This window comes from Pinus tabuliformis, chromosome J (genome assembly GCF_031772625.1).
Source record: "Pinus tabuliformis cultivar Carrire ecotype Pingquan chromosome J, CPIR1, whole genome shotgun sequence".
Taxonomy (NCBI): Eukaryota; Viridiplantae; Streptophyta; class Pinopsida; order Pinales; family Pinaceae; genus Pinus; species Pinus tabuliformis.
This window is the reverse complement of record NC_142295.1, coordinates 205,984,709-206,128,887: the sequence shown is the minus strand read 5'-3', so window position 1 is coordinate 206,128,887 and position 144,179 is coordinate 205,984,709. Positions and strand designations below refer to the sequence as shown.

At 39.8% G+C, this 144,179-nt stretch overlaps 1 protein-coding gene across 1 annotated transcript; it reads left to right on the top strand.

Moving 5' to 3' along the window:
- The first annotated feature begins 43,674 nt into the window (after nt 1-43,674).
- On the top strand, nt 43,675-113,891 carry LOC149226404 (D-amino-acid oxidase-like). Its single transcript, XM_089377479.1, has 2 exons — nt 43,675-44,645; nt 113,341-113,891. The coding sequence occupies exons 1-2, from the start codon at nt 43,748-43,750 to the stop codon at nt 113,721-113,723; spliced, it is 1,281 nt and encodes a 426-aa protein (XP_089233605.1). The 5' UTR covers nt 43,675-43,747; the 3' UTR covers nt 113,724-113,891.
- The last annotated feature ends 30,288 nt before the right edge of the window (nt 113,892-144,179 follow it).

Below are 144,179 nucleotides of genomic sequence, written 5' to 3'. Positions count from 1 at the left end.
TAAAAAAACATTAACAAAAACTAGAAAAAACCAACAAATAAAAAAAAAAAATCAAAAATCTCATAAACCATAAAAGAATTTAGCAAAAAAAAAAAAACAAAACAAAAAAGAACTATAAAACTAAGTAAGTAAAAATAGAAAAATAAACAAAAAACATTAACAAAAACACTAGATTAAAAAAAATAAAAATTAACCATATATATATATATATATATATATATATATAAATTAAGATTAAAAACATTTAAACAAAAAATAAAAATATACTCAAATTTAATTAAAAAAAGAAAAAAGAAAAAAAAGAAAGAAAGAAGAAGAAGATGAAAAATGAAAATTTAAAAACATTTAAAAAAAAAAAAAATATACTCAAATTTTAAAAAAAAAAAGAAGAAGAAGAAGAAGAAGAATGAAAATTTTAAATATATATATATATATTCAAATTAAAAATAAAAATAAAAAACATTTAAAATTTAAAAACAAATATCATTTTTTATTCTTATTTTATTAAACTCTATATTTTTTATTTTAAAACTCAACAATTTAAAATATATATATGTGTGTGTGTTTGATTTTAAAAAAAAAAAAAAACATTTAAATTTTTTTAATAAATAAATATTTTTTATTTAAAAACAAAACAAAACAAAAAAATATGTGCATATTTTTTTTTTTTATTATTATTATTATTATTTTTTAAACACTTAAAACTTAAAAAATATATATATATATATGTAAGAATAAAAAATTAAACTTTAATTAATTTATACACATTTTTTTTTAAACTTATCTACACCCTCCGCCGCCCGTGGTGGCGCGGCCCTGGGTGGAGGAAACGCGTGCAACCTCCTCCACCTAGGGCCGCGCCACTACGAGAGATCGGGCAGCGCGGCCCTGGACGGAGGAGGCTGCATGCAACCCCTCTGCCCAGGGCTGCGCCACCACGAGCGAGGGCAGGGCGTTTTCGGGAATCGCCCCGCCACCGCCGCGCCACCACGAGCGGCAGCGAGGCGTTTTCGGAAATCTCCCCGCCACCGTCGCGCCACCACGAGCGGCAGTAGGGCGTTTTCGGGAATCGCCCCGCCTCTACCCATTGGTGGCAAAGCCCTGGGCGGAGGAGGTTGCATGCAGCTCCTCCACCTAGGGCCTTGCCATCACGGGCGACCGGGAGAGTCAATTTTTTTTTTTAAATAATAAAAAAATTTGTTTAAAAATGAATTTAAAAGTTTATTTGAAAAAAAGTTCTAATAATTTGTTTATTTCGTTTTAGATAATTTTTTTATTTTATTTTTAAATTGTTTTGAAATGTTTTTTTTTTTTTTTGAAAATTGATATATATTTTTTTCTAAATGTTTTTAATCTTAATTTTAGTAGTTTTTTTATTTATTTATTTTTCTTAATTTTCTATTTTTTTTAGTTTTTTGTTAATGTTTTTTTTTTTTTTTTTAATTTTTTTCACTTACTTAATTTTATAGTTTTTTGTTTTTTGTTTTTGTTTTGTTTTGTTTTTTTTTTTTTTCCAATTTTTTGTTTTGATGTTCTTTTTTTTTTTAATTTTTTTTCCAAAATTTTTAATGGTTTACCAGACAATTTTTCTTTTTACAATTTTTTTAAAATATGTTTTCTTATTATTTATTTGTTTATATTATATATATATATATATATATAGATATATTTTTTTTAGTTTTTTAATTCTTATCTTTTATAGGTTAATTTTTTAATTTTTTTATATTTTTATGATTTTTTTTAAATACATATTTTAATTTACATTTTGTTATTTTTTTTAACTTTTTTGTTTTTTGTTTGTGTTTTTTCATTGTGTTAATTATTATTATTATTTTACTTTTTTCATTATTCTTTTGAAATTTTAATGTTTTTCGAAGTCATGATAAAATCTTTTACGCCATTATTTCGAAATGTTGAAAATATGCCCTTGAAAAAAAAGGTGTTATTCCAATGTCAACACTTTTCCTTTTGAGAGTGTGTTTTGCAGAAAATTTACCATTGAAAAAAGAAGTGTTATTCGAACTTCAACACTTTTCATTTTGAAAGTGTTTTTTGGACAATTTTTGCACAAAAAATTGGTTTTCACAACCATTTTTATAACATGTTGAAAATTTATCCTAGAAAAAAAAGTTTTATTCCAACATCAACACTTTTCATTTTTAGCACTATTTTTCATGTCTTTTTGGAGTTTTCTAGCTAGAGTTCACGTTTTGCATTTATAGTCCCCGTTTCAAAGTTTACATTGTTCCTCTTATCAGAGCCCCTCTTGGAGGTTTTCAATCAGAGGTTTCACTCCGATGCACAACAAGTCTCAACCTCTGATCGCCGATGTCATCCTCCACATGACCGTTATCAGATCCAATCGCTCATTGCCAAGCATCGCTTTGGGAGGAGAGAGAAAAGGCCCAAATTGCCCTGTTCTGGCGATGAAATTCCTTTGCTATTTTGTTTTCAGCCCTCCCAACACTTTAACACAAGAGGCATGTCCCCGACTCTTTTATTTATCGCACTGCGTCACCTCCAAACTGCGGATATGCGACATACAATCGTCGATATGCCATACACCTCCGAACTACGAGATTTGGAACCTCCAATCGCCGACTTGCGATATCAACGGTCGCTAATCAATGTTTTTCTCCAACCTACATTGTTTTCTCCTTCCGAATCTCCAATATGTGAGATTTGGGACCCTCCTTAGGCATTTTCCTTTATTTTGTGGGTTTTGAAGAGTAAACTTCAATCTACTTTGACTTTTGACTCTGGGGTCCATTTGGGGAGCTCCACATACCATCGAAAAGCTAATTTTGAGCTTCATCTAATGATTTCACCTGCAAGATCATCTGAGCCAAACATTACAGACAAAAATCCCTCCCAACTTTGGACTGGTTTTTGACCACATGACTTCAAGGACTGATTGACATCTTTGACAAGTAAATATTTAGGCTATGACACTTAGTGACTCATAGGCTAAATGGACCAAAATGAATAGTAAGAGACCAACACCACGGATTCCTATTATAAGACTCTAACTTTAGTAACATTGACAACACATGTTGTATCCATTGGCATGATGGCATTTATGTAACTAGTATCACAATTAGATTGTGACAGAGTTATTGAACAATGATATATGTGACTGCGGTGATGATGATGGCTCCAAGGGAATTGACTATTTGATAAAAAATGTTTATGCATATGCTGGTAGTTGTCCTTGGGTCTTGCTTGAGAGCTATGAAGGAAAGTCACAGGGATGACTTGAGGCACCTTTGTTTGTGCGATAATTTGATCGCAGTGTCAGATAGTTGTAGTAATATGTACAATTTGGTATGGTGACGTGAGAAATGCAATGCAATGACATGTAGTTTGTAGCCAATTTGTGAGCTTTTAATGCTCATCTATTTATGTATAGTTGAGCAATGGAAGTGATCAATGATAACATGTTGTACAGTGGTCAACTTGTGCAGTGGTTATTTGACTTGACAACGTCAGCAATGTAACCTTGATGAACAACTTTATGCAGTAATTAGTTTGGACAGTATTGTGCAGTGTAGTCAGTGGCTACCAGGATTTGACAGGTTATAACAATATCTTCTTTACAACATTATTCTATTAATTCAAAGCATAGGGGGATCTAGTCTGAAAATTATGAAACATGGTCCACTTATTGCTTAGGGTGGCAAGTTGGTGTAAGGAAAGTGATTGGAGTCACCTTCAGGTTGTGGCTTGAGAACACTTCAGGGCGGCAGGTGGTGCTAGGGCAAGTCATAGCCTGCATAGGGCATTGTGGCATCCTTTTAGTTGTTGCTGATAAATTACAGGTCAACGAAGAATCCTTCCGACAACTATTGGTAAACAGAGTGTTGGGGCACTCGTCAGGTTGTGGCCTGAATCACAAGGTGTTGGGGCGTCCTTCTGGTTGCAACAGGTTATTAGGATGTAGTAGCATCCTTCAAGTTGTAGCCTGTGAATTGGGGGGTTGACACCTCCCTTAGTTGTAATTTAAATCTTGATGTAATCAATTTTGTTTTAACAGGGAGAAGACAATTACTAAAAAAACATTCAATGGTTTTTGACCCGGAGGGGGTTTTCCGCATAAAAATATTTGTTTCCACTATTTTATCTTTCTGAATTATTGTATGGTTTTGTCTACTGTTGATTATTGTTTATGATTATCTGAAGAAGAACAACAATTGCAACTGAAGATTAACTAACGCTCTGAAAAAGATTAAAAAGTGCTAATTGCTAAGAAATACTAATTCACCCCTCCCTGTATTTCCAACACCTGTGAATGGAGACCCACATGTAGAAGACATTGATCATGAACCCGTTGAATCTTCAAAAGCCCCTGTGGCTGAGACAAGAAAGAGACCAGCCTGGTTAGAGAAAACATTGAAGGAAGTCGAAGGTCATGCTGCTACTCGTGGAACTTTTAGGGAGATTAAGAAGCCAAAGAAGTATTCTGGTTATACAACCTTGATGTGTAAGATCATTGAGTCCAAACCATCGAAGAAGCTATTTAAGAACAAGTATGGAAAGAAGTGATGACTGAAGAATGTCAATCCATATTGAAAAACGATGTTTAGGATATTGTGCCAAGACCTAAGGTAAATCCATTGTGTCTTCAAAATGGATCTACAAGATAGAACATGTTGCTGATGGAAGTGTTGAAAAATAAAAGGCTAGATTCGTGGCTCGTGGATTATGGAAAGAAGTGATGACTGAAGAATGTCAATCCATATTGAAAAACGATGTTTAGGATATTGTGCCAAGACCTAAAGGTAAATCCATTGTGTCTTCAAAATGGATCTACAAGATAGAACATGTTGCTGATGGAAGTATTGAAAAATACAAGGCTAGATTCGTGGCTCGTGGATTATCCTAGAAAGAGGGAGAGGATTATGAAGACATCTTTGCTCCTGTCAATAGGTATGCATCTATTAGATTTTTTATTTCTCTTACATCTATTGCAGGTTGGAAGTTGCATCAAATGGATGTCAAAATAACTTTTCTGAATAGGGTCATTGAAGAAGAAGTGTTAATATTTAGGATAAAATGTTCTTTGCCTAGGATAGTTGCCTCAATTCTCATAATATCCCAATTATTAAACCATTATCAATCACATGAAACATTATCGTATTGACAATAACTGAAGAAAGAACATGTATAATAAATAACGAAGACAAGAGGACACAATAATATGGCTCAAGTGAGGGAAAAACCCTAAGATGGGGAAAAACCGTGATTAAATCTTCTTATTATTAATATAGAATGTTCAGTATAGAGAGACTACAATAACTTAAAGTCAAAATGACTTGCCAATTTGAAGATCCAACCTTAGACAAAAAGATGGCTTAAAAGGCTGCAATTCCAGGAATTTGGCAACGATAGTTACCCATGGTCTAGTTAAGGCTTCTTACAATATCCTATTGTCTTGCTCAATTGTTCCAAAGCACCTTTTTTTAAGTGCGCTTACCCTAGCACACAAGGAGTTGTCCTTCGCTGGTCTTTAGGGTTGATCCAGCCTAGCCTCAACCCTCAATCTTACCTAAAGACCCTCCTGATGTCTATGACTTATGTGAGTAGTATAGTGATCTCAAAAAAGGGTTCTTTATGCTTGCAACTTACCTGAAACAAACTCATGGAGCTGCGGCCCACCTGCGCAAGAGGAACTCCATACAAGACAACCCCAAAATATCTTCCAAACAACCCTCAGACCTGCGGCTACATTCTTGTTGGATCTTTTTCATCAAAGGATGATAAATACTGCCCAAAATTTCCCCTAAGACCTGTGGCCTACCCAACAAAAGAATCTCAAACCTGTTGTAGAAGAGAGACCCAAAAACAAACAACCCTTCATCCTCCTCCAAAAGATTAAATGTCTCAGACATAATGAAGCCCTTTCGATGTGCCAAATGAGGTTGGATGACATCTCTATTTATATAAATTGGAGAGGGTTAAGAGACATGTCAGTTAGGCTTTATGAGCCTACATGGAGTAGAGGTTGACCTTGACACTTTGCATATGAGAGGGCATAAATTCAAAAACAAATTTCTCCTTATCCAAATTTGATGTTCTTTAGGTTGATTTTGGTCCTCTCGAAAAGAGGAATTTAATGCAATAATTATCTTCATCAAATGAGTTGTCCAAAGTGGAATTTGAGCCTAGTTTCCAATTTTAACACTCCCTCTCAACTAGGGAGAATTCCACTTGCCAATCCATCCATCATCATTCCATCCTATCATCATATACCATCTCTGCATCTCGACTCAACTCTGGTGAACACTAATATAGATAATGAAGAAGAATTGATCGAGAGTGAGTCACAAGACCTTGCCACTCTCCACTGAAAAAAGTTTGTCCACATAACCCAGGGTCGAACCCCAATCGGATTTGATCCCAAGTGATCAAGTTGTTTGAAAATCATGCATCCTAGACATGGGGAGTACAACAGTACACAATGCGTCCTTCGGTAGTGCTATGGTTCCTATCCACTTTTCCTAGTTCATCGGCCAGATGAGAGGTACTTCCCATGTGTCCCAGACTACATGGGTAGGATGATGATGCAAGAACACCAACAGGGAAAGAATATATCACATCCTGCTCACAACCACACATAGGGAAATGAAAAACCACATCCTACAAACACATGTCGCAAGCACACGTAGGGAAAGGATAAACCACATCCTACAAACACATGTCAAACCCACATGTAGGGAAAGGATAAACCACATCCTACAAACATATCACAACCACACGTAGGGAAAGGATAAACCACATCCTACAAACACATGTCATAACCACACGTAGGGAAAGGATAAACCACATCCTACAAACACATGTCAACCACACATAGGGAAATGACACCCTACAAACACATGTCAACCACACGTAGGGAAAGGATAAACCACAACCTACAAACAAGCTAACCATCAATAGTAGGAAGGATCATATACGATGCGAAAGGATGAACCACATCCCATCGACATGTCAACCATCAATCGTAGGAAATGAGCATCCTACATGTGGGGAAAGGATGAACCACGTCCCACTGACATGTCAACATATGCCTATATGAATCTCTCATTGGGGTAGCTGCAGGAGTAGGTAAACCATTCATCCTGCTCATATGCCATAGGATAAGGTGAAACACTCATCCTATGCATATGTCATCAATAGTAGGGGAAGGTGAACCACTCATCCTACACACATGTCAACCACCACAGGAGAAGGTGAACCACTCACCCTATGTGTCATTTATCATCATGAAGTATCATAGGGGAAGATGAACCACTCACCCTATACCTAGCGTACCTATAAGGGAAGGTGAAACACTCACCCTATGGTTTCTCATAGCATCAAGAAGTACCCCAGGGCTCTAGGAGCTCCCAGAGTAAAATTTTCAACCCACACCCTCTTAATACAATCTATTCATGACTTTCAACTCTTTTTAAAGGAATATAAATTTGACTTTAAAATTATACTTACTCTTATGTAGGACATACATCATCAATACACATCATATCTCCCTCTGAACTCTTGCTTTAGGTGGATTATGGTCCTTCTTAAAAAAGTATTCCCATGAGATTATTTCAACACGAATGTATGATCCTTCATCACTAGATGACAACTACTAGCATATCAACTTACCCAATCCATGATGAGGAAGGGTCTTTCTGGAATCCATACCTATAGGACCTGACTTAATGCATCCAAGATGCCAAAATCAGGATCTTCTGCTCATCGCACTTTATTCTTTGCTTTCATGCTAATAGGGATCAATACAAAGAACTGTTCCAAAGTGCCATGCACTTATTCTCCTAGCTGATCTAAAAGCTTCAAGTGTGTTGCACCCCTTATCAAAGTCAAGGGTGCTGCAATTTCTTATACTGTTAGATCCCTGTAGCTTCGTCGTAGTATATGATCTTTCAAAAGATATGCTATCCAAAGATTACATTTGTCTTGTTCATAACTTGGTTTGCGAGCAAGACTATAACACTACCATCAATATATTATCACGACTATTGGACTTGTAACGATATCATACATGATGTTGGACTGAATAGACAACATAAATGACGTTGAGATGCATATGATGAGATGTTATACCTAGGGCAGTGCCACAAATAGTAGAATTGATGCCGCATATAACCAAGAATATTCACTGCACAGGGTTCTATCATTGATAGTTGTAGGTCTTCATACTTTCAGGAAGACCATTCCTTTAGAGAAATGCAAAATCTTATCCTAGACACTTGTCTTCAGTAGATTCTCTTCTTTGCTACTGAAGTTTCCTGTGACTGAATTAAAGCTTAAAAAATTTTCTTCTCAAAATAGGAGGATTCATTTTTTTACTAGAGTCATATGCTTTCAGATACTTTCACTTCTTGAGCTGATATTGATAACAACTTCTTTAGGATAACATGTTCTTTGCTTAGGATAGTTGCTTCAATTCTCATATTAGCCCAATTATTAAACCATTAGCAATTACATGAAACATTATCATATTGATAGTAACTAAAGAAAGAACATGTACAATAAATAACAAATACAAGTTGAGACAAGAGGACACAATAATATGGCTCAAGCCAGGGAAAAACCCCAATACAGGGAAAACCCGTGATCAAATCTTCTTATTATTAATATCGAATGTTCAAGAGAGAGATAGTACAATAACTTATAGTCAAAATGACTAGCCAATTTCAAGATCCAACCTTAGACAATAAGATGGCTCAAAAGGTTGCAATTCCAACAACTTGGCAATGATATTTACCCATAGTCTGGTTAGGGCTTCTTACAATATACTGTTGTCTTGTTCAAATGTTCCAAAGCACCTTCTTTTAAGTGCGGCTTAACCTGGCACACAAGGAGTTGTCCTTCGCTGGTCTCTAGGACTGATCTAGGCTAGTTTTATCCCTTAAGATTACTTCAAAACCATCATAATGTATGCGACTTATCTGAGCAGTCTTGTGACCTCAGAACAAACTTCTATAGGCTTGCGACTTACCTGAAACAAACTCTTGGAGTTGCGGCCAACCTACATAAGAGGAACTCCATACAAGACAACCCTAAAATATCTTCCAAACAAAAATTAGGCTGACGACTACATTCTTGTTGGATCTCGGTCAACAAAGGATGATAAATATTGCGCAAAATTTCTCTCAAGCCCTGCAACCTACCCAACAGAAGAATCTTGACCTTGTGAGGGACCCAAGCACAAACAACCCTTCATCCTCCTCCAAAATCTCGGTTGTCTCAGACATAATGAATCCCTTTCGATGTGTCAAATGAGGTTGGAGGAAACCTCTATTTATATAAATTAGAGAGGGTCAAGAGACATGTCGGTTGGGATTTATGAGCCTACATGGAGTAGAGGACGACCTTGACAATTTGTGTAGGAGAGGACATAAATTCAAAAACACATTTCTCCTTATCCAAATTTGATGTTCTTTAGGTCGATTTTGGTCCTCTCGAAAAGAGGAATTTAATGCAATAATTATCTTCATCAATTTAGCTGTCAAAAGTGGAATTTGGCCCTAGTTTCGAATTTTAACAAGAAGTCTACATTGAACAACCTCAAGGTTTTGAGGTCCACGATAGAGAGGCACATGTGTGCAAATTGAAGATGGCCTTGGATGGCCTGAAGCAGGCCCCTCATGCACAGTACTCTCGTATTGATGGTTATCTGTTGAGTCTTGGATTCAAGAAGAGCGATTCTAATCCAAATCTATATTTCAGGGTTGCTGATGGTGAACCCATGATATTGTTATTATATGCAGATGTTTTGTTTCTGATAGGAGTCAAAGTATTGATTGTTTAGTGTAAGAGGGCGCTGGTTTTTGAATTTGAAATGAAGGATCTTGGCCTCACGCATTACTATTTGGGATTGGAAATTTGTTAAAACCCTGATGGGGTCTTTGTAGACTAAGGCAAGTACATCGTTACTATTCTTCATAGATTTGGCATGATGGATTGCAAGTCCATGGACACTCCTATGATGACGAATTTGAAGAAGGTCTGGGACAATGACTTGGTTCTTTACTCCTACTATGTATTGCGAGTTGATTAGCTCGTTTAATTATCTTATGAACACCAGCCCTAATATTTGTTATGCAGTGAATACATTGAGCCAATTCTTGGATGAGCCTCGTCGTGTACATTGTGTTCCAGCTATACACATATTAAGATACTTGCGAGGTACCATTGAGTATGGTCTGATGTATGCTTCTAATTGGGATTGACTATTGTATAGTTTCTTTGATTCTAATTGGGTTGGTAGCTCTAATGATATAAAGAGAACCTATGGATATTGTTTTAGTTTGGACTCTTCTATGGTTTCTTGGTATAGAAAAAAATAGACATCTATTGCTCTTATTACAATTGAAGCAGAATACATCATTGCTAGTGCTACCTGTTGCAACGCTATATGGTTTCCAAATTTGTTCTCTGATTTGTTTGATCAAATTTTGGAGCCGACTATTATATATTTTGATAATCAAAGTTGTGTGAAGCTATATGAGAATCCGAGTTCTATGACAGATCAAAGCATATTGATATCAAATATCACTACATCTGTAGTATTTTCCAGAGAGGGGGAAAGTCGTTGCCCCGGATGAAGTTTGGCTATTTCAGAGAATAATTTGGAGTTGTTGAGAACCCCTCTTTGCGAGAGAGGGGCACTGATTACACAACATAATATGATGAACCATATCTTCTAGGCTATGTCGTGAGACATTGTGGTCTAGGAGATGTATTTTTTATTCATCCTATATGTTGTGTGCTGTGAGACTCTGGGGGATGTATTGTTGGTTCCTCCTATAGGCTGTGTGCCGTGAGACCTTATGGTCTGGGGGATGTATTGTTGATTCCACCTATAGGATCTGTGCTGTGAGACCTTCTGGTCTGGAAGATGTATTGTTGATTCCTCCTGTAGGTTGTGTGCTGCGAGACCTTGTGGTCTAGGAGATGCATTGTTGGTTCCTCCCTTAGGTTGTATGTTGTGAGACCTTATGGTCAGGGAGATGATTTTAGATGGATGCTAGGTATCTTTCCTTATGATGAGTTTGAGAGAGACACTTGGATTGTATTCTCTTTCTTAGGCTATGGGCCATGAGACTTATGAATTGGTTGGGAAGATTGATCTTGAGAGAGAATGAAAAACTACCTCCCTATCTAAGAGGGAGTGTTGAAAAATCATGTAGCTATGGTCGACATTTTTCATTATTTAAAGGAGAAATTTATTTATTCTTGTCACCCACAAGTAAGTTCCAAGAGATCCTCATGTCGGCCTCATTAGGGCTAATTAGCCCACATGTGATGCATATATATATATATATATATATATATATATATATATATATATATATATATATATATATATATGAGCTCGTTGGTATTCATTTTGATCACCAATTCAACCAAGTTCGATCTGCAACTACAGATAGATATACCACATGTGCAAAGGAATAGAAACATATTCTTTTGTTTTGCGGTGACCCTATTCTTGGAGCGGAAAGTGACCGCATTTGTCTTGGGAATTTTTACATATGTTTGGGCTGCTATTTTGTGTCATCTTGGAGGCCGAAAACTTCAGAAGTACATTGACCTTCATTGACTCTGATTTCACTCCTTTTTGTGTGATGTTGACCGAGGGTTGTGACTGTGATTTTTGGTTGAGCTTCTGTGGACTGTTCAACACTATTTTTGGCCTCTTTCTATAGTGATACTAGGCCAAAATTTTAGCCTCATTATGCAAACCTCATTCATTAGACAAAAGTTGATTATTTGTATTTCTATTGGAAGACTTTCAATGGTATTTCATTGAGGACAGATTTGAATTTGTTGGAAAAAAATTTATGTACTTTTGATGGACAAAATCTCTCTCTCGTAAGAAAATAATTTTGGGTTTTTCCCTTGTGGGATTTTCCCTGACTGCAAGCCTAATCTTGGTGTCTCTTGTCTCTTATTGTTCATTGTCTACTGTGATCTTTATTTAATGTTCTTATTGAAGAATTGAATGGTTGAAGTTTTTGATGTATAGCTACTTTCTGACTAAGGTATAAAGAAGGAATTGATTGCATCAATATAAGTAGTTATCAATTGTCTACACTAGAATTTCAACAGGTTTTCCCAATTGGGTTCCCTAGAAAATATTGTGTTATTGTTTTGTGTCATTGTGTCTTTGTCTTTGGGTTTTATTTCGCTGTAAATATTTGGTAGAGAAATTCTGGGTCTTCGTGAATTGAATTTAGTTTCAATTGGTTCATCAAGCAACTCCATAATTTCAAGGAAATTCTACATGGTATCAGGGCAAGGAACAAAATAAGGACCAACATCAAGAAGATTAGATTTGTGAATAAGATTGTGGTTTATTCCTGTGACTAGATCTGAGCCATATTAGAGCATCAGGGAAGTCTGAGTCCCTTAAAGTACCTGAACTGTACTTTCGTTGAGTGTTGGTTTAAGGGTCGAATTTCGTCATGGTGATGCACATACCTAAAGGGTCCAAGATTGGGGTAAACAAAAGGTTGTATGGTCTATAGAGGCCACTGGTTAGGGTTGTCTTAAGGTGGCCATATAGAATACTAACATGATCGAGTAGAAGCAGACATACATTTGCACAGAAGGTGTCTCTAGTTGATGATTGGAGAGACGTGTGGAGGATTGTTTTGCATGTTTTTGGACAACAGAGAGTGGTCCTAAGTTATTGTGGAAACATGTAGGATTCACTATTTTGTGGGATGCTAGAAGATGCCTTAAGTATAAAGAAAAAGTGGGCATACTTGTTATTATTAGTGGACATCCTGATTGTGGTGCCCTAATACTGTGAACAAGGAGTAGACTTGTGACAGTTAAGAGGGAAACTTTTTTTTGAAGAGCATAGATGATATGATTTGTGGAGGATAAAGACCAATTTATGGAGGAGATCTCCTTGGGTAATAAGGATGGCGTTCCAAGTGTTGATATCATATCACTATTTAGAGGGAGCCTCTAACTTTGTTCCATGGAAAGGGAGGATCATGATAGTATTGGAGGATAATGGGGTGGGAGAGTTTGTCAAGAACACTACATTACCACCACAAGATATCCAACAATTGATCCAACATACTAAGAATGATATCAAGGCAAGGATGATTATTCTAGTAAGGGGTCATAGATCATATAGTTCCTCATATCCATAAGAAGAAGGAAAATTTTGAGATGTTTAAAACTATTTTAGATCTTTATCAAAGTATCAGTGATACCAAGAAGCTTTCTCTTAAGGAGAAGCTAAGGAGTATCTAGATGAGCGCTGGAGAGCCTATCGTCACATATTTGTCAAGGTTCACTCACTGTACCAGAGCATGACCTTTTGAGTTTTTCTCTTCTAGGACTTCACAAGTCTTGGTATGGTTTCCACGATGCAATAAGTGGCAGAGAAAATTTTCCCTATAGGGAAAGGCTATGGACTGATTGCGTTCAAGAAGAGAAGCGGTGAGGGAACAAAGATGGTAGATCGATGAAGACAGAGGACAAGGAGAACTTTGCACTGACATGCAAGAGTAGCAAGTCCAAGGGCAAGGAGGGACAAGGAGTGGCCAAGTCTAGTCAGAAGGGAAAGAAGAAGGATCTAAGTAAGATCAAGTGCTTCCATTGCCATGAGTTTGGACACTATGCCATAAGGTGTCCTAAGTGGAAGGAGTCCAATAAGGATCACGTAGCTGCATCATCAGAGTTAAATGCATTTTCTGTCCAGTTCGAGAAAGATTTCTCATTGATTTCTTGCATGGCAAGCTCAACACATAACCATGTATGATATATTTATTCAGGAGCATCCCTCCACATGACCAAGAATAAGAAGAATTTCAACCACCTGAAGGAGAAGGACATGCAGTTTCAAATTGAGCTAGGAGATGATGGCATGTATGCAACTAGTGTAGCTGGCACTGTTAGTTTTAAAGGGACTCAGGTAATTCTCTTCATCTCATAGATGTCCTCTGTGTTCCATGGTTAAAGCATAATATTGTTTCGGTAGCTACCCTTGAGGACAAGGTTTATGATGTCATCTTCAGCAAAGGTAAGGCTTACCTCCATCACTTAGCTTATGGATGTAAGAAGCATATAGGTGTGAGGGTGAAGAATCTCTATAAGTTGTAGGTAGAGATAGACACAACATTGAAAAACAAGGCAGGAAGTTCTTAAAAGGAAAAGGGATAGTTGAGCAAGAGCAAGACAAAGCTCTCAAGATGGAGCCTTATCCAATATCTCAGTTTGAGTCTCGGCTAGTTGGTAGCTAGTCTTGTTACCCACCACCTGTGGGTGACACCCATAGGAGATTTGTTTTCTCCTAAATGGTCCTCAGTCGACAACCAACAACCCATTGCAACCACCATATAGCTTGATGTGCTACTATCTCCGCCAACTGAGCCAACCATATGGTCCCTTGTCTATCTGTTATGATCGTGTGTTTGAAGTTGGGCCTCCCAACCCCGAAGGTATGGGTTTTAATTGTGTAGTTGGGTAATTTTGTTTACTTATCAAGGACACTTTTGGGCATGGACTGTTGGGGGGATTCGGTAGAAAGAGTGGGTTTGGTTTGTATTCTTGTCTCCTATGTCCAATTTGATGGTTAACCTAGTATCCTAGTCTTGTGGGATCTCTTTTATTGGCTACTCTAGCTTTAGGGGTGGCACTACGTGGGAAACCATGATTGTGGTTGCGTGGTCCCGTTTCCCGACACCATATACATCACTCCCCTCATATGTTATAACCCCATTCACCATATTTCCCTTTCAGGTCCACATTTGTCCATTGGGTCCACAAGGAGTTAGCCTCCCTCTCCCCTTGTCCACGCTTTAGGTTGGGCCTAGAATGATGCCTCAGAGGTTGATGCAACTAAAAGAAAAAGAAAAGTATAATTTGGCCACTCTAAACAAAGTACCATAAAATGCAAAAGATGGCTAGGACATATACATTTAGCATGTGGGAAAAAGCCAAACATGAGCTCTACCCCTTTCATTATGGCCATCACCCTGGTTCCTAGGGTCCCTCATATTGACCCCTTTCATCATTAAGGAACCCATGATTATCCCAACCCCTGGTGGGTGATGAACTACCCCACCTTAAAGGGTTTATCCACTGTTATATCTTACTCATCATGATCTCATCCCCTTGAGCCCCGAGCAGTTATAAAATAAAAATCAATAAAAGGCAAAAGACATATGAAGAAGGGTGTAAAAATAAATGTCGAGGTAACTCATGTGCCAAAATTTCTCCCTCCTACATTCATACACATTTGGGCTTCCCCATTATGGCTACCCTTGTACTATGGCATGTGGCTTGGAGCCTTCCCCCGATGCCCCATTCCATTCCATAATTATATCACATGCCACCTACCACTTGATGGATGTACCATGGACACGTCACCCCTTTTAGAGGTAGGAACCGCTTAATAGGGTCCTCGGTTAATTCCATTATTGAGCTTGGAGACACCTGTATATGGTAAAGCCCACTATGGAAGGGCATGCCACTATGAAGTGTCTACTTGATTCCATGATTAGTAAGCTATTTTACTAGGCGAGGGGACACATGAGATCTTATATAAGATTGCAGGTGGGTCTCCATTTGGGGTTTGGTTCCCCTATACTGGGTCCAAGCCCTCCAAAGGGTCATATTGGCACTTGTAGGGTGAGCGTTGAGGGCCATGGGCCTCCACCATAGCATAGAGCAGATTGCCACTTCATGGATCCCTGAACACCATTCATTGATTGCTCGTGTTCCACCTTTTAGATGAGAATGATGCACCTAGACCACCATGCCCAACCGACTTCAAGCTTGCACCACACACTTGGGAGATGTTCCAGGGCCCAGATGAGGATGTGTCTCATGATGGGAGACAGAGGGAGGGCTTATGTCATCATTCTAACCCTTACAAATGGTATACAAACATTATTGATCCACTTGGGGACATTGTGCCCATGAGGATGTCATTATGCCCCCAAACCCACTTGGGGACACCACATTTGATTTGCTTGGATATCAAGGATCCACCCCCTTGATCACTATGGTTGGATCCTCTATCGCCTTGGCACACTTTGGACTCCATTAGGCCTCTTCAATGGCCCAACGACTCATTGTATCTTATATTTTTCCCTCATGAGAGGCTTATCTTCATATTATGGAGCTATCTTGGTGGGATTATCACCAAGTTTTGTTATTCTTGCACATTATTTTATTATTAAGGGGAATTATTAGGCTAATAGGCTATTTAAACCCCTTATGGATGGTATAAATAGATGAGAGGCTCATTCATTTCTCTCATCACAATTTTGGATTGCGCTATCTCTTCTTGAGAGTTTCGGCTAGCCTCTTTGATGGATGAAATGGAAGTCTAATGCATTTTGATGTTTGGAAAAACTTATCTTTTGTCTTGGAGCTTCGATATTTTTTCACATTAATGATTGGATAATTTTCACTATACTTGTAAGTGTCATTTTTATGTTTTATTTTACATGTATTGTCATTTGTGTAGTGTATGAATGCTTTCGCTCATGAAGCTGGTGTAGCTGCCTTTAGGAAATATGAATTTCTCAAAACTTGTCCTTGTAAGGGATTTTCATATGTTTCACATTCAAGTATGATGAATAAATGTCCTAGGGGTATATGATTGTCATTATTACCTTCACAAGTCATCAATTGCCACACCAATGAAGTATAAACTTTCCTAGTAGTCTAGTTGCTGCTTATAGGCCATGCGAAGTTGCTAGGAGACTCCTTGATTAGGTATGAGTTACCTCTAGACATTGGATTACATTGAATCCATTCTTCCAATAGACTAGGCATTGGTCTAGTCCGAGGTGATCACCAAACGAATATCTTTTACACCTCCTTTTCCTCTTTCCAAAGCCCTAACCTAGAAGGCCATCTAGGTCATCACACAAATTGCATTGTAGCCTTAAAAAATTGATGAAAATTGGTCTAGAGCTGCACTGGTGATTCCTCTAGAGGTCCTCCAAATTTGAGTCTATTCCCAAGCTCTAGCACGTAAACTATTTCCCTAGTTTTCTTTCGGTTAGAGGCTTCATTGAGGATCATTGCACTCAAATTCCAAGATAAATTCAATTCCTATGATCCTATTCTCCCCCCCAACTTGGACAAGACCATCACTTCGTTGCTACAAACCAAACCCTTGGCCTTGTTCGGGTCCACTTGGGCTTCTTTGTGGTCCCACAAACTCGAAACTCCAATATCACAAAGGACACTTAGAAACCATTTTTCTTTTAGGATTCCTTGATCTTGGGAACCTCTTTTTAAGTAGCACTCAAACTTGAGGTCTAGGTATCCTCTTATCCCTTTTAAGAGAGCCATCCATCTTGCTTCTATAGCAAGTAATCCCATTATTAGAGCTTCTCTTGTGAATAGGATTTAAGAATCACCCCATAACCTATCATTGATCCATCCATTTTGTGATTCCTCTCATATAGAGACTCCTCCCATTGGTGAAAGTTCGTAAAGAGAAGGGAGCTTTAGCTGAGGTGATAGTGGGTTATTGCTCCATTGTTGTCACTTAACCTAGTAGTTGTTCTATAGGATCCCCTCCTATGACCCCAACTAGTTTGAGCGGTAACATGGCCGATCAACAAGATGATGTGGAGCACAGCGCAGGGCGAGTGTAGGCAACCACTCAGTCAATTACTCCCACTATAGGGAGAGTTCGAGCTGAGTAGGCAGAGGAATTGTTTAAGGGAGATCATGAGAGAGTTGGATCTTCTAGTACTACCTTCAGCTAGAGGAAGCAACCACAAAGGTGCATGGGGTACATGGAACTTAAGACTTAGGTGATAGACTCGCAGAGCATGGTTGGAAAGAATAGGTCCTCAGATCAGATTAAGCAGAAGAAAGCAGGAAAGTCTTCTAGTTCAGAGGGAGCAGCGACAACAACGAAGAACGTTGTAGTGTTGGAGACAAATTCAGGTGGACGAGGTTCTTCCAAAAGCACCTTCCTTGCTAATAGGGAGTGTTGAAAAGTGTAGCAAGAAGGTTTTCTTCTTGAATTGTGCCTTAGTCAAGAAAGACCACAATAATCTTCCTTTAGCATGCATGATTTCCTAGGAAATAGGATGAGTCATGGAGCAGTTAATAACTCGTGTAGAAGTTGGAGGCTCATTTTTGTTTGTCTCCAAGTGCAATTTTATTTTTGGAAAAAGGCGAGTTAGTGAGCTTCAATTTCTAATTGAGGCATGACGAGTTAGAAGAGCCAATTTGACTCAGTGAACGAAGCAATCACAAGTCTGAATTCTAAAATTAACTTTCCAAATTTAGCATGATCGAAAAGCTTATAACGAGGGCAAAGGCACCCTTCTAATTCATTCTTGTACGCACAGGTTGTGTGTGTGAGAGTTTGTTGTGGGAAGAGAGTATCTAAGAGCAGCCTAGACCAGATTTGAGGCAGATAATTTCCTTGCAGAAGTGCGCTAGGATTTAGGAAGAATTCCTATATAATAGGGGCCTACTCAGCACTAGGAAATAAGTGATTTCCCACGAGATAAGAGCAAAGGTTGCGCATGGAAATAGGGAGAAAAAGGTTGAATCTTGTAGAGATGTTTCTAGATTAGTCCAAGCAATGCGAAAAGTTGTATTCTCTGTTGAAATAGTTGCCTTGTAAAAGAGATCAAATTTCTCTATTTTTTGTCAATAATTCTATAGCTAGTAGAGGGTTTTCCCAGTTGGTTTCCCTACAAAATATTGTGTTATTGTTTTGTGTGATTGTGTCTTTATATTTGTGTTCTATTTCGCTACAAATTTTTGGTAGAGAAATTTTGGGTTTTGGTGAATCAAACCTAGTTTCAGTTGGTTCATCAAGCAACTCTAGAATTTTAAGGAAATTCTACATGAACTTGAGTTCTTGGTTTCCCTCATATAAATAGGGAAACACTTGGTTCATTTGTTTATTTCACAACTCGATAGACATACATCTATTGGACTACTTATATTTTCTCTAGTTTGCTACAGAGCATTAGTTGAGAGATTCACTTGTGGACTTTTAGGATGTGGATATGATCTATTTTCATGGATGTTTATGTTGAAGCTTGTATGAAGGTATGGTAAAACAATTAGGTTAATTATTTTTATCTTGGTTTCATATTTTATTAGATGGATGATGCATGTTCGAATTATATTTGTTTCATGATCCTTGTTAAACTAACCATTTTTCCAAGACTTTGTGGAAGTAGCATGTTAGATACTTCCCTTAATCTACCCTTGAAAATTTGAGAGCCTTGACTAAAAATATCAAACCCTAGGGTAAGTATGTTCACTTGCCCTAGTCCCTTTGAATTTTGTTTCTACTCTAAAATTTTCTCTAACTTTCTTATGTCCGTTGACTCTATTTGCCCAAATTGAGAAGGCACTTAGTCTTCTCTCTCTTGTGACAATACTTAAAACCCTAAATTCAATTTTTTATAAAATTTTGCTCTAGGGTAAATTAGGGTGTATTTAGAACAAAATGATAAAATTTCAACATTTATTGACTTGGAAATTGATGTCCTAGGCTTAGGAATTTTTTGGACAATTAAAAGTTACATTTTATGCATGATTGTTAAGTTATGGTATGTTCTATGCTTATAACAATTAACTTCTTTTTCTTATTATATTCCACAGATTAGCAATCACATGTACATAAAGTAAAGTGTAGATAGAACATTAAACGATCAACAGAAAACAAGCCAAGACAAGAGACACAAGATGTGGCGGCTATCCAGAGACAAACCCCACAATGTGTGGGGAAACCCTTTGATCAAATATTCTTTTATCTTCAATAATTCAGTGGAGAGAAATAGTACAATAAATCTGATTTATATCAGCAGTAGCAAACCCTAGATCAGAAACATCAGCATTAGCGGCTTCATCATCAAACAAGGGCAGACGATATCTCACAAACCGTCCGTCGGATTGACTGGATTCCACCACCAAAAGTTGCGGCTTTCAGAGGAGGTTTAGATGAACCTATAGTGCAGTTCAGATGATGAGATATTCTAGTTCACGTAGGTCAAACTTTACTTCTGCAGTTGCAGCTTCAGTTTCAGCAGCTTCCTTCAAACTAGGGCAGTCGATATCTTGCAAACCGTCCGTCAGATTGACTTGATTCCACCACCAAGATTTGCGGCTTTCAGAGGAGGTTCAGATGAACCTACAACGCTATTCAAATGAGGAGATATTCTAGTCCACGCAGATCAAACTTTACTTATGCAGTTGCAGCTTCAGTTTCAGCAGCTTCCTTCAAACTAGGGCAGTCGATATCTTCCAAACCGCCCATCGGATTGATTTGATTCCACCACCAAAAGTTGAGGCTTTCAGAGGAGGTTCAGATGAACCTATAGCACAAATCAAAAGAGGAGGTTTTATGGTCCACGCTGGTCAAAGTTTGGATCTGCAGTTACAACTTCAGTTTCCGCAGCCTCTGGCTTCACATGTGTGAGAGAGAGACCCTTTTCTACGCAGTAGAGAAGAGACTCTTTTCTGCGCAGTAGAGAGAGAGAGATGTGATGAGATGAGTGAGTCCAAATGAGGAAAACTCCTCCTATATTTATACACAACTTTGGTGTTTGAATAGATGTGACCGTTAGGCTTCTGAGCCTACATGAGTTGTAGGTCGGCTTGATAATAATTCCATAATCAAAATAAATTCATATCTCAATGAATACTTATCAGAATCGGATGATCTTTATATCAATCCTACACCTCTCGACGAGAGGAATCTAATAAAAATATTATCAGCCATGAATAAGATGACCCACATGAAGTTTGGCCCTAGTTGCCAACTTTAACACTCCCTCTCAACTAGGGAGAACTTCATCTGCAATCTGTCTATCGGTCATTACTATTCATCCATCAAATGCACTGCCCTATACAGCCTGACCCTTGCCCTGCTCTGCTTTATTATGCTTGTTCTGCTTTTGTCCGAATTATGAAGAAGAAGAAATGATCGAGGATGTATCATACTGACTCAAAGTCAGTCTCAGAATATGTACCACTGGTCCCAGACCAGTCTCAACCAACCCGAAGTCAACGTCATAGTGAGTACGACTCCACTGGTCCCAGACCAGTATCATCCTCCACTGACTCAAAGTTAGTCTCAGAGTGCGTACCACTGGTCCCAGACCAGTCTCAACCGACCCGAAGTTAGCTTCATAGTAAGTACCACTCCTACCACTGGTCCCAGACCAGTATCGCAGTCTCAGAGAGTGTACCACTGGTCCCAGACCAGTCTCAACCGACGCAAAGTCAGCATCATAATATGTACCACTCTCACTAGTCCGAGACCAGTACTGCACTGACACGAAGTTAGTCTCAGAGTATGTACCACTGGTCCCAGACCAGTCTCAACTGACCCGAGGTCAGTGTCATAGCATGGTACAACTCCTACCACTGGTCCCAGACCCATATCATTGATCCCAGATCAATGGAGGTCATCCTAGCGTAGGGAGTACGATAGATACAACGATGCATCCATCGGTACTACTATGGTCCCTAACTTCATTTCCCTGCTCATTGATCAGATGAGAGGTACTTCCCATGAGTCCCAGACTACATGGGTAGGATGCCTCGACAAGAGAGCTAATCAATCCTGTCCTCACAGGAGAACACATCAATCCTGCTACAATCGCCATGGAGAACACATCAATCCAGGCCTCACAGGAGAACACATCAATCCTGCTACAATCGCCATGGAGAACACATCAATCCAGGCCTCACAGGAGAACACATCAATCCTGCTACAATCGCCATGGAGAACACATCAATCCAGGCCTCACAGGAGAACACGTCAATCCTGCTATAATCACCATGGAGAACACATTAATCCAAGCCTCACAGGAGAACACATCAATCCTGCTACAATCGCCATAGAGAACACATCAATACAAGCCTCACAGGAGAACACATCAATCCTGCTACAATCGCCATGGAGAACACATCAATCCAGGCCTCACAGGAGAACTAATCATCCTGCTACACAGGAGAGTGAATCATCCTGTTCCACAAGAGAGCGAATCATCTTGTCCCACAAGAGAGCGAATCATCTTGTTCCAGTGCGCACCACCAGGGGAGGGTGAGTCACCCTGTGGTCGTATGTTGCTCCAGTAAGAACCGCAAGCCCTCAGAGCTCCTAGAGCTCAATGTATGCAACATGCAGGACCCTTGTACAAGGGTTTCTTGATGACTCCAAGTTGTTTGGGAAAAATCACAGATTAGATCTTTCCTCGGGGCTTTGACAAGGTGTAACGACTTGTACATCATCTTAATGCGATGGAGCCTCCTTGCTCATCAACTTACCATATCCCAGATGATGTCTATCTACTAGAGCAATCAACAAATACGGGATTCCTCAATAATCGAATCCCACCTCTAGTTGTCATAGAGAATCACAGTGGTATCCAATGTAAATCCAAACAACTCATTGAAGAGCTTTCACAACCAGACTGCCTCACAGGAGGCCATGCTAGCAGCAATATACTTTTCTTCGGTAGTGCTCAAAGCCACTGACTTCTGCTTCCTGCTCATCCAGGATATCAAAGCAGATCCCAAGGTGAAACAACACCCAGAAGTGCTCTTACGGTCCACCACACTGCCTACCCAATTAGCATCAGTATATCCAAGTAGTCTCACATCTCCGACAGTGTATCTTAATACATGAGAGAGTGTGCCCTGAAGACATCTCATAAGATTCTTGGCACCAATCTAGTGAGGCTCAACCAAATATGAGCTCACAATGCTAACTGCAAAACATATGTTCGGACGGAGGTTCACCAAGAAAATCAATGCGAATGAGTTTATGAAACTCAGAGGCATTTCCAAAATCTAGTCCGACATCACTACCATATAACTTCTAAAAGTTAAGATCCTCGAGGTAGTCACAGGCTTGCAGTCCACCATAAAAAATCTTTTCAGAATCTTCACCTCATATTTTCCTTGAGATAGGAAAATTTCCCTTGGCTTCTACCACACTTCAAGTCCTTGGTTCTTCATTTCAAATACAGAAGCCAACTCCCTCTTACATTTGTGAATGAGAGGGTATGCACCTGTTAGAAAGAGGCCATCCACATACAACACCAGTATGAGAGGCTTGTCATCTTCAACCTTAAATTAAAGGTTAGGATCGACTTCACTCCTAGTGAATCCCATCTTCATCAAGTAGCTATCGATCCTCTCATACCAGGCTCGAGGTGCTTGCTTCAGCCCATAGAGAGCCTTATTCAACCTGCATACATGAGATTTTCGATCATAAATCTCAAATCCTTCAGGTTGCTCCACGTAGACCTCTTCTTTGATCGAACCGTGCAAGAACGCGGTCTTGACATCCATCTGATGTAGGTTCCATCGTTGTGAAGCCGCAAGGGCTATGATCGAGCGGATCGTCGTATATCTGGCAACAGGTGAAAATATCACATCATAGTCTATACCTTCCTTCTGGGAGAAACCACGAGCAACAAAACGAACCTTATACTTTTCCGTATTTCCATCTACTGCATGCTTTATCTTGTAAAGCCATTTGGAAGTAACAACTGTCTTGTCCTGGGTTCTGGGAACTACTTCCCATACATCATTCTTCATAATAGACTCATATTCTTCCGTCATAGCATCCTTACATACTTGATGCTTGACGACATCTGAAAATGATGAAGGCTCATTTTGTATGATCGTGCTCATGATGGTCAGGTATCCCTAATACCTGTTAGGTTTCTTACTTTCACGAAAGGTTCCTTGGGGTGCAGCATGTCATTCAACATCATCAAGTATCCCCCTAAGCCATGAAGGCCTCTTCTTAGAAGAAGAAGGCTCAAGTGGATAAATAGGATCCATGGGTTTCTCCACATCAGGCATTGTTACATCATCTACCCATAGAGATAGCTTCCACAATCGTACGGTTCTTCCTTTCCGCCACACCATTCTGCTCAAGAGTATGTGGTGTAGTAGTCTCCCTCTGAATGCCAGCCTCAGATATGTTTGAGTGAACCAACCGTAATATATCGGAGGTCTTGCTTAGGCTTGAGGGGAATGGTCCCCTTTTGAGCTTTCCTTCAGCACATCCTGGACATACACCTTCTTTCTCTACTCGGAATTCTGACATCCCTGTCACCATTTGTCTTACACCGAGTAGAGCTTTATAATGAAGGTGGGCAAACCTACGATGCCAAATTTCAGACTAAAGAGATGTGTCATAATATATGACACCTAGTCGACTTCCATCGACATTGTAGTCTTTGTCTTCCATTGCCGAGATGGACACCAGGTTCTTTTGGAGGTCAGGTGCATTTAATACATCTTGGAATTTCTAGCCTTCTTGAATGGTTGTCCTTTTCCTTAATTTCCAGCATTCCTTTTACCTTTGCTATTGAATTTTCCATCCCTTCGATTACCATGAGAGGGATTTTGATCATCGTCATGGTGAGAGTCCTTTCTATCAGGGCATTCCCTCGCATAGTGACCTGCTTTATTGCAAATGTAACATCGTCCTTTTCTTCCACCCTTAGATCCAACCTTTCTCTTTGATTTAGTCCCGGAATTATTTCTTTTCTTAGCATGAGAAGAAAAGGCAGCAGGAGGACCTTTAGGCATGGGCATTTCTTGCTCTTCTACCCTTGTTTCTTCTTGAATGCATCTAGCCATTAATTCCTTGAAACCAGGAATTACATGATTGTTCAGAAGAGTAGTCCTGAACACGTACCATTCGGATGGTAATCCTCCAAGCCATTTCTCTGTCAGTAATAGTCTCCCCAATAGATAGGAGATCGTTCTTGATCTCGGTGATTCTTAAGAAGTATGCTTGCATACTCTCATCTTTACCCTTCTTTATTTCCCTCATCTTATTTCTAAGAAACAAAACTTGATTTGCATCATTAACTTTAAATAAACTCACCAGTCTACTGTAGATTTCCTTAGAGGTGTTCAGATCATAGATGTAGGCCACCAAGTGCTTGTCGATAGAGTCCCGGATGATCATCTTTGTTTTGAATTCTCCGGTTTTCCATTTGTACCTGGCAGCGGCGGATGCATTTAATGGAGGCTCGACAATATTGCCTCTTACATGTTCTAGCACTCCTTGATCTTCTAGGGTTAGATCGATAAACATCTTCCATCCGTGATAGTCAGCTTTCTCACGGAGCTTGTCTTCGGCAGGAAAGAGTGTTGAGGACCCCATAGTTCTTTTAGGATAGCCTTGCCAATCTTCTCTTCCGTGATTTCTCTTGCTCTTGCTCGGGCTTTGTCTTCACCTCAGCTCTGATACCATGTTAATTTATGGTATGTTCTATGCTTATAACAATTTACTTCTTTTTCTTATTATATTCCACAGATTAGCAATCACATGTACATAAAATAAAGTGTAGATAGAACATTAAACGATCAACAGAAAACAAGCCAAGACAAGAGACACAAGATGTGGCAGCTAGCCAGGGACAAACCCCACAATGTGTGGGAAAACTCTTTGATCAAATCTTCTTTTATCTTCAATAATTCAACACAGAGAAATAGTACAATAAATCTTATTTATATCAACAGTAGCAAACCCTAGATCAGCAGCATCAACATTAGCGACTTCATCATCAAACTAAGGCAGATGATATCTCAGAAATCGTCCGTCGAATTGACTGGATTCCACCACCAAAAGTTGCAGCTTTCAGAGGAGGTTTAGATGAACCTACAACGCAGTTCAGATGAGGAGATATTCTAGTCCACGCAGGTCAAACTTTACTTCTGCAGTTGCAGCTTCAGTTTCAGCGGCTTCCTTCAAACTAGGGCAGTCGATATCTTGCAAACCGCCCGTCGGATTTCCTTGATTCCACCACCAAAAGTTGCGGCTTTCAGAGGAGGTTCAGATGAACCTACAGCGCTATTCAAATGAGGAGATCTTCTATTCCACGCAGGTCAAACTTTACTTCTGCAGTTGCAGCTTCAGTTTCAACAACTTCCTTCAAACTAGGGCAGTCGATATCTTGCAAACCGTCCGTCGAATTGACTTGATTCCACCACCAAAAGTTGCGGCTTTCAGAGGAGGTTCAGATGAACCTATAGCACAGATCAGAAGAGGAGGTTTTATGGTCCACGCTGGTCAAATTTTGGATCTGCATTTACAACTTTAGTTTTAGCAGCGTTCGGCTTCACATGTGTGAGAAGAGACCCCTTTCTACGCAGTAGAGAAGAGACTCTTTTATGCGCAGTAGAGAGAGAGAGATGTGATGAGATGAGTGAGTCCAAATGAGGAAAACTACTCCTATATTTATACACAACGTTGGTATTTGAATAGATGCGACTGTTGGGCTTCTGAGCCTACATGAGTTGTAGGTCGGCTTGATAATAATTCCATAATCAAAATAAATTCATATCTCAATGAATACTTATCGAAATCAGATGATCTTTATATCAATCCTACACCTCTCGACCAAAGGAATCTAATAAAAATATTATCAGCCATGAATAAGATGACTCACATGAAGTTTGGCCCTAGTTTCCAATTTTAACAATGATTTCCAACCATTACTTAAGGTCGGTGTCTAAGGTTTAAGTGTTGTTACGTGCCTTTTAGCCATATAAAATGGTTGTAGTTTTTTTTTTTTATTTACTCATAATTTAAACCCTTAATTGACATTTTATTATCATAGTTTTTGGGGCCAAATTTAGTGTTGTTACCGACATCATCACAGATTCTGATTTAAAGAGCTAGTTTATGACAACCAAGTGATTGTGCGACCTATAAGCCTTTAGATTGAGTGATAAGAACCTTTGAATTCAAAATTCAAAATTATTTTTAATCCACCTTAAACCCTAGTGCCTATTCATATCTCTGGATGGAATTTATTATGAACCCTTAGGGGGCACTAATTGGGTTATTTGATCCCTAAGATCTACTAGGGAAGCCTCTCTTGTGTTGGATTATGTCGATCACTAAAATGATGGGATTTGTTACTGAGGTGACAATGGTGACACTCCCATTTTTGCACTTGATCTAGGTTTCCTAGTGAGGCTTTGCACCTAAGTCATAGGGTTTGCCAATTTTCAACCATCCTATTTGAAATCTTGCATACCTCAAGAAAAAATTCAAAATCGTTTAGGTTGAGTGATGAAATTTGTCACCATTGTTGTATGGTAAGGGTTCAAAAGGAAACAAAGCTTTCACTCTGTATTTTTCCCATGATTTATGGACCTGCTTGACATTTGAATCATTCACAAAAGCCCAAGGAAAAAATCTCTCTCTCATTCTAGCAACCTGCAAACTTTGTCCTGTGTATTCCTTTCTCTTTCATGTTGTAGTGACTTGCTAGCTCACTAAAAAATTGCATGTAGTGCTTTCCATCCCAATGCCAATGGTACTAGCGACGAGCAAATGGTCATTAGTTTGTGGTTGCAATGATGGTCAATTTGTGTTGGCTAGTATTCATTGTCCTCGTGATGGCCGATATTCCTTCTCCCCACGATGACGACACTTTTATTTCTTAAATGTCATTGTTTGCGAACATTACTTATTGAAATAGGTGTAAGGTTACATATATGTTAAATATCATATATTAATTATATGTATTACAATTTTTTTAATCTATTAATTAATAAATCATATATGATATAAAGTAACAAATATTAAAATGTGTAAGGATAATTATTAATGATATAGAGTGTTATATATTAAAAACCAGAGCTAGATAATAGCTAGTATCTACCGCTTAGCTTAAATATAACTTAATTAAACTAAAAAATAATAAAGACATATTTTATCACAAAAATAAAATAACACTAAAATATTGTATTGTTAAATGTCATCACAAAAAAATAAGAAATATGATTAACTAATATTGTTTATATTAACATACATACATAAAATATGATTTTAATATAATAATAAGTCATCTTAAATTGAAAATATGGACAAAAAAACTATAATTCATGAAAGTGAAAATAATTAAAAAGGGAAAAAATATATATATATATATATAAAAAAAAGTTAAATAAAAAGTAAATAAAACAAAAAACAAAAAATTAGTAACTAATAGAAATAGAAGTTACTAAACAACCCATCATAAGACCTCAACCAATCACCTTACAAATAAATAAATTTAAATAATAATAAAAAATAACAAAAATTGAATTGCAATGTTAAACTATGAATAAGTAGAATTTTTTTTTGGTCAAAGATAAACTAATACGCAGTCAAATCTAAACTGAATGTGTAATACCATGCCTGCGGCCGATATAATAAGTGTGAATATTAGTTAATAGGTAGTAGAGTTTGGTAAGTTAAAAATAAATGTTAATAAACTATATATATTATATATTAAAAATAAGTGTGAATATCTATATATATATATATATATATATATATATATATATATAATCGAATTTAATTGTGTCGAATTCAAACTTGAACTTTGTGACATAGCTTTGCATTAGGGTTCTAGATTTTGCTATAACATTGTCTATTTTAACTTGGTGTAATCTAGATAGACTTCGCACCCTCCAAGCTTTGTAAATTTCTTTTACTTCTAGAAATGTCATAGGTTGGAAGATTTTCCTTGGGTCTACTCATAGCAGAGCTAAGCTATTGTTGTAGAGAAAACTGTTTTGATTCCTCTACCATAGCATTGCATTCTTCTAACATTAGTGATTTGCCTCTAATAGCTCTATACAAAAGTGATGACCCAATTGATTGCATTCCACCCACCAAACTATCCGTCCTCTAAGGTCTTTATGTTAGGATATAAGTTTTCAATTGTGTTTGATTACTTCCTTGTATATTTGTTGTTTGAGATGGGAGATGTTGCAGTGAAATCTAGCATGCTAGTGCACTAGGTGACCAAGATAAAATGCAACAATGGAAGTGTCACCACTGTCACCTCAACAACTACTCCCCTCGTTTTAGTGATGGAAACAATCCGACACAAAGAGGGCTTCCTTAGTAGATCTTAGGGATCAAATGATCCAATAAAATTAAGCTAAGTGCCCCCTAAGGGTTCAATAATGTTTTTCCATTAAAGATTAAAGATAGGAATTCTGAGTTTAAGGTGGATTAGTGAATAATTTCCAGATTTTAGTTAAAAGGTTTCTACGTCTCTTCTAGAAGCTTGGGTCAATCAATAAAGGCCCAATATAGGTTACCAAACACACACAATCAAGAAGTTACACTTTTTCTATAATAAACAAACTTGAGAAATTAAGAATTGCAACAATATAACAATTTATGAAAGTAGCAAATTTAGCCTCGAAAACTCTGATAATAATGTGTAAAAGAGAGCCAAGATAAAAAGTAAATAAGGGGCGAAATTAAAACAAAGTTTGAGTGGTAAAAGAGGCATATAACAACAAATAAAATCTTGTTGCTAGCCCTAATTAATGGCTAGAAAATGCACATAAAATGTAACTTTTACTATGAAACAATTCCTAACCCTAGGACATTAACATCCAAGTTAATAAAGGTTGAAAATATACGTTTTTGATGTAATAAAACCCTAATTTACCTGAAAACAATAAAAAATGATTACAAGAGTATAATTTATTGTCTCAAAAGGGAAAGGACTAATGCCTTCTCAACCTAGGGCTAATGGAGTTTAGGAACAAACATCCATAGGAAAAAATTGGAGTGGATACAAGACTCAAAAGGACTAGGGTATGTTAATCTACTTATCTTAGGGTTTTGAATCAAGTATTTCAATTTCAAAAAATGAATTAAGGGAAGCAACTATGATGTTGCTTCCTCAAAGACTTGGAAGAAGGGGTTATTTAAGACGAATGATGAAACAAATAATATGCTAACATGTTTATTACTTGATACATTCATCCAATAAAACATTACGCAGGATAAAAGAAGTTAAAATTCTTTATTTACCATGCATTTATCCAAGCTTCACCATAATAATCCATGAAAACACATCAAATCCACACTAATGAAGTCCCTGAGAAATCCGCTCAATTAATGCTCCATAGCGAACTAGGGAAAATAGTAATAATCCAAGAAATGTATGTCTCTCAAGTTGGGAATGATATAAATGAGCCTATTTTTCCCCTTATATACTAGTGCAACCACGCCCTTTGGCTCAAATTAGGCTAAATCCCCTAAAATATAACAAATCCATGATACAAGGTGGATAGGTCGTGGAGTCGACCCCCAAAATAGTCTCAAATATCAATTTATAATGATAAAACATGAAAAATCCCCTTAAAAAGGACACACTTGTGATTATGGAGGCCTTAAAAGGGTGATGTCATCCTCAAAAGGCATGTCTCTCCATTAAAAGGTGCGATGAATAGTCCAAGGGGCATGTCTCCTCATCAAAAGCCATTTCTCGTCATTAATAAATGCCCTCTCAAGTCGAATGTCTTCCTCCTCAAGCCACACATCATGCAATATGGTACCACTTCATCATGTGGGAGCAATTTCCTAGCTCTAGTGGGAAACACCTAAGGTGCCAAGGATGGAGGAGGGCCTTTAGAGGTTTTCCAAGTCATCATCAAGCCCAGTGCTCTGCATCAAGTGTGCAACGTCCATCATGAAGTGGAAGTATCTCCAAAGGGTGTGCAATAAACATCCATGAAGTGTAGGAGAAGCATCATCAACATCCTCCAAAGGACCATGACCATGTCTGGATCATTATCAAATTCAAGCTCAATGATTTAAAAAAGGTCAATTAGTATGGACACAAGATCCATTGAAGCATAAAAAGTGGACCATATTCAATTTTAAATCCATGTAAGTATATCATACAAAGTATATTTTTCAAGCTTCACACTAGCTTAAGACATTATAAAAGTTGCCATATTTAAGTCTGGGAGAATCATCAAATTCCCCTATTAGATGTTCTCAGCCCTAGGGGAGGAACAATTCCTAGTTTGACACTTCAGTTAATTGGTGTGAGTGATATGTGATATGGTTTGAGGTGTTCTCCATGAGAGGTTTGATAGTCTTATACATGGTTTATGCAAGACCCTCATCCATGAGGGAGCACTTACATTACTTGAGATAACCTTTCCTTGACATTACTTTTTCCACCCTCTACTCACACTTTTAATTGCTTTGATTGGCTTACCTAGCAAGCTTTCATTGATTTTATTTAAATCCCCTTTTAAAAGGGACAATTCATTGTTCATAGGGGTCAAGATGTTTTCTTTAAGTCACTTTTTACTTTAAATATACATGATATGCATGGGACTACGAAGATGGCCTCAAATGAGGGGGTAGAGTTCAAGTTTACTTTTGGCTTTTGATTTTATATTCATCCCTTGCCACTTTTGTGCATTTTAACAATTGGCACATGTGTTTAATTTCTTTCTTTTTGGTAGCTACATCAACCTATGAGCATTTCCAAGGGCCTCTTCTTATAGGATGAGGCAAACAAGGAACCAATACAAGAAACTAACAACAACCAAACCAAAGAAAGGACAACAAACTAGGGACAAATGGAAAGTGTTAAGTATGGAAGGATGTGGACATGCTACTTCTATCAAGGCCTCCTATTCGTGCCCCTCCTAGATATCGAAAGAAAAGCCCCAAGGTGAAATAAGTAAACAAGTATAACTTCCAAGCATCACGCTCCATTATCTAATTTCAATCCTTGATCCTTACTTAAATGCCCTGAACGTTAAATATAAGAATTGAATATGAAACAATGGCTAATGTACCTCATGGTCACTAACCTAGCTTCACTGCAAGAGCATGATAATCAAGTGGATGGGCTAATCAATGAATGGGTGAGAGGCATTTGGGAAGTTGCTATTCGAGGATAATCTGAAGCTGCTAGCTAGAAATCTGCATCATGTGAGAAAAAAAATTTCCTATGGTTACCCTTGTATATGCATGGCTAACATGAGACATTGAGCATAAATCTTGAATTTACAGTTTTTCTTTGGCCCTGCTCCCCTATCTTAAGAAATGAAGAAAATAACACGCCAATGATCATGTAGAGGAAGTTTGCCCAACATTTGAACAAGTCTTCATCCTGTGTATCAAAGAAGAAAAATAGTTATTCTAAAAACATGGCTTGGTCTAGTGGGTTCAATACTCTTACTACATTCTTTGAAAGCTGGATCAAAACCAGAGCTCAAGGGAATCCAAAAAATGAAATATTTTGGGGTCATATAGCCCAAGATTGGTCTTCAAGCCATTCTAGGCTATTTGTCCCCTTGGTGATATTTGGGGATGTGGCAATTCGTCTCGAGTCTCAACATTGTTATCCTACACATGACAACCATATGGATTTTGGGAGTGAATCGATTGTTGAATATCATAAGGCTACTCCTCTTCTGCACCATTTGAGGCGTGTTGGTCATCAAGATCAAACCATCCCTTGATAACACCAACTTTTGGATTAATACCAAGACCAATAACAAAAACTACCAATGTTAAGGACAATAGGGTGGTTTTTCCTCCTTTACCTTCAACATGGTTAATAAAAAGTGCAACATTTGGAAAACTTATTTGAAGCACTATTTGTAGAATAAAACCAACTACCTTAAAATTCTCATAGAGACAAAGTATCTAAATCATAAATGATTCCATGTACTCTATGTTGGGCATTGGATAATCTATCGCTCCCTGTGTTTAGTGACATGAGCTTAACTGCCTCTCGAGGATCCATTAACTCTGATGATGCATCTGTTTACTAACACCTGCAGGTTTTGGTGTAACGATAATCGTGATTCCAACAAGTGGTATCAGAGCCAAAGGTCTTGAGTTTGAAACTCCCTCGACTCACACTAGGGGGGAGATTGTTGGGCATTGGATAATCTAGCGCTCCCTATGTGTTTCATGACATATGCTTAACCACCTCTCGAGGATCCATTAACTCTGGCGATTTGTCCGTTTACTAACACCTACGGGTTTTGGTGTAACAGTAATCGTGGTTCCAACACTCTCGAAACAATAGATTAAGGGCAAGGCTTTGTAAGGATTCAAACATAACATGATATTATCTTCATTGTGAACTTCAACACGGAAATAAATTGTCTCCTTGCCTATGAGGGTTGCAAGGCATTTAGAAAGGTCACAATTTGTCACAGGGGAAACAACTAATTATTCAGGCTTTTATTCTTTGGTTTCCTTCAATAATCTCCCAGATTTAGAATCCACTGAGAGTTAAGGCATGGGGATCAAATTTAAGCCCTATGGTTTCCACCCCCCGAAAGGAGGTCTAGGAGGGCTCATTGTGCTCCTTGACCAAAACCAAGTTGGTAATCTTCTTAAGCATTAGGCTACGGCCATCTCCTGCTCCCTTGTCTTTCTTTTCTTCCACCATGGTAGGTTGTCAGGGTCGAAGAGGATGGTCTTGCAAGGGTTCAAGAAGTTAGAGTCCCCACTCTTTATACCCCGACATCGTTAAGGACATGTACAGAAAAATAGAGAAAGAGCAGACCACATTGGTACCACTAATCCACATTTATGAAGGAACAAAATGAAACACAAATTTCAATCATAAACAAAATGATACAATGAAACTGAACTTCAATTAATAAATAAAAAATGTTGAAAATTAATTACATGCACAATGACAACAAACTAGCTCAGGCAACAATAACTTATATCTAAGAAGAGATGTGATGGCTACATGCCTTTTGAACTATGTTACAATGAGGCTTAAAGGCCTTTTTTTTTTTTAATCGTGGAGAACAATGAGAAACCCTAATCATCCAAACACCTAACCCTAGGAAATGAAGCTCCAAAAGGTATGGGCCCTAATGGGGTTAGTTGGAACATTAACTTCTCGGGGATGTCACTTTGGCATATGATCTTAGTTTCATGTGCACAATATCCCATTAGAAAGGTCTATCCGAGGGCAACAACTTTCAACTACAAACATTAGTTAAAGGCTCACATTCGCCCATTTCCCCAAAAAAATACCATCCAAGGCCTCAAAACAGCTCCAAAAGTTCAAGACTTGAAAACTACCAAAAATAGAAAACTGTTGAAATAGGAAACTGAATTAAAAATTAGGAAATTGATAGAAAACAGTGTTGGGGTTCCAAGTGGAATAGGTGGGTGACCACTAGTATCCATCTGGATAAAAAACATCAGGGTTCATAGAGGAACGAGCATCAATAGGGGACAAAGATTATGATATATCAAAAGCCATTATAGAGGAATTTAACAATTCAATGTATGAGGAGAATGTTGAGACTGTAGCCCCATCATGAGTAAAAGGCACAAAAGGAAATGTTATTGAGGAGCTACCATCAACCTTCAAGGTCAGCATCAACAGTGGCAAATTCGGAGAAGTAAGTGCAACAAAGGTAAGATTGTAGCCCCAAAGTCTTTTTGATTATGTAGCCTACCTACTAAGTCCTCAAACAAACAAACAAAAAGATTTTAAGAATGAAAATCTTAAAACAAGATTACACTGACTCGGGCCTAAGTTGAATAATTTAGGAGCCTTTCTTCATGCTATAGAACAAGAGGAAGACCCTACAACTAGGGATGAAACATTTTATGAGGGGTATATAGAAGAAGCCCATGTTATCAATGCCATTTTGGATGACATCCTTACCAACACCTGTGCTTTTCTCCAGTTAAAGCCTGACTTGCCACAATGGTAGACTAAAGATGATATATTTTCCCTAGGGATCATTCATAAGCAAAGTCATAGATAGGTTATAAGGAAGTTAAAACAACGATGTTTTTCTATGTATCTAGTTTAAGAGGAAAAGTGGAAGACCTAGATTGCCAAATGGAAAGACTTTCTTAGAAAAAACAAAGGTTTAAAGAAGAAATTTGTGAGATTGGTGTTGAGATTTCTACCTATTAGGTCCCCTCTAGGGTTTACCTTGTCTACTTACATGATTCATGGATCACCTTTTGATTGAGGAAAATCAGAGACAATCAACCCTATGAAACAAATTAACTAGAGACTCTCATTGAGGTGTATCATAATTCAAACATAGCTTTCAAAACCTACTTTGTGAGTTATATTGATTTAACTTCATCATGCTCGACAATTCTCTTTGGAATCCTAACCCTTTAATTGGGGACATTAAACTTTGAGCTTTTATGTCCTATATTACCAAACTAGTTAAATGGAAAAAGGCTTCAGAATTTTATGCAAAAGCAGAGCTCGAGGCTCGATTAATGGTTCGAGAGAAATGTTGGAAATACTGAGAGGGGGGGTGAATCAATATTCCTTTTCAATCGTTATTTTTACCAGTTAAATCAATATATTTAGAACACAAAATGAACAATAGGAATAAATGATTTTATTAATATAATCTTTACAATAAATATAAGGCTCCAACCTATTTCCAAGCACCAACTTGGTCTTTCGTGAGGCTCCAACCTCTAGGGCACCAACCCTATCTTCTCAAGGCACCAACCTTGTGTTTAGGAGCACCTACTCCAAGGACACCAATCCTTCCAATTATGAGGCACCAACCCCAAGGGCTCCGACCCTATCTTGTCAAGGCTCCAACCTTGGATTTAGGAGCACCAACTCCAAGGACACCAATCCTTCCAATTTCGAGGCACCAACCCTAAGGGCTCTGACCCTATAGTTTTGCTTTGTCAAGAATTGTTTTGATTGTATTACACTGCTCTCAAAATCTTCTTCACTATGTTCTGTCAATCTACAGCTTCACTGTAGTCTCCATGTTACATCATCAATGACAACCTATCTTCATATGAAGGAGTCTTCACAACTCTTAATATTGCCCACACAGAGTCTGCAAAGTTACCTCATGATGATTTCAAATAGCCATCATGATCTCCAATAATGTCTCCAAGATCTGTTGGTGCTTTTCAACAAGATATCTTTGATAAGTTGCTCTAAGCCTCAATGTCTGCACAAAAAAACAATTCTTTGTTTCAACCCGTTGTTCTATCTATTGCGATAAGTGCTTCAAGAGTGACTGCTTCTCACTGTTCTTAGTGTCGCGATATCTTACTTCCAAGGATCATACTCACAAATACTTTAATACTGGTGTAGTCTATTGCTCCCTGCAAACGATGGCAGATCAAAGCTTATTTCGCTTCACTCAATTGTTCTTGGAGTTACGATCTGTACTTCCTTTCTTTTTTAATTCATCACGGGTTCAAGCCTTTTAAAGATTAACCCATTCAGCAGAGTCTCTTGACCTTCAGCTTCCTTCTTTTTCGTTTGATCTTCAGCTTCCTCTGTTCCTTCAAGTTCACGAGTTGTGAACTGTTACTTCTTCTCTCTGTTAGATGCTCGAGATCAATTTGCCTGACTAAAGTGAAGCGTTTTAACTTCTATATGTATATGTGTATGAGTTTTTCCAATGAATCGAAACGACACGTTCAAAGGTGGAGGGGCCGACTTGTGCATGAGGTGGTATATTAAAATATATCGGAGGGCCTGCCACATCATCACCTTACCCCCGCAATCGCAACCTTCATGAAAATCCACATTAATAGAGGTCCCCACACGCCACGTCATATTTTTAATCGCAATCGCAACTTTCGGAGGTCCCACAATCGCAACTCTTAACATCACCGATGTAACATGGTCGATATTCATACTGTCGATGAAGCGAAGGCAATATAATATTAAACCATCGTCAATAGATCCGTTGGGTCCACAGCTCCATCGCAATCGGCACTCCGTCGGGTCCACAGTAATATCGCAATCGACGATTCGACGGTGACAACTCTTATGATTTGCGTAACTTCCCCGATATTTGGACACGATACTACATAAAGGTATGTTCTAATGGAGTTGTCGGGTCCACATATTATTATCACAATCTTCAGAGGTTTGCACATAACATAGAAATTCCCCTACTGCCGACGGAGCGGATGCGATATGATCTTAAACAGTTGTTAATAAATCAGTCGGGTCCACAACCTTATCTCAATCAGCGGTTTGACATCCTTAGAAACTAGCGATACTGCGTATGCGATATTGTATAAAGTCATGTTATAGTGGTGTAGTCAAGTCCGCAATAATATCGCAATCGCAATTTTTAATGTGACAAGCCTTCATAACTTGCGAAGGTTTCGATATGACGAATGCGATATTAATTAGGCCATGTTATAATGGGACCATCGGGTCCGCAACTCATATCACAATTGAGGATTTTAGTGTAACAACAAGGCTTCAAGACTCGTGATGCGATGGATGCGATATTTCAATAGAGGCATATTGTAACAGAACCGTCAGGTCCGCAAAGCTCCTCCGATTTCACTGTTTTCTTCCTTTAGCACTTACTCTTGGGTATATGCGATAAGTGTCGTTGTTCTTCCCTTCAGCACTTACCTTTGGGCATATGGGATATGCTCCTATAAACTGCTTCTGTTGCTCCAATAGGTCTTCCTTTGACTTCTCATCATATCATCATATATCAAACTTTCATCACTATGAGCATTATGATCAATGGGCAATCATGTATCAAAAATTTTTCCATCACTAACACTTCCATATTGACATCAATGACAACCTAGATTAACAAGAAATACATATTGATAAACCCTATTGTTAATGACCCTGCAAGATTTAAGGGAAGACCCTAGTGACTCAACAACCTTCCGACACAATTAGTGGTACACTACCATAAAATACCACTAGTTAATACACACCTATTCATTGGAGGCTCTCTTGGTGGAACATGATATTTGGGAGGGGTTACCACCATTCTTACAGGATAAGCATCCCATGGGGTACCCCTATTTCAACTTAGCCCTCAATTGTGCAACATTATATTCTTGCTCCTTATTCAGATATGGTTCATGGTGAATAGGGCTTCACTTCCACTATCCACTTCTTTGGTGCCCCAATAGATTCTATAGGTCCCCAATCCATTGGAATGAAGAAGAGGAATGCTCCAATTAGGAAGAGATGGACAATACATCAGGGTATTGTAATCCAAGGGAATTTTGCCACCCTACTTACAATTGGGGTGACCTACATGCTGGGCTCCTTGAGACGTAATAGGTTGCAAGAGGACATACAACCAAGCTAGTTGGGGCAAGATGACGAGTTGCTTATTTCACATCCTTTTTACTTATTAAAATATCCATTTTTTCCTAAATATCCTTCATTCTCCATCTTTGATTACTTATATCTCTCATTGTTCATGACTATAGGTATACATATATGCATTTGTTTGAGTACTTTATTTCTTTCGCTTTGATTAAATTAAAGATGTAACAACCTTGGGGTTAAAAATTCATGTAATAAGGATAACAAAGGAAAAAAATATGACTGACGTCACGGGACACTTATTCCAAGCTAAATCTTGGGCAAAACATCATAGTGGGTGTCCATTTGGTTTATTATGGCTAAAGAAATTGGCAAAGACAATGACAAAGACATTGAAAAGGCAAAGAGACATTGATTGACATTTTAATTATGAAAATAATGGAAAATAGGAGAAAAGGAAGGTGAAAGGTCACAGGTTGCATGTGAGGAGGAAATTGAATGAAAATTAGTGGAAAGTGAAGAAAATAGAGGCCTCTTTGATGAAAAGGCTTATGAGGATCAATTCACAACTTTTGTCAGTTTAGTTTTGGAGCTTTCTCTTTATTCTCTCTATTCTCTCGTACTTTTGCACGCTCAGAGCATTCTTGGACCACTCTAGCCTTGGAGAAAAAAAAGAAAAGAAAGGACAAGAAAGCAAAGGGAAGCAAAGATCAAGCAAGGAAGAGTTGGATCAAGCGGCTACAACAGGATTACTTACAGGTATTGAGTTGCATGCATGATTTCCTTGCTACTTTTTGACATGCATATGTGTATTTGATTCTCTTGCTGTCATTGGCATGGGTTTTTGCAGGTGTGGCAAGGGTTTTAGCTTTGTCTTGCTATTTACAGATAGCCATGGTTTGATGGGTTTCTTTAATTTGGTTGAGCTTTGGACTGCTAGATGGTTTTGGAACCAGGTGAGGTGGTCTCAGGAAAATTCCCAAGGGCATAGAAATCCCTTGACTGGTAATGGCGGGATACGCGTTAAAGCCTGAGGGTGGGGACGAGAAAATTCCTCAAGGTATTGGTGAAGAAATCTAGAGGCATCCAAGCTTGTTTAGAGCCTAGTGATCCCTTGACCAATTTTGGTGGGATTGCGATAAAGCCTGGCAGTGTATGTTTCTTTGTTTGGGCCTAGGAATCCTTGACTGATAATGGCAGGATTATGGTAAAAACTGGTCGGCTAGATGCTTTCTTCGAGCCTAGAAATCCCTTGACCAATAATGGCGGGATATGCGGTAAACCATGGGGAAGGCCTGGTTGTTTTGTTGTGAGTCCCACATTCATGTTTAGAATATGGCACGAGGGTGATTGCTTGAAAGAAAGATTTGATTTAGCCCAATCTATGGTCGGGTGGTACGTGGAAGTCCCTGACTTGGTTGGCTTTTGAATACGTTAATAAGAGCTCTTTTCCTCTTGTATTTCATGAGTATTTATACTTGTTATTATGTGGCTTTGATGGTTGTTCTATCATTGTTATTATTCTGATTATATGTTGGTTATTAGCATGGTTTTATGACATATTCTAGTTATGACTCTTATCATGTTTTGATTGGTAAATGAATGGTTAAGGAATGCATGACCTAATAGATGTTTTTGCATCTATTATGAGAGGGTGGTGAATCTCATATAAGTTTCAGACCTCTATGTTCAAATATGTATTCGTGACCTTTATATTACATGTTTGCCATGTGTTTGACAACATGTCTGTAATGGTTAGTCTTGGTTAGGTCAAGTCCTTGATCAAGTTTTGTGTTGGAGGCTTTGTCTTTGTGTCATTTATTGTTTTGGAAAGTTTCATCAAGTTCTGGGCAGTGATCTGGATCCTAGCCCTGAAAAGTAGCTCAAATCTTGGGGTCGCATGCACAGAACTGAGTAATTTAGATTGCAGTCATTGGGAGGGAGGGTTATCCATGTGACTGGAGGCTTACAATCGTTGCTTGCCTTGTTATGCAAGTGATTGGGAATCCAGGTTAGTGAAAATGCAGGTTAACTCAGGGTTTGGGCACTTATAGTGGTTGTTTGGCTCTTGGGGGTCCTGTAGCTCTTGAGGAAGGTCAGTAGAGTTTCGGTTTTTCAATTCCACTTCCTTAACTATACCTAGGAGGTTGATTCATCACATAGTAACTCTTTGTAATATATTTACCTTGGTGGACCGATGAACTTGGGTAAGTGTGGGATGAGGGTGGTACAAAAGAGTTTTTAAGAAGGTATGTTGGCATGTGTGGCTTAGTAGGTATATATATATATCTGTGTGTGTGTGTGTGTGTGGTTTGCAATAAAATAATGCCTGATGAACTAATCAATGTCCACATATCTCTTGTATGTACAAGGTGTTTTTTGATGGCCATATCCACCTCGCCCAAGTATCAACAGGGCAACCTTAATTATTAGAGTGGGAGCTCTTTATATTACAGGGGGTCCACCATTTCGACCAAGCTCAAAGGATTTTTGCAAAACCCGAGGAACCTTTTGTAGACAAGTATAAAAGAAAGGTGTACACATTCTACAACCACGAGGATCAAGTTCATGGTGACACTTTGACAAGGCCAAATTTCACATCAACACCAAGAATCTCGGGCCAGTTGCGCGAATTACTTATGCACATGATTTCTCCATATGTGAAGGGTGTTATAACATCACCAGATTATTGTTTTATGGCACATGCAATATTTCCTATATCCCAACCAAGCGCTAGCATCTTGGTTGGTTATGTCTGCAACTTGCATTTAGGACTCACTATAAGGAACAAAGTTCATTAACGCTCTGATACCAATGTAACGAACATAATTTGTATACTAGTTAAGTAATCCAAATCAATTGGAATATAAAGACATCCATTCAGGGTAATAATATACATATTGAATAATGTATAAGAGAATTGATTTAAGATGATCAATGTTACAAATGAGGGCTTATTTATATACCTAGGTAGGTGCCCCTTCATGAACAATCATGTCACCTTAGACATGTCTCTTCAGTACTAACTATTATTTAATTATTTATTAGTATGATTATTATTATTATTATTTATATTATTTCTATATATATTATATTCATAACAGTCATAGTTGCACCAACATCCAAGATTCGATTGGTTCATTGGTTTAGTGCACATGCATTAGAGGCAAGGAATAACAAACATTATTAACACAATGTTGGAATCGTTAGTTAGTTGTTAGTACGATTTATATTTTCACCTCTTTTGAGTGGATGAAGAAGAATCATTGTTGTTACTCATTTCCAAGTTAAGAATTGTATTTTTCTATGTATGTAGTAGCGCTTTGAAGCGCAATGAGACAATTATACACATAGTCTATTATTATTTTGCTTGGTTAATATACTACTTTGCGTATTGTTCTGCGATGTTATATTTTGTTGTGCCACCTTGTATGAGCTTGGGAGTTTAGTTTCTCGCTTGTGTTGAATGCTTAAGTGCTTAGAGGCACATGTTGACCTTGAGCAACCCACTCAAGGTACGACTTTGTACCAGTATTTTTCTTGTTAAATATGTAAGTAGGTTTATATTGTCACTTTTGTCTTATAAGCATTTTAAGTTTAGTTGCTTTCCATTTCAAGCACGTGTGGTATTTTGTTTTCCATCAAGTGTGATATTTTGTTTCTGAGCAAGTGTGGTTGTGTGATTTATGGTTTTGGGAATTTGTCCATTTGTTATGTGAGCATGATCTACAAAATTGAATGTTACAAAATTGCCTGAAATATGAAATACAACCGGTGACACTGAGTTAGTCACCCCTAAGGAAGTTTGGGTGCTTGAGGCACCACGTATTTGTGTCGTGTATTGTCCATAGGTAGATTATTCCATTCAATCACAAATTCCCATGCATTCCCTTGCCTAGGTCAATCGAGTAAGTGTGAGGGCTTGTCTCTTGTGTATACAACATGGAGAGGCTTGCAAGTCTAGCAACCTCGGCCTGACAATTAAAATGAGCTGTGTAGCCTAAACCTTTGTTGAAATAATCAATCATATAAATACATCGTCAGTGGTCTTCGACAATATCATGTCACATATTGGTTCCTCAATGCCATATTTCATGAATGTCCCCAATTTCACAATTTTTTTCCTTGGTAGTGTTTAGGTAGACCTTCCTATCTTTCTCTCCACATTATTTGATAATAAGGGTGGTTATATGGTTCCACCTTTGACAATTTACCCTCATCTTCCACACCCTTGTCATCAATATTAATTTTTTGTACAATGTAATTGAGACTCAAGGACAAAGTTCATTTGATTGTTTGCATTAGACACATTGATTTTTATGTAGATGTTGATTTCTAATCTTATTTGATTGTTTGCACTAGATGCATTGATTTCAATGTAGATGTTGATTTCTAATCCTATTTGATTGTTTGCATTAGATGCATTGATTTCAATATAGATGTTGATTTTTGATTTGATATAACTAGATGTATGATGTACATTAATTTCAAAGCAATTAGATTAATAGTGTGCATTGATTTCTTTGTTATAGTAATTCAACCATAAATAAAATATTTGAATTTTCAATATAAATAAAATGTTCACTTACTTGAAATGTTTACATCTTGAAACTATAAATTATTTGTAATTGACTACATTCTTAATATTACCATAAATTTTTTGTAATTGACTACATTCTTAATATTACCATAATTTTTTTATAATTGACTACATTCTTAATATTACCATTTTCCATCATTCAACATTGTTAGTCACTTTGCATTCAAACAAAGTAATAGAAAACAACTACCATTGAAGCTTACTTGGGGTTTAACACTCCATAAGTCACAATAATTGACATTGGAGAAAGCTATTATTAATATTGGAGAGCAAGAGAGACATGATATGATGTTTATTGCAATAGCTCAAGTTAAAGATTTGAATGGTCTATGATTTCAATTGCTCTTTTCACATGATCGATATGAAAAGATGACAAAATTAACATGTGTGACAATAAGAAATATAGAAGAAAATAATTTGAGATTGATCACAGTGAAGACTATTTGTAATTGGCTACATTCTATTATTCACATTTTCTATCATTCAACACTGTTACATTGTCATTTTGCATTCAAAATTTTCATTTCATCAATTTTCATCATTCAAGTTATTAACAACCTCTATCATGTTAACAAAGTGAGGTAACTAAGCAAATTTATAATTAAAATTACTAGATTAATCTTAGACATATTTAGCATATTTAAAATGATAAGAATAATTAGATGTTTAACAAATTTCGTGTCACTATGCATGACTGCAACCAGACTAGATCCATCTTAACCCCGAATCTATCAAGTGCCAAAAGGAATCGAATCTCTCGAAGTGCATACCTTTCATCAAGTTCTGCACTAAAAAAAAGGTTTGCACCTTAAGAAATTTGATCCCTCTCGATGGTTAATAAATCTAAGATTAAAGTAAATTTAAACTAGTATCTACTATGAACTCAAAATATTTAATCCCTCTCCATACTTGATAAATCTAAAATTAAAATAAATTTAAAATGATATCTAATATTACAATTTCAAAATTAATATTTAATATCTTTTTTTTTCTCTATCAACTTTCATTAAGGCTAAAACTATAAGTCCAATCATGCCTTATATACCACTTTGAATCAAGTCATAATTTACCATCTTTCTTTTTTCTTTGTCGCCTTGTATTAACACTAAAATCACAAATAATTTCAATCATTCCATGTGGACAACCTTAGATTGGATCAGGCCATGAATAACATATATCCTATGCTACAGACTATGCCATATTCCTTTTCCTTTCTCCACCCTATACATTCAAGTAGATATACATTTCTATTTATATCTATATACACATAAAAATGGTATTCACACTATGTACAACATCTCTGGTTAGCACTACGATTATCACTGGCCAGTCCACTCGTGCACTGCTCCATATCAGAATGGAATCATCCTCAACTTCCACTTCCACTTCCTCTCCGAAGAAGAAAATCCTAGTCTGTGGAGGAGGCGTTATAGGGGTCTGCACCGCTTACTTCCTCGCCAAGAGAGGAGCCCAAGTGACACTGATAGAGAAGTCCGGTATAGCATGCGCGGCCTCGGGCAAGGCGGGGGGTTTCCTGGCCTTAGACTGGTGCGATGGCGGCCCGGTCTCCTCTCTTGCAAGGGCCAGCTTCCTTTTGCATCAACAGCTCGCCGAAGAGCTCGACGGCTCGGCCTCTTATGGGTATCGGCGGTTGAACACTCTCAGTCTCGGTATTCAAGAACAACTCACTTCGAATTCAGAGAAATCGGGCCTTAAATCCACTTCGCATTCAAAGAACTCGGAGCTCATTCCGTCTTGGGTCGATGGCAACGGTGCTGTCAATCCTGCCTCCATCGGAACCCCTCAGACGACTGCCCAAGTTCATCCCCAGTTCTTTACCAGGGCGGTTCTCTCGGCCGCGGTTGAGAAGTATGGTCTTAACGTAGTCATGGGGGAAGTGCAGAAAGTGGAATTGGAAGGGGGCAATGAGGTTCGTGGAGTGGTTGTTGATGGAGAATTGGTGGGGGGCGATGCTGTTGTTCTGGCACTTGGGCCCTGGTCTTCTAAGAATGAAGTGATTTCGGGTCTGTTGAGGATATCTGGATTAAAGGCTCACAGCATTGTTCTTAGGCCACAGAAGCCGGAGACAATCGGACCGCAAGCTCTGTTTCTCAAGTACGTGACTGCTCAGGGAATATCCATGGATCCTGAGGTGTATCCCCGTCCCACAGGTGAATTGAATTTCAGTTTTTTTCGTTTCTTTTGTTCTCTCTATATATTTCTCTTTTAAGTTAATTTATTTGGAAAAGGGCTTCAAGAAACTTGCCCCGATCGCTGAGGACCTGCCCAGCAAAGAGCTGACTTTAGGTGCCAGGGTCGAGGAGTATCTATTTGACTTGTGTCGGGGCAAAATCTGACCTTAGGTTTCCAGGTTTGAGGGGTATATATTTCAATTATCAGGTCTTGCATCAGGGTTCATCCTTAACTCATGCTATGCTGCTGGTCGGGCATTCCACAGCAAGAATAGGGCCCTGGTTGACGGCTTAACATTATGTTACCATAATAGAGAAACCTAAAGCAGAGCGTGACGTTCCAATACTGAAACTGAAATAATTTTTCAATACGCGTGCAAAAATGTTTTGAAAAAAATGAAAATTTGAGGAGATCAATCTATTCTACAAATAGATATATATACAAAGATAAAATAATATTATTAATGGCAATAATAAGTAGGTTATTTGAAATAAAAAGTACATCTAGGTTTAGGTTCAGAACATGGTGGGTGTTGGAATTGTTAACTCTGGTCTTATAGCTTAATTTGTGATATTTGATCATACTAGATTGTGGTTTGTTATTGTACTCAACATTGTGAGGCATAGTTTGGTTATATGTGAGAAATTTGTTTCTAAGTTGTAGGAGGTTGTTAAATCTAGTTAGGTATGTTGAATGGTGTCATTATTGATATCAACGACCGTTCTTGAACGCTCTTAATATAGATCATGATTACATAAGTGGAAAACCTTCAATGCACAAGTAGCCCTGGAAAGATGGCAGAAAACCCTGGATGCATTGCCTATTGTTGGCCAATATGACATGGCAATTCATGATTGTTTGAGTCTGGACCATCCTTATTGGATTCTCCTTGTCGAACAGTTTCCGGTGGTATGTGGCATGCCCTGAGAGCCCTAACAGTTTGTGAGTTATGCCTATTTGAAAACGAAGGACCCATCCTGTGGGCTAAAACCCCACAGGGTGTTGATGTGGCAATCCTCCATTGGCTAGCATATCAATTCAAATCATGGGTATTGGGCTTTCATCAATTCTTAAGGCTAACGTTATCCTTGAAGGCCTGAAAAATTCTTTTTATATATCTACCAGGGGTCTTGGCTTCAAAAATTAAATCCTAAATTCCAAAAGGGAAGGGGCCTCATCCCTGGGTTTCATTCTAGTTAAAATTCAAAATTACAAAAGGGGATTACCTTCATAAAACTCCTCCAACGATTCACTTTTAGAAGCCCCTTTAAAGTCCATAAAAGGCATTCAATCTATCGTCCTAGGCAAGCACTTGAACGAATTATCTTGTGATATTATCTTCTGCGAATCTTTTCGGTCCTATGGAAGCATTGATCTGACGTGAGGCAGATCAAAGAGGTCTTGTTGGTTTGATGCATGAGTTTTATTATCTTATCTTGCAGAGGGGTCTCGGCTCCATTCACAATTCAAATTCTGAACATAAAGGACACATGTGGTGAAAAGTGCAGGGCTTTAAAACAATAACTCTCCGTCCTGTGATTCTAAGATATTTACGAATTATCCTTGCGGCCTTGGTCTAATCATTAAGAGTAATTTCTGTGGTGACAAACATCCTCCATTCACAATTCAAATTCTGAACATAAAGGACACATGTGGTGAAAAGTGCAGGGCTTTAAAACAATAATTTTCCGTCCTGTGATTCTAAGATATTTACGGATTATCCTTGCGGCCTTGGTCTAATCATTAAGAGTAATTTCTGTGGTGACAAACATCTGAAACATGTGCGGTTCATTGATTCATTTATCCTGTGGCCTAGGTCTTGTTCTGAGATACACCTGTGGTCTTGTTTTAATAATCCTGGGCATGATTTCTGAGTCACATTAAGGGGAAACACGTGATTGTTGTCTGTACTTCAGCGACCTTGATCTACTTCAGAGGCATCCTTATATATGCGGCTTCATCTTTGGATGGTTTAGATGTTACAATGGCTTGATGATTGCATCGTTTGGGTCTTTTCTCAGTGCCTTGTAGGCCAGCGAAGGAGGTGAAGACTGTGCATGATCCATAGCATAGTTGTGATCTGTTTGAGCTCCATAAAAGGGCAGAGATCTAACTCAACTCCTTGACGAATTTTGTGGACAACCTTTGTAATTTGAAGTATTGTTTGAGGCTTGGTTTAAGTATAGCTTTTGTTATAGCATTTGAGCCTTGCGGTCTTGACTGGTTGGCATTGGTCCCTCATAAATCACTCGTTGGTTGGATCTTGTGTGACAATTATTGTACAATGAATTGATTCTCGGCCTATTATAAAGGAGTCACAATTATATTACAGCTTGGATCCTTGATCATTGAAAAGGTCTCACTCCTACTACAACATGTTTTCACTAGTACAAACAATCAACGGTGAAAGGCTGTGCCTTATCTACAGTGATGTGGGTCTGAAGTGTCTTGTATATGTTTATATTCTTGTTTTGTGTCTGCCAAACAAAACCGACTATAGCAACAAGTTCAAAGTTTGATTCGTTACATTCACAAAGAAATTTTAGGGTGACTTGAAAAGCAAACAAAGGTATGATCTTTTATAAGCAAGAATAAAGGTATGAATATTCTGAATTCTGAACCTGGGCAAAGATTCTTAGTTGCTGCTTTAGTTTGGAACTGAAGGCTAAGGGTTTTTTCTACTAAGAAGTCTGTTGTTAGGGCTTTTCATATCTTCAAGGATTTTGGGCTATATCATCACTTTACAATCAGGGTTTCTAACCTTTTTGCAGCAGTCTAGTACAATATTGATATTATTTCTAGTTCACAACGATTTCATCATTAAAAGTCTGATTCTGTTCAACAGTAAGGGTTTCAAGGTTATAAGCTAGGGTCTCATTGTTCTGTCACTTGGACCTATTTATGCTATAGCGACATATACATGACTTTGTGATAACTGTAGTTGACAGTGATACTTGTTGATGCTTGTGTACTTGATAGTGATTGACTTGATATTATTTGTATATTGCTTGCATGCTTGTCCATATGATTATCTTGATATCCTTGTGCTAGAAAGCTAACATATGCAGGTGCTTCATAGCTATATCTGAGCAACTACAAGACATATGCCAGTAGGCATCTTTGGGTAGAACTTGAGCAATTGCAAGAAGGTCATAGAGCTGACCCAAGGCATCTAGGACTGGGCCATCATCAAACATCAGTGCCAGCAACATATAAACTGGTACTTGCAGTAGCATATTGATTGATATTTCGTTCGACACTGTTGCAGCAGCATAAGGTCAAAAACAAATTGAGGACAGTTGGTTTGGGCGACTGCTCCATGAGCTTCTTAATGCATATTCATTTGTGAGCATTGCAGTGTTTGTGTCAAGGGAAACTGTGGTTGTCGTACAATGATAGTGTCAAGGTGGACAACAACAACTACATTGGCAGCAATAGTAGTAGTGGCAGTAAAAGAGACATGACTAGAGGCAAATTTGATTGACAAAAGATCAATGTGTAGATTCCTGTTTTCGTAATTCCCTATTGATATTGAGCACAAGGGGATCTAGTCTGAAAATTGTGAAACATGGTTTGCCGGCTAATCAGGGTGGCATGGTGGTGCACGACAGGAGAGTGGAGTCTCCTTCAGGTCGGAGCCTGAGAACACTTTAGGGTGGCAAGGTGGTGCTAAGGCAGGTCGGTGCTTGCACAGTGTGTCAGTGCATCCTTTTAGTCAAAGCTGATAAAACACATCCAGGTTTGAATGCTTTCCTGAAGGTCAGTCATCACAAAGCCAGGGCAGTAGGGTGGTGTTACGAGATAGGTTGCAACCTGTTGTGAGGGTGGGAGCCTCCAATCAATTGTAGCTGGTGAATCGTGTCTCCATTTAGTTGTAGCTAATAAACCATAGTAGCTGGTAACCTAGTAAGGGTCAGAGCCTCCATCCAGTGGGTGCTGGTAAAACGAATCTCCATATTTATATTCAGGGAGTTTGAGGCTTCCTTGTGTAGTTGCACTAAAGTGATGCACTGAGTTAAATATAAAAGAATTCCATGGTTTTCTCCCACATTGGGTTTCCGCATAAATCTCGTATGTACTGTCTTTATTACTGCACATTGTTGAATTGTATTGTTTACTGTTTCTGTTATGTGACGCTGATTAATGTGAACTTAATGTTGTGAAGATTAAAATTAACGGATTGATTAGAATATTGATTCACCCCCCTCTCAGTATTTCCAACAAGATATGAGAGATTCTCTTCAACTAGTTGGTTCCCATCTTAGTGTGTTGTTGAGATATTCTCTCAACAAGTTTCATTGTCACTTCCAAAAAATGTGTTTCATTGTCTTTGAGCAAATGACAAAGAGGGAAAAGGTTGTCAGAGAGCCCACTCTAAATGAGCCTCGGATGGGATCCTTTGTTACATGACAAGCTAGTGAAATACTTGCATCTTATAAGAATTAGTCACTAGGAATTATAAAAACAACATCCACAAAAATCCAATTTGGGAAAAAAGTACATAATAATTTATTTATTATTATTTTTTTAAATTTCTTAATATTTGCGGAAAAATATTTACAAACAATAAAGCAAAAAGTGAAGGGGTATGTACAATGGAATTCACAACCTTTTCGATAATGCTACTAAACTGAAATAAAATATGAATATGCTATGGGATCTAGAGTTTGGGTATCTTTGAGCAACAACGCTCCCTTAGCTAGGCGCTGATGGCATACCGCATCATGCGACATGGTATAAAAGTAGATAGAGAGCTATCCTTGTGCTGAAAAACAGATCTACACATGATCTTCTAGAGAAATAAGGTTGAGATCCTCTAGCACTGTGAGATCTTAGTAAAGGCAGATGGAACTAGAGAGCAACAATCTCCAAAAAAGGCAGCACACCAATGAACTTGACCATACAACAAAACTAAATACTGATCCTAGAAATACTTCCAACAACTCTTAGCAAATTGGCACTTGGTTTTCCACGATATTGGAGTCTAGGATAGAATCTTAAATCATTGACGCTACCTATCCAAGTATCAAACAAACTACTTTGCACAACAAAATAATATACAACAATAAATCTACTAGTGCACAAAATGTGCATAACTTTTTACAAAATTTTACAACAACCCAACTTCGTTATATTAATCAAACTGATAATACAATAGTCTAGGGCTTCTATACCAAGGATAATGGCCCTCATACATCCACTAATATAATACAACAACAACTAGGGCTTGGTGTCGGTCACTACGACAACCAATCTACCCTGAACAAAGTACTCTGATCGTCTAGCTAATGTAGAGGTCCTCACAGCTGCCTTGGTTGTACCCTGTACACATCTACCCATCCTTTGGCTCCCAATCCCATTAGCAACTCCAATCTACCTCTATCAATGAACCAACTCCATTAGGCCACTGAACTGGGCTCCACCTGCTCTCTCATTGACCATTAGTCCTTTAAAACATCAACACATCGAGACTCCCGTCGAGTTGTTCACAACTCTGTTTGTGAACAACTCTCAACTACCCACTGTTGCTCCTCAGCTCTTTAGGGGCCTTCTTCCCACTAGTGCTTTCCTGTGCTGCCCGATGAAGACAGACTTAGGGCCGGAGGGCTTCCCACTATCACTGTCGAATGCCCTTCTCCAACAATGAACTTAGGGCATGGAGGATTGCCCAACTTCTGTTGTAGATGTCCTTCTCCACAAGGCAAGTTTAGGGCAACTCAAACTGCTCCTGGATGATTATACCTATGAGCTCTTCTTTTGCCACTTCTAACAATCCCTTAGTCCTTCAAGGGCTTGGTCCTAGGGCTTGAAGCAAGCCTCTACAATCCTCCACAAGTTGTTCTTTAGGCTGCTCCAATTAACCCACTTCTAGCAGCCTAAAGTCCTTCTAGGTCCCTGCGCTTAGGGCTTAGATTTGGTCCACTCTCACACTGCCCTCCAACAGTCCTCAAGCGTTCAATACAATGCCCTCTCCTAGGACCTCTCATCCACTAACATCCAACCATCAACAAGAAGTCATCTGCAACTCACTGTTGCTGTTTCTTGCCTTGGGATTTGTGCCACCTTGAGCTCTGGTTAAGGCTGAAGTTAGGTTGCTACAACACCTAAAACATCACTCCTATCTTTGTGTTCCCTTGTTTAAACACCTATCACCCTTTGCTGCCCTTTCTAGGCCTTCTTCACACACTGTTTAGCCTTGGGATCCTCTTCAAAGCACCCTACAGCCTACGGTTTTGCTACAACAATAGGTCTCAGCCTCTGATCAAAGGGTTACACCCTCTGTTATAACTGCGTTGTCTCCTTAGTAGCTGCGGGTAGGGAAGAAGGCCCTAGACTTTGCCTATCGACCCTCCAAACTTCCTCCACAAGTTACTATTACTACAACATTCTATACGACCTAGAACAGAGGCACAATACCATACACAAATAGCACAAAATTCACCAAACATACCTTTGAATCAACGACTAAGATCTGTACATAAGTCTACTCTAAAATAAGCCAAGACACATCCTCCAATCCTCTTGTTGGGTGCCTCAGACCTGTGGCCCTGCTGCTCAAGGAATCTGCACCCTAAATAGACCCAAAACTTGTGCTCCTTGCCTCTCTTCTTCGCTTGTCTCAATCGCTGCTAATTTCAGAGCCAACCTTTGGATGGAAGATGCACTTTGGATGTGTAGAAATGGCTCTCACATCACTCCAGTTTATATCTAACCATATGGTGTTACCAAACATTAATTTGGGCAACCATAGTACTCAAGCCGACTTGCTCTAGTTGCCAAATTAACCTACAACCACAGAGAAAAATTCATATCTCATCATAGACACCTCAGATTTGAGTGATTTTTGCTGCCCCTTTCTCCTCCAAGGGTCCTCTAACACCTCCATGTCAAATCACTCAAATGCCTCATGGATTCACTCCCACCAACTTGGGTGCAAAGCCCACATGCTTGGATTCTAAGCCCACAAACATGTTTGTGTGCCAATTCCTCCAAAACCCACTAGCCTAGGGTTTGGAGTACCTCCCAAGCTACAAATCTCAACATTCCCTCTTAGCGAGGGAGGTACTTCCAACACTAGCAAGTCTCTATCATCATCATCACTGACGACATTAGCCCATTTGGCATCCATCGCTACAACATACTCTGTAGAATGAACTCTGTAATCTCGGTAGTGCCTTTGCCTCATTTCATTTGAACTTGAAAATCCCAACACTTCCATAGGGTTGCTCCCTCTGAAGCTAGACTCCCTCTAAGTCTACATGATCTCCTCTGGCTCAACCTGTCACTGATCCTGTGTCCAACAAGGTTAGTCCAAGTTGTGGTCGAACACGGGCCATCATCACTGCAACCCAATCCTACAAGCACTCATCCTCTTGGATCAAATACAACTCGTGCACATCCCTCCAATCTTGGATATCCAACATTGTGATCCAATGAAGAAACTAGCCCGCCAATCGGCAGTCCATTGTTGATTTGGGGTAGCATCGGATGTGCTCTAGCCACGAAAATTGGTGGAGAGGCTAAAGCACACGAGATCTCCGATACCTAGAAATGGTTTGGGCAGGATCTAACCAGTTTGGGAGATATTAAAATAATTAATATTTTTAATGAAGTCCCTAAGTCTAAACTTAGGGAAAATAAAATATTAATTTGAATTAATATAAAACTGAGTTAGAATGGTCCAAAATTCATGGATCAAGCCAGATCTAATCTTAGTCGTTGATTAGGGACTTAATCTCGGTCGTTGAATTGTCAACGAGAAAAGTATAAGAGGAGGCTTGAGGGTCACTTGGAGAACACACCGAGTTGATCAAGAATTCAATTTTCTGGTGCAGGGCTTGCTGAGGAAATCGAAGGAGTGATTAGAGTTGCAGCTGAGGGGCAGTGAAAACAGAAGCAGAGAGGTAGAGAGGGTACCGGGAGCATCAGCACAAAAGCCGGGAGAGAGTTGATTCAGAGCCAGCTAGAGGCCACGCAGAGGCAGCCAGGAGCTGCGTAGTGCCAGAGAGAGCCAGCGTGGGTGACGCAGAGGTTCTAGAGGCTAACGCAGGGCGAGTTGGGTTGACGCTGGGCCAGAGAGGCTGATGCTGTCCCTAGAGGCAGACGTTGGAGATTTCGTGGGGCAGATTGGAGCTGAGAGCTATGGGATTGTTCATCCGGGGTTTTAGCCGGAATATCTGTCTTCGACTGAGAGGTACTACTGCCGAGATCATTCTCTGTTGGGTGAGCTGGTTTGGCACCCAGATTGTATTCTGAAACTGCTTAATAATAAAACCCTCAGATAGCTACATCGGTTTTCGCTTTTCTGGGGACATTAGTCCAAAAACAACGGTGTCACTTGTGTGCTTGTTTTTCCTTCAGTTGATGATCTGTAATGTGTTGAGCATGTACTTGTATTTATTTTCAGTATTTACATGGTAAATAACTTGTTAATTAAACAAAACAAGTAGGCAAAAATAAATCAGAAAGTACATGAAGGATTTCTAACAACTAGACTTAGAAATTCCAACATGGTATTAGAGCATGGTTGCAGATCATAGGATAATTGAGGGCATCAGCCGAGCAGAGCAAGCAGCAACAAAAACAACTGTCCAGAGTGACAGACGTTGTTGCTAGCGGAAAATAGCAAGGAAGGGGCGACGCAGTGCCTGCGTCATCAGTTCGAGCCAGGAGGAGGATCAGCACAGTGGCAAAGAGGAGCATACCTAACCTACGTAGTGCTCGGTCATCTTTCTCAGTTAGGAAGGATTGACGCCCGTGGCAAGGAGGTGCGGATTTTGCTGGTGCTGAGATTGCGCTGAGCCTAGAAGCTCTAACCTTCAGTTTGCTGGGGCATAGGACTCTGTGGGTAAGTTGCGGAGTGAAGCTGGTGTGGTATTGTGGTTAGAATAATACCTAACAGGGCAAGACCAAGGAGGAGGGAGTTGCTGCTGAGGATTTCTAGCCAAGAAATCCGGATCAGTGGTGCAGCTGCACTAACGATTGGAGTGGGGGCATCTCGACATTGGCAGAGGGGTTTCCAGGAGGGAAATCGAGGCTCAGAGGGAGTCACACCGAGAACTTCCAGGAGGGAAGTAGAGGAGCAGCGAAATGGCAGTGAACGAGGTAAGAGACCATGATAGACTGGACGGAGCCTCAACTTTCGTAGTCTGGAAGGCCAGAATCTTGCCTGTTCTAGACAGGAATCATCTCAAGGACTTCGCCTTGAAAACGATAGCGATCATAATTGACTTGGTTGAAAACGATAAGTACGAGGAAGCAATGGCGAGGGCTAAGAGCATCATCCTTGACGGGGCCAAGGACCATGTAGTACCACATATTGCTGAAAAAGGAAACGACAAATTCGATGTGGGAGGCCTTGACGAAATTGTATCAGCATACTTCCGTGCAAAGGAAGATGTTACTAGAAAATCAGCTGCGGTCATACTAGATGCAAAAGGGAGAACAGATCGACATCTTCCTTGGTAGATTGAAGGAGATCTGGGATCAACTGACTTCCATAGGGGCCACGACGGATCAAGAATTGATGGTGAGGACAGACCTGAACGCAGTCTCAGAAGACTGGGAGGTGTTTGTCCAGAGCATACTGGGCAGGTCGACCCTTCCAGATTGGGAGGAACTGTGGGCGACTCTTCGCCAAGAAGAGATCAGAAGGCTGACCAAAGCAGGAAGCAACGACAAGCAGGTCAGAATCAAGGAGGAAGAGGAGGATGTTGCCCTAGCATTTGAGGGAAAGGAGGAGAAACGAAAGAAGAAGGACCTCTCCAAGGTCAAATGTTTCCACCGTGGGGAACTGGGTCACTATGCGAGCCAGTGTCCAAGGAAGAAGAGCAAGGGAGAGGCCTTTGAAACCAAGGCTGCACCAGCAAGGGCTGAGAAGGAAGTGGAGACAGATGATGACTATGCCATGAGTGCTCACACGCCACTTGAGAGGAAGTGGGGAGACATCGAGCTGTAGTCAGATGGACTACATGCGATGAGGGGCAGGATCCTTGAGGTACCCAGCCTCTTGGATTATACCTTGCTACGGGAGCCTCGAAGAAGAGTAGCAGTATTGGCGGATGTCGGTAGAGACGGATGCAGATGGAGCGACAGAGGGAGATACAGTGCAGGAGTCCCAGGACAACGTGAGGCAGCAGTGTGAGATGCACATAGTTGTTGCAGTAGCGCAGAGGTTAGAGAGGGAGCACTTGTCAATGACAGAGGGAGCTTTAGCATCGGGAGTGTTTCTAGCCTGATGGAGATGTCAGAGTTGGGAGATTAGTTACTTACTTCTTAGTAATTGAGTTGTAGTTAGCAGTGGCAGTGCTATGGGTAGCACGATGCAACATGATGAGAGGGGTTGCAATGCAGATGTAGCGGTGGTAGTGGCAGGGCCATGGGCAACAACAACACGGATGCATAGGGAGTTGCCGTACAGATGCAACAGTGGCAGTGGCAGGGCCATGGGTAGCAGTACATGATGCAACAGTGCAGAGGATGTTGGGTAGCAGGCCTAGCATCAACACAGGGACCGATGCCGGATGATTAGGGTGATGCTCAGTGAGGAGTATTACTAGAGCACAGTCCTTGCTAAGAGGGAGTGTTGATTTGGGGTAGCATCGGATGTGCTCTAGCCACGAAAATTGGTGGAGAGGCTAAAGCACATGAGATCTCCAATACCCAAAAATGGTTTGGGCAAAATCTAACCAGTTTGGGAGATATTAAAATAATTAATATTTTTAATGAAAATAAAATATTAATGTGAATTAATATAAAACCGAGCTAGAATGGTCCAAAAGTCATGGATCAAACCAGATCTAATCTTAGCCATTAATTAGGGACTTAATCTTGGACGTTGAATTGTCAACAAGAAAAGTATAAGAGGAGGCTTGAGGGTCACTTGGAGAACACACCGAGTTGATCAAGAATTCAATTTTCTGGGGCAGGGCTTGTTGAGGAAATCAAAGGAGTGAGTAGAGTTGCAGCTGAGAGGCAGTGAATATAGAAGCAGAGAGGTAGAGAGGGTACCGGGAGCATCAGCGTAGAAGCCGAGAGAGGGATGCAGAGCTAGCTAGAGGCCACGCAGTGCCAGTCAGGGCCCACGTAGAGGTAGCCAGGAGCTGTGCAGTGCCCGAGAGAGCTAGCGTGGGTGACGCAGAGGCTCTAGAGGCTGACACAGGTTGGGGTGACACTGGGTTGATGTTGGGCCAGGGAGGCTGACGCCGTCCCTAGAGGCAGATGCTGGAGATTTCATGGGGCAGATTGGAGTTGAGAGTTGTGGGATTGTTCATCCGGGGTTTTAGCTGGAATATCTATCTTCGACTGAGAGGTTGTTAAAATTGGCAACTAGGGCCAAACTCCATGTGGGTCATCTTATTAATGGAAGCTGATATTTTTCTTGGATCCCTCTCATTGAGAGGTGTAGGATTGATCTAAAGATCATCCGATTCCGATAAGTATTCATGGAGATATGAATTTATTTGTGTTATGGGACAATTCGTTAAGGTCGGCCAACAACCAAATAAACCGCACTTGTGCTCAACGTTTTAGTATAAATAGAGGTGGCCTTCAAGTCATTTTCAACACACTTGGGATCTCGTCCTCTCTACTTGTCTTTGGGTTTTAGTAGGAGGAGAGATCCTAAGGGATAACGCTGCGCTAATCTAGAGGGCAGAAGCCGGAACCGTCGGAAAACTCGTAACTATTGGAATTGCCGGGAATTGTCGGAATTGCCGGAACTGCTAAGAATTGGCGGGAACTGCTGGGAATAGCCGGAACTGTCGGGAACTGCTGGGAATAGCCGGAACTGTTGGGAACTACCGAGAATATCCGGAACTGCCGGTAAAAACCGAAACTGCCGGGAATAGCCGGAATTGATAGAATCGCCGGAATTGCCGGGAATAGCTGGAACTGTCGAAACTGCCGGGAATAGCCGGGAATAGCCGGAACTGACGGAACTGTTGAGAACTGCCAGAACTGTCGGGAACTACCAGAACGGCTAGGAACAGCCGTAACTGTCGGAACTGCCGAGAACAGTCGGAACTCCGAAGGAGAGTAGCATGCAAGGGACAACTAACTAACATTGGGACAGTTGTATGGTGCTTAGCAGCATATACACCAAGCATGCAATGTCACATCTAGCATGCAAGGGACAACTAGCATGCAACAACAAGCATGCTAAGGACAACAAGCATGCTAGGGACAACAAGCAAGGAAGGTGCAACCAGAGCATAGGTCAGTACAACAACATGGTGTAGCAATTGGCACATAATGCAGTACTGTGATGGGTATAGTCATGATTAATGAAGCGTGATGAGATGCAGCATAGTGATGATGGGTGCAGCATGGTGCAGCACGGTGAGGTGCAGCATGATGACGAAATGCAGCACAACGATAGGTGAAGGAGTCATCTTGGAGAATTAGTTGAAGCAACATGTCTTCAACTGATCTCATGTATCATCTTCTTAGAGATGATCTTTGCTCTTATCTAGATAAGTCAAAGTGTTGACTTCTGTTGTAAACATACTATCTCTCTCTCTGTGTGCTGAACTATTGAAGAACATATAAGAAGAATTGATCAAGGGTTTCCCCACATTGGGGTTTGTCCCTGGCTAGCGCCACATCTTGTGTCCTCTTGTCTTGGCTTGTCTTCTGCGATTTATGTTTATGTTCTATCTACAGTTTACTTTAACGCTGATGCGTTTGCTAATCTGGAAAAGATATTGAGCTAACTGTGAAAATTGAAATAAATTGCTCTAAGCATAGAACATACTTAAAATTAACATGGTATTGGAGCTGAGGTGAAGACAATGCTCAAGCAAGAGTGAAAGAGAAATCATTGAAGACAGTTGGGAAAGGACAAAAGGATTAGTGGATTCCTCATCCCTCTTTAAATTCACCGAGGGTGAAGTCGAAACAGAGAATATTATCAGAATGGCGCAATGGAAGTTTCTAATGGCCTACCTAAAGATCACTTCATTGGGAAGTCCGGATCTAAGGGTGGAAGGAAAGGCAGAAGCCTTGGTTGCAATAAGTTCGGCCATTATGCGAAGGAGTGTCTGAATGGCAAAGACACATCTCTTGATGAAGATAACAATCATTCCAGGGACATCTTCAATGATCAGAGGAATGACAGGTAATGTAGGTCATCAAGGAAATGGCAGACTCTTCAAAGAAAGCAAGGAACCCTAGGTATGAAGAATCAAATGTTGTTTATGATAAGATAAAGAAGCGTTATCTTGTATTGGCCCTCTCCTTTAGATTCTTTGGGAATCTGGCTTATTGATTATAGTGCTTCAAGGCACATCATCGGATAGAAGGGTGATCTCTCTAATTTAGTAGAGATGGAAACAATCGTAGGATTATACTTGGAGTCGATGCCACCTATCTTGGAAAGGGTGTAGGGAATGTTACCCCTCAATTGAATGAGGGTAACTCTATTCATTTACAAGAATCTCTTTTATGTACCTAATCGCAAGAAGAACCTGGTGTCCATCTCGGAAATGGAAGTCAAAGGTTTTAGGGTGGCATTCATCGATGGAAAGGTACGTGTTAAAAAATAGAATTTTCAAAGATGCTTTTTCTCATGGGTTCAGGGTTGGAAATTTGTATCAAGTTGTAGGATGGTCCATTGGAGACCATGTCAGTTGTCACATCTCATCTATAGCACTAGAGGTCTACTTATTATGGGGCCCTACCCAATGTGAGTCAGATGGTGACAGGGATGCCTGAATTCAAGAAGAGCATGAAGGTACATGTCCGAGATGTACCAAAGGAAAATCTTTTAAGGGGACCATTCCCCTCATGTAGCAGGCCCACAGGTTTGGAACAACCCGAGGAGTTTGAGATTCATGATCGGGAATCTCATGTATACAGGTGGAAGAAAGCCCTCTATGGCTTGAAGCAAAACACCCCAGGCGTAGTATGAGAGGATTGATAACTGTCTGATGAAGCTGAGATTCACTAGGAGTGAAACAGATCCAAACCATTGCTCGAAGGTTGTGGATGATAGACCTCTCATACCGACACCTTCTGAGGACGACCTATTTCTGACAGGTGCAGACCCTCTCATTTGCAGAAGTAAGAGGGAGTTGGATTCTGGATGTGGAATAGTAAACTGCAAGCCCATGACTACCTCGTGGATCTTAACTTTCAGAAGTTATATGGTAGTGATGCCGAACTAGATTTGGGAAATGCCTCTGAGTTTCATAAACTCATTCACATTGATGTTCTTGGTGAACTTCTGTCCGGATATATGTTTTGCAGTTAGCATGGTGAGCTCATGTTTGATTGAGCCTCACTGGATTGGTGCCAAGAATCTTCTGAGATATCTTCGGGGCACAATCTCTCATGGATTGAGATACACTGCCGAAAATATGAAGCTGCATGATTATTCGAATGTTGACTGGGCAGGCAGTGTGGAGGATCACTAGAGCACTTCTCAGTGCTGGTTCTCTTTGGATTCTTCTTCGATATCATGGATGAGCAGGAAGCAGAAGTCGGTTGCTATAAGCACCGCTGAGACCGAATACATAGCTACAAGTATGATCTTGTGTGAAGCTGCATGGTTGCAGAAGCTCTTAAGTGAGTTGTTTGTACACATGATGAATACCACTGTGATTCTCTGTGACAACCAGAGGGGGGATTCGATTATTGAGGAATCCTGTATTCGATGATTGCTCTAGCAGATAGACATCAGATACTGCCTTATCTGGGATATGGTAAGTCGATGAGCGAGGAGGCTCCATCGCATTGAGACTGATGTACAGGTCGCAGACATTTTGTCAAAGCCCCGGGGAAAGGTCAAATCTGTGACTTTCCCGAACGACTTGGAGTCGTTGAGAGACCTTCTTATAAGGGTCCTGCATGTTGCATGCATTAAGCTTTGGGAGCTCTGGGGGGCTTGGGGTACTTACTGGAGCAACATACGACCACAGGGCGACTCACCTTCCCCTGGTGGTGCGCTATGTATAGGATGATAGGTTCAACCTTCCCCTGTGATACCCCGTGGCGACTGTGGAACAAGATGATTAGTTCTCTTGTGGGCTGGGATGATTAGTTCTCCTGTGCCAACTGTGAAACAGGATGATTAGTTCTCCTGTGGGCTGGGATGATTAGTTCTCCTGTGGCCACTGTGGGGCAGGATGATTCGTTCTCCCGTGGCCACTGTGGGGCAGGATGATTCGTTCTCCCGTGGCCACTGTGGGGCAGGATGATTCATTCTCCTGTGGACAGGATGATTAGTTCTCTTGTCGAGGCATCCTACCCATGCAGTCTGGGACTCATGGGAAGTACCTCTCATATGATGAATGAGCAGGGAAATGGGGTTAGGGACCATAGTAGTATTATCGATGGACGCATCGTTGTATCTACCGTACTCCCTATGCTAGGATGACCTCCATTGATCTGGGATCAGTATGAGTGGTTTGAGACACTCTCTTGTGATATTGATCTAGGATCAATAAAACTGACTTCGGGTCAGTAAGAGTGATGTGACAATCTCTTCAGATGAAACTGACTTCGGGTCAGTAGAGAATGGTATGAGACATTCTCGATCAATTCTTCTTCTTCATGGTTCAGCAGAGCAAAGCAGAGCTCAGCAGAGCAGAGCAGTGCAGGGCACTGATGGCAGAGATAGTACAGTCGGACATATGGATCAGCGGATGGAGTTCTCCCTAGTTGAGAGGGAGTGTTAAAATTGGCAACTAGGGCCAAACTCTATGTGGGTCATCTTATTAATGGAAGCTGATATTTTTCTTGGATCCCTCTCATCGAGAGGTGTAGGATTGATCTAAAGATCATCCGATTCTGATAAGTATTCATGGAGATATGAATTTATTTGTGTTATGGGACAATTCGTCAAGGTCGGCCAACAACCAAATAAACCCCACTTGTGTTCAACGTTTTAGTATAAATAGAGGTGGCCTTCAAGTCATTTTCAACACACTTGGGATCTCTTCCTCTCTACTTGTCTTTGGGTTTTAACTTTTAATAGGAGGAGAGATCCTAAGGGATAATGCTGCCCTAATTTAGAGGGCAGAAGCCGGAATTGCCGGAAAAGCCAGAACTGTTGGAATTGCCGGGAACTGCTGGGAATTGCCGGTAATTGCCGGGAAAAGCAAGGAAAAGTCGGGAATAGCCGGAATTGACGGAATTGCCGGGAACTGTCAGGAATAGCCGGAATTGCTGGAATTGCCGGAACTGCCGGGAAAAGCTGAAACTGCCTGAACTGCTGGGAATTGTCGGGAACTGCTGGAACTGCCGGGAATAGCTGGAACTGCCAGAACAACCGAAACTGTCGAGAATAGCCGGAAACTGCCGGAACTGCCGGGAATTGTCGGAACTGTCGGGAACTGTCGGAACTGCTAGGAACCGCTGGAATTGCCGGAAATGCTAGGAATAGCTGGAACTGCCGGAACTGCCGGGAACTGTCGGAGCATCTGTCTTCTTAGGAGAGCAGCATGCAAGGGACAACTAACTAACATTGGGACAATTGTATGGTACTTAGCAGCGTATACACCAAGCATGCAATGTCACATCTAGCATGCAACAACAAGCATGCTAAGGACAACAAGCATGCTAGGGACAACAAGCAAGCAAGGGACAAGAAGCATGCTAGGGACAACAAGCAAGCAAGGTGCAGCCAGAGCATAGGTTAGTATGACAACATGGTGTAGCAATGGCACATAATGCAGTACTGTGATGGGGATAGTCATGATTAATGAAGCGTGATGAGATGCAACATAGTGATGATGGGTGCAGCATGGTGCAGCACGGTGAGGTGCAGCATGATGATGAAATGCAACACAACAATAGGTGGAGTCACCTTGGAGAATCAGTTGAAGCAGCATGTCTTCAACTGATCTCATGTATCATCTTCTTAGAGATGATCTTTGCTCTTATCTATATAAGTCAAAGTGTTGACTTCTGTTGTAAATGTACTATCTCTCTCTCTCTGCTGAACTATTGAAGAACATATAAGAAGAATTGATCAAGGGTTTCCCCACATTGGGGTTTGTCCCTGGCTAGCGCCACATCTTGTGTCCTCTTGTCTTGGCTTGTCTTTTGCGATTTATGTTTATGTTCTATCTGCAGTTTACTTTAATGCTGATGCGATTGCTATTCTGGAAAAGATATTGAGCTAACTGTGAAAATTGAAATAAATTGCTCTAAGCATAGAACATACCTAAAATTAACAGAGGTACTACTGCCGAGATCATTCTTTGTTGGGTGAGCTGGTTTGGCACCCAGATTGTATTTTGAAACTGCTTAATAATAAAACCCTCAGATAGCTGCACCGGTTTTCTCGCATTGGGTTTTTCCGGGGACATTAGTCCAAAAACAACGGTGTCACTTGTGTGCTTGTTTTTCCTTCAATTGATGATCTGTAATGTGTTGAGCATGTACTTGTATTTATTTTCAATATTTACATGGTAAATAACTTGTTAATTAAACAGAACAAGTAGGCAGAAATAAATCAGAAAGTACACGAAGGATTTCTAACAGTTAGACTTAGAAATTCCGACATCCATCACATGAAGCAATCGTGATCAAACCAATCTCGCCCATGCGAAAGCAATCCCCGAGCTGTCCCAATGATCTTTGACAAGACATAGGAAGTCGATGATATGCAAACTGCCACACAATGTACTGTAGTGCACCAAATTCATCATCGATGCACCAAAACTCCCAACCCATCTCACCATGTAGCCTATCGAGACCACATCTCCATGTCTTCAGTAGAATCCTCTGCTCCATGATCTAGACAACCACAACTCCCTCTGAGCTGCTTCGCTGTGCACATTCTCATTCATTTGCCCTTCAAAGTAGCTCTGTTACCATGTTGTTTTTCCACGATATTGGACTCTAGGATAAAATCTTAAATCACTGATGCTACTAATCCAAGTATCACAACAAACTACTTTGCACAACGGAAAAATATACAACAATAAATCTACTAGTGCACAAAATATACACAACTTTTTACAAAATTTTACAACAACCCAACTTCGTTATATTAATCAAATTGATAATACAATAGTCTAGGGCTCTCGTACCAAGGATAATCATACCAAGGATAATGGCCCATCATACATCCACTGATACAAGACAACAACAACTAGGGCTTGGTGTTGGTCACTTCGACAACCAGTCTACGCCAATGTCACATGGTTCGGGTTCGAATTCGAATTCGATTATAATTAAGTTCGATTCGAGTTCGAATTTTTCGATGAGGTTCGAATGAGGTTCGCCATTAAGTTCGTTCACGTATATAATTTTAAAAATATATATAATAATTAAAATTACATAAATCTTTTATATTCATTTATAATTAATATATATTTATAATTTTTATCATATACTATCAGTAAATTTATAATTTTTCATAAATATACGTTATATTATTTTATAATATTTAAAATAACAATACCATAATTTAAAATATATTAAAAATAATTCTTGTAAAAATATATAATTTGTAAATTAGGTTAACTTATATTTATTATTATTATAATAATAATAAAAAATATACATTAGCCTATCGTAATGCCTCATATAAGCTGAGTTCAATACATTGTAATGTGTTAACATATTGTATTGCTTGTAATACATGTACGTTGAGTTCATTGTAATATTGTAATACTTATAGAATTATAATAATGTTTTTTTTTTCTCAGTAAAAACTAATTCTATTAAGAGAACGTATGGTACATAAGAGCTTACAGACAAGAAAAGCAAGAACACAGGCAGCCGGAAAGGATAGGCTATCCACCTCGACTCCTAAGAGAGAAAGAGAAGAGAGCAGGGATGAGCGAGAAGAAACAAGAGGAACAGAGGAGCAAAACCAGAACAGAGGACTCTACCCAACATGAGTAGAATCAACTATTCGGCATTTTTTCCCTTTCTTTTTCCCAACTTTGACCCATTCAAGAGGGTTTTGCTGAGCTGGCATGATTTGCAAACTGAGAGGTGCTGACGGTGAGGTCTCCTTGTCTGAATCCGAGGTGGAGGATTCATGATTCCTTTTCTGTGAGACTGGTGGGACGGACGCATCCGCAGGTCCAGTCGAGGGCTGATCCTGTGCTGACTCTTCTGCCAAACCTTCCTTATTCTCTTCCTCTTCATCTGAGCTGAAGTCAAAATCGTCCATGGGGGGAGGATCGTGAGGCTTCCAACTTTTGGATTTCTGCTTATGGTTGGTTTTCTTCTTTTGGGCTGGCATCGTGGGACAAGAGCTCTGAAGATGACCTGTGTGGTGGCAGTTTCGGCAGCGAAAGGCTGTGTTTTCGTAATCCAAAGTTTGAGTCCAGTGGAAGTCTCCGATTTTGAGATTGATCTGGTCCGGGAGACCTTTGCTTATGTCTATTTCTGCACAAATTCTGGCAAAGGTGTATAAGCCCTTTTCCCCTCTAGAGATATCTGTGTCTAAAAAGCGGCCTAGGGAGTTGCCAATCCCTTGGAAAACTGCAAAGTGCCATAGGTGCGCCGGGAGGTTTGGTAGTCTGACCCAGATGGGGAGTTTGGTGATGACTGCTGTAGAGGGATCGAAATCTGGGAACCAAGGGGTGAGGAATAAACCAGCTGCACCCCAGAACCATGGGCCATCAGTTAAGGCTTTTTGATAGTCCTCAACGAAAGCAAATACTACAATGAAGAAGCCCTTTGAGCATAACAGAACCTTGCAGTTGTTGGTCCAGTTAGAGTGAATCCATTGAAAGAGGTCTGCTGTGCGTGGCCATAGCCCATTAAACCTGCAAATAATGCCATGTTCTGCAAAGTGTTGGGTTTGCTCATCCAGCGTTGGATGTTTTATTTCAATGGAGGGGGTTTCCTCCAGTTTATCCACCAGGAAAGGCTTGGGAGCCTGAACAGGTGGAGCTGTTCTCTTAGACGACTTAGCATGGACAGCGTCCTTGTATGAGAATGCCTCAGCCGAGGATGGCTGTCCTACAGCTCCTCCTCTCAAACGGAGGGTTAAAGCAATGGAGGCATTTCTCTTAATGCTGTAAAAAGACAAGGGGCAAAGATCCTCGAGCTGTTTACCTTCGTGGAGAAGTCGCTGTGCTGCAGAGGGAATCCCCAGCTTGTGTTCCAGAGCCTGCTTGAGGTCTTGCACTTGATCCGACGCTTTCACCCAATGTAGCAGAGTTTTGCCTGAGATAAGCTTGATCAGGATCTGAAATGAAGCAGAGAAACCAGAGTTCTGCTTGCCTTTGCAGATCTGAGATGAGAGGAGGCTTGAGTTTTGAGGGGCCTTCTTTTCCTGTGTTTGCTGTAGGGGATTGTGAGGAGAAGAAGGGAGAGTCCTAGGGTCATCGTAACTGCCATTGCTGTCTGCCCAAAAGGGCTTCCAGATGCTCCGTCCAAGATTCCCAAGAGCCTCCCGGGGAAAACTGAAGTCATTTTCTGCTAATTCGTTCTTGGCCAATGCCCTTGCATTCTGATGGGGGCAGCTGAAGCCAGATGCAGCGGCAGAGGGCTGAGAACTGGCGGCCCCAACGTCCATAGCAGAATAGATCAGCGGGAGGGGAGCTTTCGAAGGCTGCCTGAGGACATGCGGATCAGCAATAATCGGATGGACCTGCATTCCCTTACAGGGGAACGCTTCTCCAGCATTGGCAGGGCCGAGCAGGGGCCTGACGGCGGCCGGTGGAGAGACGACGGCTGCAAATCTTCTAGGATTCGTCTTCAGGGCCGGAGGTCCGCATCGTGGCTCAGTCATGAAAAAGATCTGGTTCGCTTCTTCAGCATCGACAGAGCCGAGCAGGGGCCCGACGGCGGCTGAAGGAGAGGCGACGGCTGCATATTTTCTAGGGTTCATCTTCAGGGCCGGAGCAAAATCGTCAGGAATTCTATACAAGAACAGAATTATAATAATGTTGACGCCTTATAATATAATGCTTTTAACGCATTATAATGTATGTACGCAGATTTCGACGCGTAAGCAAACAACGTAATTATAATTGACGCCTTATAATATAATGCTTTTAACGCATTATAATGTATGTACGCAGATTTCGACGCGTAAGCATTATAATATAATGCTTTCAACGCGTAAGCAAACAATATGAATGCCGTTATAACGCAGCAGGAACCGAACCTTTTCGAACTTATACGAACCTTAAGATTTTTTTTGAAATTCGACGAATTTCGGACCTCAACCTTTGGGTTCGACCAACCCTGTGACACAGGTCTACGCTGAACAAAGTACTTTGATCGTCTAGCTGATGTAGAGCTCCTCACAGCTGCCTTGGTGGTACCCTGTACACATCTATCCGGTCCTTTGGCTCCCAATCTCATTAGCAACTCCAATCTACCTCTATCAATGAACCAACTCCATTAGGCCACTGAATTGGGCTCCGCCTGCTCTCTCGTTGACCGTTAGTCCTTCAACACATCAACACATCGAGACTCCCGTCGAGTTGTTCACAACTCTCAACTACCCATTGTTGCTCCTCAACTCTTTTGGGACTTTCTTCCCACTAGTGCCTTCCTGTGTTGCCCGATGAAGACACACTTAGGGCCGGAGGGCTTCCCACTATCACTGTCGAATGTCCTTCTCCAACAATGAACTTAGGGCATGGAGGACTGCCCAACTTCTGCTGTAGATGTCCTTCTCCACAAGGCAAGTCTAGGGCAACTCAAACTGCTCCTGGATGATCAGACCTATGAGCTCTTTTCTTGCCACTTCTAACAATCCCTTAGTCCTTTAAGGGACTTGTTCCTAGGGCTTGAAGCAAGCCTCTACGATCCTCCACAAGTTGCTCTTTAGGCTGCTCTAACTCTGCCACTTCTAGCAGGCCTAAAGTCCTTCTAGGTCACTGCACTCAGGGCTTAGATTTGTTCCACTCTCACGTTGCCCTCCAACAGTCCACGAGCTTCCAATGCAATGTCCTCTCCTAGGCCTCTCATCCACTAACATCCAACCATCAACAAGAAGTCATCTGCAACTCAGTGCTGCTGCGTCTTGCCTTGGGATCTGTGCCACCTTGAGCTCTGGTTAGGGCTGAAGTCAGGCTGCTACAACACCTAAAACACTGCTCCTATCTCTGTGTTCTCTTGTCCAAACACCTGTCACCCTTCACTGCCCTTTCTAGGCCTTCTCCACACACGGTTTAGCCTTGGGATCCTCCTCAAAGCACCCTATAGCATGCGGTTATGCTACAGCAATAGGTCGCGGCCTCTGATCAAAGGGTTACACCCTCTGTTCTAACTACGCTGTCTCCTTAGTGGCTGCGGATAGGGAAGGAGGCCCTAGAGTAGGCCTCTCGGCCCTCCAAACTTCCTCCACAAGTTGCTGTTGCTACAGCATTCTTTGCGGCCTAGAACAGAGGCACAATACCATACACAAACAGCACAGAATTCACCCAAACTAACTTCTGAACCAGAGGCTAGGATCTGCACATAAGTCTTCTCCAAAACAAGCCAAGACACGTCCTCCAATCCTCTTGTTGGGTGCCTCAGATCTACGGCCCTGCTGCTCAAGGAATCTAAACAGACCCAAAACTCGTGCTCCTTGCCTCTTTTCTTCGCTTGCCTTCGTCGCTGCCAATTTCAGAGCCAACCTTTGAATGGAAGATGCACCTAGGATGTGTAGAAATGCCTCTCACATCACTCCAATTTATATCTAACAATGTGGTGTCACCAAACATTAATTTGGGCAACCATAATACTCAAGCCGACCTGCTCTAGCTGCCAAATTAACCTACAGCCACATAGAAAAATTCATATCTCATCTTAGACACCTTGGATTTGAGTGATTTTCACTGCCCCTCTCTTCTAAGGGTCCTCTAACACCTCCATGTGTCAAATCACTCAAATGCCTCATGGATTCACACCCACCAGCTTGGGTGCAAAGCCCAGAGGCTTGGGTTCTAAGCCCACAAACATATTTGTGTGCCAATTCCTCCAAAACCCACTAGCCTAGGTTTTGGAGTACCTCCCAAGCTACAAATCTCAACAGCACTCCCGAAAAATGTGTTTCACTACCTTTGGGCAATGACAGACCGGGCAAAGGCTGTTACATAGCCCACTCTTGGCCAAATGGGCCTTGGATGGGATCCCCTGCTGCATAACTAGCCAGTGAAATACTTCCAGATTATAAGAAAGTTGAACAGACCAAACACTATGGATCCTGTGTCAATGGACATTCTTCTTGCATTGAGACAATGGATAACAGATGTTTATGATGTAAAATCAATAAGTCACTGAGAGTCATACTGCTGTAAAGGCCAACCAAAACTCCATCCCCCATCCCTTCAAAAAGGTTCAGGCATCCCCGTATTCATTTTGAACATGTTTGTCTATGGGATTACCCCATTAACTCCATAATTGATGGACGGTCAGTGGCAATCAGTCTATAATCTTGAGCTAGAGGGCACCAATCCTTCTAGGAGTGTGTGGCAAGCATCCCACAAGTCCACCCAGAAGAAGATGCCTTTCTTGCTCATTATGCACATCTGAAAGTCATTGCAAGTTTGGTTTGTTGGAATTGGTAGGGAACCAGGGTAGGTTAGTTGAAAGTATGCATGTAATTAGAATGAAAAAACATACTAATGATATTTAAATTTCTCTGAGAGCATGTCTGAAAATGCTCCCTTCAGGGAGACATCTCATAATGTGCCTTATTTATCGAATATTTTGAGGTTTAATTTTATAATTATTAGATCCAAATTTTAAAGTTAACAGTTGTGTTTTAGAGTTTTTGTATGGTATGAATATGGGGACTTGACTTAATCAAATTTTTGACCAAACATCTATATGGAAGGGCCATATTTGGCTGAATTCTGCTACTATGGTTAGAAGCTTCGTACTTTCAATGAATTTTCTTTCCTCTACCTTATCATTGGTCCTTTTCCATTTCACCAAGATGATAACCAAGAGGGTGTTCTATTCAATCAATTAAATTAGCTTTGAAACTTAAACTAAAACAAAACTAGAATCCTAAGATCATAGCCAAGAATTCAGCTTCACTGCTGGAGACTTGTCTCTGTTCCAAACTAAAGTTTAAAGCCATATTCTATGATTACCCATATTTTCCTCTAATTGCTATTCCTTGCATGTCTTGTCCAGGATTACTCATAGCAGTATCATTGGGATTTTTAAGTCATGAACTCCTTCTTAGTCATGGTCCATTACTGGTTGAGGTCCCTCATATTTTGAAGTGTCCTGCCCATCAGGAAATTTATATTCAATTCTAATTTCTACTAGAGACCTTTATGTATTTAAAAAATTGTTTAATCGGGGGAATGTAGCCATCTTACTTGGAAAACAGAAACAAAGAGGGTCTTTAAAATTTAGTAACTGCGAACAAAATTGTTTAAAAGTTAACACTTGTAAAACTGCAATTGCTAACTTGAGGCATTCTTGCTGATATTCAGCACCGAGCAAACACAGCCAATCTATTCAACATGGACGGTTCAGATTAGTTTAATCTGAATTTCAAGCTTTGAATTTGAAATGAATCTTGCATAACATTGGAGGCTATTGACTTTAACCCACTCAAGCACAACAAGCCTTCAGACAAAAGGCCAGGAAAAAAGGAGAAAAGGCTGCCTTCCTTTTTCTATCTTATTATGGATAGAGGTAGTAACGCTGACTTTTACTTTCTCACTGTTTTGAACGTTGATTGTTTGCCAAGGAAGTTTTCTTCCTTTCTTAAGATGAACTGTTGATTTTTCAGGGCATTTGTTTCATCATGCTTTGTGTGATGAAAATGTAGCGATGGAAGGTCTTCTAGCCTGTGCCTTAGCCAGTGAAGACCACGAATTTGTCTTTCTTTAGCCTGGATGCGAGTTCATGAGATATAGACTTCAGTTTCGGTGAGCTTATTTCCAGTTTACTGGAATGCTCATCAAAATTGCATGTGTATAGTTGGAGCTTCAGTTAGTTGGAATCTTCTTCAGTTTGACTACAGTACAAGTTCAGTTAGAATGAGTTACGTCTTCAGTGTTGATTGGAGAGAACAAGTTGAACTCTTATTTAACTTGCAATCACAATTAAAGACTAGGCCTCCTTGCATGTTCGAATTCTATCTATAAAGAGAAGGATGAAGGCACAAAATCGATTGTTCTTGTGAGATCAATTCTTTGTGTGGAGTGCGTATTCTTGAGGAGCAAGTGCGCACAGATTTAGGAGCTGATTTGCACTAGGAAATAGGGCCACAAGTGTGCTAAGAAATAGGAGCCTTGTGCACTAGGAAATAGGAGCAAGTGCCGAAAAAAATAGGGGCTAAGGTATGCAAGGATTGTGGAGTAGGGATCAAAGATTCTCAGGGAAAGTCAATGATATTTAGTAGGCAAATAATTGTGATCTCAGAGACAGATTGCTGGCTGGAGTAGCAGTGTGAATTGTAATAGATCCATTTGCTCAAGAACAATCAATAAAATACGTCAACAAAGAAAGCAGGATTTCCCTTTTGGGTTTCCTGGGTAAACAAGCATGTCAATTTGTGTGCATGTGATTTTACTTTTGGTGTTTCTTCGTTGCTTATAAATTGTTAAGAAACTTTGTATCTTTTTTTTTTTAGAGAGATTTTTCGGCGAAAATCACATGGAATACCATTTGTCGACGCGTTTCGAACCAACAAGTGTGGTTCATCGTCAGGACAAGTTGAAGAAACAGATCCAGCAAAGCAAGTTAAATAGGCAGAACGGAGCCTCCTGACCAACGGCTAGTTTGACTCTAGGACCAGGGTCAAAAATATTTTATTAGCATAGTTAGTAAGAAATAGTACTAAAACATATAATTGAAGGGTACAACTTGCTGAAAGTAAATTTGGTTTCAGTTTTTAATTGCCTTGTTTTCAGTAATTCATCTAAGTAGTTGCAGAGTTTCAAGAGAAAATTAACATGGTATCAGAGCAAAGTTCAGCGTAAAGATCAGTACCAAATTGATCAGTTAGTGAAAAGTGCAGTTTAGGTTGAAGGCTTGTGTAAGAGATTTGAAGAACAATTTGTTGAAATTTGATGACTAAAATGTTTCCTGCAATCCCAACCCGGTTTTAATTTCACTTTATCACTCCCATTAAGTTAAATGCCTTTTCTCATAAACATACATTCAACACAATGTTACTTGGGAGTGGGAGCGAAAGCGGGGAGCGGGAGCGACATTTTCAAATGCTGTCGGTTTGGGAGCGAATCCCGGAGCGATTTTTTAAAAATATATATATATATTTTTATATTTTTTATATTTTGATACATATATGTCAACAAAAACATGTAGAATGATGAATTAGATATAAAAAACATAAAAAAACATAGATTAATCATTGAACCATATCACATCAATCATCTAGAAGTTATAATCTTTATCAACCACGTCCACAAGTTAGTAACATACATATTACAACATATTGAGTCTCGTGAATCATGATTCATCAATCTTAAAGTTTCAACTTCAAACTTTCAAAATTGAAAATTCAATATATACCATTTATCATCATTGATCACCAAAGTTGTACTTGTAAGCTAAGTTTAACCATTACAAGAAATAATATCTAACTGTTAACATGAAATGAAATGTTCTAAAATGAATTATGAAATGAAATGAAACAACTTTCACGAAGCATCATATTCATAATTCAGAATCATTACCAATGAGTTATAATTTCCAACTTCAAACTTCAAACTTTCATTGCATTTGTCACAGTCATATATAGTTTACAAAAAATATCATTATGATATGAAAGAGTCAAGAGTCAAGAGTCAAGACTCAATAGTTATGAAAACTAATAGAAACTAGAAAAGACAAGTAAACTGTAAATCTATTATCTACTATTGCATGTGGCCCTTGCCACGAGAGCCTACTGTATGAGTAGGTCGTGGTGGTCTTCTAGGAGTCTCCTGCACAGATTGACGACCAGAACTAGAAGGCACATGCCCTCCACGTGAGGGTGTAGATGGAGGTGGCAACAACAAAGGAACAAGACTCAGAACTCGAGCACTGCTACTGGATGGTGGAGGTGGCATGGTTACTGTTTCATCTTCCTCCCTTATAAGTTCCTCTTCCAGTTCTTCAAGATGTATAGTGCCATGCTCCAAATTGTCATCCTTTGGGTGGTTGTCCCAGATTTTATATGTTGGATCCTCATAAGCCCGATCACAGTAATGACTCAACAACCTCAAGTTGTAGTGCACATAAACCAAGCTTTCTGCCCGGTTTTCATTGAGTCTCTTTCTTTTCACATTATATATGAAGCTGTAGGTGCTCCAACACCTCTCTGCAGAAGAAGTATTTACAACCTGTGATAGAATTTTTTTTTGCCAATTTTGGCAAAAGTCCATGGCCGCCATATGTTTCCCACCATGTGAGAGCATCAAATCTGTCTCTGTCTTCCATTGCATGGAAGGTACCAAACAAACCAGTGCCACTGAAGTATCTGCCTATTTCAAGGCACACACTAGCACATTCCTCCCTGTCAGGTATCAACTTTTCTAATGCTTCCAAATATCCTTTAGATACCTCTTCATCTATATGGGGTTTGGTCCTAACCCCACCCCCTGGTGCAGGTTGGCCCAACCAAGATGTAGAGTAGTATTTTGGTGTAAGGATATACGCCAAGCAATGTAGTGGAAGATTAAGTTTATTCCACCGTACACACACACAATCGTGAATCAGTTTGTACAAGTCGGGATCATTGTTATGAACAATATCTTTTATTTGCCCCAACATGGTATCCATCTGCTCATACACCTCGCCAATCACTAGTTTATCTGTATCTGCAAACCGAATCATGTGATAAATGGGCTTGGTGAAATCCAATACTTGCCTCACACGTGCCCAAAACATACCATCAAGAGCGGCCTCCGCCTGTTAGCTGCATTTGTAGCCCTTTCCTTTAATACCTGCCAGTGTGGACTTGATACCATGCTAGCCAATGGCTCTTTCTTGTGTTGTCTATTTTGGTGGTTGTTTTAGTTGATATTGTTGGTTGTACTGCCGGATTGGCTCCCGGCCTCTGCGCGCGTCGCTCCGGGAGCGATCGCTCCCTGACCGCTCCCAGGCTTTAAATTTCGCTCCCGGAGCGACGGGAGCGATGCTCCCGAAGTCACTCCCGGATTTGGAAGGGAGCGCAATTTTTTTTATCGAGAGCGCACTCCCAACCCGCTCCCGCCCGGATTGCGGATTGGGAGCGGGATCGAGGGGGGGGGCGCTCCCTCGCAACACTGATTCAACATATAGAATTCTGGAGATGAAATTTTCAGATTAAAATACATGGGACTATCAGCACATGCTGAAAATAAATATGGACATAAACAGACCAACAACACATAAAAATACACAGATTTTTGGTCAACTTAGACGCAGGCAAAACCCCTTCAATCTTCTCTAGGGAAAACCTATTAGAGAGCTTTTCAAATTTATTTATCTTCCAAGTTCAGGAAAAATACATTTGAAGACAAAACATAATAGAAAAATACAACTTATCTCTTCAGCCCAAAACTCCTCGAAAATCGTGCCTACTTTGCCTCAATTTCCGTGCCCACGTGAAACTGAAAATATGTATTGTACGTATACGACTGTACTATACGGATTTCGTACGGAATGTATGGATTTCTATACCGTTGTACGGATTTTTTTTCAAAAGCTTCTCTTGAGCAGCATGTAGCTCACAACATTCAATGCTATTTATACTGTACCTTATGCTGTCTTCTATGCCTCGATTTCCGTGCCCAGCTTTGTTCAGAAATCACTCCTTCAACTTGCTGCAACAAATTTCTCCCTCAGAACTTTTCTCAAGCTCTGTGCCACCTTTCTCCAATCTGCTCATGAAGAATGAATGCAATCTCTCTTTTCTTTTCTCCCTTTTGTTTTCTTAAATGACTTTTGGAAAACCCTAAGATCTAATGGCTCAGATTCATTTAGATCAAGGGATGAGAATAAATGTGCATTTAATTCTCACTTTCTATTTTTTAACTCACCCATTAAATAAAGTACCCACATTGTACTTTATGTTTAAAGTCACTTTTTACTTTATAATTTAACATTGACTTTAACACTTATAAAGTCACTTTCACTTTATAAAGTCACACTTAGGAAAATAATTATTTTGGGCACTTTCCCCTAGGTAGAGACTAACCCATGGGAAACCACTTGTCCAAGGTACATTAAAAAATCAACACTCCCTCTTACTGAGGAAAGTGTTTCTCACCACACCCATCTTGTCCCTGAAATGGACATGCTTGCCTCTTGGCAAGGACTTTGTGAGAACATCGACCACCTGCTCATCTGTTGATATATACTCCAGCTTCACTGCCCCCTTTTGAACATAGTCCATGATGAAATAATATCTGATGTCAATGTGTTTTGACCTGTCATTGAACATTAGATTCTCCGTGAGTTTAATGCAACTCTGATTATCATAGTGAATAACCGTTGGTCTCAACTCCTGATCAAATAGGCCATACAACAACTTGCGAAGCCAAATGGCCTCACAACTAGCTTGGCTAGCAGCCATATACTTAGCCTCAGAAGAGCTCAAAGCAACTGACTTTTGCGTTCGACTGAACTATGACACAACTACCGAATCCAATCAGTAGCAACACCATGAAGTGTTTTTCCTGTCAAAAGCACAACCTGCCCAATCTGCATCTGTGTAACCTGCGAACCTCACTCCATCTCCCTGCCTATAGTCCAGACCATAATCAACAGTCCCCTGCACATAGCGAAGCTCAACCATGAACTGGTTAAGTGTGTTCACTGCAAAGCATATATCTGGCCTAGCGTTGACCAGATACATGAAGGACCCAATAAGCTTCCTTTACAATGTGGGATCCATCAAACTAGAATCTGAAGAATGAATCTTCTTCCAGTTGGTGATCAAGGTGTGGACATGGGTCTACAGTTTGCCATGTGAAATATGCTCAACACATCCACAGCATACTCCGCCTGCCCCAAAAAGATATGCCCCTCCTCCTGCCACACCTCAAGCCCCAAAAAGTAATGCATTAGCCCAATGTCTTTCATCTCGAACTCCATAGCAAGATCCTCCTTGCAACCACTAATTAGTCTCTCTGCCCCAGTAATGAACAAGTCATCAACATACAACACAAGGATGAGCAGATCATCCCCTACAACAATGTAGTATAGGTTTGGATCTGCATCACTCTTCGTGAAACCCATCTCTGCTGCAAGTATTAATCCTCAAATACCAAGCTCTCGGAGCTTGCTTAAGTCCGTAGAGTGCTCGCCTCAACCGACATACATGGGTCTCTTGCCCAAGTACCTCAAAGCCCTGCGGTTGCTCAACATACACCTCCTCCTCTATAATTCCATTTAGAAATGCGGTCTTCACATCCATCTGATGGATTTGCCAACCGATTTCTGCAGCAATAGAAATAAGGGACCAGATAGAAGTGTACCGAGCTATGGGAGCGAAGGTCTCATCATAGTCAACTCCCTCTATCTGTGAGAACCCTCTAGCCACAAACCTTGCCTTGAACTTCTCAATGCTGCCATTTGCAACATGCTTGATCTTGTAGAGCCACCTAGAAGTCACAACTGACTTGCCCTCAGGCCTAGGCACCACTTCCCAGACATTGTTCTTAATGATAGAGGCATACTCCTCCACCATAGCCTCTCTCCATACCTCTTGGTTGGTAGCCTCCTCATAGCTAGTAGGCTCAGAGTCAACAATGCTAGTAGCCTTGGCTACATAACTGCAAAATCGCTCAGGTCGCACACTCTCTCCCTGTTCACCCTCTTCGGAGGACCAACTGACTCCACTTCCTTCAAGGTGCCTTGAAGCCACCTGGGCCTCCTCTTCCCTGAAGAATCTTACCCATAGGGAACTTCATCCTCTGCCCCCTAGTTTGGTGAACCTGAAGGTCTGCCAATTGACCTTGGTGTGCCTGTACCAACACCCGTCCTCGAAGAACCTGTATTGGCACCTGTGCCTGTGTTAGTTGAAGTGCCATGTGAACTTTGTACCAGTGGACTCCCTAAAGAAGTGCTCGGTGAACTCGCCACTGGTGCCCCAAATGTCACTGAAACTGAAGTACCTCCTGTAACAGTCGATCCAGAACCCTGAGGTCTTGCTCCCTATACCTGACCTCCCTGCTGAGGAGAAGTCTATGACTCTCTCTCATCATACTCCCGTGATCTCCGATAGGCCCTCTCCTCCTCGAACTTCACATCCCTCCTAAGCACCAGTCTCCGTTTTCGAAGTCTCGTTGTCACCCATAAAGATACCCTTCTTTGCCATGGGTTCTAGCTTCGTTCTTTGCTCCTTGGGGATATAAGAATATGTATGAGACATCCAAAGATACGAAGACGTCCCACATGAGGCTTCTCTCCAGTGAAAGCCTCCTCCAGAGTCATATTCCCCAATACTATGTGAGGACTGCTGTTCTGAAGATAAACAACAGTATTGTAGGCCTCAACCCACAAAAACAAAGGTAACCCATGATCATGAATTATTGCTCTAGCAGCCCCAACAATAGCTTTGTTCTTCCCTTCAGACACCCCATTCTGCTAGGGGTTGTAAGGAGCCGTGAACTCTCTCCTAATGCCCTCCTGTGCACAAAAGTCAGAAAACCCACCATCGGTGTGCTCACCACCATTGTCTGACCTCAAGACCTAAATCTTCCTACTTGTTTGCTTTTCCACAAGAGATTTGAACTCTTTAAAGCGATTAAAGACCTCGCGCTTAGTCTTCAGGAAATATAACCAAGTCCTCCTAGAGTAGTCATCAATGGTTATAACATAATACTCATAACCACCCAAAGACACATGAGACATATGGCCACTAACATCAGTATGAATCAAGTCTAGTATACTTGTAGATCTGCTGTCGCTCGCTGGGAGTGGTAACTTGGTGTACTTGCCCAAGGCACACCCTTTGCAGACCTCATAATGCTCGACACTGAAATAAGGAACTCCAGTAGTGATCTCCCTCAGTACTCTCAAAACTCCATGATGCATATGCACCATCCTCCGATGCCATAACCCGCACAAGTCTCTACTACTGGTGGTACTAATGTGAGTGCTACTAGCTGTGCTCTTCACTAATGCTCCTGCTGACTGAAAACTGAACCTGTATAGTTTCCAATAGCAGACTCCAATCACTTTGGTCGAAGTGGTGGAAGCTCCCCTGGGATGCATCAATACCTGCCCTCCTGAGAAAGTGACGTCAAACGCCTTCTCATCCATAACAGACACTGAAATCAAGTTCTTCTTCATCCCTGGAACATACAAAATATCCACGACCTTCAAAGGAGGCAAAGACTCCCTCTCAAAGGTCACAATCCCCATACTAACAACTCTCACAGTGCGGTCATCTCCTAGTACAATCTCAATATCAAGTGCCCTATCTGCAAGCTCTGAAAATAACTCCCGTGCATCGGTCATATGGCGGGAAGCCCCGCTGTCTATGTATCACACATCGGATGATGTACTCCTGAGTCCTACTAGATGTAGAAGTAATAGATGATGACTAATTGTGGGTGCAACTGCCTCACCAATAGCAGTCAAATCATCACTTACCTGTTTGAGCCTGCCAATTTAATGAACTACACTTTCAGCCTTTGTCATCCGAATGTTCTTCAATTGTTCTTTGAGTACCATCTTCCTGCTCTCATCGGTACTCTGATAGAGAGTGGTTAGAGCTGTCCACATCTGATATGCATATGTGTTTCCTCTCACCTGAGGAACCACATGATCATTCAGACTGTCCATCAAAATCCTTTTTGCCTTTGCATTATTTTTTTTGAATTCAGCAAGTTCATCTGCAGCAGTAGGAGGTACAACCACTTGCCGCACTATGTCCCAAACTGCTGCCTCCTCAAACACTGTCTGAATTTTGTCCTTCCAAACGACATAGTTGGATATCCCATCCAATCTGTCCTCTATTCTTAAGAACATGGCCATGACTGCTGTCCAAAATTTACAAAACCAAGAAGATGGAGAAATGAACTTTCAAGCACACATTGCTGTCCCAAATGTTCAGTCTATGTGAAATTTCACCTTGCTGTCCCAAAATATCAATTTGTTGTCCAAACTACTCTCTGCTGTTGAAATTGCAATTTTCAGCGTGTAGCTCTGATACCATGTTGAAATTTGATGACTAAAATATTTCTTGCAATCCCAACGCAGTTTTAATTTCACCTTATCATTCCAATTAAGCGAAATGCCCTTTCTCATAAACATACATTCAACATATAGAATTCTGGAAATGAAATTTTCAGATTAAAACACATGGGGCATGTCAACACACGCTGAAAATAAATATGGACATAAACAGAGCAGCAACACACATATATTTTTGGTCAACTTAGATCCAGGCAAAACCCCTGCTCCGGGGAAAACCTATTAGGGAGCTCTTCAATTTTATTTATTTTTCAAGTTTAGGGAATACATTTGCAGACAAAACAGAACAACAAAATACAACTTATCTCTTCAGCGCAAAACTCCTTGAAAACCGTGCCCACGTGAAGTTGAAAATATGTATTGTACGGATACAATTATACATATTGCGTACACACTGTATGGATTTTCGTACCATTGTACGAACTGTGCAATTTTTTTTCAAAAACTTCATTCGAACGACATGCAACTCACATCATTCAATGCTATTTGTACTATACATTATGCTGTCTTCTATGCCTCGATTTTCGTGCCCAACTTTGCCAAAAAATCACTCCTTCAGCTTGCTGCAACAAATTTCTCCTTCAAAACTTTTCTCCAGCTCTCAGCGTCCTTTCTCCAATTTGCTCATGAAGAATGAATGCAATCTCTCTTTTCTTTTCCCCCTTTTGTTTCCCTAAATGAGTTTTGGGCAACTCTAAGATCTAATGGCTCAGATTCATTTAGATCAAGGGATGAGAATAAATGTGCATTTAATTATCACTTTCTATTTTTTAACTCACCCATTAAATAAAGTACCCACATTGTACTTTATGTCTAAAGTCACTTTTCACTTTATAATTTAACATTGACTTTCACTTTATAAAGTCACAGTTAGGAAAATAATTATTTTGGACACTTTTCCCTAGGTAGAGACTAACCCATGGGAAACCACTTGTCCAAGGTACATTAAAAAATCAACACAATTTTTGGATAGTAGGATGGCGTTCCAAGGAGTGGGTGAGACTGTAGCAGACAATGACCTTGTGAGTCTTGCACTATTGGGACTTCATAAGTCATGGGAGAATTTTTAGGATGCATTTAATGGCTGAGAGAATATTCCTAGCGGGGAAAGCCTGTGGGCAGATTGCGTCTAAGAAGAAATTTGGAGAGGGACGAGAGTTGGAAGATCAACAAAGATAGAGGATGAGAAGAACTTTGCCCTTGTAGGCAAAGACAACAAAGCTAAGGGCAAGGAGGGCCAAGGAAAGGCCGAGTCCAGTCAAAAGGGCAAGAAGAAGAAGAAATATCTAAGCAAGATCAAATGCTTCCATTGCCACGAGTTTGGGCACTATGCCACTAAGTGTCCTAATAGGAAGAAGCGGTCCAGTAAGGATCATGTGGCTGCATCAGCTGGGGTAGATGAGTTTTCTTCTTAGTTCGAGAAAGACTTATCAACGGTGTATGGTATATTGATTCTGGTGCATCCTTCCACATGATCGAGAACAAGGAATATTTTAGCCAACTAAAGGAGAAGGACATGTAGTTTCACATTGAGCTAGGAAATGATGGCTGGTACTTGACTAGGGGAGTAGGTACTATCAGTTTTGAGAGGGAGTTTGGTAGCTCTCTCCATCTTAGGGATGTCCTCTATGTTCCAGGCCTTAAGAAGAACCTTATTTCTGTTGCTACCCTAGAGGACAAGGGTTATGATGTTATTTTTAGTAGAGGTAAAGCTTACTTGGAGCACTTAGCTTCTGGAGCCATGAACCAATTGGTGTGAGGATGATGAATCTTTATAGGTTGCAAGTTGAGAAATGCACAACCTTGAGCAATAAGGCAGGAAGTGCGCAGATTAGAGATGTGGGGGAGCTTTGGCACAGAGTCATGGGGCAGTTGCATCATGGGGTGCTGGAGATTTTTCAATAGATAGCCATAGGACTACCACAGTGCGTATTTGACCAACATGATGTGTGTAAGGGCTGCACACTTGGCAAGTATGCCAAGTCATCTTTTCGTGGCCAAGACAATAGAGCCAAAAGGATTTTGGAGCTGGTACATTCAGACGTATTTGAGCCCTTCTCTTTTCCATCACTCATGAGACATAGGGACTATGTCACCTTCATAGATGGCTATTCCTCGAAGACATGGATCTACTTTATGAAGAAGAAGGAAGAGGTCTTCTCCAACTTCATGGAGTTCAAGGCCTTGGTAGATAACCAAATCGGGAAGAAGATCAAAGCTTTGAGGAGTGATATTGGTGTGGAATATGTCTTTAATGCTTTCAGGGACGTGTGTGTCGAGAAGGGCATTAGGAGAGAGCTTACAACACCACATAACCCTCAGCAAAATGGGGTGGCTGAGAGAAAGAATCATAGCATAGTTGGAGTGACCAAGGCCATGTTGCATGACTAGAGGCTACCCATGTTCTTGTGTGCAAAGGCGTGCAACACTGCAATATTTTATGCAGAACAAGCGTTCACATAGAGTGCTTGGATATGTTACACTGGAGGAGGCTTGCACGAGCAAGAAGCTTGATGTTTCTCACTTCTGCATCTTTGGGACAAAAGTTTACTGCCATGTGTCCAAAGAGAGTGGGAAGAAGCTGGAGCCCACAGTTGAGACATCTCAAGCATATGGGGTGTATATACCATCACTGAAGAAGGTAGTTATCAGGCGGGATGTGAGGTTTGAGGAGGACAAAGCTCTAAGGGAGTCCTTGGAGCGAGAGTAGGTTGGAGTACCTAAGGAGGAGCTATTCGCTCCCAAGTAGGAGCCTCAGCTAGTATCATAGGTTGAGTCTTAGCCAGGTGGCAAGCGGACTACACAACAAGATGACAAGGAGTCATTGCAGGATGAAGAGAGACCAGGATGAGTGGAAGCAACCACTCAATCAGTGACTCCTAACACAAGAAGGAAGAGTGCCAAGTGGGCCGAGCAGTTGATTTAGGAGGCCCAGGATTGAGTTGAGACTCCTAACTTTATGTTCAGGCAAAGTAACCACAAAGGTATGCTGGATATATGGCATTGATGACTGAGTTGTTGGACATCGAGCCTTCTTGTTATGAGGAGGCAACCTCTCAGCAAGTTTGGGAGGATGCCATGGTGGAGGAATATTCTTCCATCGTGAAGAACGATATCTGGAATATTGTGCCACGACTAGAGAGAAAATCAGTAGTAGGCTCATGCTGGGTGTATAAGGTGAAGCATGGAGCAGATGGGAGTGTGGAGAAGTACAAGGCCAAGTTTGTGGCCAAGGGCTTCTCATAGGTTGAGGGCATCAACTATGATGAGACATTTGTTCCAATGGCATGCTATTCTTCCGTTAGGGCTATTTTGGTACTTGCAACTTAGATGGGGTGGAAGATCCACCAAATGGACGTGAAAATAACATTCCTCAACAGGGTGGTTGAGGAGGAGATTTATATGGAGCAACTAGAGGGGTTTGAGACTTTCAGTAGAGACACTCATGTCTGTTTGTTGAAGAGAGCTCTTTATGGGCTCAAGCAGGCTCCAAGAGCATGGTACACTCGCATTGATAGCTACCTTCAGGGATTGGGCTTCACTAAGAGTGAGGCGGATGCCAACCTGTACTACATCACTATTGGAGGGCTTCCACTCATTCTAGTGCTTTATGTTGACTAGAGCAGACAACTTGATCCAAGATTGCAAGGTAGATCTTGCAAGAGAGTTTGAAGGGTATAGGTCTTATGAGCTATTTCTTTGGACTGGAGGTATGGCAGGGTGATTAGGTAAATCTTCTTAGGGCAGGGGAAGTACACTACAAAGATTCTCAGGAGATTTAGTATGTAGGATTGCAGGTCCATGACCACGCCTCTAGTCACAAATTGGAGGAAGGTGGAAGCTAGTAGAGCATAGCAGAGCGAGTAGATTCTACATTGTACAAGCAACTCATCGGGTCATTGATGTACTTAGTCAACACACAACCTAACAAATGTTTTGTAGTGAACCAGTTGAGCCAGTTCATGATGGATCCTACCAAAGTTCATTGGGTTGTTGCAAAGCATGTTTTGAGGTATCTCAGAGGCAAGAATATGGATTATGGTACAAAAGGGTTGATGGAGTGAGGCTTAAGGGCTTCAAAGATGCAAATTGGGCAGGGATCTCCACAGATTGAAAGAGTACTTCAGGTTGCATCTTCAGCATTGGGTCAACCACTGTTTCCTAGATCAACAGGAAGCAAAGATCAGTCGCACTTAGTTTAGTAGAGGCCGAATACATGGCTACCAGTTTGGTAGCATGTGAAGCTATCTAGATGAGGAAGTTGCTAGTGGGACTTTTTAGTCCGAGGATGGAGCCCATTGTGATCCACTGTGACAATCAGAGTTGCATTATTCTCTCTGAGAATCCAGTGTTTCATGATTGCTCCAAGCTTATTGAGATTAGGTATCATCATCTCTGGGACTTGTTGAAATATGTAACTAGGTTCGGTCTTCATAATGACAATATGTAATCATGATTTTATGTATTTAATGAAAAGAGAAAAATAAATTTATTATTGTTATTCTCGAGGCATGGGTTCATGCTCAAAGGAAATTTATTTTTAGGTCAAGCTCCCATTGAGAGCTTCTAGTGCTTGTCATTGAGTCTACAAGTAAAGAAGAGTTGTTGTCATGTATGGAAGACCCATTTGGGCATGTTACATATTGTAGAGAAAATTTATTTTAGTCAAAAGACCCTCCAAGACCTTGTCATGGTGCAAAGATCAAGTCGACGTACCTGAAGGGATAAGTCGGCCTAAAGGTACCCCTCAAAAGCCTATAAATAAGAAGGAACTAGATCTCATTTGGACACACTCTAAAGAAAGTTCGATCTCAGAAAGTAGCTGGAAAAGGAAGAAAAAGAAGAAGAGTAAGATCAAAGTTTTGGGGCTCGCTCTCTCTCTCTCTCGTGCTAGGGTTTCTACAATTGTTGGGCAAGTCGAAGTGCTGGAAAGCTGTTGGGCAAGTCGAAGTGCTACTGGGCAAGTTGAAGTGCTAGGAAGAAACTTCTCGGTCGAAGTTGTAGAAGAATTTGCTGAGTAGACCGAAGTTGCAGAAGAATTTGCTGGGCAGGTTGAAGTTGCGGAAGAATTTGTTGCGCAGGTCGAAGTTAAAGAGGAATTTGCTAGGTAGGTTGAAGTTGCAGAAGAATCTGCTGGGAGATCGAAATTGCATAAGCTGTTGGAAGGAAAGCTCATCAAGGAAGAAAGGTTTGACTTGGTCTTGGAGGGTCTTTGTCAAGGGTCATAGGTCTTGGAATTCGTCAATTCAAGATTCTATAAGAAGAGAAAAATTCTTGCGGGTTTTCCTCTCAGTGGGAGAGGTTTTAGCCTTAGTTGATCGCCTATATCTTGTGTCCTTTGTCTTATTGTTCTTTATGGTTTGGTAGCTGCTTGATGGAAAATACTAATAATAATCAAGTGAAAGAAGAAGTTAATCAAGTTAATTAAAAATACATCACAAGCAGTTATCAAAGTAAGAGAAATCACCTAATCTAGCTACCCTTAGATTTGTCAACATGGTATCAGAGCTAAGGTGACAAGACAAGGAAAGGCAACTTAAAGAAGAGCACTGACGGGCCAAATCACTAGAAGGTCATCAAGAGCATCAATCATCAAGAAGGACCATTCATCTCAAGGATCATCACATCCCAAAGAAAGAAGACCTCAAAACCCTAGCTCATCCAAAGAAGGGTTATACACTTGAAGCATTCTTGAGAAGCTCACATCATCATCACAAAGATAAGATCTATAGGACCCTACCTCCACTTAAACAATGACTACTCATTGAAGCATTTTGGAGTCTCTACAATCAAGGGAAGCAAGAAGAGGCGTTGTCTTCATCATCAAGGAATCAAGATGATCTCCCTCTCTTTGAAGGATCACTTTTGAAGGAAGACATCTTCTATTATCAACATCATCATCAAAATCAAGAAGGCATCAAATTGAAGATATTGTCATCAAGGAGCATCTTCACTTGACAAGTAAGTGCTTCTATATTTATGACCGAATTTGCTATCAAAATGACTTCATTTTCCAAGTAAAACAACAAATTGGTTGGGTCATCAAACTTTCTTGCATGGAAGAATAGGACAGATTTGATCCTCGTAGAAAATGAAGTCGTTGAACATGTTAAGGGATCAATCACTAAGCCTCCAAAGGAAGAAGCTCAAGCTCTAGCAAAGTATATGAAAGGACAAGTAAGGGCTCAAAGGATTCTTATTGAATCTATCAAGGATCCCCTCATACCTAATGTATCAAAGTTGGAGACACCAAAAGAAATATATGACATGTTAATAGAATTGTTCTTCGTAAGTATTGCAGGAGAAGTGATATCTTTGAGGAATGAGCTGTACAAAATGAAGATCTCAAAGGAAGATGGAATAGCCCCATATTTTATGAAGGTATCATAAATAAGAGACCAACTACAAGAGTTGGGAGAAATAATGTCCGATAAAGAAATGACCACCATAGTGCTCAATGCACTTCTAGAGGAATGGGGAAACTTCACATCTAGCATCTTTGGAAAGAAGGAAGCCACCCCATTCAGTGAACTTTGGTCATTGTGTAAAATTGAAGAAAACAGATTGAAGGCAAAAAGCGATGTAGGATCAAACAAGCAAGTCTTAGCGTTTGTTGCCATGGCTAGGAAGAACAAGAAGAAAATGTCAAAGGTCTAATGCTATGGTTGTCATGAATATGGGCACTACAAGAGAGACTATTCGAAACTTATGAAGGACAACAACCAAAGAGGAAGGGAAGAAGCCCACATCACTGAAGAAGTGGAAGAACCTGAGAAGAAGAAATCAAATAAGGAGGAAGTAAGAGATCTCTACTATGACTGAGATAATCTCCTCCACTAAGTTCTTTTTAGTTTTGTAAATAATAGCTATCATGGTAGGAAGCATTGTAAGTATGATAGGATGCATCATATTAGGAAATGGCATCATGGGAGAAGCATATGATTGAAGCAGGAGTTCATTATAGAAGCTTGAAAAGGATAGCTGAAGTAGAAGTCTATACTGATGTAGCAATTATCACATAAAGGAAGTGGCTCGTGCTAACCTCATTGAAAGCATGTATAGTGCATATAATTGAAAGAAAGTCATCTAGCATGGTAGAAGGAATTCATCATACATCATCATCATGAGAAAGGAGCTTCTACCGGATGAGGATAATCTAGATCCTCTGTTGGGATCTTCATTAGAAGGTTCACCTCTTCTTGGAAGAAGCAAGTGTCTCGCTGATCATTCCACTTTATGTGGGGTATAGTGTTTAGAAGGATGATGGTATGGTGACAAAGGAGTGTAGCAGGACAAGTTGATTGGAGTACTCTCAATCAAGGAAAGGAAGCTGCCGAAGGAAGTCTAGATGACCAAAAGGAGGAAAGAGGTATGCATATATTTGATAGATTAAGTCATGTCACCATATAGTTGCAGATAGCATGAGAAAATTCTTTATCTCATGAGCATGATCAAAGAAAAGTGATCTCTTTCTTTGGAAAGATGCATGAAGGCATAATTCACTTATTGATAAGATGAAATCAACATAATATGCCCTCATATGGACTATGAGGTGGTTGACAAAGATGAAGGGACTATGAGTTCCTGGGAAGCAATGTGTGAAGAAAGAAATAGAGATCGTGAAAGATGCAACTACGTTCACAAGAAGTCAACATTCGATGACTAGAAGAATTGATCATGACATCTCCATAGAGAAGAAGACCATGATAAGGTCTGTAAATAAAGGAGACCCTTGACATATGAAGTCTTGAAGATATGTTTATGAATTTGTAGGATGTTGCAGGCAAACAAGATGTCATGATGAAAGGACATCACAAAAGGTAACTTTGATTTGATGTTCATTTTTTTATTATTTTTGAACAACATTTGGATGCGTTGATACAGGGCCATTGAAAAGAGAGTTGTAGATGTCGCCTACAACTAGCACTTGTGGTTGGATGAAATATCCTGGAGGAAACATGACTTGAAAGAGGTAGTTGTATGAGGAAAAAGCCAGATGGGGACTAGAGGATCACTTTTTCGCTGAGAGAAGGATGACATGACTGATGTGGCTCGTGAAGGAAAGTGATGGATGGCCGATGCCCTACAAAAGATGGGGGTTATTTCTTTATCATCACTCAAGTTCATTCATAAATATGCAGCAGGACAGGGGGAGCAGTTTGACAGGGGGAGTTCGTATGCATGCCTTTGCCATTGATGTCAAAGGGGGAGAGAGAGCAGAAGAATATTGCCATCAATAACAAAGGGGGAGATTGTTGGACACAGATTGTCATTGATGTCAATATGGCAATATTCAAGAGGAGGAGACAGAGCCATCAGAGGAGCAGACGGAGCCAAGAGGAGTAGAACAAGCCAGAGGAGCCACATTGGAGCAAAGAGGAGCTATAGGAGGAGCCACATATATATATGCCATATATATGCCAAAGAAGAGGAGCTATCGGAGCATATCGGAGGAAGAGGAGCCATCGGAGGAGCAAATGAAGCAATACAATAATATATGCCTTCATTAATACTATCGGGAGTTGTTCGGGCAATGAAAACCCACCTATGCATGTATTAATGTTATCGGGAGTGTTTGAGCGCCCAAACCTACATATATGCATTTACAATAATCAAAGGCCTTGTTTCCTTTGTGGCGGAATTGAAAGAATATTAATTTTGGTCCAGACCCATATCGGGTCCGGAACCCAAATATCGCATCGGAGGAGGGAGTGTTATTATCTGTGGCGACCGCCGATAAGCAGACCCGCCGAAATATATATAGCAAGGCATCTAAACCTTTTCGGGTCCGAAAGGAACCTCAGCGCGGTCAAGTGACGAGCTCCGAAATCCGGAGCCGAAACTCTTATCAAGCAGAATAGAAAGCATATCGGGTCCGCAGAGGACTTGTATCATTTCGGAGGTAGCGATCAGCGAAATCGCCGATGGACCCGGAGCCGAAATTAAGTTAGGAAGGAGTATAAAGGAGTGTCGGGTCCGCAGACCCTCTGTATTACAAAAACGCCGATACGAACCTGCCGAAAAGCCGGACCCGAAATCATTAAGAAGCAGAGTTGAATGGGCCGTCGGGTCCGCGGAGGCCTTGTATCGCATCGGAGCAGCGGAGGTAGCGAGCGCTGATATCTATCGGACCCGAACTATAATTAAAAGCAGTTTAAAGGTGGATCGGATCCGCACCTCGTCGGAGGTCAGGCCTAAACAAGTCTTGCTGTGATAGCGAAATCCGGAACCATCGAAATGTATGAAGGCGGATGCATAATATTTGGATTCCGAGCATTTGAATTAGAGCGGGGTTTTTATAGTGGTTCCCGTGTATTAACGTAGATATATTACCACGGGGTTTAAGGTATATATATATTAAAGCGCTTGGTGATGGTTGATTGCAAGCGCTCGGTGATGGTTGATTGAAACGCTCGGCTGGTGGCTCTGATTCTAAAATATGGAGGTAACTGACAGGGCAAGCAAGCTCTGAGGAAGCCGAAGAGTCTGCGGAGTAAGAAAGCCGAAGAGCCTGTGACGAAAGGAAGTCAAAGAGCCAGCAAGAAAGAAGAAATGAAGGGGCAGAGGCATGGAGCATATAAAAAGCAGCAGAAAACAGAGAATTGGAGGTCGTTGGTGTATGGTATAACCCGAGCATGAGATAGTGGAAGCAGGAGAAGCAAAGGGGGCAGCAGATACAGTGGAAGCTGAAAAGAGTGCAGCAGCACACCAGTGTATACCAAAGAGGTTGGAGCCTCTGAATTAATCAGGATTGAAGTTCTTGGGAGTTGGTGCTCCTAAGTCCAAGATTGGTGTCTTGGCAAAATAGAGTTGGAGCTCTGGAGGTTGGAGCCTCACCAAAGTCCAAGTTGGAGCTTGGCAACAGATTGTGACCATCTATTTATTGTATTTATTTTACTGCACAGTTATATGAATAAAAGCATTTATTCCTGCTGTTTATTTTGTGTTCTGAACATATATGTTTTTAACTAGTAAAACAATAGTGAAAAATAAGAAATACTGATTCACCCCCCCCCTCTCAATATTTCCAACAATTGGTATCAGAGCCAAGTTTCTTCATTCTAGCCTAACAGCTTGATGAAGGATCAGCAACCATGATGAGAAATCATGAAGCATCAGGAAAACCTCCTCTGTTTGATGGCACTAACTTTGGGTTTTGGAAGAAAAGAATGACTTACTATTTAATGTCCCTTGGACCTGAAGTCTGGCATTTTTGTCAAACTGAATACCGAGCAACTTCCACTCTTCCAACAGACCAAGACGAGAGGAAAGCCTACATTGCAAATGCAAATGCCATGAACTCTATCACTAGTGGAATCACTGATTTCGAGTTTACAAAAATCATGCACTGTAACTCTGCCAAAGAAATGTGGGAGAAGCTAGTCAGCTTGTACGATGGAGACTCAAAAGTCAAAAAGGCAAAGCTTCAAACTCACAGAAGACAATTTGAAAGTTTGAAAATGGAAGAGGAAGAAGATATTGCAGCATACCTCCTCCGAGTAGCTGAAGTGGTAAATTCCCTGAAAGGACTGGACGAAAAGGTTGAAGAAAGTACTATTGTACAAAAGGTATTAAGGTCCCTTCCAGACAGATTTGAATCCAAAATAAGTGCTATAGAAGAATCAAAGGATCTTGACACCCTCAAAATGGATGAACTCCATGGAATTCTCACTGCCTATGAAATGAGGAAAGGTGGACCTAGCTCCAAAGATGCAGCATTCAAGGCCTCAAAGTCAAAGAAAGGGAAAGAAAGGAATGACTGTAGTGATGAGTCAGATGTGGAATCCGAATTGGCTCAATATGTACGAAAGCTGAAGAGAGGATCTAAGCTTAAAGGCAAGTATCCTCTTATCTGTTTTAAATGTGGAAAAATAGGTCATTATGCAGCAAAATGTCCTAATAAACATGACAGTGATGATGAAAGAAATTCTAAAAGAATGACATACAAAAAGAAAGGGTTCAATAAGAAAAACCTTCTCTCCAAGCAAGATGAGTCTGATGAGGATGAGTTTATGGTCATCAAAAAGAAATCAGATGAGGAAAGCGACCATGATGAAAGCCAAGAAGCATTATTCATGGCACTCACAGATGATGATGACTCGGGGCTAGAAGGAAATGTGGATGAACTGTTAATAAGTGCCATTGAAGAGAACGAGAAACTACGGAACAAAATTATCTCTCTCAAAGTGGAAAACGAGGAAATAAGAAGGAGAGAAGATCTCTTGGAAACAAAGCTTAAGGAAAAAGAAGAGACTTGTGAAGAACGTGAGGCCGAAGTAGTATCTCTGAGAAAGGAGTTGGAGCAAATTAAAAAGCGCTGTAAAAGCTCTCAAATACTTGATACTATTCTGAAAAATCAAAAACCTCAACATGATAAGTCTGGAATAGGTTTCAAGGGAGAATCCTCAAGCACTAAGAATAGTGCGAAAAGCTATGCCGATGCACTTTCCTGCAACCCAAAAGATGAAAAAGTATCTTATCAAAAGTGCATCCTAGATTCCAAGAATCAAGAAAGAGTTATTCCAAAGAAGACTGTGGAGTCGAATCATGGACACTACAGCAAATACAAACCTGTACTTCACCAAGGGCCCATCAAAAATCCAAAGGACGAGGGAGGAGTAATTCTTAGAAAGGAAGGCGAATTAAACCGTGGTTGCTTCAAAACCATATTTCTTGGACACTGTTTTCACTGTAAAAACTTCGGTCACCAAGCTAGACACTGCATGGCTCGCAGAAGTGAAAAGACAACGCAAAAGGAACGAGTAATCAACTCATATGCTCCCAAAAGACAGGGACAAATCAAAACCTTCAATTCATTCGATCCCTTGACTAAATTTGATCTGACTTGCTCTTTTTGCTACAATAATGGACACTATGAACAAAACTGCCCACTCAAAGGAAGAAAGACGAGTAGCAAGGTCTCTGCAATGGACAAATGCGGCCTGGCTCTATTTGCACAAAATAATGGAAACCAATGGTTTGTGGATAGTGGATGCTCCAGACACATGACAGGAGACAGAAGGAAATTTATCTCACTGAGCAAAAAGGAAGGGAGTGTGTCCTTTGGAAGCGGAACTGGCAAAATTGCAGGAAGAGGAACAGTTACTCTGATCAATGGAAAAGGAAAAGCTCAAGATGCTCTGCTGGTTGACAGACTCAAACACAACCTTCTGAGTGTCAACCAAATTTGTGATCAAGGACATAAGGTTGTGTTCAGCACCAAAGACTGTGAAATAAGGAACTCTACCTCAGGGAAACTTGTGGCAAAAGGAGTGAGAACACCAGACAATATTTACGTTCTGAACAAGATTCAGGAGAACAAATGCTACTTGAGTCAGGCAGATGAGAGTTGGTTGTGGCACAAGAGACTTGGACATACCCGCTTCGAAAATCTGGTCAATATCAGCAAAATCAAAGCTGTACAAGACATCCCAAGGCTGTCCAAACCAAATCAAGCAGTGTGTGGTCCATGTCAACATGGAAAACAGACCAGAACCAGCCACAAGACAAAGGAACACTATACATCAAAGCCCTTGGAAATCATACATGCTGATGTGTGTGGGCCAACTAGAAATCAAGCACTCCAAGGAGAAAGGTACTTTGTATTATTTGTTGATGATTATACTAGAATGATGTGGATATATTTCATAAAGTATAAATCTGAAACTTTTGAGTGTTTTAAGAATCTAAAAGCCCTTGTAGAAAATGAAAAAGATTCAAAAATTAAGTGTCTCAGAACAGACAGAGGAGGAGAATTCACATCAAACGAGTTCAGAGAGTTCTGCAATATTCATGGAATTAAAAGGGAATACTCGGTTGCCAGAACACCTCAGCAAAATGGGGTAGTTGAAAGACGAAACCGAACTGTCCAAGAAATGGCAAGAACCATGCTGTTAGCAGCAGATCTACAACCTAAATTCTGGAGGGAAGCAGTAGGGACAACTGTCTATACATTGAATCGGACTCAATTGAGACCAAATTGTGACAAAACTCCTTATGAGCTATGGAAAGGGAGACCTGCTTCGGTGAAGTATTTCAAAATATTTGGAAGCAAGTGCTTCATAAAAATAAATGATGGTTCACCTGGAAAATTTGATTCTCGGGTTGATGAAGGGATATTTCTTGGATATTCTCCACAGAGCAAGGCTTACAAGTGCTACAATTTTCGACTGAAGAAAATAGTGGAAAGCATCGATGTAAAGGTTGATGAAGATCTTCCAGAAAAGGAAATTGAAGAGCAAGAAGATGACTTTCTCATTGAAGAAGAAGAACCTAAAGAAGAAGAGATAGATGATGAAGAAGAAGTAGAGGAAAGAGAACCACCTCATACCCCTTCAAAGATGAAGTATGTAGAAAGATATCATCCAGAAGAACAGATCATTGGCGATAAAGATGAAGGTGTGCAAACCAAAAGAAGGATAACAACCTCACCCAAGAGAAAAGCCATTGCCCTCCTATCTATGATAGAACCAGAAACATTCATAGAAGCAAGTAAGGATCCTCATTGGGTAAAAGCAATGGAAGAAGAAATATCCCAAATTGAGAAGAACAAGACATGGGAGCTGGTACCTCGTCCGAAGGACAAAAACATAATAGGAACCAAATGGGTGTTCAAAAATAAAATGAATGAGGAAGGACAGGTTATCAGAAACAAGGCAAGACTCGTTTGCAAAGGCTACTCGCAAATTGAAGGAGTTGACTTTGAAGAGACGTTTGCACCAGTGGCCCGTATGGAAGCTATCAGGATGTTTTTAGCATTTGCTGGCTCGAAAGGATTCAAAATCTATCAAATGGACGTGAAATCAGCATTTCTAAATGGGGAACTCAAGGAGGAAGTCTACATGGAGCAGCCAGAAGGTTTTGATCTGACAGCAGGAAAGGACCTAGTCTGTAAGTTGAAAAAGGCTTGTATGGGTTGAAACAAGCTCCTAGAGCTTGGTATGCAAGACTGGATAACTATCTCCAACAACAAGGCTTCAAAAAGGGAGTGGCTGGAAGCAATTTATACATAAAGACAGATCAAGGTAAGTTACTAGTTGCTCTTGTTTATGTCGATGATCTGATTTTTGCTAGTAATAATGATGAAATGAGCCATGAATTTTCTCAAAGCATGGCAAAAGAATTTGAGATGTCAATGATAGGAGAACTGTCCCACTTCCTTGGACTTCAAGTATCCCAAACCAGAGTAGGATTATGTATATCTCAAGCCAAATATCTAAAAGACATGCTCAAAAAATATGGAATGGAGGACTGTGCACCCATGAGCACTCCCATGAACACAAACTGCAAACTGAGCAAAGATGATGACTCCCCTCTAGTAGATGCAACTCATTACAGGTCAATGATTGGAGCCCTTCTATACTTAACAGCTACACGACCAGACATAATGCAAGCAGTAGGAATGGTGGGAAGATTTCAATCGGCTCCCAAACAATCCCATTTATTAGCTGTAAAGAGAATCCTCAGATATCTGAAGGGAACTTCTGATTTCGGTCTTTGGTACCCAAGGAGCTCAACACTGAATGTAACTGCATACACCGATGCTGATTGGGCTGGAAATATAGATGATCGAAAAAGTACTAGTGGAAATGCATTCTTCCTAGGAGACTGTTTAGTATCGTGGCTCAGCAAAAAACACTCATCCATATCATTATCCACAACCGAAGCCGAGTATATTGCTGCAGCAGACTGTTGTACTCAGATACTATGGATGAAGGAAGCGCTAAAGGATGTCAACATATGTACAGATCAACCAATTACTGTTTATTGTGATAACACTAGTGCTATCAGTCTCAGTAAAAATCCAGTGATGCACTCAAGAACCAAACATATACCAATCAAGTATCATTTCCTCCGTGAGCAAGTAGCTGAACAAAACATCACTCTGGAATATATAAGTACTAAGGAGCAGATAGCTGATATTTTTACTAAACCTCTTCCTCGGGAAGCATTTGAACATCTGCGACAAAAGATGGGGGTTATTTCTTTATCATCACTCAAGTTCATTCATAAAGATGCAGCAGGACAGGGGGAGCAGTTTGACAGGGGGAGTTCGTATGCATGCCTTTGCCATTGATGTCAAAGGGGGAGAGAGAGCAGAAGAATATTGCCATCAATAACAAAGGGGGAGATTGTTGGACACAGATTGTCATTGATGTCAATATGGCAATATTCAAGAGGAGGAGACAGAGCCATCAGAGGAGCAGACGGAGCCAAGAGGAGTAGAACAAGCCAGAGGAGCCACATTGGAGCAAAGAGGAGCTATAGGAGGAGCCACATATATATATGCCATATATATGCCAAAGAAGAGGAGCTATCGGAGCATATCGGAGCAAGAGGAGCCATCGGAGGAGCAAATGAAGCAATACAATGATATATGCCTTCATTAATACTATCGGGAGTTGTTCGGGCAATGAAAAACCCACCTATGCATGTATTAATGTTATCGGGAGTGTTTGAGCGCCCAAACCTACATATATGCAATTACAATAATCAAAGGCCTTGTTTCCTTTGTGGCGGAATTGAAAGAATATTAATTTTGGTCCAGACCCATATCGGGTCCGGAACCCAAATATCGCATCGGAGGAGGGAGTGTTATTATCTGTGGCGACCGCCGATAAGCGGACCCGCCGAAATATATATAGCAAGGCATCTAAACCTTTTCGGGTCCGAAAGGAACCTCAGCGCGGTCAAGTGACGAGCTCCGAAATCCGAAGCCGAAACTCTTATCAAGCAGAATAGAAAGCATATCGGGTCCGCAGAGGACTTGTATCATTTCAGAGGTAGCGATCAGCGAAATCGCCGATGGACCCGGAGCCGAAATTAAGTTAGGAAGGAGTATAAAGGAGTGTCGGGTCCGCAGACCCTCTGTATTACAAAAGCGCCGATACGAACTTGCCGAAAAGCCGGACCCGAAATCATTAAGAAGCAGAGTTGAATGGGCCGTCGGGTCCGCGGAGGCCTTGTATCGCATCGGAGCAGCGGAGGTAGCGAGCGCCTATATCTATCGGACCCGAACTATAATTAAAAGCAGTTTAAAGGTGGATCGGATCTGCACCTCGTCGGAGGTCAGGCCTAAACAAGTCTTGCTGTGATAGCGAAATCCGGAACCGCCGAAATGTATGAAGGCGGATGCATAATATTTGGATTCCGTGCATTTGAATTAGAGCGGGGTTTTATAGTGGTTCCCGTGTATTAACGTAGATATATTACCGCGGGGTTTAAGGTATATATATATTAAAGCGCTCGGTGATGGTTGATTGCAAGCGCTCGGTGATGGTTGATTGAAACGCTCGGCTGATGGCTCTGATTCTAAAATATGGAGGTAACTGACAGGGCAAGCAAGCTCTGAGGAAGCCGAAGAGTCTGCGGAGTAAGAAAGCCGAAGAGCCTGTGACGAAAGGAAGTCAAAGAGCCAGCAAGAAAGAAGAAATGAAGGGACAGAGGCATGGAGCATATAAAAAGCAGCAGAAAACAGAGAATTGGAGGTCGTTGGTGTATGGTATAACCCGAGCATGAGATAGTGGAAGCAGGAGAAGCAAAGGGGGCAGCAGATGCAGTGGAAGCTGAAAAGAGTGCAGCAGCACACCAGTGTATACCAAAGAGGTTGGAGCCTTTGAATTAATCAGGATTGAAGTTCTTGGGAGTTGGTGCTCCTAAGTCCAAGATTGGTGTCTTGGCAAAATAGAGTTGGAGCTCTGGAGGTTGGAGCCTCACCAAAGTCCAAGTTGGAGCTTGGCAACAAATTGTGACCATCTATTTATTGTATTTATTTTACTGCACAGTTATATGAATAAAAGCATTTATTCCTGTTGTTTATTTTGTGTTCTGAACATATATGTTTTTAACTAGTAAAACAATAGTGAAAAATAAGAAATACTGATTCACCCCCCCCCCCCCCCCCCCCCCCTCTCAGTATTTCCAACAAGAAATAGATCCATGTTTTGCGAGAGAAGTCATCCACAAAAATAACGTAGTACAAATATCCACCCAAAGATATCATGGGCAACATACTTGATAGATTAGAATGGACCAATTGAAGAATATCGGTGGTTTGAGTTTCACTTGAGGGGAATGGTCCCCTTGTATGTTTTCTAGCTTCACGTCCTTGACAAACACTTTCATGATTTAAATTGAATTCGGACATACTTGTGACCATCTTCTTTACATTAGGTAAGGCTTTGAAATGGAGGTGAGCAAATCTTCGGTGCCATAATTCAGATTGAAGAGAAGTATCACAAGTCATTGCTCCTAACTGACTTCCTCCAACCTGATAGAGACCTTCAACCCCGAATCCAAGTGTGAATGCATCTCTTGGGTTCCTTTGCCAAACACGAACTTTCCCATCAATGAATATCACCTTGAAACCTTTGTCTTCCATCGCAGAAATTGAGACCAAATTCTTTTTCAGATCAAGTACATATAGTACTTCTTGTAAGTGTAGGGTTTGACCTTGATTTAAGTGAAGAGTAACAGTCCCAATTCCTTTCACGAGATAAGTGGCATTATCCCCAAGTATAATCTCCATATTTGTCTTCTTTTCAACCAAATTTGAGAGGGCCTCCTTGTACCCAGTGAAGTGCCTCGAGGCACCACTATCAATCAACCAATGATCCAATGTATCCGGAGGAGAGGTCGTGGTGAGGGCATAAATAAGATAAAATTATTTTTTCTTTGCAACATAACTTCTTCATACCTGGAGTTTCTCGACTTCTTGGGAGGACGACCATTTCCATTTCGAGCAGCGGGAGCATTCCTCTTTCCTTTGTTATTGAACCTATTGTTCCTTTGATTGCCATTGCCTTTGTAGTTGTTGTTATTGTTATCATCATCTCTTGGAGTATCCTTCTTGTAAGGACACTCTCTAGCGAAGTGGCCAAACCTGTTACAATTGAAGCATCTTCCTTTTCTTCTTTTTTTGAATCCCGACTTGAACCCTTGTCCTTGATTCCTTGGACCAACATTGTTCCTCCTCTTAGAATGAGCAAAAAAGGCGGTAGGATTGTTTCCATTTGAGGGCTTGTCTCTTCCCTTCATCCTTATTTCTTTTCGAGTGCATCTAGCCAATAATTCATCAAATCCTGGAATCCTGTCATTGTTGAGGAAGGTAGTGTTGAACACATCCCATTCTCTTGTAGGGTCTCCAAGTGCAATAAGAGTAAGCTCTCTATCACTAATGACTTCTCCAATAGCTAGGAGATCATTTTTGATCTCGGTAATCCTCATGAAGTAGGATTAGATGGATTCTCCTCTATCCATCTTGATGTCTTTCAACTTGTTCTTGAGAAGGAGAACTTGATTTGCATTATTTACTTTGAACATCCCAACCAACTTGTCATACATCTCCTTAGATGTTTCCAAATCAAAATATAGGCAACCAAAGTCTTGTGAATAAGATCAACAATAATTTTCTTAGCTTTAACCTCACTTTTCTTCTACTTTGTTTGTGTAACTGCAGGTGCATTTGAAGGAGGCTCCACTACTCTTCCTTTGACATAATCCATAGAATCATTTTATTCCAATGTAAAATCTAGAGTCATCTTCCATGCATGATAGTCGGATTTGTTCTTAAGCTTGTTCTCAGATTTGAAGAAAGATGTAGTTGTCATTGGGAGTCTGATGCAAGAGCATCTAGCTCAGCAATTTCATTGTATTTTAGTAGACATAGGGGGTCTTGTGTTTTCAAGGAAGTTGGTTTCCTGAGTATTAAATTAATGTAATTATTAAGGTTTCTAAGTAAGTTTATGAGAGATATTAAGAATAGGAATTAATTAGATATTGTGAGGAATATTGTAAATGTTCTCGAATGTTGGAGAACATGAGAGATTTAGGCTAGTTAAGATTCCATAGGGATTGAGAGATTTGGAAATCAATTGTAAATCTTAGATTAGGAATTGGTTTCATGGTTTGTGGAACTAGAGAGGATCCTTAGGGATTAGTTGAGTCAAAAGTGGACTTAAAGGATATTCAGGATTTAGTTCAAAAGATTAAGGATCTGAATCGAAATGGGTTACAGAACCTTTTGTATAAATGTAAGCCTAAAAGGCATAGAGAGAGTGAGTTAGAGTGAGAATCAGAGTTCAGAGATTAGATAGGGTTTGACTGTAAGCCTATGGGTAGGAAAGGAAAAAGGCCACTGATTAGAAAATCAGGCCAGAGAGAGAGATTCATTATGTAAATAATTGTTTATAAAGACAGAGAATTTGATTCCTGAGTTGTGTGGTGTGTATTGATTAATGGAATTATAAATTGTGTGTGAATTAGAGTAATTTCTGCATAGTATATGTATGCAGGTGGAATTAAAGCAGAACACAGAGGTGGAGAATGAAGGATAGTGGTCTGATCGTTTGAATCCGATTGAAGGATCAAAGTTGAAGTTCAGATGTGATAGCACTTAAAAGTACGTAGAAGTAAGTTCAGGAGGAAGTTGCGCTGAAGAACAACCAAAGACCAGAAACCCTGGAGAAAACCTAAACCATAGAAGAACAGAGAGAGGACAGTGCACAGAGAAGGAGTACAACAATCAGAAGTGATTGAATAATCTCAGAAAGGATAGATGCATAAAGAATCGTATAGGCAAGTCGGATGAATAGACCAAAACACTGAGGAATTGCATAAAGATGAAGAAAGGAAAGGAGGAAGAAATGAAGTAACTGTGCACAGGAACCGTTGGATCAGTCAGATCAACGGATAGGATTGATAGAATAGGATCGGCAGAGATCTTATCGCGCAAAATAAAGTCAAGAAGTGAAGGGATCAGATTAAGCCACGTGACAGCAGAATAATGGAGCGGTCTACGACAGCGGTAAGTAGTATCTCGCGCGGTCTCAAAATGGTAAACAATATTTTACAAATTCACGCGATTAACCTGAGGGGTTGACACGTAGCACATCGGTGGGGAAGCAAAACCACTTATCTCGCGCGCTCTCGACCTGTTATGTATCGTGCTAGTAATCGCGCGAGATTACACGATCATCGTTGGATTGAGGTAAATGAAATATATGGTGGAGATCGGCTGGGCTAGTTGGCACGTGATACGTCACGATAGCCGTTGGATCAGATGGGACAGATCGACGATGGTAATTTGGAGCGCCCAAAAGTCAAGTGTTGAAATAAATACGTCAGTTGTGCGACACGCGGTTGACGGTGATTGGTCAGGTTTGTTGTGGATCGGACGGTAAGAAAATCCACGGGTATAATCTGATTAACGTGTGATTAAATAGCTTCCGCTTAAGCATTTAATTAAGAGCATTAAACCTTGGTTTAAGAAGGTTTTACTAAGCAGGAATATTAAAATTCCTAGGACATAGTGTGACATGCAGTTTTATTTGCATAATGTGGGTAGATGCGGTTTAGGCTGCGTCAGGACTAGTTCCAAGTCCTTGTCCAATAGCTTCCCTTAGTGATTGCTTTTCCTCACTCTTGCTTGGGCTTTGTCTTCACCTAAGCTTTGATACCATGTGGATTTTAGATAACAATGGTATGTTCTATGCTTTAGAACAATTTACTTCAATGTTCCTTTAGCAGCTCAATGACAATTTCCAATTATATCCAGTAGCAATCACATTAACTTAAACACATTGACAATAAATGCAGATAGAACATAAAAACATGTGCAGAAGACAAGCCAAGACAAGAGGACACAAGATATGGCAGATGTCAGGGACAAACCCCAATGTGGGGAAATCCTTTGATCAAATCTTCTTATTATTCTTCAATAGTTCAATAGAGAGAGAGTACAAATATCAGAATTACATGCCCAAAACAGTGCTGTCGAATCAACAGTGAACAACAGTCAATTGCAACTCTAACCAGAAAGTCAACAATGGTCAAAGTAGCTCCAAAATGTCCTCCAAGCAGCTTGGTCAACAACAGAAGAATTTGGCCTTTCAAGAAGGTCAAAGTCAGTGCAAAAACAGTTCGGTCAACCCAGTGAAACACTGCTATAATTTTCGCACTCAAAGGCTGAAGTCAACGCTGAAGTCAAATTAGTCAAATTGTCCCAATCACCTTGAAAATCGTGCCAACCAATGCTGCCTTCAAAACTCGGAATTTTGTCCTCAAGATCAAAGTCAACGCTGGTCAATGTTGCCTGTTTCCTGAAATTTTCGGCCAGCAAACTAACCCAGAAAATCGTTCTTCTCTCACACGTGCAAAGTAGGAAGAGGTTGCCTCCAAGGTGTACGAACCAATCAAGAGAGGAGAGAGATATATGTGATGAGATGAGTGATGTCCAAATGAGAGAGAGGTCACTCCTATTTATACACTTCATTGAGGGTGAGGAGACATCCATTGGGCTTCATGAGCCTACAATTGACTAAGGTCGACCTTGACAATTTGTGCATGAGAAATAATAAATTCAAAATTCCATTTTTGCTTGTCAGAATGAGATGATCTTTATATCAAAATTGGACCTCTCGAAAAGAGGAATCCAATGCAATAATCATCTCCATCATATGAGCTGTCCTAAGGTGGAATTTGGCCCTATTTGCCAATTTTAACAAGAATACTAATAATAATCAAGTGAAAGAAGAAGCTAATCAAGTTAAGTAAAAATACATCACAAGCAGTTATCAAAGTAAGAGAAATCACCTAATCTAGCTACCCCTAGATTTCTCAACAGGATTGTGTGCAGAAAGGGATAGTGAAGCTACATATATTCCAACAGAGGAGCAGATAGTAGATTATTAGATATCTTGACTAAGGCATTGACAAGAGGCAGTTTTGTCTATTTCAGAGATAAGTTGGGAGTTGCACAAAATCCCTTCATCACTAAGAGTGAGTGTTGAAAATGCAGTGACGGAAGGTCTTCCGGCTTGTGTCTTAGCTAGTGAAGGCCACAAATTTGTCTTTCTCTAGCATGGATGTGAGTTCATGAGATAGACTTCAGTTTCAGTGAGTTTATTTTTAGTTTACTGGAATGGTCATCAAGATTGCATGTGTAGAGTTGGAGCTTCATTTAGTTGGAGTCTTCTTCAGTTTGACTATAGGATGGGGTGGCAGTTACAAGTTCAATTAGAATGAGTTAAGTCTTATGCAATCTCAAATAAAGACTAGGCCTCCTTGCATGTTCAAATTTTATCTATAAAGAGATGGACAAAGGCATAAGATTGATCATTCTTGTGAGATCAATCCTTTGCGTGTGGAGTGCGTATTCTTGAGGAGCAAGTGTGCACAGTTTTAGGAGCTGATTTGTGCTAGGAAATAGGGCCTCTTGTGCACTACGAAATAGGGCCACAAGTGCGCTAAGAAATAGGAGCCTTGTGCACTAGGAAATAGGAGCAAGTTTGCAAAGAAATAGGGGCTTAGGTGTTCAAGGATTGTGGAGCAGGGATTAGAGATTCTTAGGGCAAGACAAGGCTATTCAGCGGGAGAACAATTGTGTTCTCAGAGACATATTGCTGGCTACAGTAGCACCGTGAATTGTAATAGATCCATTTGCTCAAGAACAATCAATAAAATACCACAACAAAGGAAGCAAGTTTTCCCTTTTGGGTTTCCTGGGTAAACAAGTGTGTCAATTTGTGTGCATGTGTTTTTATCTCAGGTGTTTTTCCATTGCTTATAAATTGTTAAGAAACTCTTTATCTTGGTGAAAGTAAATTTGGTTTCCATTTTCAATTTCCTTGTTTTTAGTAATTCATCTAAGTAGCTGCAGAGTTTCAAGAGAAAATTAACATTCTGCTGAAAAGTTTAACTAGGAATTATATATACAACCATTTAATTTGAATAGTATAGATAAATGATTTCCGTTATTTCCTTGAGACTAATTGTGTGTGTGTGTGTGTGTTTTTTAATGTTTTTGGGAACTTGCTTAATTGCTAAAATCAATGTTGCGAACATTTTGATAACATCCGATTTTATCTCGAAATCACAATTTTTTGGCCTAGTTGATGTTTGCCGATTTTTACTGATATTCTCCCTATTTTTACAATTTTTTGGTTTTCCGGACCCTTTCCGATGCCATGTTTACAACATTGGCTAAAATTGTAAAGCCATCTTGTGAAATATGTATGTGAAGTTGAATATGTCTTGATTATCTTCCTGCATTGTTGTTAAACCAAATTTCTTACTTTTTAGAATGTGCTAGGCACTCCCTATTTTCCTACTTGTACTGACTTTACTTTTGGGTCCCATTGATCTTTCTTTGGTCATGAGTGGACATTAACATAATTTCATTTTATTTCAATTTTTGTTTCTATTTTGTACATGGCAATCCATTGCCTTACTCTTGTTTTCCAATGATTCCCAATAATGGATAGTCTATGAATGTAGGTCACTAAATGTTGCTAACATTCTTGGATCTTGATGGCTGGAAAGGAACCAGTTCTTCCTGAATGGGACTACTAAGATACACCATTGACCAAGTACTCTCAATCAGTGTTGAAAATATCAGTATCGGCAAAATATCGGTGAGGGTCCAGAAAACATCTTATCGGCAATATCGGCAAGGATAAAAAATGCATAATATATTCATTTTTTTTCTTCAGATTTTTAAACACATAAAGCAATAACAACACGAAATAAACACATTGGCACATAAATATGAAGAAATCACTGATATATATGATGTAAAATAAAAATGATACATCAAAGGCGATACCAAACCCTGCTGATCCTTGATAATTGTTCAATCAAGGGCTCAAATGTGGAGAACCAATACAAAATAACATCACATATATAAAAGTATCTCATCACCATGAGTTATATTTAGCAAAACAAATAAAACTAGCAGCTATCTATCTGGAATCAGTGCCCTCTCCCCCTTTTACGGGAAAACATGATGGGCTGTTTGTTAGGCCTGCCCCTAGCAGTAGAAGGCCCTGCGCCTGCACCTGATGTCAAATAATGAGTGCTAGGTATGGAGTTGTGCTCTCCTATATCTATAGCAGATGGTGCTGATGTTGATGCTCCCACAGCCTTCTCCTCCTCCTCCTACTCTTCCTCCTTCTCCACCTCCTCGTGTTGCTCCTCCCTCGAGTCCTCCTCCTCTTGCTGACCTTGTGATCCTCTGGCTCTAACCATGAAGGTGACTCCTCCAAGATGGGCACCTCAAACTCCACCCTCCACTGAGACGATACATCAATATTGTCTAAGGAAATGGCATCTGGATCCATTGGTGCTTCTATTTGTTTCACTCGAAGTTGGATATTATAATGCACATACACTAAATCATTGAGGCATGAGAACTCCAACCTGTAAGAGTGTCAAAAAAATTAGTGAGTCTTGACATTGGAGGTTCATTAATTAAAAATTAAAAATTATAATAAATGTAATTGCTCAACTGAAGGCTGAAGCTCAAAGTTATACCTGTTGTGCTTTTTTGAGTGTATTTTCTCAAATACAACCTGAAGAGCTACATGTTAGAGCCTTAGACTTAGGATTCTTATGGCCAATTTCAACAAATTTGGTGCCCTTGCACCATAGCTTCGCCACCAAATATCTACAACAAAATAAGAAATAAAAAACTCAAAAACTTAAAACATAATTAAACTTTCAAATAAAAGTTACATAATTGAATTTTGAAAAATCTAGAATTAAAAAAAGTAAATTCTAAATTGAAAATTCTATTGAGTGATGACTTGTCATTTACGTGGCATGAAGAGGGTCCTTTCCCTAATAGCATCATCAAAGTCAAATAGGTCAACACAATCCCGATAAAATTGTATCTCGCGATTGATTTTGCTACGATGCTCAGGATTAGGCACCATCCTCTGAATACAGGAATGGAGCCCTTCCATCACCTCGCCATCAAAATCAAGGGCGCATTTGTATGAAAATGCGGGGTTGAGGAAGAGTGCTACTGCATGAATGGGTCGATGAAGCATCTTTGTCCACCGACTATCAATCACATCCCATAACATCATATGTCTATCAAGCCCAACAGAACCCTTGTCTACATAATAAGAACGAATGGCCTCCTTGGCCCTATCCATGGCCTCATACAAATAAGCCATTGCATGCTTGTCCCCATCTACCAATCTCAGAACCTTTACTATAGGTTCACTAATTGAGCACACTTCTTCTACTCCTTGCCAAAATGTGTCAGTGTACACCATTTTTGCAATGGCTCTCCCGTCCTGTCTCCTGCTGTATCTACAATCACGCCACTCATTAGAAACAAACATTTGCTTCAACTCAAATTGGCATCGAAGCAAAGACTGAAGAGTAATAAAGTTGGTGGCAAAATGTGTGATTGCAGGATGCCGCAACTCCTTGTTTCTAGTGTATTTCCTCATGAGGCTAAGAACAAAAGCATGGTTATAAATAAACTTGGGGACGCTCCTAGCCATATCAATCACCTCCTCGACGAAGGACAGTTTCCCCATATTCTCAAGCAGTAAATCAATACAATGTGCTGCACACGGAGTCCAAAGCAATGTGCAGTGCCTCTCCATAAGCATCCTGCCGACAGACACATAATTAGCTGCATTGTCTGTTATGACTTGCACCACATTCTGCACACCAATCTCCCAGATGAACCCATCTAACAACTCACATATCATTGCTGCATCTTTTATATGTGCTGATGGATCTGTTTATTTAATAAACAGGGCACCTTTAAGACAATGTACCAAGAAATTTAGAAGGGTCCTACCCTTCCTATCTGTCCAACCATCAGACATCAATGTGCATCCAGACACTTCGATGTCTATTTCAACTCCGCCAATCTAGAGTTGATGTCCTGCTTTTCTGTTTGAAGAATTTGCCCCCTGCAACTCCTCATATGTAGCACTTCTGTACCCTGGGCCCACAACAACAATAACATCACGCATTGTCTGCCAAAATGGATTGGTTTTGGTGATGCTGAGAGGTAAGTCGCATGGAAAAGACACCTCCCCATAGCTCTGTCTCCTTTTTGCTTCTCCCTTCTTTTAACAATTGATTTTATGGAAGGTTGTGCTCCATGTTCTGTTTGTGGAACAAAAAATGATGATCTCGCACTTCCAGTAACATTAGCACTAGCAGTAGCAGGTGACGCTGTGGAGCCCCTCCCACTACCCTTAGCCTCAAAATCAGAAGAAGATATCCCAAAAGATCTACCTGCATGTTCAACCTTGTTTCTTTCTGCCTCTTCCTTCTTTTTGTCTTTTTCATCAATTGCTTCAAGAGCTTTTTGTATAAGCTTTGCACTAGAAACTGTACAAAGCCCCACATCATGTCCAGGGAGTCTAGCCAGATGGTATTTCAATCGCGTAACTCCTCCTATCATCCTGGTCCCACACAATTTGCATGTTAGATATGCCTGATTTGTCCCACCATCAGGCTCCCCATACTCCCAAAATGGGTCCAAGGCTTTTGGCATATTTGTAGTGAGCTAATTAAAACCTAGGGCACCCAAAAAACAAAAAATTGGAATTAATGATTAAAGTTTAAACACCCATACACAAAAAAAATAAGTAATAACCACATGTTAAAAAATATTTTTTTTGTTACATTATTTGCAATGTGAATTCAATGAAAAATGGCAATAAGAGGGTGCATTTGAAAGTTAAGAAAAGAAATGGAGTTTGCTGTCCAAATATGGAGAAAACCCTTGCATTGGCTCATGGGCATGAAAATCATAGCAAATGGAAAAAAAAAGAAGCAAAATGTTGGTAGGCAAAGAGGCAAGCAAGAATAACCCTAAATCTATGAAAAAAATAATTAACATAGGGGTTATTAAGAACATACCTGTTAATGGAAGAAATGAAGTTTGTCTCACTGTTCTTCAATCTTTGATCCAGAAAAAATTCTTAGTTGGTGGTGATAATGCCTGTTTGATCCTCAATCCTTCCTTTACAACCACCACAAAGCTCTTCCCCTTCCTCTTCCAACACTCAGAAACCGAAATGAGGAAAAAAAAGACCAATTTCCCTTTTTAGCCACGGCCCAATCGGCCCAACAATATTTTATATCGTTGCGCGATTTTTTGCCGAGATATCGGCGATTTTTCGGAAATATATTGCTATATTTCCGAAAATCACCGATATCTCAGCGATATTTTCATCACTGCTCTCAATGAATAGTGGCACTAGGTATCCTATGAACAGTGTTATGAGATCTAACATATGGAATTTGAAATTATAACAAATCAAGTTCTTTATACAGTGCCAAGGGTTTGCACACAAATTTTGAGCTGCCCTACCATTTTTCCTAATGTTCTATGATCTTTCATGTTTAATTAGTAGTTACGTTCTTGGGGAAAATATTTTCCCTGATCGTTGTTCATCTTTTAACTTCATAAAAATTTTAGAGGGTGGCATGCAATAATTGCATGCTTACTACAGTGATATAATGCATATGATCCAGCATGCACTTTGCAAACTAGGAAAAAGCGAACATGTGTATGGGTGGATGGTCCAGCAACTCTTTAAAGTTTAGTTATAGTGATAGTTAATAGATTCTGTGGTGCATCTGCAACCGATGAACCCAACTTCCCAAAATGCAGTACCTGCAGTAAGCAAGCCAAGAATAAAATTCCCACATTTACACCTGCACCCATCTGTGCTTATGTGCCCAAAAGCCATGGTAACTATGATATGACTGTATTCATCTCAGAATGGATAAAAATACAAAATAGGGTTGCCACTAAATTTCCTTGGCTTTATGGGCAAAATGGAGTCACCCGGATTATTTTTATTTGCATTTATGAATATATTTGCTTACCAACCTTCCTTGTCCATAATTTGTTCATTTATGTTCTTTGCAATGTTTTTGCTGTAACCATAATCATTGTTTTACCAAGTGGTTGAACTCTGAAAGCCAATTCTGTAGCCCACTCCCTACTCAAAATTCACTTACTGATGGATCCATTAATTTGCATTTGCATGAAACAACATTTCAAGGAATTCTGCCAAGTTAAGTCTGAGAAACTAAACTAGACCACGTTTTGCACAAGCAGCTTTCCCATTGTTAAAGAAGACTCTCGTCCTCCTTTGAACAGACTGACCCTGAAAAGTTGCATGTTGAAAATAGTAGCGAGAAAGGTCCTTCTTTGACTTGTGTGTTAGTCAAAGAGACCAAGATGCAGTTTTCCATGCACACATTCCTAAAAGTTGGGACAAGTTCTTAAAATTTAGGACGGATTCCTAAAAATTAGGGCGAGTTCTTATAAATTAGGACAGTTCTTGAAGCAGTTTGACTGATATGCAGAAGTGGAAGGCTCAGTTTGTTGTCTTCTAGTGTGAGTTATTTTTGGGAAAAGACAAACGAGTGAGCCTCAAGTTCTAAATTGAGGCAGGATGAGTTGCATGAGTTAGTTAACTCATCAATCACTAGTTTGAGTTCCAAAAATAAAACTTGCCAGAATTAGCTAATTCAAAGTGCTTCTAAGGAGATCGAAAGGCACAATTGTATTCATTGTCTTGTGAGCAAGAGTTGGTGAGACAAGGCAGTAGAGAACACAGGTTTGTGTTGGTGTGTGTGAACTTGTGAGAGGATTAACATACCAAGAGAGGTTTGTGCGCAGATTTATAGGAGAATTTCCTTGGGATTTGTGCAAGGAAATAGGGAAGCAATGGTCAGAGTCTTGCAGGTGTTTCAACTTAGTACAAGCAGAGAAAACCAGATTGGTTTCTATTGAAACAAGATTGTTTTTGTAAGAGATCTATTGCTCATTCTTCTATCAATAATTTCCTTGGGATTTGTGCAAGGAAATAGGGAAGCAATGGTCAGAGTCTTGCAGGTGTTTCAACTTAGTACAAGCAGAGAAAACCAGATTGGTTTCTATTGAAACAAGATTGTTTTTGTAAGAGATCTATTGCTCATTCTTCTATCAATAAAATTCTCAATCAAGTAGAGGGTTTTCCCAGTTGGGTTCTCTAGCAAATTTGTGTTTTGCTACTGTGTGACTCTGATTTATTTCTGTTCTATTCCACTGCAAAATTAGTAGAGAAATCTTGTGTCTTGTGAATAGCAACTAGTTTTCAGAATTATTCATTAAGCAGTTGCAAAATTTCAAGGAAATTATACATGGTATTAGAGCAGTGAACAGAATCTAGACCAGCACACAGAGAATACAGTTGAAAGAAGACTGCCCTAATGTTATTTTTGGACAGCAGTTTTTGTATCATCAGTGCATTCGATCAAAAGGAAGGAGCTACCTGAAGCAGCCGCAGATCTCAAGTGAAGCCAAGCCAAGAAGAAGATAAGGATGAATTTTCTAGTTCTGTTTTTGTCTTAAGTTTTGGGAGATTGACTCTAGGAGACCTGTACGAAGATGTTTTGGGCATAGTTGTTTGAAGTGTGACAGTTCTATGATCAAACTGTAGAGTTTTTGTGTGAGAGAAAAGAAGGCCGTGACCTCTGTTATGGGCTAGAAGTATTGGGAAAGGGCCGAAGTTCTCTCCATGACAGTGCGGGGATTACAAGCTAGGTTGAGGAGTTGGCACACAGGTTTGGTGACTGGTTATCCACAGATTTGGAGGTGGCTGCAGGCCTGAGCCTTCCTCAGGTCCGAACTGAAACTTTGACGTGGATTACAGTCATGTATGCTCAGAAATGTGGTTATATCAGCTGAGGACAACGAGGCAAGTAAAGTGCTCTTTTATGTTGATTGAATGCTAGGCAATGAGGGTTGTTTGATGAGTTTGAACAGAAGTGACCATAGCCCTAGTTCAGTGGATAAGTAGCAGACTTATCACTTATAAGGGGGCTGTGTATGTGAGCCCTAAGTACAGTATAAGAAGATTGTCTTACTGCTGTTAGAGGGCTGGTTATGTTCATACTAACCCAGGTTTGAAGACTGTTCAGTGTCTGGTATAGTCGCTGTATTTCTGCGCTAAATACTAGAGAGCCAAGACGCTAGGAGGTAATATATATGCTGGTGCAGACCTGAGATAAGAGGCCACAATAGCTCAGGATCGGACACGGAGTTCTGTGGCATATATGTTCCTAGAGAGGGCCGAATGTGCGTAGATTGTTGCATAGTGATGCGATCTGGAACAACAGTAGGAAGGGATGGGTATCGCGTGAACAGTGAGGGACTGATCCAACACCAGTAGTGTGCTGGAAATAACAGTGAAGCGGTCTGTTCATAGGAATGTTTGAACAATAGTATTGTGGGCCCCAGTTCAGAGGTTTCCAGGATCAAATCTGTGATGAAAGGGTTGGTTGAGTTAGACCCTAGGATCAACATTCTGAAGTGGGTAAGTGGGCAGATCTGGAAGCCCTTATGATAATGATCTTGGAGCAGCTAAGACACTGTGTGAAGGTAGCAGAATACTGTTCACAAACGAAGTTGTGAATAGTGTTTCTCATGTGTGTGTATGCAGTGGGTAGATGTACTTATATGTTGTGAGAAGCCAGCCTTGTTGAAGACATCAAGTACAGTGTTCATGGAAGGAGTCATGGGCTGTTAAGAGGCAGATTCGAATGGGAGCCCTAGTTCAGTTGATGAAAGGAGCCATATGGTTGATAAGAGGGCAGTTCCAGAAGTCCCTAAGAGCAGTGATGATGGAGCAGCCATATCAGTGCTAGTGGGCAGTTTGTTGAAGACCCTAAGAGCTAATGATCTTCGAGGAGCAGGAGAGCAGCTAGTGGGTAGATTTGTTTGAGACAGGTACAACCTTGAGCAGCAAGGCAGGGAGAGCTCAGAGTAGAGAAGTGGTGGTTGAGCGAGAGCAGGATAGAGCTCTCAAGATGGAGCCTTAGTTAGTATCTCAGCTTGAGTCTAAGCTAGTTGGCAGTTGGGCCGACTAAAACGATGATGAGGAGCTGAGCCCAGGGCGAGTGGAGGCAGCCACTTAGTCAGTGACTCCCAGAGTAGGTAGAGTTCAAGCCAAGTGGGTAGAGAATTTGGTTAAGGGAGATGAGAAGAGAGTTGAATCCTCTAGTATCACTTCCAGCTAGAGGAAGTAACCACGGAGGTACATGGTACATGGCAGTTATGACTGAAGTGTTGGACTCACAGAACATGGTGGGAAAGAACAAGTCTTCAAATCAGGTTCCACAGAAGAAAGCAGGGAAGTCTTCTAGTTCAGAGGGAGCAGCTGCAACAACAAAGAACGTGGTAATGTTGGAGACAGATCCAAGTGGACGAGGTTCTTCTAGAAGCACCTTCCTCGCTAAGAGTGTGTTGAATATAGTAGCAAGAAAGGTACTTGTGCCTTAGTCAAAAAGACCAAGAAGCAGTTTTCCTTAGCGTGCGCGAGTACCTAAAAGTTAGGACGAGTTCTTGAAATTTAGGACGAATTACTAAAAATTAGTGCGAGTTCCTATAAATTAGGACAGTTCATGAAGCAGTTTGACTGATATGCAGAAGTGGGAGGTTCAATTTGTTATCTTCTAGTGCGAGTTATTTTTGGGAAAAGACAAACAAGTGAGCCTCATGTTCTAAATTGAGGCAGGCCGAGTTGCATGAGTTAGTTAACTCATCAATCACTAGTTTGAGTTTCAAAAATAGAACTTGCTAGAATTAGCTAATTTGAAGTGCTTATAAGGATATCGAAAGGCACAACTGTAATCATTGTCTTGTGAGCACGAGTTGGTGAGACAAGGCAGTAGAGAACACCAATTTTTCTTTATGTGTGAGAGCTTGTCAGAGGATCAACGTACCAAGAGAGGCTTGTGCACAGATTTATAGGAGAATTTCCTTGGGATTTGCACAAGGAAATTGGGAAGCAAGGATCAGAGTCTTGCAAGTGTTTCAGGTCAGTAGAAGCAGAGAAAACCAGATTGGTTTCTATTGAAACAAGATTGTTTTAGTAAGAGATCTATTGCTCATTCTTTTACCAATAAAATTCTCAATCAAGTAGAGGGTTTTCCCAGTTGGGTTCTCTAGAAAAATTGTGTTTCACTACTGTGTGGCTGTGATTTATTTCTGTTCTATTCCGCTGCAAAGTTAGTAGAGAAATTATGTGTCTTGTGAATAGAAACTAGTTTTCAGAATTATTCATTAAGCAGTTGTAGAATTTCAAGGAAATGAAATTCTACATGGTATTAGAGCAGTGAACAAAATCTAGACCAACACACGGAGAATGCAGTTGGAAGAAGACTGTCCTAAAGTGTTTTTTTGCGCAGTAGTTTTTGTGACATTAGTGCATTTGATCAAAAGGAAGGAGCTACCTGAAGCAGCCGCAAATCTCAAGTGAAGCCAATCCTAGAAGAAGATGAGGATTAATTTTCTAGTTCTGTTTTTGTCTTAACTTCGGGCAGATTGACTCTAGGAGACCTGTGCAAAGATGTTTTGGGCATCGTTTTTTAAAGTGTGACAATTCTATGATCAGGCCGCAGAGTCTTTGTGAGATAAAAGAAGGTCGTGACCTCTGTTCTGGGCTAGAAGTAGAGGTTGAGAAAGGGCCAAAGTTCTCTCCATGACAGTACAGGGATTACAGGCTATTTGGAGGAGTTAGCACACAAGTTTGGTGACTGGTTATCCACAAATTTGGAGGTGGCTGCAAGCCTAAACCTTCCTCAGGTCCGAACTGTAACTTGGGCATGGATTACAGTCATGTATGCTCAGAACTTTGGTTATATCAACTGAGGACAACGAGGTAAGTAAAGTGCTCATTTATGTTGATTGAATTCTAGGTGATAAGGGATGTTTGATGAGTTTGAACAACAGTGAGTATAGCCCTAGTTTAGTGGATAAGTAGCAGACTTATCACTGATAAGAGGGCTGTGTATGTGAGCCCTAAGTACAGTATAAGAAGACTGTCTTACTGTTGTTAGAGGGTTGGTTCAAGAGCCCTAGTTAGGGCTGGTTATGTTCATACTAACCCAAGTTTGAAAACTGTTCAGAGTCTGGTATAGTTGCAGTATTTCTGTGCTAAAGACTAGAGAGCCGAGACCCTAGGAGGTAATATATATGCTGTTGCAGACCTGAGATAAGAGGCCGCAATACCTCAGGATCAGACACAGAGTTTTGTGGCATATATGTTTCTAAAGTGGGCCGAATGTGCTCAAATTGTTGCACAATGATGCGATTTGGAAGAACAGTAGGAAGGGCTGGTATGGCGTGAACAATGAGGGACTGATCTAGCACAAGTAGTGTGCTGGAAGTCATTGTGAAGAGGTCTGTTCATAGGAGTGTTTGAACAATAGTATTATGGGCCCCAGTTCAGAGGTTTGAAGGATCGAATCTGTGATGAAAGGGTTGGTTGATTTAGGCCTTAGGATCAACATTCTGAAGTGAATAGAAGGTGGACAAGTGGGCAGATCTGGAAGGCCTTATGACAGTGATCTTGGAGCAGCTAAGACACTGTGTGAAGGTAGCAGAGTATTGTTCACAACAGAGTTGTGAATAGTGTTTCTCATAGGTGAGTATGTAGTGGGTAGATGTACTTATCTGTTGTGAGAAGCCAACCTTGTTGACGACCTCAAGTACAATGTTCATGGAAGGAGTCATGGGCTGTTAGGAGGCAGCTTAGAATAGGATCCCTAGTTCAGCTGATGAAAGGAGCCATATGGTTGATAAGAGGGCAGTTCCAAAAGTTGCTAAGAGCAGTGATGATGGAGCAACCATATCAGTGCTACTGGGCAGTTTGTTGAAGACCTAAGAGCTAACGATCTTGGAGGAGCAGGAGAGCAATTAGTGGGCAGATTTGTTTGAGACAGGTACAACCTTGAGCAGCAAGGCAGGGAGAGCTCAAAGTAGAGAAATGGTGGTCGAGTGAGAGCAGAATAGAGCTCTCAAGATGGAGCTTCAGCAAGTATCTCAGTTTGAGTCTAAGCGAGTTGGCAGTTGGGCTGACCAGTAGGATGATGAGGAGCAGAGCACAGGGCGAGTGGAAGCAGCCACTCAGTCGATGACTCCCAGTATAGGGAGAGTTCGATCCAAGTGGGCAGAGGATTTGGTTACGGGAGATCAAAAGAGAGTTGAATTTTCCAGTATCACTTTTGGCCAGATGAAGCAACCACAAAGGTACACAGGGTACATGGCACTTATCACTGAAGTGGTGGACTCACAGAACATGGTGGGAAAGAACACGTCTTCCAATTAGGTCCCACAAAAGAAAGCAGGGAAGTCTTCTAGTTCATAGGGAGTAGCTGTGGCAACAAAGAACGTGGTTGTGTTGGAGACAGATCCAGGGGGATGAGCTTCTTCCAGAAGCACCTTCCTTGCTAAGAGGGAGTGTTGAAAATAGTATAAGAGACCAAGAAGCAGTTTTCCTTAGCATGCATGAGTTCCTAAAGGTTAGGACGAGTTCCTAAACTTTAGGACGAATTTCTAAAAATTAGGGCGAGTTCGTATAAATTAGGATAGTTCATGAAGAAGTTTCACTGATATGCAGAAGTGGAAAGGTCAGTTTGTTGTCTTCTAGTGTGAGTTATTTTTGGGACAAGACAAACGAGTGAAGCCTCAAGTTCTAAATTGAGGCAGAACGAATTGCATGAATTAGTTAACTCATCAATCACTAGTTTGAGTTTCAAAAATAGAACTTGCCAGAATTAGCTAATTTGGAGTGCTTATATGGAGATCGAAAGGCACAACTATATTCATTGTCTGGTGAGCACGAGTTGGTGAGACAAGGCAGTAGAGAACACAGATTTGTGTGTGTGTGTGAGCTTGTGAGAGCATCAGCGTACCAAGAGAGGCTTGTGCGTAGATTTATAGGAGAATTTCCTTGGGATTTGCACAAGGAAATAGGGATCAGAGTCTTGCAGGTGTTTCAGCTTAGTACAAGCAGAGAAAACCAGATTGGTTTATATTGAAACAAGATTGTTTTTGTAAGAGATCTATAGCTCATTCTTTTATCAATAAAATTCTCAATCAAGTATAGGGTTTTCTTAGTTGCATTCCCTAGAAAAATTGTGTTTTACTACTGTGTGACTCTGATTTATTTCTGTTCTATTCCGCTGCAAAATTAGTAGAGAAATTCTGTGTGTTGTGAATAGAAGCTAGTTTTCAGAATTATTCATTAAGCAGTTGCAGAATTTCAAGGAAATTCTATACTGTTTGCTCTTATTTTAATATATTTTGGGAGAAAATACTCGGGGCCACTTTGAACAGGCAAACATATTTATAGTTTCACTTGTTTTTTTAAAAAAGTTTTTTAGCAGTTCTATAAAGATTAATTCTGTATGATTTTGACAATAATATATGTTTGGCAAGGTAAGAAAATGTGTATCTAAGAAATTTGTATGCTGTTATTCTATTTTAATTTGCAGGAAGTAATTTATTTAAGTCAATCTGAAATATTGTTCACAACATGGTCACCCATAATCTTTATGGGTGGTTCTTGTACACATTTTTGAAGTGAACATGAATATTAGAAGAGAAAATGAACCTGCTTTGACACAATCAATGTGCTATGAGATGTTGTGGAATCTAGCAGATGAACCATTCCTTCTGAATGAACATTGGACATTAATGCATCAACACCATGATTCATGGTATTTATGAGATTTAAATGGTAATATAGCTGATTAAATTAAGTTTGCAGAAGCCAGAAAATGATTTCGCTATATAGCTGAAACTAATTCATAACCAACTATTACATTCAGGATTTGTTCTAGTGGAAAATCATTGAAGGATGCATCCACGAGAACAGAGTCAAGATAGGGTCCCTTTAATTACCTACATGAAAAAAATCGTTTGTTTTGTTTTTAACCTGCAGTAATGACTTGCAACATTGTTTTCCAACTCAAATAATGTTGAACCTCTGTTTTTCTAATATACAGGTGAGGTGTACATTTGTGGCATGTCAGAGGAAGTAGAAGTCCCAGATGATCCCCAGAAAGTTTTACCTAGAAAGGAATCTATAGAAATGCTGCAGAGGATAGCTCAGGCGGTGTCAAGTCAATTGGCAAATGCAGAACTTCAAGCAGAACAGGCTTGCTTTTTGCCATGTTCTGATGATGGCAGACCAGCTATTGGTAAAATACCTGATATAAATGGTGCATATGTAGCTACAGGTCACAGCTGTTGGGGCATACTCAATGCACCTGCTACTGGTGCATCTTTGGCGGAACTTATTATTGATGGTCATTCAAAAATTGTAGATTTGAAGCCCTTCGATCCTGCTAGGTTTAAGAGGGCAACTCGGAAGATTTCAATATTCTAGTACTACAAAAAACATCATGTGTACCTTACCTTTCTTATGTCTATATTGATCAATCTCCAAAGAAACACATTGTATTATATATAGCATTAGTAGTAAAGCAATTAAACCTCCTTGTTGCTTCAATAATTTAGCACCCTTTTCTAGGGTCTCTTTTACGATTTTCTACACTTGTTAATTGTGTTAAGTGTTTAGAGAAATCGGAGGAATCCATACATTCTGACTCCAATGTTTATGTACCTCCTCAGTTGAAGTAGATATCCAAGTTGATTGATGTTCACACCTTCAAGTTTTGCCCTAAAACTGGTTATGAATGGCTGAAGGTGATTTCTTTTGAATCGAATGCTTCATTTTCTCTTAAGGTCACGGGTTCAAATCTAGAGAGGAGTAGACTATGTACACCTTTGTACACTTTAGCAGTCAAATTGCTGTGCAGAGGGGGTCCCTTGTACCATAAACAAGGGGGTCTCATACACCGATTTGGTGTCTAGCTTGGTCATGACCTTAAAATTAGATTACTATTATTATTATCATTTAATATATACAATAAGGTTTACATGCATTTTATACAAAAAAGGGCCATACAGAGAGCCGCCACAAGCATAGAGACAATAACAGGTCCTATCATCAAATAAAAAGTGAATCCATGTAGGACTAAGAAGTAAATATGTCATTAAGGCTACAGAGGTTAAGATAACATAAATTGTAATCAAAATAAGCTGGGCAGCTGGACAAAGTACATTGCCATATACAGCAACTGGCATAGTGTCAGTGTCGGGAGGAAGGCCTTTGTCCTCGGTTGTATGTCCCCATCTATTTGCTGCGAGCTCTGTATGAACTAGAATTCACTACCATCCATCATTGCACTGTGCAGCCTGATCATGCTACTTCATCTCAGAACTAGCCAGTGGAACAGTGGGAAACTTTTCAAAGTGTCTGACTTTAAGGACTCATTGTATTTTTAAATTAAGCTTACTTTAATCACTGTTGAGGCTAATGTGCCGAGATTTAGCATTATGGGGGAACGATTAACACAATTCAGTTTAACTGCTCTTCGGCTAAGTATCAGGAAGTGAGGGGTATCTATTTTGCTAAAGGGACTTGATGTTGTGCCCCTCTCTTGTGCTTCTCCCTACAGCAAATTGCTCAACTAGCTCTATGTCGAGGGAAAAGGCTAGCAGAAGATGAATGGCCAGCAAAATCACATAAGGAGGGGACCCTATGCATTGTACATGGTGTTGAGGCCCCAGAATTCATCAACTGGTGCACCTAGAGAATGAGATGGATGGGCTTGTGAGTTCCCATGAAGGGGAACCTTGCTCATTGTGTATGTTGTTGATGCCCCAAAATCCATCAATTAATACAAGTGTACATTAGATTTGCCAGTGCAAATGGAGACATACTAGGGCATGGTCATGCTAGGTAAAAGATGTGCAAGGCTATGTATTTGTGAGTACGGATTTATTTATTGTTTTCCAAATATGACACGAGATATCCACTCTAATCGTTATCCACCTTCCTCATTTGTAATTAGATCTCTTAGAGAAAATGGAGGCATGTTAGGGTGCTGTCCATGTGGGGTAAGATGTGCATGTCTATGTATTTGTGAATAAGCATTTATTTCTTGTTTTTAAAATATGATGCAAATTATCTGCTCTTATCATTAGCGATGCTATATGATACTCCCTGACTCGTGGGAGGTTATCTATGAACGACGAAAAATGTTGGCTCATAGGATATGGGGACAAACAATTGACTACAAAACTTGAAGGCCTAATGCTTAGTGGATTTAGCTAAATTACATAACTAAAAGAAATGTTCAATTGTTTCGTTCTTTCCACAAAGGGGACATTTGGGTTGTGTCATCCCTAAGTGCTTCAATCATTGGCCCACAAAAAGGTCAACATGAATTAAGGACTAAGCAAAACAAGGATTCTTGGTTTCCAAAGGAGCTTCTTAGATGACTTTGAGTTTATATAACCAAGTCTTTTGCTTAGATGTGAGCCTCCAAATTTTATTCAGTCTAGCATCTAAAACAACCTTCGCTAATAGTCATAGCCCTTAGTTGGCTTGAATTTCTTGAAACCCTTCATTTTGCTTTACCTCTAGTTGTGCCACTAGCTTTGCGGTTCTTTTCGGAAGAATTTTGAGAAAAAGATCGTGAAGAATGAGCTTTCAAATTTTGTGCATTATATGCTTATGAGTGTTGATAGTCAACCAACACTTCCAATCCATTGCTCGAGTATGAAACAAATCTTTGGCAATTTTAATGCATTTCTTGAAGAATACATTTGTTGAAAAACACATTGACTTTGCTAAAGGCTTGCCTTTATATAGCATTGCTAGTGGCTATCAATGGCTATGATCCTTATAGGACAAGCCAACACTCAATGAATCACTTTATTGTCTATGCTTGGTTGCTTCCCTTACCATCCATATCCTCTTCGCCATGGAAGTCTCTTTAATGATGAATGGGGAATGTGCAATTAGTAGTGTACATGTTAAGTTTTCTTCAAACGCAGTGGCCTAAAAGGGAACTAGAGGTGATGCAGTTTCTCAATCGTTTTTGCTAGGATTCATGATCTCGATTCGCCTTGATGGAGCACTTGGTGTAGAATGCCCAAGCTTTAGCGCATGTATAGATCATACCCATCCCTCCCTAATCTTTGGGTTTACAACAAAGATCACAATCAATTATTTGGAAACTCTTTTCTCCCTTCAAATTGTGCCATAAAAAATCCTAAGCAACTATATCAATTGTTGGTAGATCAAGTAGAAGGGACTGAACATGAAGAGATGTAGATTGGCACAGTGCCCAACACTTTGGTGCATGCTTGGAACTTCATAGCGAGAGTCATAGGTTTTATGATCCATTTGTCAATTTTGACAACTCTTTGAAAAACAACCTCCCATAGCTCCTTGGGAGAGGTGTAAAAAGTAAAGGGGGTCCCTAAGAATTTGAAGACTTGGCCAAATTGAAACCAAGGCCACCTTTTGGCCAACAAGCCAGTTAGGCACTTATTTTTGACTCAGTGGAAATCATCGTCGTTTTGGCCATATACAGTTTAGATCATAAATGTTTACAAAAAAATTGTAAGCATTGCAAATCATTAAGAAATGTTTCCATGTCTTCCGATAGGGTGAAGAAATAATCATCAACAAAGTGCCCACTAATTGGTTAACCACCTTTAGGGTACTGTAAGGGGATGCTTTTGATTAGGCCCTGAGCTAATCTAATTTGCAACAAATATTCCTAAGCTTTTGTGACAATCATATAAACAGCGGGGGGGAGGGTGGGTCAAGGGGCATGTGGTAGTATTGTCTAATCAATTTGAATAAGCCTATCTTTTCAAATTTGGTATTTCAACAATCTTAAAGAATAAAGGAACAAACTTAAGGGCTGACCTTCAACAAGGTAATGATGAATGTTGATTCTATCGTGTCAATCGATCTTGATGAATATTGACATTTAGTCCCAAGCATCTAGGCCATTCCATCCCTTCTTAGAGGATGATGACATTATTTAAAATACAATGTAACGAGCAAGGTTCGTATACGTAGCGGAAATATTTAGAATATCTGAAATATGAGAATATCCATTATAGGACAAGTAATATATTTATATTGAAATGTTTGAATGTACATGAGATATGAGATATGGGATAGTTATATACCTAGGGAGGTCCCCCTTCATGAATGGTCATGTCCTTTAAGACATGCCTCTTCAGTAACTAATTATTAATTAATTAATTAATATTATGATTATTATTATTTAAATTATTTTATATGGTTTTTGTATATTATATTTAGAAAGCTTTCTCCTCAAAGCTTATTACTAACAAGGTTTGTCATCTATTTATTTGTCTTATAATCTATTTCACATCTTTCAAAATTCTTCGAGTTGTTGTCTTTGATGATAGGATCATTTGAGTGATAAACAAATTTGTCCAAATAAGAAGAATCTTGTGGTTAATGGAAACTTGAGATGAATTGTTATCACAACACTAAATTATGGTGATATCGATGTTCTTTGGAATATAAGTTACTTGTTTATGGTTTGAGTGATATGGATTTGTTTTCTTTTATGATTTGGGTGTCGATAAGGAGTTCTTATGATTAGATTTCCCCTTATCTTGTTTGTGGTAATTTCTTGATTTAATTGAAGTATTTGATTTCTTTCACATACTAAAGTTGTTTGTTTAAACGTTGGATTTTCACTTTAAGTTTTCGTCCTCTAATTTGCAACATATGAATATATTTTTACTTCAGCTGGTTTATCTTCTTCTTGAGTTGTGATATTGATTGGATCAATATTCGTTCTTTTTTCTTCAATTTGGATTGTTATGTTTGAAGACTTTGATATTTCTTTTGTGATAAGTTATGCTAATTTGTTTTTCAATGATTTCTTATAATCTTTAAGTTTCTTAATCTGAGTAAGAAAATTTTGGTTATGATTTTTTGAATGTGAAAGTTCTTCAGCGTTTGATTCAAGTTCATTTTAAGGCTCAAACTTCTCATTTTTTAACTCTGATTTTTTCTAATAAATTTTGATCGAGGTTTTTTAAGAGAAAATTTTCTTCTTCTTTTTCGCTACAACATTTAATGCACCTCACTTTTTTAAGGCTAATAATCTTTGGGCAAAATATATGCTTCCATTGCAAGATGAAGGCTTGGGTCAATAATTTGATGAAACATTATGTGATTGGAAACTACTAGCAATGAACTCGGGGTCGTTAGGGTTTGGAATAAATTTTATAAGCCCTTTGTTAATGTGATTCCTTGATGGTTTGTTCTTTACAATCTCCTTGTATTCTTGGAGCAAGTCGAACCTAACAAAATTTCATACAACTTTTGAAATTCATGAGTAGCCATTTAGGCCCTAGGTATTTTCATCAACTTTATCTTTTAAAGCCGCTATCAACTCATGATCCCAAAGCCTCTGATGATCTATTGATGTACGATGCAAGACTATGTTGATGCATGTTTGTGTGGCCACACTTCACACCTTTATCAGTGATTGGCACTAGAAGACCATCTTATAATGGTTTACAAACTCTTTTTAGTAGCTTCTTGATTTGTTATGTACCCTTTTCAAGTCTTGAGAACTTTGATTCATTTTGTTTCCTCCTCCTTTGTTAGGGATTTGAAGAAGGGCTTATTTATCTTGTTGCTTGTTACCTATGTATATATAGGGGTAACCCTAGGAGAAAATTTTTCTCCTTAGATGTAGATTTCTAGCCAACAACCTCAAATGATCCTTGGATAGAAACTCCTCGAATGCCTCTCGCAGACTCATTGGTCAACTCATCCACTTGATGAGATTGCTCACCAGATGAAGGTAGGTCAATGATCACGAGTTACATTAGCCAGTGTTTCATACAAAGTGCTTATATTCAATGCTTTTGACATATAAGTGAGGATCATGAGTTGAAACCACATAATGGATCATGATGCTTGGAAGTTATACTTGTTGCCTCATTTCACCTTGGTGTTCATCTCTTCCTTCTAGTAAAGTGCAAACTCTCTGGGGCCTTTCTTTCACTGTCTAGGAGGGGCACAAATAGGAGGCCTTGATTAATGTAGTGTGTTCAAACCCCTCCATGCTTAACAATTGCCATATATCTTTGATTTGTTGTCCTTTCTTTTGTTGCTGTTGTCAGTGGTTTGCATTGGTTCGTTGTTTGCCTCATCTAATGAGAAGAAGGGCTTGGAAATCGCCTAGAGGTTGATACAATTGCAAAAAGAAAGAATGATAAAAGCATTTGCCAATTGTCAAAATGCAAAATAGTGGCAAGGGGTGAACGATGATTGAAAGCCAAGTAACTTGCGTTGTACCCTGTCATGTGAGGCCATCACCCTAGTCCCATGCATATCATGTTTGTCAAAGTAAAAGTGAATTAAAAAAAGCTATCCTAACCTCTGTGAGCGATGAATTGCCCATATCGAAGGGGATCAAAATGAAATGGAAGCATGTTAAGCAAGCCAAATCATTTAAGGAAAAGGAAAAATTTGTTGAAAAAGTGTTAACTAGGTTCGGTCTTCATAATGACATGTAATTGTATTTTCATGTAAAGCGATGAAAAGAAGAAAAATAAAATTATTGTAATGCTCGCATCATGGGTTTCATGAGCAAGAGATTTTATTTTTGAGTCAAGGCTCCCATTGAGAACCTTTAGGAATTTTGTCATCTATTCATAAAAGAATAAAAGAGTCGTTGTCATGTAATGAAGTCATGGTACACATTGTAAAGAGTCACACTTGTCTATGTAAAGTAATCCTCCAAGACCTTGTCACTAGTCCTCTCCAAGTCGGCCTACAACAAATGAAGAAACCTAGAATATGATGTCACCTCTCCTCCTTATGATCATGTCGGCGTAAAGGACATGAGACAACGTGTATATATAGCCACACTCGACTTCACTTGGAGGCAAACAATTCGGTGAAGAAGAGCCTACAAGCATAAGTGCGAAGAAAGGACTAGACAAGAGAAACGAAGAACAAAGGAAGGATAACGAAGGAAGGGATTCTCCTTGGGATTCTGATTTGGGCTCGTATACTCTCCCACGTGCAAAGGAAGTAGGTCCGAGGGCATAGAGAGAAGGTCAAAGAACTTGCTGTTGCATTGAGGTAACCTTGTTTTTGGGTATAGAATCTCGCAAGAGGAAGCCAAGGAGAAGTGCTATAGGTCTCTCTCTCTCTTGAAGAGACCAATCAAGGAGCAAAGAGTGTTCTAGGGTTTCTATAATAGGGTTAACCTAAGAGATCAAGATGCTCTAGGGAAGTCGAGAAGAGTAGTTCGAGAATTTAGAAGGAAGCCGAGAAAGGGAAGGCCGAGAAGGAGCAGTTCGAGACTCTAGAAGGAAGCCGAGAAAGGGAAGAATCAGAACATCAATGAGGCTAGTGACAAGGGTCTTGGGAGGACACAAGAGTCAAGGGCCTTTGTCATAGTCTTGGTATTCTTCAATTGAAGATCCATAAGAAGAATTTCCGATTGGGTTTTCCTCTCAAAGAGTGAGAGGTTTTGGCCCTGGCTGACAAGCCTACATACTGTGTCACTTGTCTTCTATTGTTTATTTGGTATTTGTTTTGATGAAAAGAACACAATAATAACATAACGAAGAGAAAATCATAATCCAAGAAGTAAAAGTATATCAAAAACAATTACCAAGAAAAGAAATCTCCTAACTATTGATGCCCTAGATTTCTCAACAAAATTAAGGGTGGAAAAAGTAGTGTTGAGGAAAGGGTAACTCCAATAATGCAAAATCTCCCTCCATGAATGTGCTCATGGATGATGGTCTTGCATAACCCATGTATAAGACCATGACACATCTCATGAAGTACACCATAGACCATATCCCTTATCACTCACACTTATTGATTGAAGGGTCAACCTAGGAATTGTTCCTCTGTTATGAAACTAGCTCACAAAAAGATAGAAAAGAGAGATCAACGCCTTAGAATTTAGCCTCTTCGAGGGGGCAACCTCCTTTACATTACACAAATGAGCAATTCTTGGATGATTCAAATGACAAAACCTCCTTTCTATATATAGGAGTCTAAGGAGTCACAATATAACCCAACCGACCTAACAATAATAATATAAAGCCACAAAAATAACAATAGTGGGATTCTATGGGGCACAGTAATAACAATATGGGAATAATAGGGGCACAACAATATTAATAAGGGATACAACTACAATAGTAATGGGGTAATCACTAGTATTATAGGGACCCAACATGCCCCTCTCCTTCAAAAAAGTGTTGTCCTCAACGCTTGAGTAGTTATGGGTGCTTCTGTATAAAATTCTCATCCTCCCATGTGGAATCTTCGGCGGATAAGTTCTTCCACTTGATAAGATACTTCGAAATTGATCGATTTCGTAACTGTCGAGTTCTTGTTTCTATCACTGCTTTTGGTTCCAATATAATTTTTCCTTCCTCGTCAAGTTCTGGCAATATTGTTTGAACTAGGAGCTTGTCGCCTATAACCTTCTTTAAACATGAAACATGGAAAACTGGGTGCAATCGAGACGCTGCAGGAAGCTCCAATTTGTATGCCATAGTACCAATCTTTTGCAACACCTTGTACGGACCATAATACTTTGGTGATAATTTATTATCCTTCTTAGCTTGCTTGAGGGACATTTGCTTATATGGTTGTAGCCGTAGGAATACCCAATCACCTACATCAAAACTTCTTTCGCTGTGATGTTGATCTGCCTGTTGTTTCATTCTATTCTGTGTCAACACGAGGTTATCCTTTAAGAGTTGGAGGACTTATTGTTGATGTTCGATGTGATGTTCCACTGCTTGAACCTTAGAATTTTCTCTTAAATATGATGTGATGGATGGTGGCTGATATCCATAAAGTGCCATAAATGGGGTCATTTTTGTTGTTGTATGGAAGGAAGTGTTATACCACCATTCAGCCAGAGGCAACCATTTGACCCATTGTGTTTGTTTATCAGATACAAAGCAATGAAGATATCCTTCCAAACATTTGTTTACTATCTCATTTTGCCCATCAGATTGAGGATGATAAGATGAGCTATGAGCTAACTGAGTACCAAGACAAGAAAATAATTCTGTCCAAAAATTTCCAGTGAAAATGGGATCTCTGTCACTTACAATCATCTTTGGGTTTCCATGTAGCTTTTGAATTGTTTCCATAAATGCAGTAGAAACTGTACTGGCTTTAAATGGATGTGATAATGCACAAAAGTGTGCATACTTGGTAAGTCTGTCAACTACCACCATGATGACACTCTTTCCCTCAAACTTGGGTAAACCTATGATAAAATCCATTGAAACCTCCTCCCAACGTTGGCTTGGAATGGATAAAGGTTGTAATAGACCCGGTGTCTTAATTGTTTCAACTTTATTTTGTTGGCAAACCAAACATTCCGCCACAAACTTTTGAATATCTGATTTAAGGCCCTCCCAAAAAAATTCCTTCTTAACCCTGTGGTAAGTTTTTAAAAATCCTGAGTGCCCTCCTAAGGGAAAAGTGTGCAATTCCATAAGAATATTTTGTTTTAGCTGGGAATTCTTACAAAGGTATAAGCGATCTTTGTACCATAACGAAGCATTTTTCCAGCTAAATGTATCAGACGTATTGGAGTCTTGTTGTAACTTTCGAATAAGTGCCCACACTTCTTCGTCATTCTTCCATTCCTCCCTGGCTTCGTTTATCCAATCTGGTTGGATAATAGAAATGGTGCACAACAATGCTTCCACATCCTCATCCTTTCTTGAGAGTGCATCTGCCACCACATTTTGCTTCCCTTTTTTGTAGATGATTTCAAAGTCATAACCCAACATCTTTGTGACCCACTTTTGTTGCTCTTCAGAGGATAATCTTTGTTTTAAAAAGTATTTAAGGCTATCATGATCCGTTTTTACCTTGAAGTGTCTTCCCATTAGGTAGGGTCGCCATTTCTTAAGTGCATCAGAGTAGCGCAACGGAAGCATGGTGGGCCCATAACCCACAGGTCCCAAGATCAAAACTTGGCTCTGATACCAAATGTTATGAAACCAGCTCACAAAAAGATAGAAAAGAGAGATCAACACCTTAGAATTCAGCCTCTTCGAGGGGGCAATCTCCTTTACATTACACAAATGAGAAATTATTGGATGATTCAAATGATAAAACCTCCTTTCTATATATAGGAGTCTAAGGAGTCACAATATAACCCAGCCGACCTAACAATAATAATATAAAGCCACAAAAATAACAATAGTGGGATTCTATGGGGCACAATAATAACAATATGGGAACAATAGGGGCACAACAATATTAACAAGGGATACAACTACAATAGTAATGGGGTAATCACTAGTATTATAGGGACCCAACATCCTCCCCCTAGGGTTGAGAACATGTGATAGGGGCATTTGATGATCCCTCCCATAACTTATCTGGAAACTTGTATAAGGTCATAATCTGGAGTGAAGCTTGACAATGATACTTTGTGTAATATACTTATATGGATCTAACATTGAATATGGTCCACCTTTTATGGTTCATTGACTCTTGTGTCCATGCTACAATACCTAACGTGATTCTTTGGAGCTTTCATTTCATGATGATCCATAGTCCTTTGAAGGACATTGATGATGCCTCATTTATATGTCTTGGACGTTGATGACATACCATTTGGAGGGTCATCTATTGTACCTTGGAAATTTCACACTAGATGATGGATGTTGAGCTTGATGATGATGTGGCATGCACCCTAAGACACTCCTTCACCTCCAATGAAAGTTATATTCTCTGTTGAAATAGTTGCCTTGTAAAAGAGATCAAATTGCTATATTTTTTGTCAATAAAATTCTAAAGCTAGTAGAGGGTTTTGTTGAAAAATCATGTAGCTATGGTCGACATTTTTCATTATTTAAAGGAGAAATTTATCTATTCTTGTCACCTACAAGTTGGCTCCGAGAGATCCTCATGCCGACCTCGTTAGGGCTAACTGGCCCACATGTGACACACACACACACACACACACATATGAGCTCATTGGCATTCATTTTGATCACCAATTCAACCAAGTTTGATCTGCAACTACATACAAAGGTACCACACGTGCGAAGGAAGATAAAATGGATCTTTTGTTTTGCATTGAACTTATTCTTGGAGCGGAAGGTGACTGTATTTGTCTTAGGAATTTTTACATATGTTTGGGCTGCTATTTTGTGTCATATTGGAGGTTGAAAACTTCAGAAGTACATTGACCTTCGTTGATTGTGATTTTGCTCCTTTTTGTGCGACGTTGACCTGGGTTGACTGAGGGTTTTGATTGTGATTTTGGGCCGAGCTTCTGTGGATAATTCAACACTATTTTCGACCTCTTTCTATAGTGAGCTCAGGCCAGAATTTTGGCCTCATTGTGCATACCTCATTCATTGGACAAAATTTGATTATCTTTCGTTCTATTGACAGATTTTGACCGATATTTCTTTGAGGACAAATTTGAATTTGTTGGAACAATTTGATGTACTTTTGATGGACACCATCTCTCTCTCATAAGAAAAGAATTTTGGGTTTTCCCCTTGTGGGTTTTGCCTTGGCTATGAGCCTAATCTTGGTGTCTCGTCTCTTATTTTTCATTGTCTTTTGTGATCTCTATTTACTGCTCTTATTGAAGAATTGAATGGTTGAAGTTTTTCATGTATACCTACTTGCTGACTAATGTATAAAGAAGGAACTAATTGCATCAATAAAAGTAGTTATCAATTGTGAAAAACTATTCTAGCCCTAGCTTCACTAGAATTTCAACATGGTATCAGATCTATGGTGAAGGAGAAAGAATAGAGAAATAATCTTGAAGAGTACTTGAAGGGCATCTAAAAAGTTCTTTAAGAAGTTTTTGATTCTGTCCTCTATTATGACTTGCAACCTTCATCATGAATTCTTCCTTCATGAAGATTGAAAGCAAGCTTGAAGGAGCCACTAACTACAGGGCTTGGAAGGCAAGGGTTGAAATCATTCTTGTAAGGAACAAGGTCTTGGGAATTGTCATAGGTAAAGTTATTGAACCATCTGATCAAACATGGAAAGATAAATATCATGAAGATGATATTTTGGCAAGAAGCATTTTATTGGGATTTGTTAGGGATCATTTGATTCCCTATATTGCTGAACAAATGTTAATTTTAGATAACAATGGTATTTTCTATGCTTGCAACAATTACTTCAATGTCATTTTAGTAGCCCAATGACAATTCCACTTAGATTTCAATAGCAATCACATTAACCATTAATTCACATTGACAGTAAGAGTAGATAGAACATAAACAATAAAAATGCATAAGACAAGTCAAGACAAGAGAACACAAATATTTGGCTCAAGCCAGGGAAAAACCCCCAGAGGGGGAAAACCCTTAATCAATCCTTCTTATTATCAAATATCAAATGTTCAGCAGAGAGAGAATATCCAATAGAGTACAATGATGAAAGTCAAAGTCAATGTGACTTGACTTTTGTAAAGAATCCAAACCAATATCCAAAGTCAAATTTGATCTTTCTGCAAATGCAAATTCATTTAACCACACGCAAATTCCTTAACCACACACAAATTCTTGTAATAGCACGCGAATTCCTGTAATCACGAATTCTAGTAACCATACGTGAATTCCTATAATCACGAATTCTTGTAATAACACACAAATTCCTACAATTTGTACAAACCAATGAAGAGAAGATGTATGTGATGAGTGTGTTCAAATGAGGTTGATGCATCATGTATTTATAGGCATTGGAGGAGGGCTAATTAGCCTCTTAGTCCGACCTTAACAATTTGTTGACCTGTGGGCTTGACTTAAAAAATACACTTTTCCTTATCCAAATTCAATGCTTCCAGGGTCAATTTTGGTCCTCTCGAAAAGAGGAATTTCATCCAAACATCATCTTAGGTCAATGAGTTGCCCAAAGTGGAAATTTTCCCTAGTCACACATTTTAAAACTCCCTCTCAACTATGGAGAATACCACCTGCCAATATCCATCCATCATCATACCATCTTGATCATCAAGTATTATTTCTGCATCTCGTCTCTTCTCTGTTGAAGATTGATGTTGATAATAAGAAGGATCGATCGAGAGTGAGTCACAAGACATTACCACTCTTTTCCCATCGACAAAAGTTAGTTCACATAATCAGGGGTAGAACCCCAATCAGACTTGAGCCCGAGTGATCAATTGTTGAACACCATGCATCCTAGACATAGGGAATACGACAGTACATGATGCGTCCATCTGTAGTGCTATGGTCGCTAACCACCTTTCCCAACTCATTGGCCAAATGAGATGTACTTCCCAAAAGTCCTAGACTACAAGGGTAGGATGTATGCTGGGGCATTCATAAGAGAAGGTGAACCACTCCTCTTGCCCATATGTCATAGGAGAAGGTGAACCACTCATCCTATGCATATGTCATCAACCATAGGTGAAGGTGAATCATTCACCCTATGCTCAATCAACTGGGGTATATACTTCACAGGGGAAGGTGAACCACTCACCCTATTCTCTTATAGCTCCAAGAAGTACCCTAGGCCCCCCAGGAGCTCCCAGAGCTCAATGTCCAACTCAAATAGGATCCTCATGGGAGGATCTTTCCACGACTCCAAGTCTCTCTCAAAAGGCTAAAAACTTGTCCTTCTTTAAGGGCCTCATGAGGATGTTAGCAACATGTTCACCGGTCCTGATGTGTTGGAGCCTTATTTCTCCCCATTGTACCATATCTCAGATAAAGTGGTACCTGATATCAATATGCATGGATCGTTCATGGATGATGGAACACGAGATTCTCTGAAAGGCGAATCCCGCTTTGGTTGTCACAATAAATGACGGTGGTATCCACCACATGCTCGAATAGCTCACTGAAGAGCTTCTCAACCAAATAGCTTCACAACAAGCCATACTAGCTGCAATATATTTAGCCTCCGTGTACTTAGTGCAACATACTTTTTTTTTGGCTCATCCATGAAATTGCAGCAGATCCCAAAGAAAAACAACATCCAAATGTGCTCTTTCTATCCACCACACTACCAGCCCAGCCAACATCAGAATATCCATGTACCCTGAAATATCCAACAATATATCTCAATCCATAGTTAATAGTACAATGAAGATATCTTAGAACATTATTTGAAACAACCCAATGTACATGATGAGGCTCAACCATAAATTGACTCAAAGTATTTACAACGAAGCATATGTTCGGTTTGGAGTTCACCAAGAACATCAGGGCCCCCACAAGTTGTCCATATTCAGAAGGATTTTCCAATTTGGGACCAACAACATTTCCGCATAGCTTTTTGAAATTTAGTTCCATTGGAGTAGACATAGTCTTGCATTCCACAATACCGCATCTTTCTAACAACTTCACAATGTATTTCCCTTGAGAGAGGAAAATATCGACTGACTTTTTCCAGACCTCAAGTGCTAGGAAGTAATGCATCAGTCCTAGGTCCTTCATTTCGAATTCAGAGGTCAACTCTCGCTTGCATTGATAAATGAGAGGGTCCACACTAGTCAGAAATAGATCATCGACACACAAGACCAAAATAAGTGGCATGTCCTTTTCAACTTTGAGGTATAAGTTTGGATCAACATAACTCCTTGTAAATCTCAACTTCATAAGATAGCTATCAATCCTCTCATACCAAGCCCTAGGGGCTTGCTTTAACCCATAGAGGGCTTTCTTGAACCTGCATACATGTGTCCTTTTATCTTGTACTTCAAACCCCTGAGATTGTTCCAAGTAGACTTCCTCCTTAAGTGAACCATGCAAGAAAGCAGTCTTGACGTCCATTTGATGTAGGCTCCATCCTTGATTGACAACAAGAGAAATTATGGATCAGATAGTGGTATATTGAGCAACTGGTGCAAATATTTCATCATAGTCAACTCCTTCCTTTTGAGAGAAACCACGAGCCACGAGCCTTGCCTTATATTTTTTAGCACTTCCATTAGCTCCATGTTTAATTTTGTAGATCCATTTTGAAGTGACCACAGACTTGTCCTTGGGTCTAGGTACCACTTCCTAGACATCATTCTTCATGATTGAATCATACTCGTCGACCATCACATCTTTCCATACCTGGTGCTTTATAGCTTCTTCGAAAGTGCAAGGTTCACATTGAATGATAGTACTCATGGTAGCCAAGTACCCTTGATACCTATTAGGCTTCTTACTTTCCCGAAATGTTTCTCTTGGAGCAGCATGATTTTCAACATCTTGAAGTGTATCTTTGAGCCATAATGGTATTTTCCTTGAGGTAGAGGTATCACAAGGAGGTGGATCAAGAGGATCCATCGGGCTATCAACATCAGGGATAGGCTCATCCATCAGAGGTTCTTGTTGTTTTTTAGCAAGATCATCCTTCCTTGAGATGGGGAGATATATGTTTTTCCTGAGGGCAATGTCTTCATCAAAGGTAACATCTCTACTTACTTCTACATCTCTTTGACTAAACGCAGTGTTAATGCTGAATTTGCAAAAGTCATTGAATTCATTGGATTCATATTCGGTTCTGTTGTCAGTCCTCAACGTCTTGATCTTCTTTCATGTTTGATTTTCCACCAATGCTTTGAAAGAACATAACCACTTGAACAATTCATCCTTCCTCTTCAAGAAATAAATCCATGTTTTGCGTGAGAAGTCATCCACAAAAATTGCATAGTATGTGTATCCTTATAATGAAGTTACAGGCAAGGCATCAGACATGTCAGAATGGATCAATTGGAGAATATCAGTTGTCTTGCTTTCAATAGAAGGGAATGGTACCTTTGTATGTTTCCCAACTGCACAACCTTGACATAATCCTTCATGGTTCCTATGAAACTCGGGCATTCTTGTGACCATCTTCCTTACCCCTGGTAAGGTTTTGTAATGTAAGTGGGAAAATCTCCGGTGCCATAACTTACATTGAATAGAAGTATCATTTGTCAATGCTTCAAAGAAGGATTCTACTTCACAAAGAAGACCTCCTCCTCCCTCTCCAGATAGAAGAGATAAAAGAGATAAAAAAGATAAAAGATATCTATCAAATGTTCAATGCTTTTGTTGTCAACCTTATGGTCACTATCAAGTTCAATGTCCTCAAAATAATCAAAGAGATAACTATGAAAGGGATGATGATCGTAAAAGAATAAGACATCATGCATCTGTTGCTGATCTAAATGAACCATCTTCAAAGAGGAGGCATATGAGACATGATTCTGAATTTGAATCCTCATTTATTTGTGCTCTCACAGGTTCCATTGAAAATCATGATGAAATTTGGCTTGTGGATAGTGGTGCTTCTAGGCACATGAATGGAAGTTGTGATAATCTATCTAAATTGATTGAAAAGAAGTTTACTCAAAAGCTTGAGCTTGAAGACAATGGAAAATATAAGTCAAATCCATTGGTACGTTATCCTTTCAATTAAAATCTAGAGGTAATGTATCTATTAACAATATCTTATATGTTCCTGGTTTGAAGAAAAAATTGTTGTGCATTTCATCTCTCGAAGACAAAGGATATAGAGTTGCTTTTGTTGATGTATAAGTCTTAGTATGGAAGAAGAATGCCTCTTTTCAATATGCTAAATTCATTGGGGTACGAATTGGAGGACTAGATCATCTCCTAGGCCACTCAATCCAAGCTCTTCTACACACCACTGTTGAACTTACTGAGATTTGGCATCAAACATATACTCATATGCACTACAAAGATTTGGGAAGATTGAAATATTTTGTTAAAGGTGTACCTGAACTTAAAGCAAACCATGATGGAGTATGCAAAGGATGTGCTCTTGGGAAAAACATTAAAGGAAGATGCACTAATAGTGATAGTAGATCTAAAGGAATTTTGGTGCTTGTGCATTCTGATGTCTGTGGGCCCATGCTTGATAAAACCTTGAGTGGATGCTTGTATTATGTATACTTCATTGATGACTATTCTCGCAAAACATGGATATATCTTTTAAAGACCAAGGATCAAGTATTTGAGAAGTTTTGTGAGTTCAAAGCACATGTTGAAAATTCTACAAGAAGAAGAATCAAGACTCTAAGTTCCGATAATGGTGGGGAGTATGTATCAAATGAATTGATTGATTTCTGCAGGGATGTTGGAATTAATAGGGAGATGATACTTCCCTACTAGCCCAAACAAAATGGAACTACAGAGAAAAAAATAGAACTATAATGGAAGTTGTCAAAGCTGTTGAAAAGTGTGCAACAAGAAATGCTTGTTGAGAGTGCAACAAGATGATGGAGCTTAGTGAAAAGAGTCGCCTTCACTAAGTGGGCCCGCAGGCTATTTTTGGCGCAAGTCTATTTTTAGACTATGTCTATTTTTAGACATATGGATCATGTCTATGGATTGCAGGTTGCTGTTTATGGATGATTGGTCAAGTTGGGAAAAATAGATGGATTTCTATTTTTGATGAAAGTGTGAGTGATCACAGTGTGAGTGATCAAAGTCAAAAATAGAAAAGTCAAATATTATTATCTCACAATAATATTTGGACTATAAACTTAATCTTATTCTCTTGGAGCACTTCAGGATGAGCTACAGATGTGGTACATGCAAATCCCAGAGGGAAATACGTGGTTACCTATGGGATGACTAATATTTGCATGCATGACTTCAGTTAGAACTCAATCAGTTGAGTTTGGTGGAGTTGATGGAGTTGTGTTCAGTTTAGCTTTGTTAAACTGGTTGTATTTAGTCTAACTGATCAATAGACTAGAGATGAGTGGGGTGAATTAGTTATTAATTAATTCACAAGTTATTAACTCATAATGCAACTATAGAATACATCAGTTAACTCAGTTGCATGTCAGTGCATGTTCAGTTCAACAGGGACAGGTGGTAGAGAATCAGATTGCTATCAGTTGTGACTATAGTTGTGCACCAGATCTTGCACAATCAAGGGATTGAGTATGCCAATGAGTTTGCTCACGTATTTGCCCAGTATTGTAGCCTTTGCTCACGTCCAAAAAAGTGTGAGTGATTATTTTGAGGTGAAATACGAGTTTGGGAAGCCATTCTCATCAGTTCTTGAGCAGGTATTGAGCTGGAGAGGCAGGCAAGCAGTGGAATAGATTTGGAGATCAGATCTTAGCTGTATTGTGTGTAACAGGTGGAGCTGGTACTGGATTGCTTGTGATAAGCATTGTACTTTGTAATGTTACATGATTCAATCAATATAATATACAGATAGTGTGGGGTTTTTAGCGAGATGCTTTCCCCGGGATACATACTGTGTTAATGAGTTTGATTGATGCTTCTATGTGTGCCTGTGAATGTTTCTGCTTTTGTAAATTGATGATCAACGTAGAGGAGATTATGTATTATACATGTTCCGCTTATAATTGTATGATCAGGATAATCTCTGTGAATATGTGTTAAATTATTCAAAATTTCTACATGGTATCGGAGCTGCTTGATTTGTAGAAGAGATTTTTACAGGATATCAAGCGAGGATTGATCATCTGATCTACTATTCAGGAAGTGTTTACATTCTATTTCTTCAGGCAGAGTCTGTAATCGGGCCAGGTAGCCTCTGGATTCATCCTTCTTTTGGAAGGTGAGATATCTGGTGAATGCCCATACAGTCGATCTCTGTACAAGAAATATTGTGTTCTCACGAATCTTAGATCTGAGGCAGTTGAGTTGGTTGCTGGTGGAATTCGAATTTAATTCCAAAGCAAAAGATAAACTCAGGAAACATTCAGTGTGAGAATGGAGACAGTATTCCCTAGTATCTCACGAAGTTCACCCAATGCCGGGATGAGCTGGGAAGTGTGGGGGTGACTGTCGGATGAGGATGGTGAGTCTAGCACTCCTTGACCTTCCTAAGAGTTGGCATAGCTACCAGGACTCGGTGAATGGAAGGGAGAAACTGCCAAATTGGGAACGACTATGGTCGGATTTGATGCAGGAGGAGATTAGACGGAGCACCAGAGACGGTTCTTCATCCATGCAGGATGAGGAGAACTGTGCCTTAGCGAGTAAGGTGAAGAAGGGGAAGGAGAAGGTTTCTCTTTCCGAATCTTGTTCTTCCAGTGATGGGAAGAAGGTTGACAAGGCGAAGGTGAGATGCTTTCGTTGTCATGAGTTGGGTCATTATGCTACTAATTGCCCAAAGAAGAAGTCCAAGAAGGGATCCGGGGAAGGATCTGAAGGTGAGGCAGCCTCACTTGCTTCACAGTTTGAGTTGGACTTCACACTCTTCGCATGCATGGTTTCATCCATGGTGGGAAGTGGTTGGTTTCTTGACAGTGGAGCTTCTTTCCACATGACCGGTGACAAAAGTTTGTTCAGTACTTTGGAGGAGAAAGATCTCCAGATACTCATAGGGATGGGTAATGATGAGAAGTATAGTGTCTCAGGTGTAGGCACGGTTATTTTTCAGAGGGAGCATGGAGCTCGCCTTACCTTGACCGATGTCAAGTATGTACCAGGACTGAAGAGAAACTTGGTGTCGATCGCGATGTTGGAAGACAAAGGCTATGATGTGGTCTTTAGTAAGGGAAAGGTTTTCCTTAGACACATCATCACTAGACAGGTGAAGCAGATTGGTTCACGGGTCAAGAACCTGTATGCTCTTGAGGTTCAAGATGCATGCAGAGCCTTGAGCAGCGAGGCAACTGATGGAGACTTGGTGGTTGAGAGGGAGTGTATATTACCTCTCAACATGCAGAGCTAGAAGAAGTCTCAGACGATTGTGGAGGAGCCACAATTGGTGCAGCAGCTTCAGGAGGTTGTGGAGGAGCCACAACAAGGGAAGCTGAGAGGAGATAGAGTAGAGACATCTACTCATCCAGAGACCTCCAGTAGGGGGAAACTTCGAGCCAGATGGGCTGAAGGATCGCATGCAGGCATACCTCCAGGTAGGAGGTGGGGTGATGTGGATTGATCGTCCCAAGGACGAGGGGCAAGATCCTTGAGGTACCCAACCTCTTGGATGAGACCTTGCTACGAGAGCCCCAGATGTGTAGTAGCAGGAACTAACTGATTGGGTAGAGACAGATGCGGATGGAGCGGCAGTGCAGGGAATCCCAGGACAGCGCATAGCTAGCAGGCTGTAGCAATGCGAGAGGCACAAGTGTTTTGCACAGTGCTAGGTGGCACAGAGAGGTGTGCAATGGTGCGAGATGCATGGAGATGTTGCAGTAGCGCAGATGTCAGAGAGGGAGCACTTGTCAGCAGCAGGTAGAGCTTCAGCATCAGAGGATGTTTCTATCCCAACAGGGAGGTCAGTTGGGAGGTGCAGTGCGGATGCAATGCTGGGAGATAGAACCACCAGCAGCACGGATGCATTCAGAGATCAAAGTGACAGAGGCTAGAGCAGTCAGATACTGAAGAGCACAGAGATGCAGAGTTTCAGTCGACAGAGGCAATAACAGTCAGAGACTTTGATGACAGAGCAAGTGGACTGGCCAGATGTGTTGCATGGAGAACATTCCAGAGTTACAGGATCGGGTTTGAGAGGAAGCCTTTCTTGTTGAGAGGGAGTGTTGAAAAGTGTGCAACAAGAAATGCTTGTTGAGAGTGCAACAAGATGATGGAGCTTAGTGAAAAGAGTCGCCTTCACTAAGTGGGCCCGCAGGCTATTTTTGGGGCAAGTCTATTTTTAGACTATGTCTATTTTTAGACATATGGATCATGTCTATGGATTGCAGGTTGCTGTTTATGGATGATTGGTCCAGTTGGGAAAAATAGATGGATTTCTATTTTTGATAAAAGTGTGAGTGATCACAGTGTGAGTGATCAAAGTCAAAAATAGAAAAGTCAAATATTATTATCTCACAATAATATTTGGACTATAAACTTAATCTTATTCTCTTGGAGCACTTCAGGATGAGCTACATATGTGGTACATGCAAATCCCAGAGGGAAATACGTGGTTACCTATGGGATGACTAATATTTGCATGCATGACTTCAGTTAGAACTCAATCAGTTGAGTTTGGTGGAGTTGATGGAGTTGTGTTCAGTTTAGCTTTGTTAAACTGGTTGTATTTAGTCTAACTGATCAATAGACTAGAGATGAGTTGGGTGAATTAGTTATTAATTAATTCACAAGTTATTAACTCATAATGCAACTATAGAATACATCAGTTAACTCAGTTGCATGTCAGTGCATGTTCAGTTCAACAGGGACAGGTGGTAGAGAATCAGATTGCTATCAGTTGTGACTATAGTTGTGCACCAGATCTTGCACAATCAAGGGATTGAGTATGCCAATGAGTTTGCTCACATATTTGCCCAGTATTGTAGCCTTTGCTCACGTCCAACAAAGTGTGAGTGATTATTTTGAGGTGAAATACGAGTTTGGGAAGCCATTCTCATCAGTTCTTGAGCAGGTATTGAGCTGGAGAGGCAGGCAAGCAGTGGAATAGATTTGGAGATCAGATCTTAGCTGTATTGTGTGTAACAGGTGGAGCTGGTACTGAATTGCTTGTGATAAGCATTGTACTTTGTAATGTTACATGATTCAATCAATATAATATACAGATAGTGTGGGGTTTTTAGCGAGATGCTTTCCCCGGGATACATACTGTGTTAATGAGTTTGATTGATGCTTCTATGTGTGCCTGTGAATGTTTCTGCTTCTGTAAATTGATGATCAACGTAGAGGAGATTATGTATTATACATGTTCCGCTTATAATTGTATGATCAGGATAATCTCTGTGAATATGTGTTAAATTATTCAAAATTTCTACAAAAGCCATGCTTCATGATTAAGAATTTCCTATGTTTCTTTGGGGAGAAGCTGTAAGGACTTCCGTCTACATTCAAAACCGGTGCCCACATCGAATCTCGAATTACAAGACTCCTGAAGAAATATTTATTGGTGAGAGACCAAATGCTGAACATTTAAGAATATCCGGTTGTCTCGTTTTTGTTCATGTTCCCAAAGAGAAAGAACAAAGTTGGAACCATATGGAAAGAAGGGAATCTTTGTTGGTTATATTGAGAATTCAAAGGCTTTTAGGGTCTATATTCTAGGGCAACGATATATTGAGACTTGTAGGAGTGTTATTTTCGATGAGGACATTGCTTTTTGGAAGTCGAAGGGTTCACGCCTGAAATTTGATGATGATGTGCAAGTAGCCCCAAGAATTTGGAATCAAGGTCCAAAGAACCTGAACCTATTTTTGGATGGTGTTGTCACTAATGTCAACCTTGGTTTTGACTAGGTTTGACTTTGACTAAAACGCCAATCATTGATTTCAAATAAGCAATGAATGCTTCTTAGAATTGTATGGATTATATGACATTGAAGGTTACATTGTTGGATGTTTGAAAACCCAAGTCCTAGGGTTTGGGTTGCATGGACTGAGGATGTACCTCAACTTTGTAGAGGGGTTTTGAAGTGTCAAATCATTGAGTTTGGTATGGATATCCATATCATTGGATTCTCCTTGGAAATATGTTTCTCGTGGTACGTGGCACGCCACACAATTCCTCCTAGTTTGAGAGATAATAACATTTGAAGTTTGTGACCCCAGTCTCTGGGCTAAAATCCCAAGAGGTGGCGACTTGGCATATTTTCTTTGGTTATGGGAATTTTAAATTTCGCATGAGGGTTATTTATCATATTTTGTGAAGAGACCATCTTAGGAGGCACATTAAAAATGACATGTACCCATAAATACCTCCACATCTTATTGAAAAGCCTAAAACCTTACACCAAAAGGGCAACATTACTTCTAACTAGGGGTTAATATAACTAATAAACTATGGATGTGTAAATAATAAAAAGTTTAAATTTTTAAGCATCTCCAACTTATACCTTAAGAAGCCCCTCCAAAATTCTATAAAAGGAAGACCTCACTCCTTCAAATGACACAAAAACTTCACAACTTATATTATGTCTTGAGTATGAAATCTTCGAACTGTCTGAGGACATTTAAGGAAATTCTAAGGTTCATACCTCTCTATAGCTAGGGCAACGAAGTTAGTATTTCATCATAGTTTGGACTCCATCTCTCTTTATTCTACTCGACCTTCAAGGTAAGTCTTTTTGTTAATTTATTTGTGTTTTATTGAGCAAACCCTACAGTCACCAAGCATGCAACCTCCCTTACAGGGCTAGTATTAGGGTAGTGAAGTTTTTGTTTAAAAAGAGATTTTTGTGTATACCTTTAAAAAAAAATCGGACTTGTTAGAGTGTGTCTTTAGGGTAGCAACTCCATTAAAGCACCTTGGCCCCCCTGTTCTAGCCCAACAAATGAAGATACACGGCTTCTAATCCCTTCAGACTTGCTCCAAGAAATAATAAATGAATTTGTAAAAGTACAATCTTCATTACAAGGTCTTGTGTACTGTTTTTTCTTGATCTCAGGACCTCTGTCCTTATGCAGCAATAAGGAATGCTTCATTCTATAGATCTCGGTATTCATCTATTATAGGATCTCAGACCTCATTATGATTTTCTAAGGAAGTGAGTTTGAAAAACCCTTGACAATAAGAGCCCCCATCTTATGCAGACCTGAGGTAATGGTTAGGACATCGCTCTATGCACTGTCCTAGTAAACTTGGCTTCGTAACCTAGTAACCTTGTCAATCTATTATTTCTACCAAGATCTTTAGACCTCCTCTACAGGATTGTGCACAAGGTTCTTAATTGAAGTTTGCAGACACAAGTCTTTGTCTAGGAACATTCAAGTGTCTTAGACATGTACCATCAGATTGAAGATATATATACACATTTGTTTATGAGTCTGTCTAGAAATTAAACCGACCTCATAATATCTCACCATCGTATAAGCTGTCTGAGCTTGGCAGTGAAACAAATGCACCTTAACATTAAATATATGACATCTTGAAAGTTATGATAATATATGTTGATTTTACATAGTGATTTTGTTGGTATGTTGTATCCTCTTATCCACCTACAGTTGTCAATATATGACAGTGATTCTCACCGCAATCTTATTGTGTATAAATTGAATATCTTCAAGAACCAAAGGTAGTAACCCTATCATTGACTTTGGATTTTATTTTTGTGCGTCTTGTTGACAAACCTCTCATTGCAATTCTGAACCAAAGCATAATGAAAAATACTTACTCTATGTGACCTTGTAATAATACAACAGTCTTAAATAATACAATGATATAACAAAATTAGAATACCCTAACAATGAATTGATTTTTTGACGTAGAAGGTATGATCTTTGTGCAATGAGAAGCATCACATAATAGTGTTGATGACTTGAACAAGAAGTAAACAGTGAACTGATGTAAAGGATTGATATGACAATCTATGACAACTAGATATAGATGACATAAATGAATCTTTAGCACCTGTGATGTAACATGAAACAATGAAAGTAAAATTTACCTAACAGTCACAAGCATAGTATGGTGTTTTGACATACACCAAACTTGACTCAAAATTATGAACCTTGTAAATTGATTGTGATCTCAAGGACATAGTAATATCTGTTAACAATATTTTCATTTGACATTGACATGACACATAGACTACTTGATACGTTGACCTCACATTAATTGTAATGTTAGTACAAGTAAAATTACAACAATAGCATAGACCTGAAGGTTGATATGACTTCTTGACTTATATGACAAATGATTGTAGCAACGTATGCATAGGAGTAAATTGTAAGAGCTAGACATAACCTATTGACATGACCTATTGGAATTGACTCTTAGATTGGATTGTACAATACATTAACATACTTTCTATATCAATGACATTGACAACATATGTTGTATCCGTTGGCATGATGGTATTTATGTAACCGATATCACAATTGGATTGTGGAAGCATTATTGAACAATTATATATGTGACTGCAGTGATGATGATGGCTCCAGGGGCATTGACTATCTGAGCATCAATGTTTACGCATATGCTGGTAGCCCTCCTTGGGCCTTGCTTGAGAACTTTGAAGGCAAGTCATAGGGATGCCTTGAGGCACCTTGGTCTGTGCCATTGTTTGATAGCAGTGCCATATAGTTGCAACATTATTTGCAGTGGTATGAGAAGTTTGGTATAGTGATGTGGGTTATTCGCATATGAGATTTGATGCTTATTCATTCGTGAACAATGCAGTGTAGTGCAGTGACGTGTAGTTGGTAGCCAGTTTGTGAGCTCTCGAATGCTCATCTATTCATGTGCATTTGAGCAGTGAAAATGATGAGCAGTTGAGCAGTTGCTGTGACCACAGGGTGCATAGTGGTCAACTTGTGGTTAGTTGACTTGACAACGTCAGCCATGAAGTCTTGATGAGCAACTTTATGTAGTGATCAACTTTGACAATATTCTGTAGTGTGGTCATTGGCTAATAGGATTTGACAAGTTATAGCAATATCTCATTTACAACATTCTTCTATAATTAAGAGCACAAGGGGATCTAGTCTGAAAATTGTGAAATGTGGTCCGCCTGTTGATTAGGGTGGCATGGTGGTGCAAGGAAGGTGATTGGAGTCACCTTTAGGTTGTGGCTTGAGAACGCTTCAGGGCGACAAGGTGGTGGTAGGGTAGGTCGTAGAATACACAGGGCGCTGTGGCATCCTTTCAGACGTGGTTGATAAATTACAGGGCAGCAAAGCATCCTTCTGACAACAACTGGTAAACAAAGTGTTGGGGCATTCATTAGGTTGTGTCTTGACTCAGAGGGCGTTGGGGCGTCCTTTTGGTTGCAACAGGTTATTAGGGTGTAGTAGCATCCTACAGGGTGTAGCTTGTGAATTAGGGGGTTGACGCCTCCCTCAGTTGTAGCTGAAATCTTGATGTAATAAATTTTGTTTTAACAGGGAGAAGACAATTATTAAAGAAGCGTTCGATGGTTTTTGATCTAGAGGGGGTTTTCCACCTAAAAATCTGTATCCACTCTTTTATCTTTCTGCATTGTTGTATGGTGTTGTCTACTACTGATCATTGTTTATGATTATCTGAATAAGAACAATAATAATAACTGAAGGTTAACTAATACTCTGAAAAGGATTAGAAAGTGCTAATTGCTAAGAAATACTGATTCACCCCCCTCTTAGTATTTTTAACAATTGGTATCAAAACTTGGTTCCTTCACTAACAGCTTAATCGATGGAAGGAAAATCTCAGATTACAAAGATGGGAAAATCGAAGAGGAAAGCCACTAAGCATTCAAAGGAAGTTTCATGTACTGTAGCATTTGAAGAAAATCAATATTGTGCACCAACTCCCGAATTTGATGGAGATAATCACTGGATATGGGAATCTAGAATGGTTGTCCATCTAGAAGCTCATGATGTATGGCAATCTGTTGTGTTTGGAGACACATCTACCGATGAAGCTAAAAGGAACAATACGAAAGCCATGAATGTCATTTTTAATGTTTTCCCAGATCTCGTAAAAGCAAAAGTTGGTGAATGCTCAACGACCAAAATCCTTTGGGAAAATATCCATAATCGCTACTCAAAGAAGCATGTAGGTCAAGATATGGATGTTGATAATGATGCATATCCTGATATCAAATAATCAAACCATGATGATAGTGAAGAATTTGAGGAAATGAGCAAGATCAAATCTCAAAATGAAGTGGCCAGGGTTATAAAGGAACTCAAGAGTGAAAGGGAAAGGACAAAATTTATGGGAGCATAATTTGAAATAGAAAAGGATGCGTCGAAAGATTGAATAAGAATAATGAAGAATCCGAGAAAATCATTAGCGGTCTTAGAGTATAGTTGGAAGAAGCCAGAAAGGTTAAAAAGTTGGAATGGAAGAATACAGAGGCATAAAATCACACACTTAAGAAAGAAGTTGATCAAAAGCAACAAGAACTTGATGTAGCCACTGCAGAGATTAACAAGCTTAAGAAACAAGTACAGGGAGCAAAAATTGAAAAGAAAGACCTAGCAAGGCAATTAAAGGAATATAGTCAGAGGCATGATATTAAAGTTGATCAAAAGAAAAAAGCACTGGATACAACTATTTCAGAAATAGAGAGGCTCAGGAAGGGAAATGGAAGGCAGAAGGAACAGAGACAAGTTCTCAACAAAGAAGAAGAAAATGTCACTCTTATAAACTACAAATAGAAGAGGTAGAAAGAAGAAGAAAAATCTTGAAAATACGGTTTCAAGAAGACCTTTCTCAAAAGCAAGAAGAACTTGATGCAACACTTAATGAGATTAACAAGCTCAAGGAAATGCAAAAAGACCATTTATAGGTTATGGACAGGGCAAATAAAGAATTCACAAAAAGAGAAGGTAAGGCTTAAATTGATGAAGGTACAAGCTCCACATATTCACAAAGTTAGATTGAAAAGAAGACTAACCAAAGAAGAACGTTGCAACTCCGAAGAATGATGCCAAATCAGTCAAAGACAAAGGAAAAAAGACTACACTACCTCCGAAGAAGAATTAATCATCCAGACAACTCATCCAGGTGTGTTTGTTCATTTAATGGTTATTGTTTTTCATGTATTAACTTTGGACATATGGCTAGGGATTGTAAAGTTGTTGACAAGTACAATTATCAAAGACCACCGCCTAAGAATGAATCATTTAGGTATGCACGCTCATTTAATGGTTATTGCTTTTTATGTACTAACTATGGACATATGGCTAGGGATTGTGAAGTATTTGGCTGGTAGAATTATCATCCGCAAAACCATAGAAGCAAGGTTACAGGGTCACGAGACAATGTATTTGTTAGTAGAGAGTACATGCCAAACAGCCCAAACATTGAATGTTTCAAATTCCACAACTATGGCCATAGAACTTGCGATTGCAGATATTATATGGAATCTTCTACGGGAAACACCGAGTGCTTCAAATATCACAACTATGGGAACATAGCTCAATATTGCAGGTACAAGAAGGTCTAGAAAGGGAAATAGGTACAAGAAGATCAAGCAAATAAGAGGGTCTCAACAATTATGCTTTCAGGTTTTGTAAAGGCAAAGGATCACGATGAAGCAACAAATGCATCAGATGATGACACAAGTCAAGACATTCCGTTAAGTGATACATTATTTTGAAAGATCTCGCTCATTGACTCCTTGAATTATGAAGAGGGCGAGTCTATGCAGTGGTCTGTGACACAGGTCTACCATTGACAGAAAAACAACATGGACAAAATGGCAGTTTCAGGACAAATGTGTCAAATTCATAACATGTTTAGGAGGAGAAAAATAGTTGAAGGATTACAGGTCCACAAAGATTGCTAGTGACAAAGGAAGGCTTCTCATTAGGGGGAGCACATGCAGGTTATTGGTCCACAAGGATCGTCATTGAAAAATTATTACAATAATTCTTCTCGTCAGGGGGGAGAAAAGGAAAATGACAGGTCCAGAGGAAGCCGACAGAATGTCAAGGGGATTCACCCTTTGCCATTAATGTCAAAAGGGGAGAGAAACCATGAGAAGAAGATTGAAATTATGAGAAGGAGATGGAAGCATGAAGTCAGGGGGAGTTGTACCCACAAAAGGAGTATGTGTGTTGGTATCAATGAAAAAGGGGAGATTGTTGGATGGTGTTGTCATTGATGTCAACTTTGGGTTTGACTGAGTTTGACTTCAACTAAAACACTAGTCATTGATGTAAAATAGGAAATGAACGCTTCTTAGAATTGTTTGGATTACATCACGTTGAAGGCTACATTGTTGGATGGTTGAAAACCTAAGTCTAGGGTTTGGGTTCCCTGGAATGAGGATGTACCCCAAATTTATCGAGTGTTTTTGAAGTTTCAAATCATTGAGTTTGGTTTGGATATCTACATCATTGGATTCTCCTTGGAAATATGTTTCTCGTGGTATGTGACACGCCACATAATTTGTCATCAGGGTTCTTTATCATATTTTGTGAAGGGAACATCTTAGGAGTCACATTACAAATGACATGTACCCATAAAGATCTCCATATCCTATTGAAAAGCCTAAAACCTTACACAAACAGGGAAATGTTACTTCTAACTAGGGGTTAATATAATTAATAAACTATGATTGTGTAAATAATAAACAATTAAAAGAATTAAGCGTCTCCAACATATACCTTATGAAGCCACTCCAAAATTCTATAAAAGGAAGACCTCAAAATGACACAAAAACTTCACATCATAATCTTATGTCTTGAGTCTGAAATCTTTGACCTGTTTGAGGAAATCTGAGACACGTTCGAGGTTCAAAACTCTTTGTGGCTAAGGAAGCAAAGTTAGTATTTCATCATAGTTTGGACACCAGCTCTCTTTATTCTACTCGGCCTTCAAGGTAAGTCTTTTTGTTAATTTATTTGTGTTTTATTGAATAGACCTTGCAGTCACCAAGCATGCGGCCTCCTTTATAGGGCTGGTACTAGGGAAGCAAAGTTTTTGTTTAAAAAGAGATTGTTGTGTATACCTTTAAAAAAGATTTGGACTTTTTAGAGGGTGTCTTTATGGTAGCAACTCCATTATAGCGCCTCGACCCTCTTGTTCTAGGCCAACGAATGGAGATACAAGGCTTCTAAGCCCTTCATACTTGCTCTAAGAAACAATAAATGAACTTGTAAAAATATTTTATTCATTACAAGGTCTTGTGTATTGTTTGTGATTGATCTCAAGACCTCTGTCCTTATGCAACAGTAAGGAATGCTTCATTATATAGATCTTGGTATTCATATATTATATGATCTCAGACCCCATTATGATTCTCTAAGGCACCGAGTTTGAAAAACCCTTGACAATAGGAGCCTCCCTCGTATGCGAACCTGAGGTAATTGTTAGGACATCCATCTATGCACTATTTTAGTAATATTGGCTTAGTAACCTAGTAACTCTGACAATCTGATATTTCTCCCAAGATCTTCGGACTTGATTAGGGGAATTTTGAGGTCTAAAATGGGCCTCCTAAGAAAAATGTACAACCAAAATAAACTTTTTAAGAACCAATAGGATTCAAGATGATGATGTCAACCATGGGGGATGACTCACCATTTTTGGAGTAAAAAAGTAAAAAGATTAAAAAATAATAAAATAATAAAACTACTTTTTCAACTCGTACTTTTAACTTATCTCCCTGAGGTTTTACACAAATTTTGAGCGGGAGTACTCGTTCGATGAAAATTTTATCTCCTCATCGAAAGAGTACCCATGTTGCATACTTTCGATGGACTCTGCTACACAAAAAATGAGAAATACATGAAAAAAACGTAATTACAATCATGTTTTTCATGTATTTCTCATTTTTCCTATAGCAGGGTCCATTGAAAGTATGCAACATGGGTAGTCCTTGGACGATGAATCAAATTTTGCATCGAATGAGTGTTTCCGCTCGAAATTTGAGTAAACCCATAGGGAGATAAGTTGAAAATATGAGTTGAAAAAATAGTTTTTATTTTCTCCCTCTAAAATTTGATGATGTAATCTAACCTTATTTTATTATTTCTGCTATTATTTTATAATTTCCTTAGGAGGCCCATTTTAGACCTCAAAACTCCCCTAATGAGGTTCTTAATTGAAGTTTGCAGACAAGAGTCTTAGTCCTGAAACATTCAAGTGTCTTAGACTTGGACCATCAAATTGACTATATATATATACACATTTGTTCATGAGTTTGCCTAGATATTAAGCCGACCTCATAGAATCTCACCATCATATAATATATATTGAATTGACATAGTGATTTTGTTAGTATGTTGTGTCCTCTTATCCACCTACAATTGTCAATATATGACAGTGATTCTCACCGCAATCTCATTGTGTATAAGTTGAATATCTTAAAGAACCAAAGGTAGTAACCCAATCATTGACTTTGAATTTTATTTTTGTGCATCTTGTTGACAAACCTCTCATTGCAATTCTGAACCAAAACATAGTGACATAATACTTACTCTATGTGACCTTGTAATAATACAATAGTCTTAAATACTACAATGCTATTAACAACTTTAGAATACCCTAATAGTGAATTGATTTTTTTGACACAGAAGGTATGGTCTTTGTGCAATGAGAATCATCATACATTAGTGTT

Excerpts from the sequence above, each read along its gene's own strand:
- LOC149226404 (XM_089377479.1), top strand. The coding sequence starts at position 43,748 with ATGGTATTCACACTATGTACAACATCTCTGGTTAGCACTACGATTATC. Across the intron at positions 44,646-113,340 it reads GGTGTATCCCCGTCCCACAG|GTGAGGTGTACATTTGTGGC; the intron begins GTGAATTGAATT and ends TCTAATATACAG.